This window comes from Excalfactoria chinensis, chromosome 16, assembly GCF_039878825.1.
Source record: "Excalfactoria chinensis isolate bCotChi1 chromosome 16, bCotChi1.hap2, whole genome shotgun sequence".
Lineage (NCBI taxonomy): Eukaryota > Metazoa > Chordata > Aves > Galliformes > Phasianidae > Excalfactoria > Excalfactoria chinensis.
Window position 1 is genome coordinate 5258124 of NC_092840.1, and position 121728 is coordinate 5379851.

General features: G+C 52.4%; 8 protein-coding genes and 1 long non-coding RNA gene across 13 annotated transcripts; 4 read left to right on the forward strand and 5 right to left on the reverse strand.

Moving 5' to 3' along the window:
• Positions 1–23791: 23791 nt before the first annotated feature.
• On the forward strand, positions 23792–41055 carry CRYBB1 (crystallin beta B1). The gene is made up of 6 exons (XM_072351146.1): positions 23792–24130; positions 39703–39862; positions 39952–40070; positions 40339–40471; positions 40539–40681; positions 40758–41055. The coding sequence occupies exons 2-6, from the start codon at positions 39722–39724 to the stop codon at positions 40936–40938; spliced, it is 717 nt and encodes a 238-aa protein (XP_072207247.1). The 5' UTR covers positions 23792–24130; positions 39703–39721; the 3' UTR covers positions 40939–41055.
• On the reverse strand, positions 30843–35270 carry LOC140259694 (uncharacterized). The gene is made up of 4 exons (XR_011905427.1): positions 35131–35270; positions 34920–34949; positions 33969–34048; positions 30843–33702 (listed from the first exon to the last, which is right to left on the reverse strand). It is a non-coding gene; the product is annotated as an uncharacterized lncRNA (long non-coding RNA).
• On the reverse strand, positions 36212–37157 carry CRYBA4 (crystallin beta A4). Its single transcript, XM_072351270.1, has 5 exons — positions 37119–37157; positions 36903–37021; positions 36692–36833; positions 36454–36596; positions 36212–36359 (listed from the first exon to the last, which is right to left on the reverse strand). The coding sequence occupies exons 1-5, from the start codon at positions 37155–37157 to the stop codon at positions 36212–36214; spliced, it is 591 nt and encodes a 196-aa protein (XP_072207371.1).
• Positions 41056–41520: 465 nt separating the features above from the next.
• On the forward strand, positions 41521–51191 carry TPST2 (tyrosylprotein sulfotransferase 2). The gene is made up of 7 exons (XM_072350642.1): positions 41521–41660; positions 44485–44552; positions 46317–47232; positions 48081–48279; positions 49266–49316; positions 50167–50210; positions 50757–51191. Exons 3-6 carry the CDS (start codon positions 46397–46399, stop codon positions 50194–50196), a joined length of 1116 nt encoding a protein of 371 aa, XP_072206743.1. The 5' UTR covers positions 41521–41660; positions 44485–44552; positions 46317–46396; the 3' UTR covers positions 50197–50210; positions 50757–51191.
• A 133-nt stretch (positions 51192–51324) lies between these two features.
• Positions 51325–58778, forward strand: TFIP11 (tuftelin interacting protein 11). The gene is made up of 12 exons (XM_072350637.1): positions 51325–51628; positions 51824–51977; positions 52784–52940; positions 53097–53224; positions 53687–53839; positions 54574–55083; positions 55392–55498; positions 55734–55902; positions 56085–56328; positions 56657–56799; positions 56958–57123; positions 57433–58778. Exons 1-12 carry the CDS (start codon positions 51432–51434, stop codon positions 57786–57788), a joined length of 2484 nt encoding a protein of 827 aa, XP_072206738.1. The 5' UTR covers positions 51325–51431; the 3' UTR covers positions 57789–58778.
• A 145-nt stretch (positions 58779–58923) lies between these two features.
• Positions 58924–60857, reverse strand: SRRD (SRR1 domain containing). The gene is made up of 7 exons (XM_072350643.1): positions 60538–60857; positions 60431–60471; positions 60206–60336; positions 60005–60103; positions 59760–59914; positions 59559–59604; positions 58924–59318 (listed from the first exon to the last, which is right to left on the reverse strand). Exons 1-7 carry the CDS (start codon positions 60735–60737, stop codon positions 59094–59096), a joined length of 897 nt encoding a protein of 298 aa, XP_072206744.1. The 5' UTR covers positions 60738–60857; the 3' UTR covers positions 58924–59093.
• HPS4 (HPS4 biogenesis of lysosomal organelles complex 3 subunit 2) lies at positions 60714–72465 on the forward strand. Of its 4 annotated transcripts, XM_072350638.1 has the most exons (14): positions 60714–60839; positions 61052–61142; positions 61520–61663; positions 62487–62594; positions 62998–63114; positions 63240–63334; positions 63623–63695; positions 64332–64365; positions 64958–65045; positions 65506–66415; positions 68975–69107; positions 69738–69846; positions 70753–70854; positions 71241–72455. In XM_072350638.1, exons 1-14 carry the CDS (start codon positions 60808–60810, stop codon positions 71410–71412), a joined length of 2208 nt encoding a protein of 735 aa, XP_072206739.1. In that variant the 5' UTR covers positions 60714–60807; the 3' UTR covers positions 71413–72455. The 4 variants fall into 4 exon arrangements, with proteins under 4 accessions (XP_072206739.1, XP_072206740.1, XP_072206741.1 ...); XM_072350639.1 differs by lacking the exon at positions 70753–70854 and having other exon boundaries at positions 71241–72465; XM_072350640.1 differs by lacking the exon at positions 60714–60839 and having other exon boundaries at positions 61006–61142; positions 70755–70854.
• Positions 72466–73595: 1130 nt separating this feature from the next.
• ASPHD2 (aspartate beta-hydroxylase domain containing 2) lies at positions 73596–79996 on the reverse strand. The gene is given in 5 exon segments (XM_072350957.1): positions 73596–74821; positions 75452–75565; positions 76857–77667; positions 77670–77850; positions 79857–79996. Coding segments are annotated over 4 exon segments (1101 nt in total). The 5' UTR covers positions 77736–77850; positions 79857–79996; the 3' UTR covers positions 73596–74711.
• Positions 79997–82111: 2115 nt separating this feature from the next.
• On the reverse strand, positions 82112–108395 carry SEZ6L (seizure related 6 homolog like). 2 transcript variants are annotated; one of them, XM_072350746.1, is made up of 17 exons: positions 108224–108395; positions 92383–93033; positions 91960–92093; positions 89910–90102; positions 89334–89519; positions 88945–89110; positions 88311–88477; positions 87595–87789; positions 87385–87523; positions 85655–85851; positions 85195–85389; positions 84925–85116; positions 84624–84818; positions 84263–84295; positions 83858–83969; positions 83584–83686; positions 82112–83385 (listed from the first exon to the last, which is right to left on the reverse strand). In XM_072350746.1, the coding sequence occupies exons 1-17, from the start codon at positions 108291–108293 to the stop codon at positions 83356–83358; spliced, it is 2958 nt and encodes a 985-aa protein (XP_072206847.1). In that variant the 5' UTR covers positions 108294–108395; the 3' UTR covers positions 82112–83355. The 2 variants fall into 2 exon arrangements, with proteins under 2 accessions (XP_072206847.1, XP_072206846.1); XM_072350745.1 differs by having other exon boundaries at positions 83858–83972; positions 108224–108394.
• Positions 108396–121728: the final 13333 nt, after the last annotated feature.

Consider the following 121728-nt stretch of genomic DNA (forward strand, 5'->3'; position numbering starts at 1 on the left):
GTGTGCTCCTTCAGAACCCCTTGAAGCTGCTGGCAGCTCCCCAGCCATCCTTGTGCATCCTGGTGATAGGGCACCCAGCACTCCCCATGCCCTGGTATGGGGGCAGAGCCACAGGAGGGGTTATGCCATGCTAGGAAGGCTAAGCAAGGCACAAATTGTTTCCAGCAGTGCCCTTTCCTACTCAGCTCTGTGTCCACAAGCCCAGCCCTACTCCTTGGCCTCCATGTGTGATCAGAAACTGTGATTCCAGGCTGGAAACTCGTATAATGGTGCACAGAGGAATGTCTGAGAGGTGAAATTGCTTCATTTGCATCGCCTCAGAATATTTTTGCATACCATAAAGAGCTGCATTTCTGCTTTGCCCTTTTCCCCATCTCCCCCCTCCCCATTTTTCTTCATTCAGCAACGGAAGCACAAAACCCCACAGGTTGAATTCTTCCCGCAGTGCCCTGAGCAGAGTTGCCCCAATGAGTGCAGTCCATGGGGGGCACTGGAACTGCTCCTGTCCATCCAATGGCACTGTGAGCCTCCACCACAGCACGGACACATGGGGAAATGCCATTTCCCACTGTTGTAGAGACTGAGGTGAGGGTGGATGCTGTGGGATGCTTCCATTTTTCTAAGAGCAAATCTGCAGTAAACACAGAGCTGATGGATACTCACTGAGCCCTCCTTCTCCAAACAGAGGCCGCAGGGATAACAGAGTGAAGGAGGAGGAAAATCTGCAGGAATCTAATTGTGGAGGCGGGGGAGATGCACGGGGAGAGGAGAGGATTGATAGCTGCCTGGTCTGCTGCACCTTTGAGGAATCATTAACATCTGATTAATTAGTTAAGGTCTGCTTTGAAAATGTAAAGTGCTGTACTTATGCAGAGTATAAATGGGATGATCCCGCGAGCTGCAGCAGTGCTAGAGATAATGAGAGAGAAGAGGAGGAGAGGTGGGCAAGAGGGAGCACAAGGAGATACATGGCGGTGGGCTGGGGGAATCTAGAGCCAACATGATGGGCTGGGGGTGGCTGCAGAGACTTTGGATATGGGGCTGGAAATGTGGGGCTGGGAGCATGGTGATCCCACCACCCCCTGGGCAGCCTGTGCCAATGCCTGACTGCTCTTTTGGAGAAGAAATTCTTCCTAATATTCAATCTGAACCTTCACTGGTGCAACTTGAGGTCGTTTCCTCAGTGTGGATGTGGTAAGTGGTAAGCAGTCCACTTACTTATGTCCTTGTGGTTTGGCATCCACAGTGCCTCCTAAGGGGCTCAGTCTGTCTGCCTGCATCCTGATAGGAGAGCGTGACCAGAATGCCTCTTACCAGCCCCACAGCCAATATCTATCCCATTCAATAGCTAACCCACTTAAATGTATTTTAATAAACTCCATTTAATAGCCCTACATTAATTTTCTGATTAATTCTAATAAATCCTTATTTGAGATGCTTAATTTAGAGCGTGACGGATCGCCCTGTCACGGGGTGGATTATAGAATTGTTGTCTGGGAGGAGATACTCTGAGAGATACCGGACAAAAGAGCAAAGCTGGGGACTCTCTGTGGCTGGGAATGGCATCACCGGGAGGAATGGGGTGTGAGGCTGAGGGCCAGATGGGTTTGCTCCTAATTTACTTAAAGCAGGAGGAGATATCGTTTAGAAACCACTGGCTGCGTTATTGAATTTGTTGCTCGCTCCCCGAGGAGTGAGGAGAGAAGCAGAGGTTACCCGGTGTTTACACTCGGTGACATTTCTATGAATAGCTGCTAAAGAGCAATTTTCCCTCTCGCTGCTGGCTGCAGCATGCTGGGGTGGAGGGAGGAGGGGAATCCCTGGCATGAAGGGATGTGCTCGGCCCCACTGCCTTCGGCTGGGGCTGGGACATGAGGTGTAGGGGCCCAAAGCTCATGGGGATGTCTGTGTTCTGCTGTTCCCATCCATCTCCCAGGACTGACCTCTGCTGACGTAACTTGTGCTGTTCAATGAACTAAAGACCAGGAGAGAGTGTTTCAAACAAAGTCTGAAAGGTTTTGCTGACTGTCCAAGTAGAAGTGCTCTGATACTGAAGTGTTGATGTAGCAGGACTTTTTTTGGGGGGCAGTGGGGGGAAATGAACAACACAAAGCTAACCCTTGCCCAGGAACATGGGGATGGAAACTCTGCTTGAAATTCATGCAAGGCAGAGAATGAATCTCTTTGCTTTGTTGCATCTCTCCTCTTTCCTGTGGAGCAAAACCCCTTCACCCCACATTGCAGATTGGAGTGCTGACCCCTCTGTGTGCCCAGAGCAGCCCCAGCACATCTCTGGTCTGTACGGCAAGTGCACCTTGCATTGAAAGTGAACCATTTTGAGTGTGGCGATGAGGGAAACCCAGTGTGCATTGCTTGGCTTTATTTTCCTTTCATACGATTTCTGGTTTTTGCTTTAGCAAAAGCTCCAGCTTTTCCATTTGTCGTGGCCGCAGTGAATTCGTAATCATGCAGTTACCCTCCTGCTAAATTAATATATTAAAATGTTCAAACAACGGTTCCAGTAATTAAACAGACAGATATTAGAGAGAAAATGAAGGCATTTTAGCCTTGGAATGTGCTGACCTTTCCCCTTTTTTTTTAGCTGCTTCTCAGACAGTGTAAAAATGATTGGATAATTGGACGCTCTGCGTTCTTCTGAGATCACTGAAGCAAAAGAAAGATGGAATCACCCCAAAGTTTGTACTGAAACGTGCCGGGCGGTTTTGCTAATTAGATGTCTGCTTTTTGTTTTATTCTCCTCTGCCCACTGTTAAAATTTAGGAAGCATGATCTGCTCCTCAGCCATGCCCTCAGTCTTATGTCCCTTCCTGCATGCAGCTGGCACTGTGCAGGGCAGAGTGGAGCTGAGCTGCAACTGCTCGGTTCTGGGGGGTGCAGTCTGCTTTTGCATCCCTGTGTCCTTGCATCGCTGCGTCCCCTCATCTGTGCTCAGATCAGGGGGACAGTGCTACCCCTCCCTGCAGGCAGTGGCTTTGCTGGTGGTGCAATGGAGCCCCACAAGCAGCAGAGCTCGGCTGTTATCAACATTCAGCAAACAGAGCAGGTGTTGGGAAGGCCGGGCTGTTCTGAAGGAGCTCGCACGTCAGGAGGGTCAAGTGTCTGCTTTAGTTTCCATTTATCAGCTCTTATTTTCAGGGCCTTACAGTTTGGACAAACTAATACCAGCAGAGTTCATGGGGAGAGTATGCAATGCAGCGTTCAGGATATCATTCATCTCTCCCCACTGTCAGCCACCAGCTTACAGACAGGCATAAATAAAAGTTTTATTGTCTTGCACCACCATAACGCACCGAAGCTGAGGAAAGAAGGGGGAAAAAAAATAATCACAGCAGATAATTTATTCAGCAAATGTTATCCTTTCGTTAGCTGTTCACAAGGCAGTTCTGACATCTGCCACTGACTGTGCTCCCAAATCGCACAGCGTTTCCTCTCCCCACTGCTCTGAGCGTGCAGAGCACTGCATGGGGGTGAGCTCAGTGCTGCAGGAAGAGGTTGGGTTTGGGGCTGGATGTGCTGTGCTGATCACAGGGGTTTGTAGCAATGCTCTGAACAGATGAGTCATGTAAGTCCTGAATGCAGCTTCAGTGGTGAAATGCTGACAGCAAATGCACATTCCTGGGTTTCCAATTGAATATTGTATTTTTGGTGAATATTTGGCACAACTGGCAATTTTTCCTGCATGCTTTTATTGGGAGCCAAGAGGGCCTTGCCATGGGGTGGGGGCTGCTCTGCTGTCCCCCATCCCTGTGAGCAGCTCCCCATAAAGTCACCCTGCCATGCAATTAATTGATCGTCCATCCATTCATCCATCCCTCTGTCCATCTATCTATCTCTCTGTCCATCTCTCTCTCTTTCTACCTATCCATTCATATATCTATCCATCTGTTTATCCATCTACCTATTTATCTATCCATCTGTTTATCCATCTATATAAACATCCGTTTATCCATCTATATAAACATCCATTTATTATCTATTTGTCCATCTATCAATGTATCTATCCATTCATCTATCTGTCAATCTATCCATCTCTCTGTCCATCTCTCTCTCTTTTTACCTACCCATCTGTCTATCCAGCTATTTATCAATCTATCCATCTATCTACCCATTTATCTATCCACCTATCTATTATCTACCTATCTACCTACCTATGAATCTATCCATCTATTTATCCATCTATATATACAACCATCTATTATCAGTCTATCTATCCATCTTTCCATCCTCCCTCCATCCATCTCTCTGTCTCTATCTATCCATCTACTCTTTTCACCATACTCACTTTCATCACCTTTTTGTTCCGTAGTATTTTGGCTCATCCTATAAAGTTTAGAGAGAGAGTTGTGACCTTTTCCAATGGGCTGCAATTAATTTTTACTTCAGACTTGTAATGAACTGCTATTATCCATCACATGCAGACCACTGCCTTATACCACAAATCATGCCTGGCTGTACCATAGGTTGAACCAAAGGCTGTGCATCCCACTCCATACAAAACATGCACACCTGCTTGCTGTGCTTTGCTAAGTGCATGGAGCAGTTAGCTGTGTCCAGGCCCTGCCCATCGTGTGGGATCCCTCACCCCTGCCTTGTGCTCACAGACAGAGATGTGGAACCTGCAGTTCAAATGCAATGTGACACAGCATAATGGAGTAAACGCAGGTACAGAGGACACTTAAGGTGCTCATAAACTATGTATTGTTTCCTTTTGGATTGCACTGATGTTATTGCAGATGCTGTATGAAGTCTGAAATAGGATTCGCAGCAACTTCAGTGCTCCCTTCCCCGCTCCCTTTACTGAGGGGAATTACTTGGCTGACATGCTGCAGCCCCATCTTTTAAATGTATTTATTGTTCTATAACATTTCATACACCTCATATGCGTTCAGGAGAGCAATTCAATATACCTGCCAGAAACAAGAGATGCATCGAGCACGCAGAGCAAGGGAAAGTAGTGGGAGCCCACTGGAGCTACAGAGCTGGGTACAGATGGCCACGGGAGCTGGGCACTGTGCACAGACACCCCAATTTCAGCCCTGTGTCTGTGCACGGAGAGCCCTCTGTGTGTGGCAGGGATAGGGGCAGAGATCTGGGGGTAAATAGAGCATTAGCTATGGGAACTGTGCCTTTCTGCCCAGCACCAACAAGCCCATCTCTGCTCAAAGCGATAAGCACAGCATAAAGGACTGAAACAGAAATTGCTGGTGTAACGGGAGATTTAATGCTAAAACGTTTCAATAAAATAAACCTTTTAAAGCTCCCATTACCTGAGAATTGCCCTGCAGATCCTTGTTAACTTTATAGTACTGAGGAACCTCACATCCAGCAGCTGCAGCTCTGGGACACTCCTGAGCACTTCACAGCCTTCTCCCCTTGCCCCAGAGCCTGCAGCCCTTTGTCACCTTCCTGAGCTCTGCATTTCCCAGCACACAGGGCAGCAGAGCTGCTCTGGGGCAGAACTTGGGATGCTCTCATTGCTCAGAGCAGGGGGATGTGCCCTAATCCTAACTTGAACCCTAAGCCTAACCCAACTGCACTCAAACCCCCTGTGCTTGGTACCAAGCACCCACTGTGCTTTGCTCCATAGCATAACACAGACATTGCCTTTAAATACTCCAAAGCACACTGTTTAATTTGAATGAAATACACTAAATAGCATGGTGTCAGGTGTAATTATATGTTACCAGCAGTGTGCCAGAAGTAAGTTGCTAACACATTGGCATGGTTACTGTACACTTGGGTGAATTTCAAATACGGTTTTGTTAGTATTGGATCTAAGGGAAAGAAGCCAAGTCTGACTATTGAGGAAAACAAGTGAAAGTGCTGTAGACTCATTATTCATCTCTGCTCCTGCAGCTCTTGGATCGAATAACACGCTCCCCTTCCATTGTAATAGAACCTGCTATCTCACCACTGCTCTTCCCTCTCCTGCTCCCAGTGCCTTGATGAGGAGTGTGTGGGCACGGTGGGAGCAGTGTGGGCTGCAGAGGGATGTAGCAGTGCCTGGGACTGGCTCCTGTCTTCTATGTGTGCTCAGTGCTAGACTCACACCCTCCCACAGCTGGTTTTTGCCCATCAACCCAAGTATGTGCCGCTTTGGACACTAGTGAACTGTGAAGGGAGCAACTTTCATGAGGTCCCACTGCCTGCAGTGCTCAGGGACACCCACAGCTCCATCAGTGCTCACAGCCCCATCCCCTGACTGTGGGTGTCTGCATGGATGGGGCACCTCCACCTCTCTGGGCACCCTGTGCAGTGCCTCACTTCCTTCATCATCAAAAACTTCTTTCTTATGCCCAATCTAAATCTCCCTTCTTTTGGTTTGAAACCGTTTCCTCTTTTCCTATCACAGAGACCCTGCTAAAGGATCTGTCCCTTTCCTTTTTACAGCCCCTTTAGATACTAGAGCTGCTGGGGCTGTGCCCTGCACCGCTGCATCTGGCCCAACCTCACAGGTGCTGCTGGGCTGGCTCACGCAGGGCACCGTCTGGCTGCTTACAGCTTCCCCATTAAAATGGAGCTGTGCCTCCATAAGTAAAATATTGATGAAGAAGGCCTGAAGCTAGGAATGAAGTGGCCTGGCTGTATTTCCTTCCCATTTTTAATAGCTCGCTGCTTCATGCCAAGAAGACTAAAGTGTGTTATTTGGCTCTGGATGAAAATGATTTCAATTGGGTGGTGAGCTTGTCATTTGCATCTTGAATAAATAGGCTCTAACAAGAAGAGATCTGTTTAATGGAGAGATTTAGGGAATTCGGGTTGAATCCTGCCCGACTTAAGGTCCTCAGACAATAATTGGGATGAGCAGAATAAAGCTGAAAGCCCTTCATGGGACCAGACAGCGTATGAGGTTTTAAGTAGAAATTGAACCGTACAACTCTGTCAGTGCATCTGGAATTGGAAATGGGATGTTTATAGGCCTGGGAATTGGCGCTCCCTGCACAAATTGTATATTGTGTATAATAAGCTGGCCTGGCTTTTAATGAGCATGGCTGGAAATTAAGAGACATCATTACGCTTTGAGCAGTGAATTGCCAACCCTCCCGCTATGGCAGAGGCAGTGCCAGTTGGATGTGTGCTGTCACCTGCATGAGGCTGGGAGCAGAGCTGGGAGTCCTGGCACAAAGGGAGCATTTGGGATGGGTTAGGGTTAGGATGTGCACAGCCCATGTGGGGATGGGAATCCTCCTTGGGTAGAGTGGGAACAGTGAAGGAGGAACCCGATTGGCAATGGAGGCCTTGGGCTGTGGGAACTACAGCTCCCACAAGGCTCCGTGGCATTGTGTACCCTTCAAAATACTGCCATTCTTGGCTGGATTTTTTTAGCGCTTTTCAGTTCAAAGTGAAGGTTTTTAAGGGAAAAAAAACTATGTTATTTGCAATTGAAAGAGTGAGAACCGAGTGGTTCCAATGTAAACCAAATTCCTGCACCGGTTGTTGAGGATTTGCACAGGGGATGGATGTAAGTGGGAAGAGGAAAGCTGCGGGACTTTGCTCCCTCTGCACCCTCCAGAGTGGTGGATCTGAGGATGGAGGGGATGCTGCTGTGCTCCATCCCTATGGCACTGCCCCACACACAGCACAGCATCGATATGTACTTGGGGAGTCCTTAATCCACGGGTCGCTGCTGTGATAAACAATAATGTCTGTTTCGGAGCTGTTATGACTTATCAAGTTAATGGGCACTTAGGGAGTCCTTAATTGGTGATTTGTGCATGCACTGTCACAAAATTTTAAAACACATTTACTGCCATTTCTGGTGTGGTAGAGCAGCAGCTCAATACACCCAGCCACGAGCAAAGCACCCAACACTGTGACAGGAGGAACACAGGGGGGGGTCCTCAGCTGGGTTCTCAGCCCCACATGTGGCACAGCCCAGCCTTGCCCCCCATGGGGCTAAGAAGTGGGGCAGCCCTTCAAGAGCAGAGGTTATGGGGCTGTGATGCAAAGCACTCAGCACACACTGCTCCCAAAGACCTTTCTTGTTCTGCCACGGCAAGCACTAAAGCTCCTTACCACCAGGTCCAAACTATTTCTGCTCTGTCCCCACCTGGTACTAAACACATAGAGCACAGGGACCTGTGCCGGGGCGGTGCTGGCACGGAGGGGTGAGTGTTGGCTCAGGGAGAAGCTGTAATTAACAGCACCTGCCCTCGCTGTCAAGTTCTTCTTCATTAGGAATAAAGCGTGTGTCAATGCATAATTAAAATTATGCATATTTTTAAAACAGTGCTTTCTAAATAGAGCTGCAGTCATCTACAGCTATTAATCCAATCAATCCGTAGCGCTGTGAGTTCATCTTGCTCTCCCCTCTCTATTTTTTCCCACCTCTCCTCCCAACCTTGCTGGTAACAAGAGTGGATTGAGCAAGAGGACTTTAACTGATGAAGTTACCATAGCAATGCAATCCATCACTGCTCTGCCATTCCCAGCCCAGTGTGCACACCACATCCCATTCCATTTACCCGAACAGCCTCAGAGCTGGACACCAGCACTACTGCACCCTGGGGATGGGGACAGGGATGGGCAGCATTGCAAGGAGGAACACCCAGAACAAAAGAACAGAACTGGGTGCTGCTCTGTGTCCGACGTCAAACAATAACAGCCCTAAATTGATTAAGATCTGCAAGAGATCTGTGCTGCCCTTCCCTCCTTATGTTTCCCATGGGGAGGGGTCATGTAGGGACGCAGCATAGAGGCATGCTGGCACCCAGTCTGAGCTTGGGGGGGTGTCAGAGTGGGTGGTCTGCACACAGCTGTCCCAACATCCCCCTGTCCCCATCCTATAGGCTCACAGACCCAGCAGGACTGTAGGGTGAGCACTCCTCACACATGTTGCTGCATTCACAGCCTGGAACAAGTGCCCAGCTGTATAAGATTAAAATTAACACAGGGCTTCCAGGGGAAGCTGAGCGTTGGTTATTGTTCTGCCAGTGTGAGCTTGTTCGGATGAGCATCATCTGGCAGCCTGGGAGGGAGAGAGCATGATACAGTCTGAAAAATTCATTGAAATGTTGGGTTCCAGCCAGGGAGAAAACATCGCTGAATGGCAACATAAAAGGAAATTGTCCCATAACATTCAGAGAGCACTTCAGTATTTGTCCTCTTTATTTTAAAGCGTCGAGGATCTTTGGGAAACACTCTGGAATGGGACTTTTATAGATGGTCTAAATTAAACTTCACTTAATATTATAAGCTATAAATTCTCATTGTCAGGTTTTGTTTAGCGGGTATAAAAATGATTGGTAGGTGCTGTAGCTTTTTTCCCTGAGAACGGATCGGTGCTCTCGCGGCACAGCGTTGTCCTCAATGAGGGGGAAGCAGAGCCCTCCTGTACCCCACACTGCCCAGTGCCCATGCCCCGGTGCATGGCAGACAAAGGGATCCGGGCACAGCTTTTTTGCCCATCATTTAATCATTCAGAGCCAGGGATCTGCCTGGCAGCAGCAAGTCAGGGCTGGGAGAAATGGAATCGTCAAGGTTGGAATGGACCTTGAAGATTATCCAGTGCAACCCCAGCCCATCACCACTGCACCCACTAACCACATTCCTCAATGCCACATCTCCAAGGAGCAGCTCAGGTGGGCACAGTGAGCAGCAGGTATCCCACCTGGACCCCGCAGCCCACACGTACATCATACTCTGCTTAGGTGTTAGGCAAGAAAAATAAATGAGAGTGTTGCAATATGATCTACTGCTTCATGCGGTATCTTCTGCTTCATGCGGTATCTTTGCATTCAGCCACCTGTCCCTGGAGGGGTGAGCATGGGTGACACTGCTCTGCCCCATATTGAGGTGCAGGACCAGGGTCATGAGTGGGGCCTGCTGGGATGCAGCTGGATCCCAGCCATGAGCAGCAGCCGTGTTTTTCTGGAGCACGCACAGCAGCGTCTGCCAGCAGCCTTTACATGATAAAAACCAATTTAGTGCCATTTATGATGGAGGAATAGGAGAAATCATAGAACAATTACTTACAGGAGATTTACCCCTTTCTATATATTTAGGCAGAATGTAGCATTTCCAGTGACGTCCCACCTGCTCTCCTGTGCCAAACCACATGCACTGAGCATGCAACTGCAGAAGAGATCTTTAGGTGCAAATTGATTTTGCTGTGAATATTTATACAGCGGGTGAGGCTGCACCTGTGCTGAGAGGGAAGCATGAAGCAGGGCCAGGATGCCAGCACGGCTACCATTTGGAGCCATGTTTGGGGTACGTGCAGCCCCACACGGGTGGGGTGGCTGCAGGAGGGCTCTTGGGGGGGGGCCTCTTCCTGCAGCTGATTTGGAATGCGCACAGCATCCCTGCATGGTGCATTCCCCTGCAAGAAACCCAGGAAAGACAAGAAAAATGAAGGCAGGCGCAATCTCATTTTCTGAGGGCTGCAAGTCAGCCAGGAAATGGCTATTATTCCATCGACACTGTCGGTATTAAGTTATTTCCTTCACTAAATACGAGAATGTTCATGAATATCTATTGAGTTCCAGGTAGCGGCGTCTCCCAGCACTGCGGCTCACTGATTGTAGCTTTATATTCCTCCGACAACACACCTCAATCTCACATTGAAGTGAAAGACAATAGTATTTTAAATTGGTTAATAAATCTCTAGATTGATGCTCCTGGAAGGCCCAGGAACTTCATCTCTATTACACGAATAAAAGTGATAACATTTTAACCACTGAGGTGCTAGGAATTCGGGGAGCCCCTTCTGTGCTCCCCAGGAAGGGCAGTGTGTGCTCCATCCTCGGGGGGAGCATGTTTGTTTTTGGAGAAATGAATCCCATCCCGTCAGGGTGAAGTGATCGCATCATTCTGGCTGCATTTTCCTTCTGAAGCCTCCACTCGGGCCCATATAAGGAATGGAAAATTCCCTTTTCACACGCAAAATGGAATGGGCTCCACTGGCCCTTCGCTTCCAGAGCCCCACATTGCAGCTCCTGAGCTGTGCCCTGCGTGGGGCCCCACACATCCAGCAGCATGTGGGGTGGCTGTGGGTCCTAACCCAAATCATAACCATAACCACAGCCATAACCATAGCCTGAACTCTGCACCTACCCCTAACCAGTCCTGCCCCCCAGGCATCTCCAGAATGGGCACTTCTGGATAAGGTTGAAGAGAAAGAGAAGCCCTCTTACTTCTGTGAGTTCTTATAAATTATCGGGAGATGAGAATATTTTAATATAAACCAGAGTGTTTCAAGTACAAAGAGCTGTTCTGAAAATGTATTGAATATTTTCTCACTGATGTTTAGTGTCTGTAAGATTCCTCGGGGAGTTCACAACAAGTGGAATACTTAAGGATATAGTGCCATAGGTTCTTTCAGTATTTTCTTTTCAAGGAAAGTAACCTCTGAATTATCTAGGAAGTACATGAACAACATGAAAGGAAGATTATGCACAGAAAGAAAAAAAATATGCAGAGAATTCAATTATGCAAAAAAAGTGATGTGCTTTGCTTAATTCCCCAAACACATCCTCACACTGTAGGCAAGACAGCAGAGCTGAATGCACACAGACAAGGTTTTCAGGTCACCCGCCTTGGCTCTTTCTGATCATTCCTTGTCACTGCTGCTCCCGGACTGCAGGGTACTTCAGTTGTATCAGAATGTCAGGGTTCGGTGATGTCCCTGTCTCCTGCAGTCTCTAGGGATGGGGATGCAATGGGGAGACGACCATAAAGGAAATGGCAGTGGAAGACCCCGAGGTGGTGGCAGGACAGAGGGTGAAGCAGTGGGGCTGGGGCATGGCAATGGGACCGGGAGTGCTGCAATGGGACAAAGGCAAGGCAGTAGGATTGAGTCAAAGCAATGGGACAAAGGCAGGACAGCAGGACAGGGGGAAATGCAATGAAACTGGAAGGAAAGGTAATGGGATTAGGGCAAGGCAGTGGGATCAAGGACACAACAAAGGGACCAGGGCTTTTCTCTGCCAGCTCGGTACAGAGGGGCTCAGACTCTGACTGCAAGTGTAGGTGCTGCTCAGCTGCCGGGAGGTGCAGCATGTTACCTTTCTAGCTACACACTCATGTCTTTCTGAACTTCCCAAACCCACTGAGGCCACTTTTGCTTCTTACCATACAGACCACCTCAGCTTTTTACTTCAAGCCATGTTCGTGTTCTGCTCGCTTCCCTGCCTGGCACATCAGCAGCGCTGAGCAGCTCTGCTGCACACGAATAGTTACCAATTTGATGCACCCAAGTTTGGATAACACGGGGATGCTGCTTGTTTATTTATTTATTTATGAGCCCATTAGCTGATGCGTTCGCATCGAGCCTTGGAAAATAATGTGTCTTCTCCAAATTGAATGACATGAATTATTTCGACCTAACTTACTAATTAAGACCTCATTAGCAGCCCAAATTTGTGATAGATCAGCAGTGGACTTGGCACCGTGGTTTAATTTAATGATTTCTTGCATTACTTTGTTAATCATCTTCAGTCTGATTTAATTTATGCCAATGTGACTATCCTAATTTCTAATTAAGGCGCTGATGGCAGGGCCACCACCGCAGCATACGGATTGCAGCCCAGCAGACCCCACTGTGGGGCTGGGGGACATCTCGGTGCTGGGGGCACACCTTACAGCTTGGGGGGCACACCTTACAGCTTGGGGGGCACACCCTACAACTTAGAGGCACGGGGCTGAGACCTGAGTGCGTGCAGCACCCCGGGCAGTTCCTGGCTCCAATTGAACCCACATCTGCTCCTCCAGCGCTGCAGATTGGCTGCGGGAAATCCAAGGGTTTGCAGGAAAGCACATCTGCTAATTCAAAACATTTATGCTAGTCGATATAAATTTATTTAGTGCAATAAATGACATAATTGAATTTTTATTTCCTTAATATATTTCACTGAAATAACTAATATTTTGAGTATCCCTGGCCTACAGATGTCTTTCAGAGGAACGTATTTCCTGTAATATTACTCTTGTATAAAACTGACATTTAAACAGTTTAATAAATGAGCAGTTGTTTGACTTGTTTCAGTTTCAATACATTCTGGTGTATTAATAAAATATATTTCAAAAGGAAGCTCGAAAGACCACGCTATAAAAATTTGTGATTTATTAGAGATACATTTGCTATTAGTTGGGACAGATACTCAAAATGTCATTAAGGTTAAAATAATAATCAATCAAACTAATTAGACCCTATTTTTCATATGCAAATATAATTAAGCATACATTTCTCAATAACTTTAAAGAGAATTATTGAAGCCGCACAAAGTGTGCTGAGTCCTTTACTTGAGCTAATGAAATGACAGCGCCTTTGCTCGCATATGCAAACAAAATTGATTAGCTGAGCTTAGCCTAATAGCTCGGGGAGAGCTGTGGGAAGGTATGGGGCTTCTATGGGACGGCAGCCACCACCATGTGAGCTTCTGTGGGGCTGGGGGCTGCTGGGCACAGTGATACCCAGGTGCCCAGGTTCTGGGGTGGGCACCAAGCAGGGTTGTGCCAGGAACCCAACCATCCTTGGCTGATGTTTTCCCCGGCAAATCATTCTGACTGTTTGTTCCGGGGGAAAAATACCGTTTTTGCTATGAGAAGGGTTAATAAGAGATGTTTATTTATGAACTCGACATATTACTGTTGCATAATTTGAATACAGTGCCTATGAGCTTTTTTTATTGCGTGCTATAATTTCATTTTTAAAGCTTTCCCTACGCCATACTTTAAAAATGATATCGCAAACAAGAAATAAATTCTGTTTTGCAGCTGTGCTAACTATATTTACCCATGGGATACACTATTTTGTCCTTGACATAAATCCCTGGGGATCTCACTTGGAATTACTTTGGCACGCCGTATTCACCGCGTCGGAGCATTGTGCACCGAGTCTGATGCGGGAGCTCCGGATGAGCCAGGAATCGCTGTGGAGAGAAGCACTTGTTTAGCATATCACCATGAAAATCAGCAGCGTGCACATTTGCGATTGTCAAGAAACCCCTGCAAAGTGAAATAGGGACGATGATGGCGGATGCGAGCTCAGCAGGGTCGGGCATTGCATCCAGCTGTCCGTGCCACCCTCATCACTTCTTTGGCTGTGCAGAAGTGGGGATGTCCTGGGCAGGACTCCTTTCTGCTTTCTGTGCCATGCATTTGCTTCATTTGGGGTTTTTTTTTTTGCAGAGTTTGCAGCACTGTGGTGCTGTCCTGGTGGTAGTGCTGGGAGAACCCATGGCCTGGAGCTTTGCTCCTCACTGCCGGGGCTAGATAAGCACCTGTGAGTGCAGCTTCTGCCTCTAATTGGGGGCCTCATTTTATGCAGGTGTCAGGCTCCAGGACATCAGATTTAACGAAATTCAACTTTCCCTACTCAGATGTTACAGGCAGAAGCGTGGAGCTGCCATGAAAGTGGGTTTGTGCCTCCTGCACATGGCGGGAGGAGGCAGCAGATATGACACTGTCAGCATCTCTCGGGGGACTGGCATATTTTTGTCGATCATGTAGCATCAGGTTCTCATGTCACTGCATTACGGAGCTTGATGGCACTTAATACGCCATGACAAGGTGTAACATCAGAAATGGAACACAAAATGAGATCAAACGGCATCGCGGTCCCCAGAGGGCCCGATCAAATCCAAGGTATGGAAATTTGAGGGGAAAAAATGCAAACTCTCCCCCCCATAGACACCTCCTGAATCCCATTACTGTGGGCAGCCAGCAGCCAGCCCTTCTCCCTCCGCGGGAAGGAGGGCTCTGGGCAAGCAGTGCCATTCTCACAGCGCAGGTGGCCATCCACTTTCCCTGTGTGCCACAGGACCTGTGGAGTCATATTGGTCCTGGCCACGTGGCAGGGACCCTCATGGGCACAGCTTTGCTGGGGGCACCCATAGACCTATCCAAATCATTGCTCAACTCCTGCATCTGCCCAACCCATCACCCGTGTACTCTACTCACCCAGCAACCACCTTTTGCACTCACCCGACCCAAAACCTACATCCTGAACCCAACCCATCGCCCACCTCTTGACCTACCCCACCCAACCAACACCCAAGGTTAAGAGGTGGCTGTTGCTCCTCCAGCCCAGCCTCTATTGGGGCCATGTTGTCAAGAGTGAGTGATGCATGGAAAAGGATTTCTTGGGGGAACTCTGACAAGTGGTTTCTGGTTGATAAAGCAGGTTCCTTGAGGAAACCAGGTTAAGCAAAGAGCAATTTGGGGAAGAAAAAAAAGAAAGAAAGAAAAAAAAAGCCACACTATTTTTCCCTTATCCCAGCAATTTGGGGGGGGGGGAGGAAGGGAAAAAGAAAAGTTAAAAAAGAAAAAGAAAAAGCCATTTTTTAACAAAGAAGAACTCTTTTCATTTAGAAAATGTTAACCAGATGTTCACAAATTGCACGTCATGGAAAGAATGAGTGAGCTCCCTGGGCTGGGATATGCCCCGCATCCCTGAGGTGTGGCTCTGCAAGCACTGCTCACCAAAACCAATGGTGATGCTCCCTGCAAAGCTGCCACTGCCAACAGAATCAATGCTCAGCGCCCGGCAGGCACTGCAGGAATAGCAGTGGGGTGAAGGGTGCAATGCGGACACCCGCTGGGGGATGGAGGGCTTCCTGCAGATCATCATTGCCACATCAGACCTGATTGCAGTGAGCAAAACAGCACATGTAGGCATCCTCCTGCACACGGCTGCATGCCCACAGAGCCGGAGGCCATTGGAAAGCTGTGGCAGCAGCCCCTGTGCCGGGGGGGCCGGGAGCCAGTTAGTGCAAATTATGCAGCAAGCCCCTGAGCATCTTTGCTTTTACACTCTTGTCTCTTGTCTGGTTGGGTTTTTTTCGTTGTTGTTGTTAGTGGCAAAAAACCTAAACCCAATCAGAACAAAAGGCCAAGGCAGCATCTAACCAACAGGCAGCACTCTGCACGGAGGGCTAATCACCGTGTGCAGGGATCCTGGCACCGGTTAAATGAGGAGTTTTCAGCCTCTGGCTTCACCCAGGGCCATGAAGATCAGCAAACCGCTAATAGGGCTGAACCTCAGCGAGCAGCAGGAGGAGAAACTGTCAGCGGTGCCGCTGTGTGCCCACAGCCCCGGATCCCCAACCAGAGCCCCACAATGACAGTGGTGGGGAGCGGGGCAGGGCTGTTAATTAGCAGAGATGCAAACTGGGCCGGGGGACTTTTCAGTGCTGCAAGGTTAATGCTGCAATTAACAGGCTTTGTCTATTTATGATGAATAATAATCGTGTTTGGCTTTTCTGTGGGTGCTACAAGCTGTCTCCCACCCACCCGTGCTCGCACCGCCCCTCTCCTCCTCAGACCATCCGGGTTCATTGCTCCTGGATCAGAGCAGAGCCTTGCAGAGCAGTTCGTTAGCACAAATGGATTATGATGTTGCCTCTGATGAATAGTATCAGTAACAGCTGCCGGGGGGTAAAGCACAAACAGGAGCAATTAGCGCAGCTCCAAATGGAAAGAGAACCTGAGATCACCAAAGCAGAGCAGTGAAGCTCCCCAGCCATGCAGGATGTGGCAGACAGAGAGCTGTGGGTCAGGCGGTCCCTGTTCCCATCTGTCCTGCTGCTGCTGAGGGCTTCAGACAAAGGAGTTCTGTCCATGATTTGGTCAGGGTTGGGGAAACCTGGGCCCAGTGTGCTGCACAGCACAGAGGGATGGCAGTGGGGCCTGAGACACGATGACATGGTGGAGTATGTGAGCTGCTTCTCCTGGCAGGAGGGGGCTGCCCCCTGCATGGGTCAGGAGGGATGGGAGATGGATGCTGGCTGGGGCAGCCTTTGGCGGTCGTGTGTCTCCATTTCATCACTGACATACACAATTAATAAACTTAATTACAGGTTAAATTGCAATGGTTGAAAAATGAGCACTGCTCGTTCTCTTCCAGGTTTGCAGCCAGCCTCACTGAGGACGTGAGGGGCAAAGCAGTCCCAGCAGTGCTGAGCCCAGTGGGCAGCTTTGCTTGGGTACCACAGGGTGATGCCCACGCTGTGTATGAGGGGCCCCACAGTTGCCTCCTGGGGGAAGGGGGATCAGGACCCAAGCCCAGGTGTCTCCATCAGCCCCCACCTCTGGTTGCCACATCTGGAGGAGAAGGAGTTAACAGCTCCTTTCACTGCTGCAGCGCTGAAGTTCATTACTTGTGCTAATTGCTTTGAAGTCGGTGATTCGGCAGCTAATGGAAAATGTATCTCTAGGTAATAGATTAATTGGCCGCTGCTGACCAGCGTGCAACAGGATCCTGGGAGGGGGCTCTGCCAAGGCTGTTCCCCCATGCGCAGGGACCTGGCATTACACCCATCACCCACTCCTGTCTGACTGCCTGCTGGCACCAGGGAGTGAGCTGGGACAGTTGTGCCACCACAGAGACAGAGCTGTGCCACTGCTGCATGGGACAGCAGCCAGGGTGCCCCGTTGCCATCACATTCATTTTCTTTCCAAGAAATAATGCATTGCAGCCACACAAGTGACACCACCAGTGTCACCAGAGAAGCTTTCCTTCCCCATATAATGGATGTGGCCATAAGTACTTCGCAGCCATATGGTAATTATGTTTAATAAAAGACATTTCCTGTAATTAAACAGTTTTACTAAGGCATTATTAGCCCTTTAAGTTGAAAAATAGCTGAACGGAGGTGTAATAAGGTGCTAACATCTGTATTCGGTGTGCAGATGGATGGGAAGTGCCCGTCCCTATGTTGAACACTGGCCATGGTGCAGCCAGAAGCAACGGCACCATGCGGCCGTGCTGCCACACCGCTGCCTGCTGCTCCCCTTCCTTGATGCTGGTTTGAATAATTCAGTGTGGTCTCCTCTCGAGGGCACCATTGGCTTCAGCGAAGGCAGATCAGCGGCCTGGCCAGCCTGCTAAGCATCCCCAGCCCGCTGCCTTTTTCTGTAAATCAGGATTAATGAGATGGCAGAGGAAGCCCAGAGCCCAGTGCAAGTCTGCTGGCAGCTCACAGTGCTGGGATTGCAGTCGTTGTGATTCAGGTGAGTGCCAGACCCGTGTCCTCAGTGTGGGCATAGGAAGGTTGGCACAGGGAATGGAGCAGCCTGAGGGGATCCCCACCTCTGTATGGTGATTCCCTGTCCAGACCTGGTGGCACCACAGGGGTGCAGGTCCACATCCATCCCCACCACCTCCTGGAGCCCAGCAGGGGCTGCTCACGCAGCACTGATCACAGAAGGGTGTTACTGCACTACTGGGAGCATTTTTTCCTCCGATGGAATTTGTGCGGCCTGTCCTCCGATCATTTGTACGTTATCCATCATCCCCTGTCTCCCTGCCCTGCTGTCGCACAGCTCCAGGCAATCCATCTTACAGTTAAAAAATTGTCTCTCTTACACAGGGGCTTTCAAACAAGACAAATAGAAAGAATAAGATCTGGTATTGAGATGCTGCATAAGGAGTGCGATGCCCGAAACAGCGGTACAAGATCCCAGCTGATTGTCAGCAGTAGATCTGCAGCACTGCCCCATTCTGCAGCTTCCAGCCTTGCTGCTGCCATGCCACCGTGCTGCAGCCCAACCATCCCTGTGTTGATGGGATGGGTTTGCCCAGCTTGTGCTCAGCACAACCACTGTTGTATAGGGCTGTGCACAGGGCGGGTGTCCCCGGGAGCAGTCAGCCAGCATCCCTGGGCACTTCCTGCTGAAACACACCTGCACTGGAGATGGGATGGGAAAGCATGCACCTCAAGGCCACCAGTGCCTGTGCACACACACAGGATGGCCAAGGGTTGAGGTTGCAATGCAAAAAGCTCCTTCACCATTGCTGCCAAGCTGGACAGCCAGGCCCCATGCAGTACAGAGCCCCTCCTCTCCTCTCCCTAATGAGACAAAATCAATGCATGTGGTGTCAAATCCACCCCCTCCCCCCCTCCTCATGCTAAAGCTAAAGCAAAGCAGTTTTACGCTGCTTTAGACAACCTCCACTCCCGCCTGAGCTCGTGAGCTGCTGCATTTTGATGAGCCGACTTGCTATGCGCACTAAAAGTATGCAAAATATGTCAAGCCCAAGCAGAGATTTGAATCGAAATGGCTCTAATTACTTGTAATAATTTCTGCATTCCAACATAAAACAATGTTAAAAAAAATAAAAAATAATCTATTTGTAACAGAAATGCTAAGTTACAGCCTGATACAGTGATGGAGCACCTGGTGGGAAGGCAGGGCCAACCCTAGAGAGTTCAGGTGTATGCAATGTATCTGAGTGACTGGAAGGGGGTGGAACCAGGATCCAGCCCTTCCCAGACCTCATTTAAGGGTTGCCAGTGGAGGTGAGGGTGTTTTGTTGGAGATCCCTATGAAGGTAAGCAGATTCTTTCCTTTGTTTCATTTCCTGTGGCTGTTGCATTTAAGCAAGTCCTCACTTGCTGTAGCCTGGGACTGTGCTGCTATGCTGTTGTTGCTGAGCTTTCTGTTGTGTTGTACCATTACAGTAACTAAAAAGGCAAATCATTTAGTAAGTTCCTTGCTTTATTAGGCAGTTTACTTTGCATTAGTTTGGATGCTTGATGTGTTGATCACCCAGAGCTGCTTAAGTGTAGGTGACTGTAACAGAATTCATTGTCACTGACCAGAAAGTTAACCACCATGGAACCAAGGAATCATGAAGGCTGGAAAAAACCTCTAATATCACCCGGTCCAACCATCCACCCACCTCACATACTGCTCACTAACCATGCTTTTAAGTAGCACATCCATCCCTTTCTTAAACACCCCCAGGGGCAGCCCCACCACCACTCCTCAGGCAGCTTGTGCCACTACCTGACCATTCCTTTGAAGAAGCATTTCTTTCTAATAGCCAACTATCACGGGGTCTACTTGGCTGTCAATCTGTCTGTCCCCTAACTGTCACCTTGGCACCAAATAAGGGGAAAAGCTGCACCCCTCCTTTGTTTTCCTCCTTTCTTTATCTCCCCAATGTCCATGCTACCCTCCAGTCTTGTGGTGACCACTGGGGGCTCTGGGGAGGACTCAGGGGCAATGGGCCACTGGTGCCTGGCTCTCTTCTGCACCTCAGCATCTCATTATCTGGAGCAGAGATGTATTTCAGCAGCAAGGCAAGGAGGCAATATAAACTGGTGCAACAGAACAGTGACCCCCATGGTATCTTACTCAAGAGGGTATTGAGGCAGTGGAACAGGCTGCCCAGAGAGCTGTGGGTGCCCCATCCCTGGGCGTGCCCAAGGCCATGGATAAGCCTTGGGCAGCCTGAGCTGATGATCTTTATTGTCCTCTCCAACCTGTGCCATTCTGTGATCAGCATTTGGGAGCTGATTACAATTACTGGGATGAGCCATTTGGCTGTAAGCACCACCGTTAAACATTTATTGCGTTCTAAAGCTTTGAAAGCATTCTATGGACCTCGTTCGTTGTAAGCTTGCATTCCTTTCAAGTACTGTCAAACATAAAGCTTCAGAGTGAATAGAAATAGATCCTGGTCAGTGGCTGTGTCACTGCCTCCTGGCAACCCCTTCTGTGGCTTGCTTTGGTGTTGGGAGCAGCACGGGGGCTGCAGCAGTGCAGTGCCATGGGGCCGGGCACAGCCACGCTGTTGGAGGCACAAGGAAGGGAGCACCAAGCACGTGGCGGCGGCAGCCAACCGGGCCCTTCATTTAGACAGATTAAGCAAGTTGCTTATTGCCTGTGACATAATTTAGATGAATGGTGTGGGTAATCCATCAGGCAGACCCTGCGCAAGGCCCTGGAAGCAGCCGGTGGGAGATCCCATTACCTTACATGTGTTAACAGCCGAACTCCTTTGTATAAACAACAAAGTGGCTCTCCTGAAAGGGCCGATTTTCCCTCATTGTCTGCGAGAGGAGCAGCGGGCGGTGGTGATGGATGGTGGTACTGGCAGGGAGGGAGGCGGCGTGCAGCGGGGGAAGAGGGACACCATGTGGGGACACTGTGCCGGGCTGCACGCTGTAGCTCTGCACGCTGCTAACACCTCGTGCTGCAACGCTGCATGCTGTGACAGTGTGTGCTGCAACACCTTGTGTTGCGTGGATGTGGCACTGCGTGCTTCGATGTTGTGTGTGCACGTTGCAACGCTGTGACGCCTTTTCCGCAGTGCTGCATGCTGCTCCTCGTGCTCTGTGTGCTCTGGCAGTCCTGCAGCTGCGTGCAAGCAGGGTGGGCATGGTGGGGGGTCCTGAGGCAGCAGCTGCATGAAAGGCTCATGGAGGGAGGGGTGTCCTGGGCTGCAGCCACCAATGCGTGAGTGCTTGGCAAAAAGGGGTTCTAACACCAGGGCTTGTGCTGGCTCAGTCCCCTGGCAATGATCAACATTAAAAATCTCGTTAGGCTTTTGTTAGAGGCACAGAAAAGCAGTTATAGCATCTTAAATATTGAGTATTAAGCAAAGCTTTCCATTAACAAACCGCTTATTTCCTTTCCCCTGGGCAAGAGCCAAGCCTTAAAGAACAGGAACACCAGTGCTGGTGATCCCTGCTCTTGGGGTGCTTGCTGAAAGCAGCCGGGGATGCTGCTGGAGCTGATCTCACTTCCTTGAAGACAAAGTTAGAAAAACATTAATGAGGGAGAGGGAAGCAGCAGCAGGGCTGAATGAGGCCTGGATCTGAGGAGCAGCATGGACCCGACATGGCTATGGGGCTGCAGGGGCCACAGTCCTGGGGGCACCCAGCAGTAATCACTGTGTCCTCTGCAGCCAGGAGGGTCCCTGCTTTGCTCCAGCTCTAAAAGAAACCACGGAAGTCATTTATTGCTCCTCAACTCCCCACCAGGAACATTATCCCTTAATTGCTGCATTTATTCAGACTTATTCTGTATATCTAACAATAATGAGTATATTAGATATGTAATTATTACTGTCATAAACGTAATAGTGACAAAACAATAATTGAAATAGTGTCTATGAGGATAATTCGCCATCGCAATTAATACTGCCCCGCTTAGTTAATATGTCACGGTTTAAAATAAATGCTGTCATTACTCCATTACTAATACCACGTTATAATAATTATTGCAGCAATAATTAAGTGTCTATAGTCATCATGAATTGCCACGGATTGGGATAAAAATCTCTGTAAATAACACAGGGACAGCTTTGCATTTGGTTGCAGGAGGGCTGGAGCAGCACTGGGTGTGCAATGAAGTGCATTTCTTAACCAGCACAGGTACTTCATGATAACTCAACTTTACTCGAGTCCAACTCAATTTTCTCAGATTAAATAAAATTTCCAAGTGTCACTCACCAGCAAACTATCAGTTGGAAGGTGGTTGATTTTTCTAACCCCATCTCTGGTCCAATTACAATTTTTAATCTATATGTAGATAATGGTGAACAAAACCCCTGTAGAAATGTCAAGAGTGAGGAGGTTATTAGCTTAGTTTTAATTACTGTCTATCATTCTTAGAAAAGCGCGGTAACCTGATAAATTAGGTGACAGCTCTGGCTGTAGGAGTTTAGGTGGGCTTTAAAGAAATGAGGTTTTTTTAACCAGAGGTGTTGATATGGGCAATCCTTCCCAGCATCAAGTAGGGTGAGGTGAGCTGCATGGCCATGTCCTGGTACTAGCACTGCCCAGGGATGCATGGTGCCATTCACTGGCAGAACCCATCCTCAACCTCACCCTAATCTTTATTCTCAGTCACATCTTCATTCTTATCCCAGTCCTTGTCTTCATCTTCATCCTCAGCATCGTCCTCATCCTTGTCTTCATCCTCACCCTTTATTGGAACAGGTTGCCCAAGGAGGCTGTGGACGCCCCATCCCTGGAGGCATTCAAGTCCAGACTGGATGTGGCTCCTCACCAGCTCTGGTGCCACTGGCCTCATGTGGATCCTGCCTATTGCTGCAACTGGGAAGACCAGCAAGGCACCTCATTTGCTGAAACCATCATTTGAGGTGAGTTTCAGTTCTAAAGTAGCACAGGACTGCTCCTGGAGCCCATCTTGTTTGCAGGGTGTCCATTGCTTCTAAGGAGACAAGCTGCCATTTTGCTCCCCTAAAAAGCACGTCATATGACATGTGAAACATCAGAAATGAGGCTCAAGACTTGGGGAAAACATTCTTCAGCTATGAAATATTTCCATTAAGAATGTTAAATTGGAGATGAAAAGTAAATGTCTCTAAAAGCCTGTAATGCAGCACACATCATCTGCTGCTGTCCTGTGGCATGCATACATGGGGGCTATTTGAAGCCCAAGGCAGCACCTGGCCTTGCATTTCTTTGGGAATGAGGGCACAGGGATGTGGCACAGTGAGGGAGGGCCCACATCTCCCTGCAGTGGCTCTCAGAGCTCCCTACTTCCATGGGCAATGTCATCCTTCTTTGGCATAGCATGCTCTGGCTATGGTGGCTCTGCTGCATGTCAGTGTGGATAGCTTTGCATGGCCGTGCTGCATTTATCAGCTAATAAACAGTTCATTATGCTGGAAGAATTATCTTTGCTGGCATTAAGGTCAGCTGTAAGGCGGACATTATTACTGGCAGGAGGCATAGAAGTGCAGACCATGGCAGATAGCAGCCTGTAACTCTTTATTATTTATACCAACGCAGCTATGCTCCAGAGGATGGAGGTGAGGTGGCCGTGCTCACCCAGTGGCCCATACAAAACCCAGCCTGCTTTTGGGACCCAGTGGGATGCTCACTCCATGGCTGTGCCCACCTTCTCCACTCCCTGGTCCAATGGTGATGCCCACGTGGGTCAGGGGGTGCTGCTGACATCTCCATGGCAATCAGGGCTCCCTTCCACACTTTTTGAAATTAAAATGTGCCTGCGCTGGAAGTTGTTATCAAAAAATAGAAGCATTTTATCTATCTTTAGTGCAGAACACAGATTGCATGGAGACATTCAATTTGGAGTCAATTTAAATTTCAATTGTCTGTGAAATCTAAATCAATAGGCTATAGTTCAATGGCGCTTTAATAAAACAGGACATAACAGAGAAATCATTAGGGATTACATATGATAAGAGATTGAAAACAGTGTCTGCGTAATGGTGGGGGAGCCATTAGAGAATTACCTCAAGCATTTGCAAGTAAACCAACAACCTTTTTCTCCTCCTGAGACTAACAAGAAGACTTAATCGTGCTGCAGCGCCTAAAAATACATCTCTGTCAGCTGTTGGATTGGGCTGGATTCGCCGTGATACCCAACTGCTGTGTGGACCAAGGTGAGGAGGGGGTGGCTGGGGGACATGGAGCCCAGCAGTGGGATGGGAATGTGGGCAGCTCTGGTAGGAGTGGGGACTGCTGTGTGGGCAGGGGGAGAACGGCAGCAGTCTGAGCTCTGGGACTGGGGGAGGAAAAGAGGCCACAAAGGGGGGAAGAGTAGGTTGAATTGGATTAGATTACATTGCACGGGATCACATTGCCCAGCACTGCGTGGCACTCCATGCCATTGAGTGGCATTTGCACAGCACTGGATTAGAATGCACAGCACAGCTTCGGATTGCACAGCACTGGGTCGAATTACACAGCACTGCACAATACTAGATCAAATTGCACAGGGCAGCGGAGCACAACTCTGGATCAGCTTGCACAGCACTGCACAGGACTGGATCAGATTGAACAGCACTGCACAGCTCTGGATCAGACTGCACAGCATTGAACAGCGCTGGATTCGTTTGCACAGCACTGCAGGGGAGCCCGAAAAGCAGCTTTGAGCTGCACCCTGCCCACCAGTGAAGTAGTGATGTTTGCATGCTGTTGCATCCACTTAGTTTGTTTCCTGCCGATGAGGTGATCAGATGAGATCAATTAAGCTGTAAGTGCGTCTCAGGTATTAAAACAGTATTAATTGGAGCTATGCTAAAAGTAGATTTAATTGCTGCAAATCCTGTTTGCACCGGTCTGGAGGAGAATCAAGGCAGCAGAAGACGTTGATGTAATCAGGAGAGTTTTGCAAGGTCAGAAAAGCCTCAACAGCAAAAAACAAAGTGTCCTCAGCTGCCACAGGGCCTGGCACAGCTGCAGCAGAGCTGTATGCATGCACACACCGGGAGTCTAAAAGATGCAGTGGCACAGGAGGTGCCGTGGGGGCACAGCAAGGGTGCTGCAGGAGCTGCTAAAAGCCCTGCACAGCCTGGGGAGGGCTCCTTTTTTGCACCAGTGTAGCAGGGAAGGAGCTAACCCTGAGATTAACAATTTCAATAACAAACCAAGCGAAGTTAAGGGCATTTGAAAAATGTTTTTACAACCTTTGGTTAACCTGCAGTAACAGCTGTTTGAGCTCGTATAAATAAGACTATTCTGTGGAGGAGACAGGAAAAATTGGTTTTATTTTAAAGGACACTGTTTGGCTCCTGCAGTGCAGTGGCATCTGAGGAAATATCGTGCAGCGGCTGCTGTGCGTCATGTGTAATGCTCAGAAATGCAGCCATGGAGAGCAATACTTTTGCTGGCTCCTGACAGCTGGGAAGCCGGGGTGTATTTTAAACCCAGCATCTCTCTGAAGGACCATTTGGAGAGGGAGGAGAAGGAAAGAGCCTCCAGGATGACTGGGTGCTGGCCAGCCCTGCCTCGTGGTGTCCCTGCCTGTGCTCCCCTGCCACCAGGTAAATACATCCCCTTCAATGAGGCTGTAAAGCACGAGTAATCCCCGCTGCCCCTTCTGCTAGAAAAAATCATGGCCTGGATTGGAAGCAGAGACATGCTTTTCTCCACCTGGAAATAAAAGTGTCACACCACTTGCCACTTCAAATCCGAACAGAACGGGCTCCGGAGGCCACTAGAGAGAGAGACTTTAAGCCTCGCTGTTAAGAATTACAAGAGATCCACTGGGCAGTGTGGAAATACAAGAAATACTACAATGCCAGTGCTAAAACCTAATGAGAAATGGAACAAGCTGAGACAGAAGCTTAACAAGAAATAGTGGACAAGTCCCCCAAGAAAAACTGCAGGCGGTGAGGAGAGGAGCTGCCAGTGGCTCCGCAGTCGTATTGATCAGGGCCTGAGAAATAGGAGGGGGCCTTTGGAAAGTAGATAAAGCAGGAGATATACAGCAGTAGAGGGCCAGAACTGATGAAAAGAGGAGAAAATGTGGCTTAAATCAAAGTGCAAATACACAGAAAGAGAAAAGGCAATAGGATTTGTGTTTATGGCTAAAGAGGAGAGTTGTGGGGTGGTGATCAGGCACGGTGGTAATTGAAAAGAAATGGAAAGCAGAGCTCAGTATAAATATTTTTGGGGAGAAAGTGGGCTGAAAACATGAAATAAGCTATCGTTAATATCAACTCCAAGAGGAATATGGGAAGAATATGCAAGGAATGAGAATAAGGGTTTATGGAGAGCAAAGGTAAGGGCTCAAGGAGCAGACTGGCTTCTGCCTGCCCGGTGTCAGTCATACCTGAACAGTGGTGGGGTTGGACCAAGGAAGGTTTCCTGGGGCTGTGCAGAATGCTGTGCATCTGTATGCTTTCTTGGCTGCTCAAAACCCAGTGGAAATGTCCCTCTGTTCTGTGCAGTGCAGGGATGCTGCAGTTTCCAGGGACCACATTGCCTGGGTCTTTCCCATGGGCAAGTGGGGTTGTGATGGGTTCGTGGTGGAGGGATGCAGGACTCATTTCCCACCCTGAGGCAGGAAGGAGGTGGTTGGTGACCACTCTGTGCACACAGGGGATGCAGTTACACTTGGGCACAGCACAGTGTGAGCCCTGGGACTGTGGGATGCATGCATCAGGACCAGGCAGCAGGTGCTCTGCCTGAGAACGCTGGGGGTAGTGCCATGTGGGCTGCTGCCTTCCTCTAGCTCCCAGATTCTGCTATAAGGCAGGAATTTGATGCACAAATTCTCTGCATCCTGCCTACTAAATCTTACCTGTCTCCAACCTGCTGCAAGGTGTGCTCACCAGCATGCAGAGCATCTCTGCCAGCTGTGGGGTTCTGCAGCCATTCCCCTCACTCCACAGGCACAAGATAGCTGTGGGTATCGTGGGGGTTGAGCCCCTTTGCAGGGGGTCAGCTCTCTGTATTCCACTTGGGTACATGCAGTGGGGCTGCAGGGAGCATGTGGCAGCAGCATCCTGCTAGGGACAGCCCATCCATCCGTGGGGGATTCAGACAGCTCCGGATCTGTTCCCAGGGAGTGGTGGCATCCTCAGCACCCGCAGCCCCAGGACAGCCCACTCCCTCCAGTTGCCATGGCAATGAGACTGAAAGGTTTGGCTTTGCCTCCCACCATGCTCCGCGCTGAGCATCCATTCCTTCACATGGGCATGGCTGTGGCCAGACCAACGATGGAATATTAATATTAATCAGAGCTAATTGCAAGCAAGCCGCTCCCACACTCGGTGCTAAGCCTGGCAGCGGCTGTCAGCACCATGCCATCACAGCAGCCCTGGTGTCTCCCAGTGTCCCCCAGGTGTGAGGTAGGTCCTCATGCTATTCCCAACTGCCATCAAAACCTCCCTGCAGTGCTCTGCCACACCACTGAGGTACCTTCCCCATCTGAAAAAAAGAAGTAATTATACAGAAAGGTCGTCCTTATTTATTCTTTCATGACGCAAGCCCCAAGCGACCAGATAGTCAAATTAAGGCTCCGAAGTGTTTAATGAAGGCTGGGAGTGGATGTGGGGTCTGGATCACGGCAGGAGCTGCGCTCAGCACTCAGCAAGGGGCACAGGACCTACGGCTGCTCCACGTGCTGCGGAGCTGCAGCCCCAACGCACCGCCCATGGAAGTGCAATATTCACAGGGGAAGGATTTTTTTTAATAGGGCCCCATGGAGACATCAGAGCAATTTTCAAGGAGGTTTGAAGCCACCGGGAAGCTTATTAGATCCGTTCTGCAGAGTTAATTTGATGTTGGTAATCAGTGAGCAAGTTAAGCAGTTAAGGAGCTGGTGGCTGCCAAACGGTTTGGCTGCTGAGCCCGCTTGTAAGCAGCGGTTACTAATGAGTGCTTCATGAATATGAATGAGAGATGATTACAGTGTGGAAAGGGCAGTCAGCAAACCATAAACTTAATTTTAATCTTTTTATTATCAAAGTCACGTTATTAATAATAGACTCTACATGAAGACCTGGTTTCATCAGCCCATTAGGGCGGCTCCCGGCCGTGCTCTGCACTAGGGACAGGGCCAGCTGCCATACGATGTGCCCATCACCAAGAGCACATGGAGACCCCTGGATGGGGCCATCTGGGGTGCCCAGAGCATCCATTGGGCTCTTGGTGCCCCATGGGTGCCCTCATCCATTGCCATCCCTTGTGGAACCCATTGGCCGCTTGTGAGTGAGATGGGGAACTGAGCACCCAAGTCTCTGCTGCTTGGCAGCATGTCATGAGTAATGCAGCTCTCGCTCCCCATAAAAGGATGATCCCATTGTCTCCGAGCCTAATTAATTGTAATTATTTTCATATGACACTATGATATGGGCTGCTCGTGTAACGAGGCGGCAGTTCCGGTGTGAAATGCTGAAGCAAGGAATGTAGAACATGCTAAAAAATATTAATCTACAAATGAAAATGATTTTAATTGGATTCTGCCTTTGGGGTCGGGTCACTGTTACATTTTCAATCAGAGTTGTCCACTCAGCAAAGCAAGCTGCACAGCCCTTCCAGATGGAAACGGCGAGTGGCTCGCAGAGGTTAATAGGAATGTTGGAAAATAAATAGGTTATTGATTGATAATAACAATAAGCTGACTCCAGTTCTACCTTCCTGACCTTCCCTCACCCAACTTAGAGAAAACTCAGTTAGCATCTCATTATGGAGAGCCTCTCAGTCCCACGTATTAATGAGAACGTGTGGGCCGAGGGGGCCAGGGGATCCCCTGGAGCCCTTCCTGATGTACCAGCAGCTTCCAGGGCCACCAATATGCACTGAGTGGATAGGAATAGGGATTTTGCCCAAATGGGTGCAGCCCCCACTGCACACCAGCAGCCTAACTCTGCCTGCTGGTACCGCATGTGCTGTGATGGCAGTGATGCTTGGGGTCAGCAATGGGTTCCCCAAACAAGGTGCATTAGCCTTTCCATTTCCCCTCCCACCACCTGGTTTGTTGGAATGTAGATGCCACGCTGCTCTCAGTGCTGCATGCATCCTGGTGCTGCACTGCTTGCTGCAGGCTTTGCCCAGAAATGGAGTGTTGCATTGCAGGAAGCAGAGCATGAGCTGATGGAGGTATTTTTCCTGGTCTGGCACTACTGCAGCCCTGGGTGTAAGTGCTGTTATAAAGTCCAAGCACTGATAGTGTTCCATATTGCACAGTCCATCTTCAGGGTATTAACCCAGTGGAGCATTAGTTGTGAGAATTAGAGGTGGCCAGAAATAAATTATACTGAGAGAGAAGTGCAGTTTGGGACTTCATAACTTTAATTAGCATTACTTCCACCTTCCTAATGAGGTCAGGTCAAGGGGCTACCTGTGCCATTGCACTTTAATCTGCACTGCAACCCCCTGACCAAACAGAGACTGCCCATAGCATCCCTGTGAGGCACTGGAACACCCATAGGGACATGTGGGCATCTCCAGAGATCCCTGGCAGTGCCCATGGGGTTGGGCAGGAGGGAGAGGGGTCCTGGGGCTGGGGAGCAGCCCACGGTCAGTGCTCTGTCTGCCTGCCCCTGCACAGTGGCTGCTCCATGGTAGGCACTGGGGTGCTCTGGGATATGGGTAGCACTCAGAGCCCCACTGGCAGAGCCTCTGGGAGCCCTCACTGGCTCCTGGCTGGCAGTGCTGGAGGAACTTGCATTACCTGCAGCCACGAGCAGGAACGCTACACATCAGTTTCACGGAATCACTTTGCAATTGGATGCAAATGAACAACATTTCTCTTGCTTGTACGCATTTTCTGTCAACACGTTTGAGAGACTCACGGCGACATGTCAAAATGCTGCTTACTTGGGGGGGAAATAAATACTCACAGCGTGTTGGCTGCTCCCCTCCACGCTGTCTGGAAGGGAGAGGACCAGCAGCTGGGGCTGTCCTGCCCACCAGCCGTGAGGACAGCGGCCAGGTGAGGGCCGTGCACACTGAGACCCGAATGGGAGCCGCACCTATGGGTGCTCCCCAAAGCATCCGCTCTGCTGGCGGTGTCCCTGCGCAGTGTCTCCGCTGCTGCTCGGGGGTCCCGGCTGAGCCCTGGGGGGACACGCACAACGCTTTGCGGGGCCGTCACCGCAACAGCGCAGCAGCGCGGAGCTGCGTACAGCGGGTTGCTGTCGGTTGGCGGAGCACGAGCTCCACCTGCTGCCACCAGGCCCAGCCGGTACCGCATCTCCCTACCTGCACCCTCGGGGCTGCACACAGCACTTCTGCCCCAGACCCATACAGTGGGTGTGCACCTGCTGTGAGCACCCTGTTATCAGCTGGAGTTGGGGGCTGCTGCTCTGCCAGTTCCGGTAATGCCCCCCATGCAGTGCTTCCCAGGCGTGCTGGGTGTACCACGGGTCTCTGCTTTAGTGTCATCCTCCATCCGTGCTTCGGCAAGGGGTATCCCTCATGCCCTGCCCCAGCTGCATTGGGATGCAGCACCCCCCTCCACCCTGCACACATCCTTTAATGCCCCAGCTCCTCTGTCCTGCTGCTGGGGTGGGTGTAGAGAGGATCATCCATCCTGGTCCCATGTATGTAGTGTCATGGCATGCAAGGGAGCTGCTCCTCACCAAGCACTGCCTCTAGTGTAACCCCATCAGCCCCCATTGCTCCCCATGGGGCAGGGGAGCCACTGGCTGCAATGCCAAGTGTTGGAGACTCAGCAGTCCCAGGCTCTGCTCCTGCACGGGGGCTCAGCAACCAGCAGAATGAGGCCTGCAGCTGCAGAGGGGACGATATCTGCACCCACTCCACAGGACCTGGACCAACAGAGGTCCCACTAAGTCAACCCACCCTCTCCCGGCATCCCTGCCCCCCCATGCCCCACAAAGACACTGCACACAGGTGTTTGCACACTTGCCATGTTCACAGCAGACATTACAGGCAGTAAGGACTTCCTCAGCCCCACGTCCCCTTCTCCAGAGCATCCTTACCCCATGCCAGCACTGAGACCTGCACCCAGCAGCACTGCAGGACTGCAGGAACACTGGGCATTGAACAGGCTGTTGGGGACGTGCCTGACTCAACACCCTTGTGTCTGGCTCTGATGCTCTCCCATTCACAGGCCTTCGAGGCACAGCTAGGGCAGGAGGAGGTGACACACAGTGAAGTTCTCATGCCCTGATACAAGGTGTGTCCTGGGCAGGATGGGGTACCCCAGGGCCAGGTGCTGTCTGGACCTCTGCCCACAACACTACTGGGGGTCCCACACCCCTCTTTACCACCACCTATCTCCAGGCAGGTCTGAAATGGGAATAGACAGAGAGACTGTCTCCCAGCCAAGGAAAACACAGGACTGGGACAGGGAGTGCTGAGGTAGCAGGGGTAGTGCAAAAGAGGATGCATCTCTGCAGCTCCAGGCAGGCAGGACTTGGAGCAGATAGCCCTGTGCTTATGGTGTAGGGATGGAGCAGTGCTCATTGCTGCAGGTTTCTCCCCAGGCCCTGAACTTACTGCCCAAGGGGATCCCTGCCTTGCCCTGGGCCTGGTCCATCCTGCTGTCCTCCTCTTCCTCCTGCTCCTTTCCCCATTCCGCTCCTATGCTCCATGCAGAGCCGGTGTCTCTGCTCCCCCATCAGGAAGAAGCAGGCACCCTCCTCAATCAAACATGTGAGCAGCAGCCCAAAAACTCCTCCTGATCACAGCCTGGCTGAGGGCAGGAATTGGATTGTTAGTGGTTAATGTGGAGAAGGTGGGGAGCTGCTTGCCCTTGGGTGCTTCAGCTGCTGGTTCCCCACTCATGGCTGGGGTGCAGGGGGCAGCCAGCTCAGTGCTCCCCAGCTGCAGGTCCAGGAGCCAGGCCCCTGTCCCAGGGGTTGAAAGTAGCATAGGGACAACCATCATCTGCTGGATGCAGGGTGAGCTGTGCCCTGTGCATGCTGGCAACCCCCTATAGACTGCATGCCAAACCTGGGCAGATGGCTGGATCCTGATCAACCCCATGCAAATGCAGGGGAGTTTTACCTAATTTCAGACCTATAGAAAGCAAAGCAAGGGCTGCAGCCCAGCCCCAGCGTTAGCAGTGCACTGACTCTGCAGGGCAGAGTGTCTCTGGCCAGCTCATCACCATCACTGTCACTGTCACCATCGGTGGCTGGCAGGACACTGTGAGTACCAACCCATGGGCAGCCTCAGCCTTCAGAGCCTCATGGTTAGTTAGGAGCACACTGCGGGCACCACCTTTCTGCATGCATCAGGGTCACGAAATCACTGCAGAGAGAAAAAGGAAGCAAAGAGAGCCAGCAGAGTCTGCAGCTGCCCTGCGTGAGAGCACCATTGCAGAGAGGCTGTTTCCATGACAGGTGAACTGGGGCTGGGGGGCTCGTGGCCATCGTGCTACTTTCTGGGCAGCTTTGCTGGATTATTGTGGCAACTGCCAGTCGTTGCTCATGGTTTTGGCACTGTCCCCTTTCCACTCAGTTTCTTTTCCTCATTGAACCATGTGAAATTTTGTCAGCAAACAACAGACCAATAGGGAAATTTTGCAAGCAGCCCTGGCCTGAGCCTCCCCCTTTACGCTGCACTCAATGGCAGTGTGGGGTCAACAGCCATGGGTCCCTGGGTGGGTGGGAACCACTGCTCATCTGTCATGGCCAACAGCGCTGGGAAGTTAAAGAGCAAAGAACAATTGTTAGAGGCAATAGAGAAATAAGTAAGGAGAGGTTAGTGCAGGCTGTTAGTAAAGAGAAGCATGGCATCGTCAGTCGCACTTAGAGAACGTATACAACTAGAAGAGAAATGAAGAGGAAAAGCAGCAATGATTAGTTTGTTTAATTCAGTTCAGGAATGTGTTAGTAACACAGAGATCCACTGGCTTAAAAAGGAACTGAAAAGCTTCTGCTGATAAAACCATTTTTGGGCTTCCAGTCAGCAGCAGAACCATATGCAACACTCTGGGCGTTGCAGCCCCACTGCTGCAGAGAGCAGCCCCATGCAGGGGGCATGCAGAGGGGCTGCCCAGCCTGCCCTGCCTGCCCCACATGCTGTCTGGGTTCCCCAGTCCCACAGTGCCCCACATAGTCCCGTACTTACCCAGCTTTTCCGTTCCCCTTTAAGGCCTGCGGGCTGTTAGTGGGAGCGGGGCTGTTAGTAGGGCATGCGCAGGTGTGTTAGTGGGTTAGTGATCACATGGGGCACGCGGTGCCCGGGGGGGTCTTGTTAGTGCTGGAGAGGAGCAGAGCACACGCATGCACAGCTGGGCATGGTTAGTCCCCGCACAAGGCAGCACCTCCCTGGTTATGGCTTTGGAGAGCAGGAGGCGTTTTTGGGCTCTGCCACTGGATTATGGGATATGGGAAGGTGTCAGTGGATGGGTCAGCACAGTGCAGCCCTCCTGATGAAATGCTTGGCAGGGACCTGCTGCTGTCACCGTGCTGGTGAGGCACACAACACTTGAGTATACCCTGAGATGTGTAGCCCTGGCATCATGAGGATGAGAAATGGGTTCCAAGGAGGGGACAGCCCCAGGAGTGCCGGAGTGTCTGCAGGAAGAAGAGGGCCCCAGCACCTGGCAGAGCCATGCACAGGCAGTCCCATGTCCTCAGGCACTGCCACCACCATCTCTTCAGCTGTGTTCCCACAGTAGCCGGGCTGGCATCAGGTGGCTCTGCTGGGGCTGGCAGCTCCAGTGTCCATGTGCAGGCGGCTGTCACGTCCCTGTGTCCCGGTGCCCTCGGGTGAGAGCTGTGGCAGAGCCACAGGGCTGGTGATGCTGGGAAGCAGAGATGCTGTGAGCACCCAGGAAGCAAACCCCACCTCACTGCCACACACCCCTTGGAGCAACCCCCCGGGCATACAGCCCATGCTGTGATCCCATGGATCCCAGGGAGGGCAGCTTTGCTCCAGGTGCAGAAGGAGCAGCCCCGAGTGCAGGCAGCACAACCTAGTTGCACACACCTGTGACAGCTCTCAGGCTATGGGGCAAGCACAGGACTGAGTAATACCAAGGGGTGCCCACCTGACCCACAGGGGTCCTACCTGTGCAATCTGGCTACATGGGCACCGTGCAGCGTCCCCCATCCCATCCGGCTGTTGCTCTGCAAGGGCTGCGCAGGGGACTGTGTGTGAACAGACCTCAGGTCAGTCATTAGCAGCTGCAAAAGAAAGCAAGCAACGCAGCAAGAGAGCAAGGAGCAGCGCCATGCCTTCGCATCAGCACCGAGGTCCCCATTTCAGCACTGCCTTGGGGGAGCATGGCACTGCCATGCAGTGAGGGCACCCCACGCCCTGCAGTGCCCTCAGACCCACCGCTGTGCCCACATTCTCTGCTCATGGGCTGTAACAGAGGCAGACATCCCTCCTGGCCATGTCCTGCTGGGCACAAGCAGCACAAGGCCAATGTGGGAAAAGCAACAATGGCCCCAAACCCCAGCGGGGCTGCTCTGTGATGACTGTGCACTTCAGCTGCCGAGCAGCTGCTGTTTGCTGCCTGAGGTTCATTGTTGCTGCTCTGCCTGGTGGGATGATCCCCCCTCCCTCCTCCCTCAGCAGCGGCTCTAGTCTGGCCCCCACCCAGCACCCTTCCACCCCTCCCAACCCACTGCTGTCCCTCACCCCACTGCCGCCCTTTGTTCCTGTACCGCTCGGCCGCTGCTCTCTGAAGCAGAGCTGTAATGGGGAAGGGTCCCTGCAGGGTTGGGGGTCTCATTCCTCCTGGCTCTTGGGATGAGATGGACATGCACACAAAGGTGGTGGAACAATGAGGGAGAGAAAATGGCTCCCCAAAAGGAGCTCGGCAGCAGCTGTCACATGAACTCTTTGCAGAGGGAAGAGCTGTGCCAGAACAGGGATATCCTCAGCCTCTCTAACACCCCCCACCTAACAGCACCAGGCCTGGAGGAAAATGGTAGTTTCAAGACAAAGAAGCAAACCAGTATTTTGCCTGCTTCCCTTCCAGGAGCACTGCAAATGAGGCAAGAATCCATTTACCTGTCTCGAGCCCTATTCTTGATGAGGATTCTGAAAAACAACACGAACAAGCAGTGCATCCATCAATATTGGTGCTGGTACTCAATGTGGGGCTGTGGGCATTGAACCGGGGGGCTCCCAGGGCTGTACCCAATGCCCCCCAACCCTGGGCCTGGAGAAGGGCCACATTCCCATTGGGAAACAGCAGAGGGAAAGGGAAGGGCAGCATTACCTGACTTCCAGGTGGTGGCTGGCTTGGAGGACGGTAGGCTGCGTGCTCTCTTGGCTGCTGTACAGCTCCTTTGTGCTGCAGCTTTCCAGAGAGATTCCTTGTGCAAGATATTGCCATGCAAACTCCTCCCCCGCAGCCCCTGCCGGCCCCACAGCCCTACCTACGTGCAGGAGGATGCTGCAGCGCCTATGAAATGTTAATGCTGGAGATGCAGCCAAGGCAACATTTCTCCCTCCCCCCATCCCCGTGGCCCCAAGTGATGGGTGGGGGTTGGGGCAGGAGGGGGTTAAGGGCAATGGGGAGAGCATAACAGCTGTGGATGCTGCAGTGCTGGGGCTTCACCGTGTCACAGTGCATCATGTGCAGGCGCCCATGGGCAGTGCCTGGCCATCCCCACCACATTGCCAGCTTCAGCTTATTGCTTTTCCCCCACAAGCTGGTGTCTCAGCAGCCCTCACCAGCAACCTGCTTCCCCATCTCCTGCAGCACTGAGCAGGGCCAGGAAAAGAAGCCCTGCCTTGGGGTTCCTCTCTGGGCACTGCCATGCTGCAGGGCTGCATGCTGCTGCTGTGTGCACGGCTGGATGGGTGGTGCATGAATGCAGAGGGGTGTATATGGGCACATGCATGAGTGCACAAGTGTGCAGTGTTTTGCCACGGGTATGGGGGTGCATACACAGGTGTGGGGGTGCATACATGAGTGCACAGGTGTGTGCTCGCTCAGGTGTGTGCATGGATGTTTGCATGCTTGCAAAGGTATGGAGAAATGTGTGCATAATACAGAGGTGTGTATAGGCATGGAGATGGGTACACAGCATGCAGCTGTGGCCTGCCAGACCTCGCAGCTCCTAATTCCTCCTGAGCAGGGCTCAGGCAGCACAGTATCCTCTCCTGTCTGGTTGGAACTACAGTGATGGCTCAGGTCCCCTGGCGACACAGGCACCCATGAGGCACCCCATTGCTGCTCCCAGCCCACACACCCTCCAAGTTTGAACACACCACGTTGGACAATGGAGCTTTTATTGAGCTTTGCCACCATCACAGCACGGTCTGGGGGGTGCCTGCAAATGTGGAGCTGGCAGTCACTGCTGGACCCTGCGGATGGACTGCACCTGGCCCGTCTGTGCATGGGAGCCCCACTCCCGAACGTGCTTGTATTCGCCAGCATGGCTGTCACTCTCCAGGAGGTACTGGAAGCCGCGGTACCCAGGGTACTGTGAGCAGACCCACCTGGCCATGAATGGAGCAGAAGGAGCAGCGTCTGAGGGTGATGGCACTGCCAGCGGTCCCCGCAGAGTGCCGCCAGCCCTGCCTCACTACTCACGCGCCAGAGCAGACAAGGAAGGAGCCCACGGCACTGCTGCCCCAACCCAGTGCAGGCAGTGAGGGGCAGTCGTCGCTCAACTCCCCCCTCCTGCCCTGGAAGTTCTCCTGCTCAAACAGCAGCAGCTGGCTGTGCCCGTGCTCCTGCACCGAGATGCACCGCGTTGGCACGGCTATGCATCAGAATGGATGGGGACAGCACGGGGTCCAGGCATGTCACTGCACTGGGTGCTACTCACAGCACAGGTGATGGGGCGGAAGGAGCTCATCCTGTCCACGTGGTAGGCGTTGCTGCCACTCCACGCTTCCCAGCATGGATACTCACCACGCTCCAGCACGAACTGCTGCCCCTGGAAGCCGCAGTGCTCGAAGCCCACCCAGCTGTGGGAGCCAGGGGTGAACATCTTGGGGAACCCCCCACCCCACAGGACCCCCTGGCCCCACACTCACGCCCCACTCTCGATCCTGAAGGAGCGCACGGTGTTGAAGCCACGCTCCGGCGTGCTGTAGCATTCGGTGGTGAACTCGTGCCTCTTGCCCTGGAAGAAGGGCTCATCCCACACCACGATCTGGGGAGCAGGGATGGATCAGGGTTCTGTGTGTGCCCTGCTGCCAGCTGTCTGCGGGGCCCGGGCTGAGCTCCCAGCCTTCCTTTGCTTCCTGCACCTTCCAGAGGCCGGACGATGGCCTGCGGCGCTGGATCATCGTGGTTCTGCGTAGGAGGACAGGAGGACAGGAGCTGTGCCCTGGTGGACAGGGGGAGGCTGGGGGTCCTCACTGCTCTCCCTCTGTGCTTAATGGGGATGAATGCTGCGCCCGGAGGTGGCGTGAACAGCAGCTCTCTGGCAGAGCTTTTATAGCCTCCAGATAGAGACAGGGCAGGAGAGCATTACAGAAAGCCCTAACTCAGCACACGGCAGGAGGAGGGACTGACAGAACAAAGGCAACACTGTGGGAGAGCCATGAGCTCGGGGACACCACAGCTCTGCTCCCAGCACACCAGACAGGGGCTGTGACATGATCCAGGGTCTGTGCGTGTCCCTAGGGCAGCCATGCCCTCCTTCTGCCCCATGCACAGAGCACAGAGCAGGGAACAATAGCGTGGCAAAGCCGGGGGCCAATTTGCAAAGGCATTATAGTGGCCTAGTAGTGCAGATGAAGATTTATGGATCTATGGGTGCTATCTCTGTGCTCAGGGACCTGGGAAGAGCCCATAGAATACACACTGTACCTAAATATCTTCTGCTTTTGCTTGTAGTAATCCCACTACTGCACCATCCCAAGGCAGCGGTGGAGACAGAACACCCCTATAGCTGCAGGAGCAACCCTATGGCTGCAAGCTGGGAAGGAAACCAGGAGCAGGAAGAGAGGAGGTAGATCTGCAGGGTGGTGGAGGCTGGATATCAGCACTCAGGAGCCACCAGCACAGCAGCGTGGTTAAGAAAACACCTGGCTCTAAGAAGAAGAAACGCAGCTTAAAATAGAAACGTGTCTAACAACCATGAAAATGAATGCAAATTGAAAGCCAAGAGTCATGAAAACTGTCCACCGTGACGGTGAGGAAGCAGACCCCGGGGAGCACTCAGAGCAGCAGCAGTGCAGCACACACAGCAGTGCCACAGGGGGCGGCACGGTCGATAAAGAGATGGGAAGAGAAGAAGAGATCGATGAGTGCTTTTTGTTTGGTATTTTGGGAAACGTCCCAGGTGATGCAGCTGAAATTGCACCACTGTGAATTAACACTTTGCCCTCGAGGGGAACGAAAGCAGCAGCTTCTGAAAGAGGGTTGTGAGCTCGCTGAATGCGCAGCTATGGGTGATTTACTTTGTCCGTGCTGGAATGCCCACACTGATGCTGCTGAGGATTTGATGGGACTACAGGCTCCCAGCAGGCACAGGGAAAGCAGCTGCTGGCAGGGTGCCCCCAAGTGCCTCCCCCCCCCTCCCCCTCTGCCCGCCTCCCAGCAGCTGACACAGCACTGCTGCACCGAGGTGGGATTTGCTCCCATGCAGCACATTGAGAGGAGAACAAGGAATGGTACAAATGTGCATAGCACGTGTTCACTGTGCTGAAAACTGGCTGTCGAGTGGGGATGGACACAGTGGGCACAGGGAGCGGGGAAGGCAGAGGCTGCCAGCTGTAGCATCCTTAGAGGAGAACACTGTTTTTCTGGACTAAGACATTCCAGAAAATGGCTGATTTGGTCACACATCACTCGATCACACATCACAAAGCATTTCACAATCTTGCGTTCTTTTTCCCAGTCTTGCATTCTCACAACTTAGCTGGGGGTACCCCATCTCTGGAGGTGCCCAAGGCCATGAATGGAGCACTAGTCCCATGGGGCTGGATTTGGGGGCAGCCACAGGGCTGGTGTACCATGCCCAGCAGCAGCAGCAGTGCTGGATCCAGATGCTGGTGGGCTCTAGGGGTATATATGCCCTGTGCAGGGCCGCGGTGTCGGCGTGCAGCAAAGTGGCGCGGTCAGGTCTTCTGTTGTGCCGCTGGATAAAGGAAAGTGCTGGGTTCAGCGGCTGGGCACAGGGCCGGGGAGAGGCTTCCAGCTCTCCCAGCGCTTTGCAGGATGTGATGACTGGGCGGCCGCACAGACACTGATGAGCTGGCACTTCCATTGTGTGCCCGCCCGCGCTCTGCCCTTGCCAGGCTATAAAGTGGGGGCCCCGCTGCACCCCGAAACACAAGCCTGCTCCCTCCAACAAGAAGCAGCAGCTGCCCAGGTAAGAGGAGAAAGTCCCTGGGCGGTGGCACTTGCTCCAGCCAGTCCCAAGGGGGGGAAATGGAAAGGAAAATGCGGGTTTTCGGCTGTGCCCACACTGTGCCCACCATTCATGGAGCACCCTGAACCAGCACAGTACTGGGGGGTGCAAGGAGGGTCCCACCCTCCTTGGGATCCCCCATCGTGGTGCAACCAATGGGGTGCCCGCTGCAGGTCATGCCAAAGCAAGGCTGTCTCCTCCCACCCCACCACCCATCGGTGGCCCCAGGGCTGTCCTGCTGCCTGCTGTGCTCCCACGCACGCCCGTGTGGGACAGCCCCAGGGAGCTCCGGGCACCCCCAGCAATGGGGCCACACTCAGGGCTCTCCTGGGGATGGTGGGCAGCTGGCACCTCCTGTGGCCAAGGCAGGACCCGTGCCCTGTGCAGCTGGGGGAGCTCCTCACCCCCACCCCAATACTACCACCACTGGGACCGTGTCCCCACTGACCCCCCCCTGGAACCTCTGTCCCCAGACCTGAGCTGACCACCGCGATGTCTGAGACCACAAAAACCGCTGCTCCCGGACAGGCTGCAGAGGACAAGGAGAAGGCAGCCCCCGTGCCAGCTCCGTCCTCCGACCCCACTCCTGTCACCAACAGCAAAGGGGAAGAGCCCTCCACGGAAGCTTTCAGGGTAAGCGTATGTGTCCCCAAATGGAAGGACAAAGTGTCAGGGAGAGGGACAGCAGCAGTTCATGACCCAATCCCTTTGCTCTCCCCCAGATTGTCATCTATGAGCAGGAGAATTTCCAGGGCAGGCAGATGGAATTCACCAGCGAGTGTCTGAACCTGGCAGACTGCGGGTTCGACAGAGTGCGCAGTGTCATCGTCAGCTCCGGACCGTGAGTGACACAGTGGGGACCCAGTGGGGACCCAACAACCCTGGGCTGGAGCTGGGCAAGGGTTGGGGTCAAAGCAGCACTGGGGAGGTGGGATGAGGCCTGGGAAACAGGAGTAAGGATAGAAGCTTGGGCACCCAAGGAGCACAGGGATGAGCATGGCACGCAGCATGTCACTCCAGGGCCCTGCAGCAGAGCTGTTTCTTGGGCAGTGCCTGTAGTGCTGAAGGGTCACAGGGCTCCTGATGTGCCATACCTTGCCCATCCCCAGCTGGGTGGCCTATGAACAAGCCAACATGCGTGGGGAGATGTTCATCCTGGAGAAGGGCGAGTACCCACGCTGGGACACCTGGTCCAGCAGCTACCGCAGCGACTGCTTCATGTCCATGCGTCCCATCCGAATGGTGAGTGCTCAGCATGCCGGGCACTGCGGGCACCATCTGCCTGTCCCAACGCTGCTGTCCCCCCCAGGAGGCCGAGGATCACAAGATCTCCCTGTACGAGTCTGCTGATTTCAAGGGCAACAAGATGGACATCCAGGAGGACGACGTGCCCAGCCTCTGGGCTTATGGCTTCTGTGACCGCGTGGGCAGCGTGAAGGTGCCCAGTGGAACGTAAGCAGGGGCTGCACCGGGAGATGCCAGGGGGGTTTGGGCACGGCACTCAGCACTCTGTCTGCTCTCCCCGCAGCTGGGTTGGGTATCAGTACCCCGGGTACCGCGGCTACCAGTACCTCTTTGAGACCGGGGACTTCAGGCACTGGAACGAGTGGTGCGCCTTCCAGCCCCAGATCCAGTCCATCCGCCGCATCCGGGACATGCAGTGGGACCAGAAGGGCACCTTTGTCACCCCCGAGGCGCCCTCCAACTGAGCGCGGCCCCGCGCCCTCCCCACGCTCCCCCTGCACTATCCGTGTCTACCGACCGCTCCACTGCCGCCGCCGCGTGTACTCGACGTTGTGAGGCAAATTAAACAAATCAGACGATGGAGCTGCCTGCTGCGTGCGTCCCAGGGCGCGCTCCGTCACCCGGCTTCCCCTCGCTCCCATTCCTCTCCGGCTCGTCTTCCATCCCCTCCCTGCAAACCTCAAAGTGTGACCCCCCCCACCCCACCTCCCCGCCCAGGGGCAGCCCCTGCATTCCCCCAGCCCTCCGTTGGGCACCGTGCGTGCAGCGCTGCTTGGAACCACGCGTGCAAAACCACCCAGAACCTGAAAGCAGCACCGCGCAGAGTCGTGCACGCAGCACGCGCAAAGGAGCGCAGCGCCGCACTCGTGCCCGTGGGCAGACAGCGTGCACGCGCCGCTCCCCGCGTGCCATTTGCACACCCGCGCGCACGCACAGCCGCTCGCACGCGCATGGGCGGCCCGCAGCTCGCGCACCGTGCACGCGCAAGGCAGCCACACGCGTGCACGCCAGGGAACGCATGCGCGGTGGGGCGGTGCGCTGCGCGGGGATCCCTGCCCCTCTGCGCGTGACGTCGCCGTGTCTCAACGCCGCTCCGTTCCGCGCTGGCGGAGGCGGCAGCGAACGCGGGGAGTGCGGCCCGACCCGATCCGAGCAGCGGCACCGTGAACCGCAGCGACAGCGGCAGGTGGGAGCGGGGACGGGCGGTGCGGGGCGCGCTGTGCGCAGAGCGCGCAGTTAGCGGTGTGCACGGGCTGGTGCGTGGCGCGCGTTGCGAGGTGCTTAGCGGATGGCAGCCGGTGCAGGATGCACGGTGGGCAGTGTGCACGGGGCGATGCGGGGGCACTCGGTGCAGGATGCTCCGTGCACGGTGCTCGGTGCTGGGTGCGCAGGGTGGTGCCAGGCGCACGGCGCGTGGTGATCAATGCGTGGTGCTCAGTGCAAGGCACCCTGCATGGTGCTCAGTGCGGGGTGCTCAGTGCACGGTGTTGAGTATATGGCACTCGGTGAGCAGCACGCACAAGGTGGTGGTGCAGGGCGCTCAGTACGTGGTGCTCAGTGCAGGATGCTCAGTGCATAGCATCCAGTGCACGGCACTCGGATATGGCACTCAGCACAGGATGTTCAGTATATGACACTCAGTGCAGGATGCTCAGTGAGCAGTGTGCACAAGGTGGTGGTGCAGAGTGCTCAATGCATAGCACCCTGCGCAGGGTGCTCACTGCTGGGTGCTCAGTGCACGCAGTGCTGCAGTGTGCACAAGGACAGAGCATGGTTCTATATAGGTTTTTGCTCCCTGCTCCCTGCCCTGAGGCACGCTGCTCTGCCCCTGCTCTCCCCTTTGGGCACCCTTAGGGTACCCTGCTTGCACCCTCCCATCCCTGTGCATTGCAGACAGTAGGCTGCAGCACAAGGGCTGTGTGCACATCCCAGGAGGTTGGAGCATCGTCTGTATAAGTGAGCTCCAATGCCCTGCTGCTTTATGGTGCCACTGCCATGCACTGCTATGCTCTGAGCCTGTGCTCAGCAGTGCCTTTGGGGCAGGAATATCTCTAGTGTTGCATCACTGGGAAATAAAATATTTTGATTATGTTTCTTAAGCAAATTTGAGGTTTTGGGGTTTCTCTTGCAGAAACAACCTTTACTTTGCAAGCCATGTTCTCTGTGTATGTGGGAATGGAGTTTGTTAACAATTATGCTTTGGCACGTGGATTTGGAAATGCTGTTTTGAAGATGGGGAGTGTTTTTTCTAGCAGCGCCTTTGATGTTTTTTTCTCCCTGTTGCATGGCACGCTCTGACCACCCACGCTCATGGGGAGCCATTTGTTGTGCCCTGTTGGTGCACAGGCATGCAGCGTGCTGCCACCAGGACACGGGGACAGGGCACAAGGGCAGCACATGGTATATTGGGTTCTTTCCTCCTCCCTGGACAAGCTGGCTGCAGGTTGCTGGGGTTGGTGCTGCCTTTCAGAGGCTCTGTCACTTGGGGCGGTGCTGCTGCAGCAAATGTGAACCGCAGCACTGCTTGGTCTATTTGGGGATCTTCGAAGGCACTCGTGACCCAAAAGTGGTCTAAAATCCATCTGCTTGTACCAGGGTTGGCTTCTGGTTCCTGTTGCTGTGTCTGTCTCTGTGGCCCACAGTTCATCTTTAGTTTGAATCAGCAAAAATGCTCTGCTCTGCGTGGTGCTGTTCTTGTCACGTGGGGGCCCTGAAAGCAACTGTTTGTGTTTTCCTATGAATGCCGTTGGTGCCCTTGAGCAGCACAGTTTCATGCATGTGGGCCCTGCCCTACACCTGGCTCCTTGCACCCTGCCAGCAATGCTCCTTCCAGTGCTGACCTGGGGCTGCACCCCTGGGTGCTGCTGGGTGCTGCCAGGTACTGCAGCCCTGCATGCTGCAGGGTAAGCATTGCCAATATGGAAGGATGCACATTGGCTTGGTTCTTGCTGACCTCCTCCGTGGAAGATGTTCACATTTCCTCATCCTTCATTAAGCCTAAGGGTCTGAGCTCAAACTTTCCATGCCACACCTCTGTCATTTCAGGAAGTCACTAGCATCTGGTTTCTGGGACTGGTGTAAAGCAATTTAGGATCACATCACACTTCTCGCTGCTTCTGTCACTTGTTTGCAATAGTTTGCAACGCTTCTCTGTTATGAAGAATGGGCTGGAGGCAATGCTGTGTTGCAGACTGGGTGCTGCCTGTGCCTGGACACTGCTGTGACCACGCGATGGCACAGCACAGCCCTGTGCTGCAGCAGGAAGGAAGTCTGCAAGTCTATATGTGTGTGTGCGTGTGTGTGTGCACATTGTGTTTGTGAGGGTGAGAGCTGGAGGAGTTTCCGGAGCAGGGCAGCTGTTAAACCACTGCACCAGGGAGCTCTGAGTTGTGTGTGGGTGCTGCCCGACACCCTGCAGCTTCATCCAGGGTAGATCTCGTGGCTGAAGGAGAGGAGCAGGAAGTGTTGTGGGGATGGAGGGCGATGCATGTGCTGCAGATGAGCTCTGCTCCGTTGCAGCATTGGTGCTGGGTGGAGTTTCCCTCTGGTTTCCCATTAGTGCTGAAGCAGAGAGGCTGTGTGACGTCCAGCTGGGCAGGAGAGGAGGAGGATCTGGGGTGGCTGGAATAACAATTAGTGTCTGTACTTGAAATGTTCTCAAAAACATCCTCTGGGGCTGGGACAGTGCCATGTATGCAGGGACAGTGCTGTGTGCACAGGGACACAGCTGTGGCCTCACCAGGATGCTGTCAGGAACCCTGCAGTGAGCGTGGTGCCCAGGTTGCTCCATGCATGCAGGGTTGCTTAGTGCATTATAGAGCTGCAGGGAGATGGTAACTGCTGTGACAGTGGGTGCTTGCAGTGCTGGATTTTGCCCCTGAACCAGCACCAGGGGGATCTCAGCCACGTACTTCGACATCGCTGTGGGGCTGAGCTTTGCCCCACTGGCTGGGTGGGGGCTGCCTGTGTTCAGCAAACAAATCAACCCTGTGATTTTTCTTCCCCGGTAGGTGTTCTCACGGCCATCTGCATCTCAGCACGAAGCTTGGCTGGCAGCACCATGAGCTGCAAGGGGCAGGTAAGGCATGCCTGGAGCTCCCACCAGAGCACCCAGTTCCCCCATGGCACCTGGAGTCCACTGAGGGATGTTTCATCCATCTGTCCACACTTTGCTCTGTTAATATTTCACTTCCCCAGCTTGCAGCCCTGTCACTATGGAGGTCCTGTCAGCATGTAAATACGGAAGGCGCTCTGCCTGCAGGAACTTTGGTGTCCTCATTTGTCACTTCCCCACCAACCTCTCTCATTTTCCTGCACGGCTGCAGTGGTTCCAATTGCCCCGACGTCCTGAGCACTCCCACTGCTCTGTGCTGCAATGGGTCTTTGTGGCCATTAGCAATGATTTTTAGGGCGAACATTTGAATACATTTACATGAGTGAGACAGATGGAGATAGAAGGGCGGAGCGGTGAGCACTCATCTTTTTAATGGGCCTGACTTGGGGCTGGACAAAAGCCAGGGTGCTGTTTGTTGTTCCGTGTGACGTCTGGTCTAAACAAATGGATCAACATTTGACTTCTTGGCTTGTACACAGCGTGTGGACGTGCATTTGAAACCGTTGGTGTCTGGTGAGATGACAGGGAGGCTGGTTGGGGAGTTAGCCATGGGACTGTGTGATGCAGAGAGAGCGCTGGTGGCTGCGTCTCCTTGGGGTGGGACAGACCCTGGCATGGGCTGCTAATGAGGAGGGCTGTTTGCTATGGGGCTGGCACCGGGCAGGCCCTGCTGGCTGCTCCCCACTTGAAGGCGCTTGGCTAAATGAGCTCTTTGATGAAAAGAATGGAGAGGAAAAGGAGCTTTTCTGAAGCAGTTCTTTGATTGTCAGTAAAATAAAGTGCACGGACATCTCGTTCCTTCCACTCACCAAAGCCCTGTAATCACAAAGAACTCGAAATCCCGCTGTGACCCCGGGGTAGGATTGCCAAACCTGCACTCACAAACCCAGGGGGGAAGGGGAGGAGGGGGTGGGAGCAATGCCAGCTCTCCTGGGAGCCGTGCAGGCAGCAGCACAGCACTGCGCAACAGCACTCCTGCAGCCATGTCCTGCAAGCAGACACTGCCCCAGTGCTGGGGGAGCTTCGTGTAAGGTCAGGCTGGGGGAGAAAGGTGTTAAACACACCACAGGTTGCTGTTATTGACGTGTTACCCTTGGCGTTATTTTACTTTCTCAGCTTGTTTCACCCTAACGGGTAATTGCTTCTTTCTGATTTAGGCCTTGAGAAGTGCGTGAGCTGCTGCTTTTGTTTTTCTGTTTATTTCAGTTTCCTCCTTTCCCTGTGGCGACGTATGTAAAACTAAAGAAAACGTGGGAGGGAGGGAGGCAGGTGGTTGGCAAGGAGGGAAGGAGGGCAGCGTGCCGAGTGCAGGAGCTGCCCTGGGAGGTTTGGGGTTCGTGCAGGATGGAGCAAACCCCAAAGACTCCTTACTGGGTGAAAAGAAAGCTGTTTGGTTTTCTTCCTCCTGACCTAATTCAGAGTCAATCTAAAGGAGTAGATGGAAGAAGGCGAAACTGCATGGATTAGGTGAGCAGGACCCCTCCTCTCCAAAACTCCCCCGAGCTTCGCTCCGGCCACAAACCTGGGGACAAAAACAGCTAAGAACTAATCTGTTTGGGTGTGCTCCGAGGCGGGCTTTAATTACGTTCTGGGCAGAAGGCACCTAGCTTGAAATGTGCTGATAGGTAGAAGGGATGACGACAGCTCGGCACGGTGTGGGCGTCTGCAGGAGCTGCTGGGGCCAGGCTGCGGGCAGCCCTGCTCACAGAGCTGCTCTCTCTCTTGCAGATGCCTGCTGGGTTGAACGATCTCCGGCTGCAAACTGAAGCGTGGTGACGTGGTGTGCAGTCGTTGCACAGCAGGACAGGATGCGGGTCACCATGAGGCGGGTGCTGCTGGTGGTGGGCTCGGTGGTGGCCCTGATGGTGACGCTGCACCTCGGCCAGCAGGTCCTGGAGTGCCAGGAGGTGCTGAGCAAGAGGAGGCACAGGTTGATGAGACCCGAGAATGAGGAGCTGGTCATGGTGGACTCCAACCACGTGGAGTACCGTTACAGCAAGGAGATGCCTCTCATCTTCATCGGTGGAGTCCCCCGCAGCGGCACCACGCTGATGAGGGCCATGCTGGATGCCCACCCAGAGGTGCGCTGCGGGGAGGAGACCCGCATCATCCCCCGCGTGCTGGCCATGCGGCAGGCCTGGTCCAAGTCAGGGCGAGAGAAGATGCGCCTGGATGAAGCTGGGGTGACAGACCAGGTGTTGGATGCTGCCATGCAGGCCTTTATCCTGGAGGTGATCGCCAAGCACGGCGAGCCGGCCAGGTATCTGTGCAACAAGGACCCGTTCACCTTGAAGTCCTCTGTCTACCTATCCAGGCTGTTTCCCAACTCCAAGTTCCTCCTGATGGTTCGAGATGGCCGTGCTTCGGTCCACTCCATGATCACACGGAAAGTGACAATAGCAGGTTTTGACCTGAACAGCTACCGGGACTGCCTGACCAAGTGGAACAAAGCCATCGAGGTGATGTACTCCCAGTGCCTGGAGATCGGGCGCTCTCGCTGCCTGCCTGTTTACTATGAGCAGCTGGTGCTGCACCCCGAGCAGTCCATGCACGCCATCATGAAGTTCCTGGGTATCTCCTGGAGTGACACCGTGCTGCACCATGAGGAGCTCATAGGGAAGCCTGGCGGAGTGTCTCTTTCCAAGTGAGTGTGTGCTGGGGGGGCAGGAGATCCTTGCTTGTGTCAGTGGGTGCTTTTCAGAGGTAGAAGTGGCAGCACACTCTGCTTTATTGCAGTTGGTTTTGCGTTTCTTAGTAAACGAGGGCTTGAATATTATCAGTTGATGTATGCAATAGAGCAGCCTGACAGGCAGGAAGCGAGTGATTGTCGTATTTCATCTCTCTTGACAGTGCAGAAGTAGCTCGGATCTTGAATTTGCAAAGAACTGCTTGCTCAGAAACGTGAGCTCTTTAACGCTTCTTTTCTCCACCCATCCTCAGATCTCCTCTCTGCAGTTTTGCTGCTGATGAATCACTTTCAGGGGTGGGCAGTAACTCCTGCCAAAGTTGGTGCAGAATAGAAGGAGTGCATTCTCCCATGGAGACACACCCGAGCACTCCCTCCTGGTTGCTTGTTTTAGTGCTCCAGGACCTGCTTGGCTTCTCCCACCTTCTCCTGGTCTTACCACAGTTCCTTTTCTAAGAGAGCTTTAGGACCCACTGAGCAAAATGTAATCGATTGTGGCTGGTAGCAGCCACCCAATGCAGGATGGATCCCAGTGCTGTGTCCCTGCAGTCACACTGAGACCTGAGCTCAGAGCTGCAGGAAGCTCACATAGCAGCAGCAGCACCACTGTGCCCTGGCAGCTCAGCCTGTGTGCATGGAGGGTACGGAGCAGTGTGTGTGCTGCATGCTTGTCTATGACACTGAAAGCAAAATGTTCAGGTGGCAGCTAGGCTAACTGAAGGCACTTCTATCTGAGCCCGGTGTTATCTGTGAAATCCAAATGACAGCAATTTGGTTTGTTTTTTCCTTGATATTTTTTTATCCAGGATAGAAAGATCAACGGACCAAGTTATCAAGCCAGTGAACATGGAGGCATTGTCTAAATGGATCGGACACATTCCAGGGGATGTACTGCAGGACATGGCCCACATAGCACCCATGCTCGCCAGGCTTGGCTACGACCCATATGCCAATCCACCCAACTATGGCCACCCAGACCCACTTGTTGTCAACAACACGCACAGGGTGGGTGTCACAGCCGTCCCCAGAGCAAGAGGGGCTCTGGCCAGAGTCAGAAAGGAGCAGCAGAGAAACAAAAGCTCATTTCCTTCTGGGAAACTGTGAACGATGGGTGTTCAGTTCCAGAGTTACGTGCAGTAGTTTGAGCCTCTTGTGGCTCACACTGATTCTGCTCCCTGTGATTTTGTGGCGGTGTTCCTTTCTTCTGTTGTGGCAGATACTGACCTGGCCCTCCCTCCTTGACCAGCCCCATTCTTGAGCCCAGACACGGGAGTTACTGGTTGTGATGTTATCTGGTTGCAAAGTTGTTGGCACTAGAAACTCCAGTCTGACCTCAGGAGAATCTTAGGCAGTGCTGAGTCTGTGTGCAGCTCACCAGCCACTCCCGCTGTCCCATGAGGAATGTGAGTGGATGCTTGTAATGCATTTGGGCTAAACCAGAAGAATCCTTTTTTTTTTAGCATATTGACTCATGTGTCTGAAGCTGCAGAACCACAGGCAGCATTTACCGGACAGAGGGAATTTTTCATGCTTTGGGATGGACCAGTTCTCCCCAAACTGAGGTCAAGATTCCATGTGTGCAGTCCCTGTGACAGTGCCCTTGGACACAGCATCCTTTGCTTCGCTTCTTGAAGCAGAGAATGCTGTTCCCTGTTGTCTTTGCAGAGTGGAGAGCTGTAGCACAAACCTGGCAGGTCAGAGGAGCTCCCCTGAAGCCAGTCACGGTCTATGTGTTCTGGGCTCTTGCAGTTCTTCCTTTCTCTCTGTGCTCACTGAGCCATTTCAGAACACAGATGATATGGGTGAATAGTCACTAAGGGAGAGACCTCCTGCTGTTGTCCAGAATCCCAGCTTGAGCTAGAACAGCTGCTCCTCAGGTCCCTGCTGGCTCACCAGTCTTGGCATATATGCTGCAGTTAACAGTGTGCACTTGCTGATGTTTGTACAGTCATTGTCCAAGAAGGGGGTCACTATTCTTCTTTTTTCCGTAGGTTCTAAAAGGGGATTATAAAACGCCAGCCAACTTGAAAGGCCATCTGCAGGTAAGAGTTTGATGTCATGTCTGAGTGCTTTGCCCTGTGCAGTTATTCATTGAATCATTGGAGTGGGAAGGAACCTTTAAAGGCCACCTGCTCCCACTCTCCTACAATGAACATGGACAGCACAGCTCCATCAGTGCTCAGGGTCCTGTCCCCTGACATTGGGTGTTCCCAGGGCTGGAACATCCACCACATTTGGGTGCCTGGCCCCCTGCTCCCTTTTATTGACACTTGCAGGCTGTTTAGGGGAGGGTGGCTTACCTGATTTCAAGTTACAGATGGATCTTCTGTTTCTAGTGCTTGTGATCACGCTCCGGTGTCAAAAATAGTCCTTTCCTAAAGAGCAGTGTTTGAAAGCAAGGGATTACCATCTTTTACAACACAGAGCAGTCAAACAGCCAGCATACATACAGACTTAAACATGATTTTATTGACTCTTCAGAGAGGGCCGCCTGCCTGAATAAGAAATGCAGTAGATTAGTGTTGATTATCACCAGTGTTCTCATCAAAGGTGTCTGGTTTTACCTGTTCAACATGAGGACTCCTAACAGATTGGTCTGCATTGCCAGCATGTGAAAACATGCATAGTCAGATCCCAGAGTGAGGAAACGAAGCTGCTTGTGCAGCAAAGACACACGTGTGTTCCCTGCAGGAGGCATCATTTGCAGTTCCTGAGTGGCTGCACATGCAGTAAGGAAATGAGAGACTCGTGGCGAGGTCTCTTGTTCTCTGTTGTTGTTCCACTTTCTGTCCTGACCATTTCCCTTTTTCTTGCATCTGGGAACACGCCAGGAATGCTTTGAATTGCAAGTAGCGACTTAAAAACGATCCTTCTATATCTTGGTTATTCTAGGTGACTCAGAACACGTCATCTTCTCACTAATTAATGATTTCCAGGTAAGACCTTGTACTTTAATTTGGGACCCACACAGATCTGCCTGGAATTGCTACAAGATTTTGCTTGTATCATTTCCTATGCTTGTGGCTGCTCTAAGCACACTCATTATGGGAATGATCTTCACAGTTGCTTTAGGTTTTCAGAGCAGTGTGAGACGGTTTGTCAAATCTCTGAGCTCTGGGAAACAGGATGAATCCAGCAAAATCACAATCAGCCACTTGGGGGTGTTATGACCGGCTGTGGAGAGGGCAGGGAGGGGGTCGTGTATGTGTGCTGAGCACCAGCAGATGGGGGATGTGCCCCGTGTGCATTTCAGAAGGGGTGGTCGTGTTTGCTGCCAGCTTGGGAAAACAGAACTGCTCTCCTTGACTTCTACAGCAGCTGTTAGCGTGTCAAAGGCTCTGAGCACAAACAGGTGCTGTTGCCCATCACGCAGGAGCTGGAGCTCAGCATCCAACAATTGCTGTATTGCAGTGGTTTTAAAGTTGCTTGCACACGTGGCTGTTGGGACTTCCTGACTGCTCAGACTGTTTCTTCCCTTGCAGGCTGCTGCAAACGGCCCTGGGTGGCTCCGCAAAGTAGAGTTTGCAGTCGCACCAAGTGGAGATCTGTTATCCAAGCATATTGCTTGCTGGTATTGCCAAAATGACTGCCGTGCCAGGAATGTATTTGCATTTATTTGCAAAGGCCAAACGTTGGACACTTCCATACCACTCGTCTCCCTTCGCTGGATGCTCCGTGGTGAAAGATCTGTGGAAACGAAGCTCGACCGAACCTCCAAAGTGCATTGGAAAAGAGATTTCCTGTTATTTCAGTGTCTCGTAATGCTGTTCCTTAACGTGCGGATCAGAATAGGTGTCATAACCGTGTAGAGCGTTTGTTGTACAGGTGACAATCCGGGGAACTGTCTCTTCGTTCACTTGTCGTTGACAGATTCTATTTAAGAATTAATATATGAGGTCAATCGTTTCACTCCTGGCTGCGCTCATTCGTTTCTTAGACCACAGAGCCTCCCCCTGCTGCCCCTCGGGATACCTCCAGAGGAGCCGCTCCCCGATAGGGGGCGCTAGAGGGGGCCGTTCCTTCTAGCCAGCGTCTCTATGGTTATGGGCGTGGCTAAGGTGACGTATTTTCCCGTCGCCGGAAGTGGTGAGGTTCTCTTCCGGACCGCCGTAGGAGCAGTAGGTTAGAGCGGGGACGGGGCGGCGCTCGGAGGTGTCATGTCGATGTCTCACCTGTACGGCACGGACGGGGAGGATGGAGTGGAGATGGAGAACTTCGAAGTGTCCGATTGGGACCTTCAGAACGAGTTCAACCCTCACCGGCATCGACACCGGCAGACCAAAGAGGAGGCCACTTACGGCGTGTGGGCCGAACGCGACTCGGACGACGAGAGGCCCAGCTTCGGCGGCAAGCGGTGCGGGGGGGGGGGGGGGGAAGGGCCGGGCCGAGGGATGGGGGCTCGTCCCGCAGCCCCGCACATGGATGCTGTCATGGCAGTGCTTGGTGGGGGGGGTTACAGCAGGAGGAACCGATGTGTTTGTTGAACGAGCAATGAGGTTTTTACATCCATGTCAGTTTGTAAGACTTACAGGTCACTGCTTTGGTTCAGCTCTAGGGATTACTCAGCCCCCGTGAACTTCATCAGCGCGGGGCTGAAGAAGTCAGCGGCTGAGGACGTGTCGGATGAGGACTCTGATGAAGATGAGAAGCCCGTTAAGCAGGAGGAAATCCCTAAAGAGTTTGTGCCAAAGAAGTTGAAAACGGTGAGTGATCCAGGACGTTCTCATTGTAATGTGTTTGTGGAGCTCAGAGGACAGTCTGAGTTCTGGAAATAACAGAGCATTGAAGAAAGGGAGTAGAAGTTAATACTGATGTAGCACGTGGGGTATGGCATGAATTGGAGGGATGTGTTTTTGTTTTCATGGATATCCTGATGTATTGTCGTGTACCCCTGGGAATGTCACTCCATTGCGGGCTTGTTTCCAGTTGTCAAGCACAAAAACAATCAGGAAGCAGCTTCAGTGAGAGTGGGGCAGGTCTCTTCTCACTAGTGGCAAGTGACAGGACGAGGAGAAATGGCCTCAAGTTGCGCCAGGGCAAGTTTAGGTTGGATATTAGGAAGAACTTCTTTACAGAAAGGGTGGTTAGGTACTGGAATAGGCTCCCCAGGGAGGTGGTTGAATCGCCATCCCTGGATGTGTTTAAGAGCCGTTTGGATGTGGTACTCAGGGATATGATTTAGCAGAGGTTTTTTAGAGATGGGGTACTGGTTAGGCTGTGGTTGGACTTGATGATCTTCAAGGTCTTTTCCAACCTGGGTAATCCTATGATTCTCAGTGAAGTTCCTGACAGAGCCTAAAAACTGGCATCTCATTTGGAAAGTTCTTAAACAGCGGGGAACTCCCATGGGCACAAAAGTGGCTTTGTGACATAGGGTGCTAGAGAAACAGAATGTGATGTGTTAACAGCTGAATCGCTTTGCGGATGTATCTTGTGACAGCGTGAAGTTCCGCAGAGCTTTGCTATTACAGCACCTTAAAACTCTTTTGTGTTTTTTTTGTTACTACAGGGTGGAAATTTCAAGCCCAGTCAGAAAGGTTTTGTAGGGGGCACAAAGTCTTTCATGGATTTTGGAAGCTGGGAGAGACATACTAAGGGAATTGGGCAGAAACTTCTCCAGAAGATGGGTTATGTCCCTGGAAGAGGTCTTGGAAAGAATTCTCAAGGTACCATGATCCTGTATTTGGTTGTTTATTAATAACTAATAATTTGAAGAAGAAACTGCTTTGAAGAAGTGGCTTCTATGTAAGCTCTTGCTTCTCTTGCCAAGTGCTCTTTCTCGTTTGAATTTCTTCCTTCTGATCTAACTGATCTCTTGTTAGGTATTATTAATCCAATTGAGGCCAAGCAAAGAAAAGGCAAAGGAGCTGTGGGAGCATATGGCTCTGAAAGAACCAGCCAGTCTTTGCAAGACTTCCCTGTTGTTGACTCGGAAGAAGAAGCTGAAGAGGTATTTGTGTGATTCCTGGTACATTTACCCTGTCGTGTTGTGCAAACAGAGTTCAGATCTAATCAGCTTTTGTGTTAGAAGAAATGGATCTCATTTTAAATAAGAAACTGAAAACATAAAACGTGAATTTCATTTAAACATCTTTTCATGTCAGTGTAACGTCCTTTATGTTGGTTCTGCTTCACATTATTCCTGTAGCATTGCTAGAATCCCATCCTCAGTTTCCCCCAGATGAGTAATTTGTCTTTTGTTTTAAAAAAAAGAAAGATCAGAACCATTCTGGTTGTGGTAGTGTTGAGAAAAGGCTTTTTGATTGGAGCACAGCATTTGAGCCAGTTTTTGCTCTGCTGTGTCACTTTTGTTCTGCTGTATAGCGTTCTCCACTGATTGTTTTTCCATAGAAAACAGGCAAATTTGAGGCATGACTGAGAACAGCAATTGCAATTTCTCCTTTTTGTTTAGGAATTTCAGAAAGAACTCAGTCAGTGGCGGAAGGATCCTAATGGAGGCAAGAAAAAGCCCAAATACAGCTATAAAACAGTAGAAGAACTGAAAGCCAAGGGTAGGATTAACAAACAGCTTTCAACCCCTCAGAAGGAGCTCTCTCAAGTCAAGGTAAGGCTGATGAACCAAGTGATGGCATTAGTGTTGAGTGCTTTTAGGCAGTGGGTAAGCTTAATAGAAGCTGGTTCTAACAATTATTGTCTATAGCCTCATGCAAATCAAGGGTTCAGATTCATTACTGAATCATTTAATAGACCGCAACAAAGCCTGCAACGTTGGACTTGTCCTCGAGGAGCATCTTGATCTTGAGAAAAGATTAGCTTTCTTGTCTGTTTGCTTTTGTAAGTTAATTGTTTCACATTTGTCACAGCTCACTCGATTCTGTAAGCATGTTTGTCCTTATTGGAACCATGCAACTAAACACACACAGTACTTTTTAGGTAGAAGAGCTTTCAGACTGTAAGGAACTCGTCTTTAATGCGCTTAATGAAGTTATTCACATAAATCTGCAAGTCTGTAAAAAAGTACAAAATTACCCAAGGCTTCTTTGCAGCTGTGAGTAATTGCTGTTCTTAGATTAACTCAGTGAAATGGTAAAGCTGAGATCAGAGGTAGAATCTTCGAGCTCTAACCTCAAATTGTTTTTCATTTACTCTAAATCTTCACATTGGAATCAGGCCTTTTCAGAGATACTCTCAGGCTGCCCCATTCAAAACTAGATTTTATTACCAGGCTGCTGGATCAGTTGGAAATCTCCAATTTTCAGTTTGGAATAAGGTGTTTTCTCTTTTTAAGCATGAATTGCATTTTATTAAGACAAATTTTTTTTTCTTGTTTGTTGGAAGGTTATAGATATGACGGGCCGGGAACAAAAGGTTTATTACAGCTACAGTCAAATTAGCCACAAACATAATATCCCTGATGACAATCCCCAGCAGCTGCTGGGCAAAGACTCTAAGCCCCAAGGATTTGCCCTGCCTGAGCTGGAGCACAACTTACAGCTTCTCATTGACATCACTGAGCAGGAGATCATCCAGAGCGACCGCCAGCTGCAGTATGAGAGAGACATGGTAGTCAACCTGACTCATGAGATACAGAAGATGTCCGAAATTCTCTCGCATGAGGAGACAGCAATTAGTAATCTCAGCAAAGTCCTGGACATGGTGGAAGAGTGTGAGAGACGGATGCAGCCCGGCTGTGAAAATCCTTTGACCTTGGATGAGTGTGCAAAGATTTTTGAGACACTTCAAGACAAGTACTACGAAGAATACAGAATGTCTGATAGGGTAGACTTGGCAGTAGCAATAGTCTATCCTCTCATGAAAGATTACTTCAAGAACTGGGATCCCCTCAAGGTGAATATTAGTGTGGTTTATCTGCAGATCCCTTTTGATGGCTTAAGTAGTTTTATTGTCTTGCCTTATTCCCTCCTTGCCCAAGAATTCCTGATTAGTTGGGAGAGGAAATGTAAAAAGCCACCCTTCCTCACACTTGAGAGCAGAAAAGAAGGCTCCAGATAAAACCCTGTGTTCATGGCAGTGAGATAAATGTGTGAGAAAGCTGCCTGTAGCTGAGCATGCAACCAGCCTGCACTTTGTAGACATTAACTGAAATGAATGGAAAGCCATTAAGACCACGTACCATTTAACCTTATCATTTCCAGGACTGTACATACGGCACAGAGATTATAGCCAAGTGGAAGAGCCTTTTGGAAAATGACCAGCTGTTATCACACGGTGGGCAGGACCTGTCAACAGATGCTTTTCACAGGTAAACAACAAATCCAATTGTACTTCATTTAGTATCTTTAAATGCCACTTTCCTCCATGATGGTGAAAAATAGGTAGAAGCATATTTTCCAGATAATTCTCTTGAGGTGCCTCTTAGAATCCAGCTCTCAACTATATAAAAGGAAGAGGCTTTTAAAATAACAGTTATCCATTTAGTTTTCCTAGGCCTGAGGCTTGAGCTTTAAGCTTAGCTTTGATTTCTTTATCTTTTCCAGACTGATGTGGGAAATCTGGATGCCATATGTCAGAAACATAGTGGCACAGTGGCAGCCAAGGAACTGTGGATCAATGGTGGATTTCCTGGATAGTTGGGTACACATCATTCCTGTGTGGATACTGGACAACATTCTGGATCAGCTTATCTTCCCCAAACTACAGAAAGAGGTCAGTCAAGAGAGCTGTACTAGAATGAAACCTTATTTTGAACCACTGTTTGTAGTCAACTGCAGCTTCCACAATACCAGCCTGTTGCCTTTGTCAATGTATTTTGGAGTTAGGGGGTTATCTGCATCTAGGAAGACTTTGTGCCAATAGAAAATTAAACCTCTTCTGTGTTTTGCCTTAAGGTTGAAAGCTGGAATCCTTTGACAGACACAGTCCCAATCCATTCCTGGATCCATCCCTGGCTTCCCCTGATGCAGGCACGATTGGAACCACTTTATTCTCCCATCAGAAACAAGCTGGCGAACGCACTGCAGAAATGGCATCCCAGTGACTCCTCAGCCAAACTTATCCTTCAGCCGTGGAAGGATGTGTTCACACCCGGGTCATGGGAGGCTTTCATGGTCAAAAACATTGTGCCTAAACTTGGTAAGACAACGGAGAGGCATTTTAATTCTTTAGCTAATGTGAATGCTTTCACTATGAGATTTGCAATAGTTCATTTAGCCATGCAATCTGGCTGTAAGGCTCTGGCCCAAAAAAAGGGGAAAAAAGCTGAATGTCTTAAGTTTCTCAGTTTTGGCTGTAAATTGTAATTGAGGGAAATGGAATTGCACTGTTCTGGTGGCAGGGATCAGCCAAACATTTTAAAGATTCCAGAGGTAATATGGTGCAATAATCACACGTACCTCACTGTGAGATGGGTTGGGGCACTGGTAAGTCAGGTGTTTTGTAACTGTGCTTCCCCTCTTTCCAGGGATGTGTTTGAATGAACTCATCATAAACCCTCATCAGCAGCACATGGATGCCTTCTACTGGGTGATTGACTGGGAGGGAATGATTTCTGTCTCCAGTCTTGTTGGGCTGCTGGAGAAACACTTCTTCCCAAAATGGCTGCAGGTAATGAACAAGGCTGAATTGATTCTGAAAGCTGTGATTCCAAGTGAAGTGTTTCACTGACTCTGACCTAATAACTGTTGCTCCGCTAAGTCATAAACAAGCTAATTTACTTCCCTAAATGTACCCATCCTGTTGAATTTGTTCATGTTGTTTTGCAGGTGCTGTGCTCTTGGCTTAGTAATAGCCCCAATTACGAAGAGATCACAAAGTGGTACTTGGGCTGGAAGTCCATGTTCTCAGACCAAGTGTTGGCACATCCATCCATCAAAGACAAATTCAATGAAGCTCTTGATATCATGAACCGGGCTGTCTCTTCCAGTGTTGGTAGGTGGCTTATTGTGATGTATTCACTTTTGATCTCTATCAGTAACAGTGCAGCATTTTTTCCTGTGCATGCTCAAGATTCAGTTTGGGACTACATCAGGTCCTGTAACTTTAGCTACAGCTCTCTGATTCATCTATGTAGTCTTTGTATCAACAGTAACATTGTAAACGCAAGCAATGTAAATGCATGAAGGATGATTCCGATTGCTACAGCTCAGCTTTGCTGCCTTTAGTACTGTATGCATCTTGGACTGGAACTTCCCCACATAAACCTTATATGTGATTTTCACATTTTTTTCTCCCCAACAGGTGGCTACATGCAGCCAGGTGCCCGGGAAAACATTGCATACCTTACTCACACAGAGAGGAGAAAAGACTTTCAGTATGAAGCCATGCAGGAGCGGCGAGAGGCCGAGAACATGGCTCAACGAGGCATAGGCATGGCTGCCAGCTCTGTGCCAATGAATTTTAAGGACCTGATTCAGACAAAAGCAGAGGAACACAACATTGTTTTCATGCCTGTGATCGGAAAGCGACACGAAGGGAAACAGTTATATACGTTTGGACGGATTGTGATTTACATTGACAGAGGTGTTGTATTTGTACAAGGAGAAAAGACCTGGGTGCCGACCTCTCTCCAGAGTCTCATTGATATGGCCAAGTGAGGCTCCTGCTTGGAACTGTGAAGGCGACCTTACTCATGATTTTCCATGTAACCGTCTTAGAATAAAGGCGTTACACATTTGTAAACACTGGAACTTCAGCTGCATGCCAGGATTGTTTTCTTGGCAGTTGCAACAGTTTCAAGAGGTGAAATGATACATGGAAGCTAATGTGAACAGAGGAACAAGCAGTTCCGATACTTGTGTAATTGCCACTTGTGATAGATTCAGCAATAATTGTTTCAGTTTTAAACCACTGGACAAGTGGGGCCAACAGTAGATCAGCCTCAAAGGCTCCACCGACAGATTTTGCAGCTCTACTTGACAGCTGCACTGCCCTGGCAGTGGTAATTACTGTCTCGATGGTGTCCTGTGCACAACAGCCCCTTCTCTACCAAGTACTGCCAGGATTTGGCCCACCTCTCAGCCCTATCCAAACAGAGATGGAAGAGGAAATTCTTTCCAGCACATTAAAATGTGCCATGGGAATTAATAGCTCAAGGCATGTTAGGGAAGAATGGCAACTGAGGCTTTTTTCCTGGAGGGAAATGTCATGATTCTTCATAGAGGAATGGCTGAAAAGCTTTTTCAGTAGCACTGAACAGCTGAAGTCCACTGCCTATGAAAAAGCTTTTGTGTTTGTTAGGCATGAGCTTCTAAAGCTTTCAGCTACATATCCTACAACTCACTTGCCCTTCACAGCATAGGCATGGCCTTTGAATCACTCATGAAAGGGAAGCAAGAAAAAGAGCAAATTTTGTGCAGATGGTTTAAAAGGCAGTTTTTAGTTAAATGTGCTGTAGTTAAGTGAGTGTAAGGTGAAAATAATACAAAGATGGTAATAATACAAGAAGGATGGTGATTAATATCCAAAAGGTTATCTATAGGAAAAACTCACCAGTATAGAAGCCTTCAGTCTGGCTGGAAAACACTGAGTCAATCTCCACATAGGAGCGATCTCCAAGCAATGCTGCCTTAGTGGTGGTCAGCCCTCAAATGAGGTCTAGAAGAGGTAGAGTCAAGCTCCAACCCCTTCTGGGAGCACACCTGAATTACCCTCACCTGTGCTCCCACAACTGACCTGAAACTTGCCTCAGCTGATTAATCAGAGGTTCAGGCTGTGATTAGCAATTTCCCATACAGTGAGTGTAAGTCAAAGCAGAGCTTTCAATTTTATTAAAAAAAAAATCACTCTGATACAAAAATGTCCCATCAAGCTCAATGTTCAGGTGCTGCTTTTGGCAGCAGTGCTGTCAGTGCTTGTGTGTCACCTCGGCTGTGCAGGAGGACCGAGGGAAGAGGCAGCAATTAGGGCTGCACTGGAGCGGGGCTGTGCTGGCTCCTTTCCTCCCCCTTCCTGATGATCTCCAAGTCATCACACTCCTCATAAGTCGGCTCCTCCAGGAACTCCCAAACTTCAGCAGAGAATCTCTCCAGTTTATGTGCAGGGAACCAGTGGATGGAGGTGTCGTTAAAGGTATCCAGGTACCGTGGGTGAGCAGGGAGGGCGACTTCCTCCACCCCTTTTAAAACCTAAGAGCATTAGGAAAAACACGTACAGAGCAAAAGAACTTTTGTGCAATCCTATGTGAAAGATGGGAGTGTTGTGTTAACCGTACCTCTCTTTGCAATGTACTCTGAAGATAATAAAATGGTCCCAAGGCTTTAAAAACAACCACTTTCAACTTTAAAGTTGCGATTAATGTTGCTTCTCATTATAAGGTGCTGGTTCAATGCAAAACGGTATTGTTGTGTTTAAGAAGTGCTTCCTACCTTTGCAATGTAAGAGTAATCTCTCTCCAATACTCTTGACAGCAGCCTATAAATAAAAAGAAGTAAATGAGGACCATAAAATTGCCATGTAAGAAAAACAACTTTCCTAAATGGAAAAGGGAAGAAGAGGCTGCAGCTGCGACAGAAAGAAAGCAAGGAATGGAAAGTCATATTGGAGACGGGGTGTAGGGCTGTACCTACCTCTCCTCGATGCCTTTAAAGCTGTTGCCAATGATGACCATGTTGGACAGAGCGCCAACAGACCAGTTCTTCCACAGCAGGTTGTTGTACAGTGCCTTGCCGCAGTGCACCATATAGAACAGCGTGGGAGATCCATTTATGCTGTGCTTACCCTCCTGGGGGGGGAGGGGGGACAGTGTGATCATAGTGTGGACACAGTGTGGACACAGGTTGGTCATATGGGGTTGGGGATGGGATCTTCTTACCTCATTCTCTGTGAGCAGACGCAGCCCCAGTTCTTCTAGTGCTGCCAGCTCCAGCTCTGAGAAGGCCGGGTCGAAGAGGAAGCAGTGGCTGGGCGGCACCTGTGGGCACAGCTGTATGGGACAGGGACAAACGGGGACACACAGGGACACACATAGACACACACGGACGTGGGATGCGATACAGACACGACAGCCGCTTACCGCCAGCATCTCGAGCAGCAGCAGCAGGAAGGCCAGCTGCAGCCGGGCGGCGGGGCAGGCAGCGAACCGCCCCAAGCCGTAACACACGCAGCTCCATGTCCGCCCCGAGCCCAGCGGCTCCCGAACGGCTCCTGCGGGCAGACGAACAGCCGTCAGCCGCCGCCTCCTCCTCCCATCGCCCTCCTCCTCCTCCTCCTTCTCCTCCCTCCGCCGCCCCGCACGCACCGGCGCTCGCCTCCCAGAAGCCGGAGCTCAACAGCTCGTCCCTGCGTGGGGAAACGTGACGGTCAGCGGGGCTCGATCGGAGGTAGAGCCGCGAGCCCCGCACTCACCGCGCGTCCCGCAGCCGCCTCAGCACGGCCGCACCGCCATCTTCCTTCTCCGCTCTCCTCCGCCGCCGCCGCCCGCCGGCCGCGCACCACCCGCTCACCGCCGCCATGCGGCCCTTCCCGGCCGCCGTAGGGCCGCGCTCACGTGACCGCTCTGCCCGCTCTAGGGCCGCCGTAGGGTTGAAGTCATGTGAGGCGGTCATGTGATTCACGGTGGTGCGCGGGAGCGGCTCCTCTCCGGTCCGTCGGCGGCAGCTCTAGGCCGCAGCGCTCATGGCTCGGCCCCAGCACGGCCCGGCCCCGTGGTGAGCGCACACCGCCCCGCACGGGGCTGAGCCCGATTCAGCTGCCAACAGCCCCTCCCGGCGGGGTTCCTTTTAATAAAGCCGCACCTTCTCCGTCTCGGTGTTTCTGTGAGGTGAACGCCTCGCATAGCAGCCCGTGCTGCTGCACCTGAGGTAACGGGGGGGGGGGGGAGAAACGTGGCGCTTTCTAAGCGTTGTTAATGCTTTTCTAGGTGGAATTACTTCTTCCTTTACGATGGTTCCAAGGTGAAGGAAGAGGGGGATCCAACCAGCGCTGGGATTTGTTACTTTTATCCTTCTCAGGTAAGAGCTGTGTTCATTTTAGTGCATGTCCATAGGAGCCTCTGATAAAACACACTGGTAAAACACACTGATAAAACACGCTGATGATTCTGATTCAAGGTTTCCGGGTGGAACTTTGCCTCAGTTCTCATTCAGTGCTTGTACAAGCTGTCAGGAACCTCGCAGGGTTGGAGCTGGCTGAGCAGAGCAGCACAGCCTGCAGCTCAGAGCTGCCCACAGCACTGCTGAGCGCTCACACTCTGCTCCCTTGGCTGCAGGTGCTGAGATTTGCTTCTTCTGCTTCATCTAACGTTGTATTTATGTTCGTAGTTGTGATTGTTTTTCCCCCCCCCGATCCCTTTTAGAAAGTAAATCAGTGTTGCCTTCTTTCCTGTCAGACTCTCCCTGACCAGCAGGAGCTGCTGTGTGGACAGATTGCTGGTGTGGTACATTGCATGACTGAGATTTCAGGAGTTCCTCCAAGCCTTATTCGCCTGAGAAAGCTCAAGTTTGCAGTTCTAGTGGATGGAGATTACCTGTGGGTGAGTTCCGGGGTCTGGAGGCAATACGGAGCTAACACAGGGAGAAGGTTTGAACTGCTGTATCAAACTAAGAGGGTTTTTTTTCCTTTTCAGGGTATGGGCCAGCTCACAGATAGACCTGGGGAGAGCTAGGGTGTGAACTTGCAATGCACAACTTTTCATTGCAAGGTAACTTAGGTTTTGTTTACCGCAGCGTGTAAGGGCTGTCACTTTGGTTGCTTTTAAAAAGGCTTCACCTACTTCATTTGTGTGTCCACAACCAACGTATGTTCTTAATACGTGCCTGGCAATGCCTATCAAAAGTGGAGGCTCTTGTAGTTATGTATATCTATTGGCTACTAGCAATGACTGAACAGCCTGTGTGCTGGAGGTTATAATAAGGGCTTGGTCTCCCTGTGTAGAAGTGTTACTGTTCGACCTTCTAACCCTCAGCATTCCTGATGCAAAGCTTTGTCAGCGTTAACAGATGTTTAGTATATAAAGAGCTGTGTGCAGTAAAAGCGTCCTAAACCATCCCTGGGAAACTGAACTAAGGCCAGTTGAACCTGTATAATTGGCAGTGCTATTCAGCTTACTTAGCACCGAGCTAGGTCATCTGATGTGATGGAGAGGGAGGGTGTGTAAAACACTGGACTGGCAGCTTCTTTTACTCATCCTGTCTGCCAGGGCTCTTCTGTGGGGTATCTTTGGATTTCCTTTTCATTTGACTTGAAATGAACCTGGGGATTGTTTGCCTGCTACAAAACTGCTTGTGTACCTTTGACACTCGCTTGAGAGCAGTTTCCCAGTGAATGCTCATCATTCATGACTTTCTGCATTAAAGGTGCTGGGCTGTGCTGTCGATCTCCCTGATATCAGCTGTAGACGGTTTCTGGAGCAGTTGATCAGCCTCTTCACATTCTACAATGGACCTGTGCATCAGGCTTACATGGTAACTAAGGATCAACAGCTGTAATGTTTGTGGCTAGGAGGGAATCTCTGACCCTTTCCAATACTGGCCAAGGTCTGTCCTGGTACAGACATGCTGTTCTATTCCCTTATGCTGTCTTCCTGTGAGGAAGGATCACTCTGTAAGGATCAGACTAAACTCACACTTTCCACGTTGTAATCCTTGGATATGTACGGGCCCATCCTCCTTTTCCACCAAGGCTGTGTGAATGTTTGCCTGATGTTTACTAGATGTTCATAAAGCAGTTTTCTCCCTGTATTGTCTTCCTCATGATGCTCATAAGCTTTGCCACTTGTAGACACTGTCCCAGACTGATTGCACGCGGCCATTGTGAGTACATTGAGAACTGTGAACTCATAGCCATATGGATTTTTGTTGTCCATAGGAGTTTTCTCAGGAGGAGCTAAACAGGCTGTGGGAAAGATACATTGAATATATCCAAAAAAGCACCAATGACCTCCACAAGATTTTCAATTCTCTCTGGAATCTGGACAAAACCAAGGTAAAAATCTGTCCTCTGCAGTGTACAGCTCTGTCATTGCCTTAGTGCCAATGTTTCTGTTTTTCTTTGCTATTTGGAATATCTCCAAGAGCTCTCTGGCGTAACTCCTGGTTCTCTGTGTCTAGGTGGACCCACTGCTTTTACTGAAAGCAGCTCTCATCTTGCAGACTTGCCAGCGGTCTCCCCACGTCTTGGCAGGCTGCGTTATCTACAAAGGCTTGTAAGTAACCAGGCGTGACTCAGAGACAGTTAACCTGCACATTAAATCTATGCTTTCACAGGACTGCGTTCCCAGAATGCCTCGTGCTGTATTGCTGTTCTGTCTGCATGAGATTTAATTTTTCTTGAACCAAACGCTGTCAGTGTTCTCTGAGCCTTACTGCAGTGCTGCAGAGACTTCAGTGACATCTCCCCTCCTGTGGAGCCTTTTGGAGGATCAACAGAATGCAGATCTCAGCAAGGTGCAAGTGGTGCTCTGCTCATGTATGACTTTGTTTTCCTCTTCTAGGATTGTGAGCACCCAATTGCCTCCTCCCCTCACTGCCAAAGTTCTCCTCCAAGGCAGTGAGTCTTCAGGCCAGGTATGTTGCTGAGCATTCTCTGCATGCAGATGTATGCTTGTGTAGATAATGAGTCCTCGTTGTAGTTACTGAGAACCAATATTGATGCTGGTGTTTAGAGCTTTTATTAATTAAGATTGAGTAAGGTTTCACGACACTAATTTGCTTTTGCTTCAGTTTGAGTTCATGAATTCTCATCTATGTGATGTTTGATTAGTGTTTTACCCAAATCTGGGAATTCAGTGTTCAGTATCCAAAATGAGTATCTGAAAGTGACAAATAGATCACTTCTCATTCCCCTTATCAGAGCTGATTATTTATAGGGTTCATGATCTCCAAAAATATCAAGACTGAGCATGAGGAAGACCTCCCTTCTCTCTCAGGTTGAGAGAACCAAGTTTTTCTGTGCTCATCAGGCAGTAATAGGAGATAATGGGTTTTTTTCCCAGCTGTATTTTGTTTCTTGGGAAGTCCCTTTGACTTTGAGATCTACATAAGGAACAAATCATTGTCAAACCCAATAAACTGAGGACTGCATTTGCTGGAGGGGGGTGATCTAGGTTCTGTTGTAGTCACAAACAGGACCCCCGTTGTTCTGTGAGGAGACTGAAAGGGGTGTCCTGGGAGCACTGAGCTGATTCTTGACTTTTCTTTCAGAGTGAACCTGGAGGTGAGGAGCAGCAGGAGCCTGGTGAGCATCCAGCTGCAGAGTGCTGATATTCAAGCGCCCAGCAGCAGCGTACGGGGCTGTGTTCTCTGCAGTGAGAGTATGAGGCAGTTTGCTGGGATTTGTGTCAAAGCTCTTGCTGAATGCATGAGCATATCCCTGGGGGTACTGCTGCTGCTAGTCAGCATGTGCCAGTGGGCGTTGTGTAATCAGAACTCGATCCTTCAGCTAAACAAAGGAGGTTTGCTCTTTTGAGTTTAATTGCGAGTTCTGCAGATGCCCAACATGCCTGCTCTTATTCCAGTTACCCATGTGTCTACTTGGCCACTGTTGGAACCCTGGAAACAGATGGCTGATGCTTTCGTTCCAAGCCTTCAGTTGTTTTTGAGCATCGGTGAATAGATATTCTGCCAGGACAGTTAGAAGGACGGGGGGGGGGAGGGGAAAGAAAAAGGGAAAAATGTGCCATTTTAGATACTATGTAGATGAAGAGAATGGGAAATTGTCGCCTGGTCAGACACAGTCATCTTGTGATGCCCCAGGATACAGGGTGGAGTTTTAGCTTCTGTTCTGTATGCTGGGGCATGCTAATTTAATTCTCAAACCTCCATTGCAGATTCCCTGTTGCCGCAAGGTGTCCGTATCATCCCGGTGTTCCTAACAGAAGATGAAGCCTCAGTGCTCCGAGTGGAATGGATGAATAGGTAGGAAAGCAGTGTGATGCAGGAAGAGGCTCTTAAGAACAAGGGACTACAACCTGCAGCACTGTGTCCTCACAGCCATTGCTGTTGTTTCCTCAAGCATTAATTCGGGCTCTAGCATCTGTGTTTTGCACTTGCCTGAGGTCTTTGAGGCTGGACAGAATTTCAGGTATCCAAATCTCTGCTGTGAAGTAGCCTAAAGCAAAACTTCCAAGACCAACTGTTCTGCTGTTTCTTGATTCACAGTGCTGTTCTTTAAGACTTTGTGCATTGTGAATAAGAGAGTAACATTCCTGGGAGCTTGCAATGTAAGAGGCCCACGCTCTTCACCTGTGTTAGAACATACCTTTTCCTTTACTAAGGTAGATTTTTTTTGTAGCTGGAAGTGATAAAAATTATCAGGTATATAGTAAGTCCAAACAGAGCAGTGCAGTAGTTTAATCAATTTGTCATCTCCTGCTAGATCAGCCATGGCCCCAGCAAGCCCTAGAGAAGAGAAGAACACTCTCAGCTCCCCAGCAGTTTCAGAATTGACAGGAATTCACATAAACCAAGACCTGAATGATATCTCTGTGCTCACTGAGCAAGCTTCATGCGCAGCCACACCACATGATGTGCAATCAGGCAGTTTTGCAAACTCAGTTCCTTTGAAGGGCTTCCCCGAAATGGAAGACAGGAAAAAGAGTTCTCCAACAGCAGAACTGAGCAGCCCAGGCAACGGAAGGTCAGAGCTCAGTAGAGAAGCATCCTTCTCATCAGATGGACACGTAAAAGGGCTGTCGAGCCCTTCTGAGCTCCATACTGCTCAGCATGCTCAAACTACAGATTCATATCTGGAAGGCTTTTCCTTTCCAAACCCATATGCCAAGGAACAGGAGAGTCAGAGCGCTCAGGAATCTCTTGTGGACTCTCATGTTGAACAACACAGTTTTCAGAGCTGTCTTGCAGACAATGCCAGTCCAACTACCTGCTCTAATGCCCAAGAGCTGTGCAGAAGGAAGTCAAATGAACAAGACGAACAAGGGACTCTGAGCCAAAATAGTGTTTCTGCAAAAAGTGATACAGCCAGTGGCCGTTGGAGTTTGGATTGCTCAAGCCCTGTTGCACAGTCAGAGCTCAGAAGCAAGAATCAGCTGATGGCTGCAGATGTTCAGGAGGGGCTGCCCAGTGCCCCAGCACAGAACACAGGCTGTACCCAGAGTGGGGAGCAGAACTGGCCGCAGGCAGGCAGGCTGACAACCCAGGGCAGAGAGTCTGACAAGCACTGCAAGCTCATTCAGATGAGCTTGTATGTCCACAGCATCAAGGGGCTCGTGCTCTCTCTGTTAGCTGAAGATTGCCTCCGAGATGACCAGAGCTCAATTGAGGATGTGGTAAGTAGGAAATGTCCTTCACACCTGCAGGTCTCTCACAGCTGCTGGGCTGGTGATAGGGTAGGATGGGGGTTGGTAGTGGAGAGTGAGGGTTGAATCTGTGTCCCTGTTTCTTCCCCACTTTGTGTCAGGAAGGCAGAGTTGCTTTGCTGAGCAGAGTCACCACAACCAGAGAGAACTCAGATCTGTTAGTGAGCGTAAGGAGCCAGCCTGAGAGGTGGGAGCGCTGTCACGGGTGGCACCCAAAGCTGTTATTGTGTGTTAGCACCCGTGCAGCACTCCTGAGCAGAACGTGTCAGTGCAAGTGTAAGACAGTCCTGCTGGCTGCTGGGGGGCCATGCTGCTTTTGGGATTTGCTGGAAACCCTGTCAGTTCTGTAGTGCCTTTTGGAAAGCAAGGTATGCTCTCTGTTTAACCTCCACGTTGCATGTCGCAGCTTTTATCTGGAGGCACCAGCAAGATGTATCTGGCAGCAGCTCCCAGCAATGCTTCCTCTCTAAATGCATCTGCTTGCCTAGACCCCCCCCCCCCAGCCTGCTTGGACCTCACCCCGCCTGCCTGACTATTCTTTGCCTCCCCTCACTTCCCCTCCCTCCTGCTTAGGGACCTGCAACAGGAGTGGTGCACTCCATGCAGGTGAGGCACCAGAGCTATCCAGGATGACTCCACTGCTGTGTGCAGCTCCCTGCTGAGCAGTGCAGTGCAGTTAATGAGCTGCTCACGGGTGCGGGGGAAGGATGTGCCTGCTCCCGGCATTTCCCTGTGAAGTATTCGTCTGCAGAGCGATGCCCTGCCTCTGCCTCAGCCAGGGAGCTGAGTCAAAGCTGCAGAGGCCTGTTTGATATGCCAGTTGCCATAGGAACAACCTCATTTCTTTAGCTGTCAGACTGGAAGGTGGAGAGCTCAGACTAATGCTGCCTCCCAGCATTGGCAGAGCCTCAAGGTTATTCTCTGTTTCTGAGATCTGAGACTTGGGGGGCTGTGTCTTTGACCACTGTACGCAGAGGGATACACAGCACACAAGGAGTTGCCTTGCTAGGGGAAGGACTGCTGCAGGGGCTAGCAAGCTTTCACCTCCTGAAGCAGCTGTGTCAGGTTGCTCTGTCTCCATTCTGCTTGTTTGGATCAGGGCTGCACAGCTCCTGCTGTGCCTACACTGGTGAAGGGAGGAGGCTGCAGGGTATGTGCAGGTAGAGATTGCTGGCTTGAGAGCTGGAGGTCCTTCCTGGTGCAGATTGGGTTAGTGCTGTTGGTGACAGGCATGTATTGTGTGTCTTTTTCCCCATTAAAACCCAAGCATGACCAGCAGTGAGCGTGGTTGGCCCACCCTGGCTCAATTTGTCACTCAAGTGTTGTTTCCTGGAGGAGAAGTGCTGCTAGTCCTGCTGTCCAAGGAGGAACAGCGCTTTGCTCCAGATCACAGAGCTGGGACCTTGCAGGCTGCTGTTGGCATCGTGCTTGGACATGAGACACAACCTCAGCCTTTCCGTTCTTTTGTTTATCTGTGGATTAAAAATGACCCTCAGCTCTCAGGGTTGTCAAAGCTTATTTGTAGCTAATTTGTCGAATGCTTTGAGGCCCCTGGATGACACCAAAGAAGGTAAAATATGCTACTTGTGCAGCTGCAAGCAGCACGCAGCACGGACCAGCCTGTGGGGAGCGGCTCCTAATGTGGACCTTTGCTGCATAGCAGGCGGGAGCCTGGTCCTGGTGCATGGTTGTAGGAAGGTGTTATCCCTTTTCTTCATTGCATAGAAAAGCACATCTGTCCTGCAACCTGGGGTCAAGGGCAGGCCCTGTGTTGTGTTGGATGGAGGCCTGATCCTCCATGGGGAGGGAGGGAGGTGGAGGATTAGGGAGATAATGGAGTTAATCTGCCCACTGCCCTGAGGCTGCAGTCCTACTGCTGGTCCAGAGCCTTGTGGAGGGCACCAGGCCCTCACAGAGCTGCCCTGCTCCTGTCCCCTGCCTTGTGTGCCATTGCATTGGTATGTGAGTGTGTCACTCAGGTCTGCAGATCCCTGCTGGGCTGTCACTGCCTTCAGGTAAACTATGTATTTATTTGTTTTTTCTCTCCTACTGATAACCCAGTGCCTGCCTGCAGCCTCCATGCTCAGGCAGCAGGCGTTATGAGTATGCATCTGGGGTACAGAGAGAGTGCTGCAGGAAACCCTGCAGGCACTTATATCCATCCCAGACATATACATCTGCACCTCATGTTGTATCTTTCTGATTTAAAGCTGAACAGCAGAGCAGTATTCTTTGCTGCAGAAATTAATGGGCAGGATATAAAAATAAGCCCTAAATGGGTAATGTTTGATGGTAAATTAATGATGTCTTCCTGTTGCAAATATCATCAGGTGTTTTAATGGATAAAGGATACCCTTTTTTGAGTCCCTACCTCACTGCTTCCCTCTGCCCATATTACCACTGTTCTGTTGGGAGCCTGGGCAGCAGCAGGAGGGCTCTGATCCCTGTGACTTGTGCATCAGTCACCATGTTCCCTACGCTGCCTCCTTGCACATCTTCTCTAACACTTGCCTTTCACCCTGTGTACAGTACCACAGCAGTCTGGCTTCTCTGAATGGCCTCGAGGTTCATCTGAGGGAGACTTTGCCCAAAGACTTTTTGTCCTCAGCCAAGGCAACCTACAGCTTCACTCACTATGACTGCATCCAGAATGTGCTCACAGGTAACCCTGCATTTGATGGACTGTTTGGGATTTGTGGTAACCTTTCCTTGTGTTTCAGACAGTTTCTTGGACACACAGTTTACTCAGTTGGTACAGCTGACACTTCAGAAATGGCCCGGAGTGATGGTACATCAGTGTTAAGTTGTTTCTAGCTGTGAGAAGCAAGATCTGGGAGCTGATGACAGCCAGCAGTTGGAAGAGTGCTGCCCTGGGCTGATGGTGGACCACATGCACGCAAGAAGCCCTATGTACAAACTGCTCCTGTTCATTCTCATGTTTCCCTTTTCCTGGCAGCCTCCCAGGCAGCAGCCTGGCTCTCTGCAGCTTAGAAGGGAATGAGAGAAACCCCAGTGATTGCAGGTGACCACACCTCAGGTCTTCCTTGCACCCATGCAGTTTGGTTACACATGGGCAGAGGCAATGGAGCACCCCAAGCTTTGTCTGTTTGTGGATAAGCAATATGCAGATGCTGGCTGTTGAGATCACACTGGGACTTTAGGGTATCATCCAGTCTGCTCTGCTGATACACAGGGAACGGGGGAGAAATCCACAGCATTTTCCTGCTCAGGAAATAAAGGCACTCTTCTTCTCAGCACAGGCTTCTAATAGCCCCCTACTTATGTCTTGCAGCCAATGTGCCACATCCACCTGGCCCTCTGGATCGGCACTTCCTAAGGGCTGCCACACTGATACACTCTGACTTCAATCAGCTTCCAACTGTTTCAGAAGTGATTGTTAGGTAAGGTGTGTTCATTACTCCTTCCTCATCCAGGCACAGGGCTGCTGTGTAGTGCATGAAGTAAGTGTATGCTGCATCAGTGTTCTCGACACTGCTTGCTGAGGTCTGGAAAGTGCTGCCATCACAGTGGAGTCTCCAGCCAGGGGTCAGTCATGTCACCTTATTCCCTGATTCCTTATTAAGCACCCTGCTCTTCAGATACAGGGTGCTTAATATTCTGTCTGTAGTGTGATCCGGGTGCTAATAAGCCAAAATGGCACTGATGTGAGTGAGCTGAAGGCACAGCTGAGTTGTGCCGTGGGTTTGGATTAAGATATAATACTAGAATATTATCAGATCCTGGCACCATAAGGTTCTAAGAGACAGTTTTAAATATAGCTGTTCCTAATAAATTTGTGTCTCGGCTTCGAGCCAAAGGCGCACAGAATTGGCAACCTAGATTTTGTTTTCTTGCACTGCTTGTTGAGTTGGAAACACACAGTAATGTGCGTGGCAAACTCAATTGTGATGCGCCAAGCAAGATGGTCTTATCACAGTCAGAGCCTCTCCACGCACCCACAGCTAAGGCTGCTTCTGTGCTGCAGCACTCAGTGCTCCTGCATCCTCAAGGAGGGTGGTTATGTTGTGTGAGCAGAGATTCTGCTTGCCTGGCCACGCTTGTTTGTTCAGAACGTGATGAAATAAAGATGCTTCTGGGAATTACTGCTTCATTTTTTATGATGCTTGCCAAGGGAATGTGAATCATGTGCTTCAGTGCTGGAGTCTCCTTGTTTAGCATGAGATTGACTGGCTCCTTAAATCTGATACTGGGTAAGCTGGCGCATTCTGTGTTGCCCCAAAAAAAGCAACTCTGTGTGTGAATCAGGCTGAGTAACAAGATGACTAAAACTGCTTTCTTTTATGGAGAGTTGTCACAGGAGGGTGTCAGCAAACATATCAGTTGCTGCTTTCCGCTGTCAAGGAGGAATGCAGAGTCCTTTGCTTTGCCTCCTCCGAGCTCCCTCACAGGTAAACACTGAGTGCTGGCTTTTTTTACTCAATGACTTGAGCCTGTTTGGTTACAGCATCTGATCAGTGTCTTCATTTCATCGTGCATGTGACTAAATAACCTCGTGTGGTTCCTGCTGCTTATGGACAGCAGCAGTGAGTTAGGTGTTAATTCTGCTGAGCAGGTCACAGACCATAAGGGATATGGCTCTTCCTAATAAGATCTGGTCCTTTGAGAAGGAGGGTCTGATTCCCTGTGGCCTTCTGGCAATACATTGAAGGGTTTAGATGGATCTTGATGTCCCTCTAACTAGTTGGGAGTCCAGTGCCATGAGCATTCCAGTGCCCAGCACTGTCAGCACAAAACTCTTAAGTCCTGACTTCTGCTTTCTCTCCTGTCTCACCAGGAATGCCTCCACAGCAGTTTATGCCTGCCGGAACCCCGTCCAGGAGACCTACTTCCAGCAGCTGGGTGCTCCGCTCCGCAACTCGGGTGCTCCCAACCCTCAGGACAGTGCTTTCAGCTTGCCAAACAAGGCCAAGCAAAAGCTGCTGAAGCACGGAGTGAACCTACTTTGAACTGATGCACCGAGGTAGTTTATCTCAGCAATAATGAAAGCTGGTTCATCTCCAGTAACTGAATTCTCAAAGCCTTTTGTTCTGTAAGCACAATGCTCTGTGCTAACTGTACTCTCCAGCCTGCCCTGATGAAGGAGCGCTCTTACTGCCCTGCTCCTACAGCACGTTGTATATGGTGTCACTGATGTTAGCACGTACCAAAGACTGAAGATAGAAAATAGCTGTATCAAGGTGTTCAGTTTACATTGACTTACAGGACTCTTTGTGGTGCTCTGCCTCCACAGACAGAGGCTCCTGGAGTGAATTGACCAAAAGTAGAACTTCTCCTTGCTCTGAGCTACACAGGACAATGAATTACTGGGTAGTGCTTGCTTTCAAACCCTGCACTTGCCTTGAGTTCTGTTACTGTGCTTGTCCTGGTCAGACTTGGGCTTTTTTTATACCTCTTTATCTACAGAAATGATTCCCTGCTGCAACGTAGTGCCTTATCTTGATTAATAGCCTGCAAGCTGTCTGACTAACTGGAATAGAACAAGTGCAGCAAAACTCCTTACTCCCCTCCAGTAGCTGCCAGTAGGTTTTATTCTGTAGCTGTGTTTGGCAAATCCTTGTCCCTCTGCCCATGCATGCCGCCTACTCAGTGTTCCCTCCAAGATGCCCTCCAGAAAGCAGAAAGGTGCTGCAACCCTCTGGCCTCCCCTGCGGGCCCTGAATGCACTACACCCCTCTGCTCTTCAGCTTCCTATGTCCCTCCCCTCCTGTTGGAGTACAGTGCTTCACCTCCTGGTTCTCATGACTCTGTTTGCACTCCATTAGCTGAGAAGGCAGGTGCCAGCCCCTTAAGCTGATGGGACCAAAGAGGCTTTATAGCTCCTTGGCACTTGCCTTTCTACTTTTGCATCCCCTTGTTAGGGGGTAGCTGGGGTGGGACAGGCAGTGGTGGCTGCTAGTCCTGTGTGATGAGTCCTGCCATCTGACTGTGCTGTGTTCTGAGGCTGCTGCTGCTACATGCGCGCACATCACTGTGAAAATAAAAGTCTCCAAGACCCATCCAAGATCTCTGTGTCAGTGGCCAGAGTTCCACTCACTTGCCTTGTCTGTGGCTTGCGTTGGGGTTAGGTGAACTGAACGGTACTTTCAGCTTCCTCCTGGCTGAGCTCCTGCAGTGATGTGTGCTCCATCAGGAGACACAGAGCTGGAGGGAAAAGCCTGAGAGGGACAGGAGGGAGTTCTGGCATAGCAGCAAAGCACAAAATAGATGCCGTTGCCTGCTGTCTTCAGGAATCTTCCGCTGCAATCTGCTGTGCCGTCTGTTAGCAGTGAACAGCTGGGCTGGTTCCGTTGTGTTTTGCTGCTTGAGCTGCATCTGGCCTTCAGGATCGCCTCCCGGGCTTTGCTTAAGAGGAACATGGTCTTTTGGGGTAGGACAGTAAAGCGCTCCGTGCTTAATGGTTATATAGGAGAGAGGATGTTTAGAAGGGGTCGTGTTAAAATGCAGTGACGTGGAGCAGCTGCTGCCCTGGCCATGTCTTGCTAATGGGGTCAGGGCTGTTGCTGAGCAGTGCCAAGCTGCCCTGGGGCTGGAGGGGGTTGTATTGGCTACTGTCTTTTGTGCAGAAGGATGGCAAATGTTGTTTGAGAGGCAGCACGGCATCCTAGAGCTGCTCCTGCTGAGGCTGCCAGCTGCCCTTGATGTGTCACTGCAGGCAGCTGCAAATGTTTTCCAAAATGTGGTTTTGGGAATTTATTTATTTATTTTCTTTTCCGAAGGCCCTTCTGCTCAACCTGAAGAGCTCTGGATCAGTGTGGTTGTTCCTGGTGCTGCTTTGGCAGAGGCAGCGCTGGTGGCTGATGGCAAGCTGAGGTCAGCTGTCCAGCTTTGCAGGGCAGTAGGGACACGAGGGGGTGAGATCAATGCAGGAGCTGCCAGGCAGCTGCCCATTGTGCTCCCTAATAGCATGGGCAGAGGGCTGGGGCTGTGCTGAAGCCAGGCCCTCACTTGCTGCATGCCACTTTAGCCTCAACCCATCATCTCCTCCCACCCTGCAGCTCCTGTTATTTCCAATGCTTTGTTCCTTACAGCGAGCTGAGCTGCTGGGGCCAGCTCAGGAAAGGATCCAGCTCCTCTGTGTTTTGCTTTACCCTGGAACAGTTACACAAGCAGGCAGAGCCTGGTCTGTTTTCAGCACAATGGTTTATTGATAATCTTTACTTATCCACTGTAGGAATGTTACCAAACTGTCAGACAGTTACCAAGCCAGCCTGCTTCCTCAGAGCCTGTTTCCAAATAATCAATGCGTGTAGAAATCATGCACTTCCAGGTATTCTGTAACGAGGCAGGTGTAAAAAATATCTCGGATGTATTTGAAATCTCTGCCTTTTCTTGCAATCTGAAAAATCTGTAAAGAAATCGTTCTCCAATGGGGCTTTATTCCCCAGGAGGGGCTGGGAGGAGGGAGATGCTGAGCCTGGAAATCTTTGCTGTGCTCTCAGGTGCGTGGGCATTGCCTCCCTGCACTCACCCTGGTTGCGGGATGGGGATGAGTGAGCAGCAGCAGGAGGGCTGGCTGCAACTCCTCACTGCGCTGTCTGCAGGAAACCAAAGTCCCTCTGAACTGCCACCTGCCCCCCTGCAGGCGTCCTGGCTTTGATTTGTGAAAACCAAGGGTTGCAGGTAAAGCAAGGGAGGACATTTAGGCATTGGTAACACCTCGTGTGAGGTTAGAGAGCAGGGCTGGCTGTGCACCATCCCTGCAGCAGAGAGGGAGGGGAGTGCTGCCTGGGCTGTGTGCAGCCAAGCCAGCGGGCATCACGGTGCCATCCCATGGTGGTGCTGTCCCGTTGTGCCACTGCAGCCCTCTGTCTGTCCATCCATCTGTCAGCATGGGGGGGCTGCAAAGCTGGGCAGGGGCAGGTTGAGCGCAGCGCTTTGCCCTGCTTTGCTGTCTTGGGCACGTGAACGTTGTCCTTTTGATGACCACGAGTAACTTTACATGATTACATTCAAACAAACACCCTTGTAACTCTACTTCTGAACACTGCAAAACACGAGCAACATAACACGGATGGGAGTGGGACTGCATCTAACCACGGAGGGAACGCAACGCACCGCCGTGGCAGAGAATAATCCCTGAAGCCTTGATGGAAGGAAAGAGATGCCGCTGATACACGTCGAAGGTTCCATTTACAAGACCCACAGGAGGAGACCCCGGCACTGTGAGGAAGCCCCTGCCCTGGGGCAGCGTCCGCAGGCAGCGCTGGAGCTGTGGTGCCCTCACCCTGACAGTGCAGTGGTGACCTCAGCGTCCTGGGGCGAAGATGAAATCCAGTGCCTGGCGCTCAGCAGCTGCCACATTGGGATGCCACAGGTCCACCATGAAGACCACACGGGGACCCTCCTCTGGGGGACCTGGATGGGATGAGGTGCAGGGTGAGGCATTGCTCCGTGCCCTGCTTGCAGCACTGAGGACCTCGGTGAAGATGCTGTGTGCTTTGAGATTGGCTCAGTGCAGCTCCAGTGAGCACCACCACATCACTGCTCTGTGCCTCCTGCACATAGGGTAGGATGCTCCCTGCAGGGCCCCTGTTCTTTTTGCAATCACACACAGCAGGTCAGCAGGTCTGGTGCTGGGTACCATCCTTGTGGCTGTGGCTCAGAGCTGCTGCCACTCTATTTTGCCCTTCCCCATCCCTATGGCTCTGAAATAAGCTGTGTTTCCCAATTCTATAGCAGGGAATATGTGGGAGCAGCAGCTTTTGTTCTCCCACCTGCTTCCTTGCATCAAGCAGCTCTGCTTGGTTCTTCCATGCCATCAGCAACTAATACTGGCTAAGGCAGGCGAGGCGAAGCAGAACAGCATCCAGCAGGCAGCAAAGCAGCAAAGACAACCCTACACCCTTCTGTGTTGTGCTGCCATGGGGTGTGCAAATCGTCTGCTGGGGGGGCAGCTCCTGCTGGGGCTGGAGCCTCAGGAAATAGAAAGGAAGCTGAGGTAGAACTGGGAGAAGATGGGACTGCAGCCCCCAGACCTGTGCTTACCTTCATGAAAGGCGGTGTGCAGGAAGGAGTCATCGAAGAGCAGGCAGCGACCCTCAGCCCAGCACTGTGGCTCACCCCCCACCACCAGCTCGCAGTTGCTTGGGGTCTTCAGACCTTTGGGCACAAACAGAGGACAGAGGTGGGTCAGTTCCTGCAGGGAGCAATCCCAAACTGTGAGCTGTGAGTTCCATGCTGCTGAGCGTGGGCCAAGTAAAGACTGAGGGGTGCCAAGGAGCTGCTTCCATGCAGGGAGCAGGAGCAGCAGATGCTGAGCTCAGCACAGGGTAGAGGCCCCTGGGGGCTGTTAACACCACCTTTTGTGTGGCAGCAATGTCACCCATGGCAGGGTTAGAGCTGCTAGAGCTGGAGCAGTCACCTGCCCTGAGGATGCAGTTGAGGTACAGAAAGGAGCAGTGCTCCCATGAGCTGCGAATGGTAAAAATACTGCAAATGAGCAGAGTGGAATTCTGTGCCAAATCCAAGCAAGCACAGCAAGGACTGCAGCTGCCCAGGAGAGCCAGGAGTACAAAAGCTGCTGGGTGTTTCTAAAGTATGTTTCAAAGACTACAAAACCCAAACCTATTTCCCTGTGCAGTAGCTCCAGCTGGATGCAGGCAGGCAGCCCTGGGAGAGGAGAAGTGGTGCTATGCATGGCCCCTGCATTCATCACCAGCAACAGTGAGGCCTGGGGAAACACCTGGAAAGATTCATCTATGCCGAGTGCTGTTCTGCTTTGCAGAGCAGATGACCTGGAAGGGGCTTTGCTGAAATGCAACCACGCTGTGGGCACAGCAGGAGCTGGAACAGGTGGAGATGTCAGTGGGAGTGCTGCATCCCGGCTGCAGGGCAGCAGCCAGCAAGCAGGTGGAGCGAGATGTAGGAAAGCACAGGGCAAAGGAGGGACCCACATTGCCTGCACCCGCAGCTATGACCTGGCTGAGCTGTGCCTGCTCTGTGCTCTTGCTCTCCATGGTGTGCATCTGCTCTGAGAGAGGTGCTCTGAAGCACCACGGAGCCCTCTGATCAGCTCTGAGGCCATCTCCTGCTTCTAACCAAAGGCAGCCGCAGCCGGCGCTCACCCAAAGGGAGCTGGCAGAGCAGCCACACTCACTGTTTGCCAGCAGTGCCCGTGCGGTGCCTCCCCCGCCGCCATCTGTGCTGCATGGGCTCTCCCCAGCACCCATGGGGCTGGGATCACCGAGGGGACACCCAGAGCCACAGGCATGTGGCCTTGTCCCTGCCCTGGGGCTGGCACCAAGGAGGCCCCAGGCCCCAAGTCTGGGCTCACAACAACACCCAGCGGGGTGAAAACCAACCCTGGGTTGGGTGGGGGTCAGCTTGGGTACATCCCACACTGCCCTTGAGCAGGGATAGCCCACAAAACACCCACCCACCAGGCACTCACCCAGGTGGCAGCGGATGCGGATGTTGGTGGGGCCGTAGTGCTCGGCGATGACGGTGCCTGGGCTCAGCACGGAGATGCAAGCGTTCCCAAAGACGTTGTTGCCAATGCAGGTGCGAAGGCTGCCGAGCAAGCGGTACGTCCGTGGGCATCTCCTGCAGTTCCTGGGCACGCACATGCCCTGGTTCACCAGGTAGAAGGTGAACCACTCCCCGCTGGGCGTGCTGTTCATTTTCCATCCTTGCGGGAGGCTGCAGTTTGAGAACGCTTTATAGAGGCTCTCAAACTCACACAGGATGGTCTGGAAGTTGCGCTCCAACACTTCCACGTCGTGCTTCTGAGCGTCCCGTGAGAAGTAGGGAGAGGTGGGCAGGTCGGGCAGGAAGAACACCTCCGGCTTCTGGATGGAGGGCCGGCTGTTGAGGTAGCGGCCCTGCTCACGGATTCCCTTATGGATCCTGCCCATACCAGACCACGAGTAGCGCTTGGCGTACTCCTGCAGGTTGTGGTAGAGCTTCTGGTTGAGGCCGTCGTGGGGCGAGCACCGCGCGCACTCGGGCGCATGGCAGTAGACGAAGCCGTTCTGCACGCCGTTGGCCTCGGCGCCCTGCATCAATGCATTGACAGCAGGGTATGCACGGGGCTGCTCGCGACCCACGTGGTAGCAGTACCAGACAAAGAGCAGCAGCAGGCAGCCCACGGTCAGCAGTGCACCGCCGTCACAGTCCCGGAACGACTGGATGCCAGCAGCGATGAAATCCCTCAGCCCATCCAGGGAGCAGCTCCAGTCCGGCAGCCAGACCAAAGGCATGGTGAGGTGGTGGAGGGCGCAGGGGGAACCCGGATCTCAGTCCTGGTGCTCTGAAGGGGCACCCACTCCATGCAGCACTGCCATGGGGGTGCGGGGCCACGGCCGGGCCCAGCTAGGCATGCTCCTGGGAGTCGGGGCTCAGCAGAACCATGCCCACCTCATCCTGATATGTGGTGCTGGAGGGCTCTGGAGAGACAAACCCAGAGGTGTTATGGGGCTGTGGGCAGAGGACTGTGGTCCAACAGCTTGGGGTTGTTCCACAAGAAGTCCACACCCGCTCCCAGCAGCATCACCAATAAGAAACTCAATGCCAGCTATAAGGGAAGCAGCAGAGCTGCTCCACTTTGCTCCCACTGCCCAACTTCCTCCTCTGCTCTTCCTCCAAATTTCTCCTCTCCATCAGCCCTTTATCATACCCCAAATCCAGCTGATAAGGCAGCCAAGGACCAAGCTCAGCATGATCTCTTAACAGCCTTATCTCACCTCTCATCAGTTTATCATCTTGATCTAAATGCTCTGAAATGACTCTCCTTCCAAAGGACTCTGTGCTTCCAAAGGCAGTGGGGCTGCCACCAGCACTGAAGCCAGCACCCTCCACAGGCTCTCTATGTCAGCCCCATGGCCTCACACCCACTGCAACATAACATCCCATCCCTGCAGGTTTCACCAAGGTACAGCACAAAGCAGAGATGCCAGCAAGGCTCCAGGCTGGTCGAGCTCTTGGGGCAGCAGTGGGATGAGGCAACACTCCTGTTCCCTGCAGCTACACGTGCCCTGTGCCCGCTCCAAACTCCATCCACAGACCTACTCTGTCTCTTTATAGGAATACTGACCTGAAGGAACAGGGTGGGTTTATCAGCCAGGGAAGCTCTCCAGGCTTTCCCTTCTTTTCCTGCTGAGGTCCTGCATTTCCCCACAGATGGCAAGGGGGGATGAAGTTCAGCTGGTAGAGCTGTGGCTGGGGCCTTCCTGCAGCTGCAGCCCAAAGGCAGGGGCAGCTCTGCTCAGATGGGAGGGACATGTGCACCTCCCCACACCAGCTGCCTGGGCCCTGCAGTCCACGTGGCACTTGGAGCCGCCTGGAAATGTCAAGGCAACTTCCCTCCATCCCCACTGGCTGGAGTCCCTCCAGCTTCTCCAGTATAGCCCTCCTCCTGAGCATCACCACGGGCCAGTGCTGGGGGTGTAGCCCCAAGGTGGCACGACCCCATGATGCCGGTGGCACTCAGAGCAGCAATCCAGCTGTGGAACAGAGCAGGGACGCTGGCAATGGGGACCTTCAGTGGAGGCTGCCTGGAAGGGTCTGGCAGCCTTGGGAGCCTTCACCGTGGACACAGCCCCTCTGCCGGCCCAAGACTGCAGGCAGCACTTTACATGGGGCAGCCATCAGGGGAATGAGAGACCAAAACCACCTGACACCCAGGGAAAGGCTGGGAACTGGGGTTGTGTGCAGCCCGGCAGCTCACTCCCATGCTGGTACAGGCAGCCTCACGGCTGTGCTGATGTGTGGCAGAGCAGAGCCCCAGCCCAAGGGGTACCCCGGGATGCAGGAGATGCCCTGCTCCACTGCACGCAGCTTTTAGCACAGAGCGCCCATAGCCCGAGATCTACACATCGTCAGCTGATAACAAACGGCAGTCGGTCCCGAATAGCGCCCATCAATTCCCCACTGCCCAGAACTTGTGCAGGACGTGGAGGCGAGCTCCGTGCCAGGCAGCAGCGGCGTTACGTAATGAAGCAGAGAGGCTCCGATGCAGCACCAAGTTGCATACCGACAGCTTCTCAGGGCACCGGCAGCTCCGGGAGGAGGCGGCTGTGGGCCGGGATCCCCACGCCGCCCGTCCCAGCATCCAGGCGGAGCGGCGGGGACGGCCTCGGCTCGGCGGCATCGCGCTCTGCTCTGCGGGCACGCGAGTGCCGGGGCGAGGCCGGCCGTGAGCTGCTACTACGGAGCTGGAGCGCGGCCAGGCAGCTCGATGCCACCCCAGCGGTACCGCACGCTGCGACGGTGTCACTCCAGCTGGCATCGCCCGCTGCAGCGCGCCCGTGTCACACCGGCAGCACCCCGTCCCCGCGGTGTCACCCGCCGTGGAGCCCCGGGCACGGCAGCATCCCCCGCTTAGAACGGCCCCGCATCCCGGCCCCGCAGCTCCCGGCCCCGCCCGCCCCGCGCTGGATGCGGCGGCACCGACCTGCTGCTGCCGTGCGGGGACGTGCGGGGCCGCCGCTCCGCTCCGCTCCGTTCGCCGCCTCCTCGGACCACAACTCCCAGCAGCCCGGGCAGGAGGGGCCCGCGCCGCCCCCGCCGGCACCGCGCCGGGCGGCACAGCCTGCGGGCCCCGGGCCACGCACCGCCCGCCCGGCCCCGCCCTCCGCTGCGGCCGCCCCCGCCCCTCGCCTCGCCCCCGCGCTCCCGCACCGCAGCCCCCGCACCGCGCCACCGGGAGCGCCGGGGCTGCGGCAGGCGGGGATGGGGGGTGTTCCAAGGGGAGGGGGCTGCAGCAGTCAGGATATAGGGGACGGATGGGGGGTCCCGGCCCCACGGATCGTTCAGGCGCTGCGGGAGGGCACGCTCTCGGAGACGCAGCGGTGTGAAGCTCCAGGGATGTGGGCATATCGGGTGGAGGGGATGCTGCCTGCAGAGGTACAGGACGCTGGGGAGGCAGCAGGCGGGCTGCAGGAACCGCTGCTCCCCGAGGATGTGGGTGTCCGGGATGCGGGCAGCCTGGGGTGCAGGGCGTGCTGGGTTGTGGCACCACTGGGGACACGAGTCCCAGGGGGTGAGCAGTATTCGGGGCTCACAGCCAGCTCTGCTCCTGCGGTTTGGAGGGTCCCTCGGTCCGTAAATGGCAACGGGACCACCGCCGGTGCTGCCCAGCAGAGCACGCCTTCCAGCTGCTCCAGTCAGCCGGAGCGGGTCGGCTCAGCTCCTCTCCAAAAGTTCCTTTTCTAAACTGAACTTGACTGCTTCCACACTTCAGCCCTATGGAAGAGACTAACTCTGCAGGTCTGCTGTAGAGGAGGACATCGGAGGTGTCCCTTACTGATTCTTAAGTGCCGGGGGAGAAACAGTTTGTCTTGAGCCTTTCTACTTCCTGCTTGCTTTTCCTCCCCAACCCCTCTTTGTGCTGCAACAGTTTGCAAGGGAGATTTCCTCCCAGCTCTGAGAGGTGGGAGAGGAGGGGATGGCCTGCTGCCCCAACCCTCTGTGCTCAGCCAGGTCCCAGCCTGATGCTCACATGCTCCTCAGGCCAGGCTAGAGCTCCTGCTGAGAACATATCCAGTGCTCTGGGAAGGCCCCAAACCACGGGATGGCCACGTGGAACCCTTCCTGCTCTACAAGCATCCTCTGTGCTGAGGGATGCTGGGCAGCTGTGCCCAGACTGAGCTCGAGCCATGGCACACAGCGGGAGGCCAGTCTTGGCTCCTGCTTTACATCATCGAGGAGAAGCAGCAGCATCGAGGTTCTCTCTCCCCCCCCCCCCCCCCCCCTTTCATTTTCATTCTCTTGCCATCTCTATCCAAAAATAACCCAAGCTTCCACCCCGGGGAGCGCTCCACAGCAGAGCTTTGGCTCTTTCACCCTGCCGTGCATTAGCCTGACAGCCACTAAATGAAGCTATTAGCTCGTGGCACATCATCACCTTTATGAAAAGCAGGGTGATGTCACTGCACTGTGTGTGGAGCTGCACGGGAAGGCTCAGCTCCCTCAGCACAGGGCATTGCCCTTGGGGCTGTGTGTCTCCAACACCCACCCCTGCTAAAGAATCCAGGCAGCTGCTCCCCCTGCCCACATCACCCAGCAGGATCCCACGGGGAGTCCCAGCATTCCCAGAGGACCCAGCAGGTTTCCATTGAAGAGCAAAAAGGACCCCATCAGGCTCCCAGAAGGGGTCTCAGCAGGGTCTCAGGGGTCCTAGAATTCCAAGGAAGGTCCCTGCAGGGTTTCAGGAGTCTCAAGGAAGGGGTCCCAGTTGGGCCCTAACTTTCCCAGAGGTCCTATTGGGATCCCAGAAGGGATCTCAGCAAGGTCCCAGGATTCCCAGAAGTCCAAACAAGGTTTCAGAAGGGTTCCAGGAGTCTCAAAGGAAGGGATCTCAGGGGGTACCAGGAGTGCTGCCTGCCAATTAGGCTGGGACAGAGAGGCCACACATGGCCTTATGGCTCAGTGCTTATCCCTACAGAGAGCCATCACCACACCATCCCTTGGAGACGAGCTGTGGGGCCTCACCAGGGCAGGATCTGGCCCTTGGGACATGGTCACCACGCAGCAAGGTGAGCGCTGTGCCCAACCCCAACCCACTCCCATCACTACAGCACAACGAGGCCAAGCCCCTGCCATTCAACAGCTCCGAGCTCTGCAGACTGACTTCAGGCATTTAAAAACACAAGCACAAGTTGTATTAAGGTTACACCGAACACTACAGCTTCCCACGGAAGGACTTGATCATGTTCAAAAATATTTAATCCCAGCAATTTTCACATTGTTCTTATAAAAACAGACATGTATGAAGGGAAATGAAATGCTTAGTACATTTTTTTTGGCACTTTTTTTTTTCTTTTTTTTCTTTTTTTTTCTTTTTTTTTTTTTAACCTTTACAAATTACAAACACACATTCTTTGTTTTTTTTTTCTTCTTTTAAAGGAAAAAAGAAAACCAAAACCAAAACCAAAGCAAAGAAACCCGATCTAAGTCTCAGCTGTACACTGCAGAGATGCACTAACCATCCCTAAACTAAAACGGACTCCCCAACATGGTCGTGGTTACACAGCCATTCTACAAGGACAAAAGAAGACAGCAGCAGCCCAGGTTGTGGTGGGGCATCACTGCCCACCTACAGCCCACTGCCCAGCTCTGGGAATGTACCCAAAGTCAAGCAGAGTGGGAGATGCTGAGGCCCAAAGTGAAGCTGCTGTGGGGTCCGCCTCGATCAGAGTGATGCTAAGGGCTGATTCTGCCCCTCTGCCCCCCATATCCATGCTGGAGCCTGGCCCTGCTGCCCAGCAAATCTCCACCTTCACCTCTGCCCCTTGCCATCGCCTGGGTGGGCTCTGCCTGTGAGCAAAGTGCAAACCTTGAGGGCCCCAGTAGCTTGGGGACACATGGCCCAGCACCCCGAGGCAGGCGGCAGCCCCCATGGGGCCAGGTCCGTGCTTACCCTGAGATACTACTGCGGGGCAAAGGGGCACAGCAGCCTGCAGCATTGCTTGGGCTGTCCTGGTGGTGGTGGTGGCACCAAAGAGGAGCACAGAGCAGCAGTCCCAACATCCCAGCCGTGCCACCCGTGCTGTGGGTAAAGCCATGGGTGCAGCGAACCCTCGCCTACTTCATCTCTGAGCAATCAAAGGCAGGCTCTTTCAATGGAGACACTCAATTTTTAACAACAGAAGAACTGCAAAACCCCTCTGAGGCTGCATGGCCAGGGGATGGGGGGACGGCGCTTGGTCCCTGTGTACCACCGCTGCCCACCTCGGGGTCTGGGCACAGACCCCCATGGCTCTGCAGCACACCTAGAGCAGTTTAAATAGAATAAATACAGTGAAGAAAACAGTAAAATCTTCAATAAGGAGGCAAAAGGAAAGACAACAGCAGGTCCAGGGGTCCAACCAAACTCCACATAGTCTCTGGATTAGTTACTGAGGAAGTTCTATGAGAGCACATTAAGTTCGCAGCTGGAGACTCTCTTGCCTTTATATCGAAACTTCGTATTCTCTTGTTTCCTGGAAAGAAGAAAAAAGCCATTTTAGGGCAGCAGCTGTGATTTGGGATGATCACCCCACTGGCTTTGCGGAGCCAGGAGTTGGACTTGGTGATCCTTACAGGTCCCTTCCAACTTGGGATATTCTATGGGTCTATGATTCTACTGGTGAGAGATGTCCTGGGAGGCACCCGGGAAGGGAAGGCACAGCAGCACTCACCCCTGTCTCATAAATCGGGTTGTCAAACTCCGTTTCTACCGTGATCTGGCTGTAGGGGTGGGAGTACATGAGAGGCAGGCGGAGGCTGGAGTAGTACCGGCACCTGGGGATGAGCCAAGAGTCACTCAGCTGCACAGCCCTGCAGCAAAGCAAGACCCTCCTCATGCCCCTTATCAGCCTGGGGCTGGGGGCAGCAGAGGGTGCCCTGTGCTGGGCTTTGGATCACAGGGCATGGTGATGCTCTCTGGGGCTCTGCCACCTGCACCCCACCTACCTGGTGATGTAGATGTAGGCTCCTCCCAGCAGCAAGGAGATGATCAGCACTGGGATGAAGATGGCCAAGGCCATATTTCCCCCCTCCAACGATGTCTCTGCAGCAGCTTCTGCTACTAAAAGGACATGATCTCTTACGCTGGCTTTTTCCCAGCACCTTCTGCTGCCCCCCTGCCTCCACTCCTCCAGTCCCTCACATGGGACTAGGGGCACTGGGAGCACTGGGCAGCTTCTATTGGCTCCCCGCAGCATGCACATGCCTCAGCCCCAGTGTCTCTGCAGTGCTGTGGGCTTTGGGCTGGGGAGCACCTGGGGGTGCCAGGGTATAGCACAGAGGTGGTGGTGAAGGTGGGGTTTGGCCCCAGAGAGTTGTGCAAGGAGTTCATCCAGCAAATGTGTCACTCACCTTCCAGAGCGTGCTCAAAGCTATCCTGATTGACTGGAAGAGAAATGGAGAGTTATTGGGGGGTGGCTGGGTGTGCATTGGGTGCTACAGCTTTGCATGCAGAGGGATTCACATACCCAGGCTGAGGCTACCATGGGAATCTGTACCAGGCATTTGGTCACAGAATGTGCTGCACACTTTCAGCACTTAATAATCAGTTGCTCTCTTTAAGAGCTCACACAAGGGACTGAGCAGGCTGGGCAAGAGAATGTGTAGGATATCTCTGCCTGGAATGGTGGCACCAGCAAGAGGTGGTGAATGCTGCCCACCCCAATGGGTACTTCCCACCCCAATGGGTGCTGTCTTCCCTCCCATGCATTACCTTTGCAGATGGGCAGTGGCCCACTCCAGTGCGATGGCTGTCCCAGTATGCATTTGATGGTCACCTCCCCCATGAGCTCAAAGCCCTCATAGCACATGAAGGTCAGAGACTCGCCGGGCAGGTAGAGGCGTTTGTAGAGGATTTGGTAGCCATTTTCTGGCAGCCCCGGGTTGTCACAGGCCAGAGACTCCTCCGCTGGAAGGGAGCACATTGTAGGGTGAGACAAGGGCAGAAGGGAAGGAGGCTGGAAGTTCAGCTCCTGAGCTGTCATAGAGCTGTAGGGGAGGGCTGCAGCACTTACAGACACAGTGTGGGAGCCGTGAGGTCCAGATGGGCGTCCCGGTCTCACGGCTGTAGCAGGTCAGCAATGAGCTTCCCTCCAGCACGAAGCCAGGATTGCAGGTGTATTGGATGGTGGTGCCCACCAGCAGTACGGGGTCAGAGATGAGGCGAGTCGAATGCTCCACCTCTCCTGGGTCTGTGCAGTACATAACTGGGGAGAAGAGGGGATGCAGGGTGGGTGCTGGGGGCACGGGGCACATTGCTCAGAGTGGAGCAGTGGGACACTCACTCTTTTCACAGAAAGGGGGGTCGCTGCTCCAGCTGAGGTCCCACTGGCAGGTGAGTGTGTCACTCCCCACGATGTCATAACCCGGGTCACACTGGTAGGTGATCTTGGCCCCTCTCACCAGCTCGGTGTGTGATGTGGTCTTCCAGCCGTTCTGGATCTCAGGCAGGTCGGAGCAGGAGTCGTTGCGAGACACCTCTGTGAGATAAGTGCTGACTGTCAGACCATGCATATGGCTCCTCAGATGGCATTGGGGATTAACGGGGCCCCTTTGGAAGTCACCCCAGAGCCAGAGCCCTGTAGCAGGCTGTGGGTTCTGCAGGGGTTTGCTGGGGCTGGAGAGGAGCTGTGGCCCAGCAATCATCCCCAATTGCAAAACCAGCCCCTGCAGACCCTGCTTCAACTGTGTGTTGTCCCCCTGTACTGTCAGGGCTGGGGATGAACCCAGCACCTCACTCCCTACCTATGTAGTTCATGATGAATCCTTGACCCTTCCCAAAGATGAGTCCAGCAGGATCTGAGTGGAACCGGATAGTGAGGTCAGGGCTGGAAGAGTAGAGCTTCTGGGGGCCACTGCTGCCAACGTACTGCCCCAGGATGCGGGCAGAGAGCTCGTCCCCATCATAAATGGTGAGGATGTCGCTGTTGGTGAGGTTCAGGCTGGAAAGAAGAGTTCAGTCATCTGGGTAGGGAACCAGCAGGATGTTTGGTGTGGGATGAAGGGGCAATGAGGTGGCTTTCTGCCTGACATTGCATGCATCCTGTCTGGGGGCTTGTCCTGTCCCCAGGGGCTTGGGATGTGCTCTGGGGGTGTCTGTTCTGAACAGAACAGCAGTGCTGCTCCTCCAGCCCTGGCTCCATCACCAGCCCTGGCCCCATCATCAGCCCCAGAGCACTCTCCCTGTTGTAGGCACTGAGAAGGAGCTGAGGCTTTGTCCCGCTACCCCAGGTCCCCATAGGCTTTGGAGCTGCATGGGACTCCCAAGGACACCCACAGAACACAGCTTACAGATTTCAGCCGAGATCCCCGTGGTGATCGACACCGGCCCCATGAGACAAGTGGTGACCCCCGCGGTGACTACAGAGCTGCAGTTCTGGGCAACAGCAGCAGCAGCAGCAGCTCCAGCAAAGCTCTTCCCGGTGCCGGAACCGATCCGCTTTGGCAGCCGCCTGCCCCGCGTCCCGGCCGCCAGCAGAGTGCAGTGCTGCCCCGCGGATGGAGCGGAGCCCGCAAGAAAAGTCTGCACCACGTCTGAGGTTGCAACAACCCCCCGCTCCGAGGCTGGGTTCCGTATATCCCATGCCATGTCCCATGCAACGCCCCATGCAACATCCCATGCAATGGCCTGTGCAATGTCCGTCCCATGCAGATGACCTTATAAGGCCCCGGGGCAGAGCCCAGCCCTATTCTGTGTCCAGCTGATCCAGAACATCCAGCCCTGTGCTGAGCAGGATCCATCCCACTGTGCTGCTCAGATCCCTGGACCCAGAGTGTGCTCAGACACAGTGGGACCCCCCACCCCACACATCCACCCATTTGATTCAGCCTTGCTTGGAGATGCCTCAGCCGATCCCTGAACGTTTTATTAAGAATGTTCTTGGAAGGCGCCCAGTTAATCCCCATGGCAAGCTGACATTTGTAGTAAATCTCTGCTTTCTGTCAAACATGATTTTCTCGGTGACATTTATGTCTGATGACTTCAAATCGCCTGGTCTCCAGTCCTGCTCAGCCCGAGTGCCCACAAATCCAGCAGAGCCTCACGGGGAGCTCCGAATTGTGTTTTGTACAGGAAGCTTTAAAGTCTTTTTGACTCTAAGCCCTTACTTGAGACATGCCCTCCTCTTGAAAACCCAAAATAGCACTGAGGAGATTCCCTTTGCATAATAACTATGCCCAAGGTTCCTCCTTGAGTTATCCCCAGATGCAGTCAGGAGTGGGTGCTGCAATGCAATGGGTGCTGTAAGGCAAAGGATGCTGCAGTGCAATGAGTGCTGTAATGGGATGGGTGCTGCAAAGTGATCGATGCTGTAATGCAATGAGTGCTGCAATGCAATGGGTACTGAGCACATTGCAGGGGATGAGAGAAGGGCTGTAGGGGCAGAATAGACACAGAGCTGGATGGGGGTGCTGCAGAGAACTAGGCTGGGCTGGGCCAGGGGCAGGACATGCACCGATATCTGAGAACAACTCACAGTTGGATGTCCAGAAACAGTCGCTTCTCCTCACTCACGTGGACTCTCCAGATACAATCCTCTCCCTCCGTGTAGGGCTCCGGCCAGTTGGGAGACAGGATCACCCCAGCCATGGCTGTTAGCTCCCCACCACATGTGGCTGCAGCAGAGAGGCAGGGCTCAGCCCTCCTACACCAGAGCATGGCACGGCCCCATGGTGTGGGCACTGACCTCTGCACAGCGGCTCTGTGTCGTTCCAGTACGGGTCCCGCATGTTGACACACTCAATGACAGCAGGTCCCTGCTCCAAGGAATGCCCAGGGTCACATGTGAACTCCACAGTGGTGCCCAGGTTGTAGGTGGGGTCGGAGGTGGTGAAGTTCCCATTCTGGATGTAGGGTTCGTAGCAGTGGCCCCGCTCAAAGGCTGCAGGAAAACCTCCATTAGTGGTGTGCACATGGGGTTGGGAAGCAGCACAGCCCCATCCTCAGTGCTCCCCTTACCCCCAGCTTTGGGCTTTGCTGCAGGGATGCTGGGGTTGTGCCACCACCCCACCAGGAACCTGTCCCTCTGTCCCTACCATGCACAGCTGCGCTCCACGCCAGTGGTGTTCATTACAGGCAATTAGGATTAACAACCATTTATCTGTCCTGAGCCATGCAGGCTTAACCAAACCCCACTTCTTCCTTTGTGTGTCAGCATCAGTAACGCACTCTCTGTGTTGCTACTGCTGTATTTACCCAGCAATCTTCCCTGGGATTACTGCCTGTCATCGAGCCTGCTCTTTTCCTTTTTTCTTGCTCAGGAAATGCATTCCCTGGAGCTTCTGCAGCCATAGGGAGGTTCAGCTCACCATGCATTCCGACAGCACCATGGGGACAGCAGCATGCCAACTGACAGGGGCTGGCCCCCTTCCCACAGCCCCTCAGCTGACAGCAGAGCATCACCTTCGAAGCGGATATTGAAGGCAGTGGAGGCGGCGGGCTCCTCGGCAAGGAAGTCGATGCGGATGGAGGAGTCGTCGCTGATCACCCCCTCGAAGGGCACGCTGTCGGCACGCAGCGAGTCGTAGAGCACGGCCGAGCGGTTGCTGTCCCCGCTGTACACCACCATCCTGTGCCGGGAGCCAGGGGTCAGCACCCAGAGGGAGGAGTGTGTGTGTGGGGGGGGGGGGGGGGGGAATGCAATGCCCTAAGGATGTGAGGAGCCCCGAAGCCCTTCTCTCTTTGCTCCCGAAATCCAGCAATTGGAAGATGTGGTGCCAATGAAAATTCACCAACCGGATCAGTTTCTTTTACCCATAATCTTAAGCTGTGGTTTTACGCTTTGATTTTACCAAGGGCCATAAACCTGGCTCACTGCCTGTTACCGGGCTGAATTCCAATGCTTTTTAAACACAGGTGTCAAAAACACAAGGTGTGCTTCCTTATGTGGATGCTGATAGCCTGGATGTGCAGCACGAGGTGTCCCTTTGTGCTCCTGAGCTCTCGGACGCCCCATTAGGAACTGCTGTCCCACGCTCTCTCTGCCTCTTGCTCCCACCCCAACCAGAGCCAAGGCCCAATGGAACCAACCCCTCACCTGTCCCTCTCAGCCAACAGCAGCTTCTCGAAGTGCAGGTGCAGCTTCTGGCCCGGTGGTGCAGTGATGGCCCACACGCAGTACATGCTGCCTGACTGGTTGCCTGCGGTGCTGGGCGAGAGGACGCGGCCGATGGTGGCATTGTGCACGGTGCCTCCACAGGGAGCTGCCAGGCAGAGCAGGGCAGGTAAGGGGCAAAAAAGGGGGCACAGCACCCACAACTCCCCCTCACCCCCCTCAGCAGGGACACATTCTGCTGCCACAGAACAGCTCGAGTTGCACGGCTCTGCATTGCTGTCAGGACTGCATTCAACGAGCAGCGCAAAGCACCCGTATCATTTTTGCTTTGGGGTTTTCCCCCTGTGCCTGTGTTATTTGCATGCCCACACCTGAGCAGATGGGCTCGGGGCTGCTCCAGTGGGGCCGGGATGCATTGATGCAGGTGAGCGTGTGTGGGCCTTGCAGCTCGTAGCCCAGGTGGCAGTGGAAGTGAGCGATGCCACCCGAGTGCAGGTCCATCACGGTGACGTCTCCAAAGTCAGGTCTTCGAGGGAAGCTGCAGCTCAGCATAAACACTGCAACGAGCACACAGAGTGCGGAGCTCAGGGCTGCCTGCTCCCAGCCATGCCACATGTCCCATGTCACAGGCAGAGCCTGCTGTGGGGCAATCTGCATGCATCCAGGGTTGCCTTCCACCTCTTACTGCTTTTGACCAGACCCAGTTTCTATTTTAGAAAGAATTGCCTTGAACTCATCCATTTTTTATAGCTTCTCAAGGAAAAAAAAAAAAAAGAAATAGATAATTTAGCAAGAGCCTGTGAAGGAAGAGCTGCAGAATTGGGACAGAAATGGGGCTAGGAGCAAATGTGTGGCTATCAGACCCAGCACCCCAGCAGGACAGGGGCTCCTATTTGTTCCCACCCTGCATGCAACACCTGGGGTACCCATGGGACCAGGGCACCCACCCTGGTAGTGCAGCTGGAAGGTTCCCACCGTCTCATCCTGGAAGGTACGGAAGTAGACAGAGATGGTGTTGGTGGGGCTGCGGATGACCTGGCCCTCCACCAGCAGTGTCTGGTTCGCCAACACCACCAGAGTGTCGTCATCCACGCCACGGATGGAAAGCACCTCCCCGTCCGACAGGTTGACGCTCTTCACCTGGGTGGGAAGAAGAGTCATGGGGCTGCAGGACAGCATCTTGGGGCCATATGAGGGTCACCCCCAGTCCCGGGTGCACAGAGCATCCACCCATCACAGCACTCATGTAGGGCTCATGGTTCACTCCACACCCAGTGCACCACGATCCCTCCCCATCCCCATCTTGGGTGGGGAGTCCCAGAAAACACTCCTAATGAGCAGTCCCAACAGGCTTTGATTATTATTTGGAAATAGCTGTGAAGTAACCTCACATTTACATTTTGTGTCCATTTAGCTTAATAAATGGGCTCATACTTCAACAGAAAGATGCTCATCAGATCATTTGTTTCCTTAAGTGCACGAGGACTGGGGCTCTATATTTAGCGCAGCCACAGCCTGTAATTGCAAACCCTCTCGATGGTGTTGTGACGGGAAGGGTTTGTTGCTGTTGTTTCAGCATGCCCATCTCCCCACCCCGCTGCATGGAGCACAGATGTGAAGAGCCCACAGGAGCCCAGTGTTGGGGAGCTACAGGGCCATCCAGTGTGCACTGCAAGAAGTAGGGCTTGCTGTATGGGACAGCTCTGAGACTGTCACATAGCATCCCCCCTTGCCCCAGCAGCCCCTCAGCACATGGCACCAGGAGCAGCTGCATTCTCGTCCCACTGCCTGTCTGCATTCAGTGCTGCAGGAGGGGGCTGAGGCAAAGACAGCTGGGGTGCAGCATGGGGACTTGTACCCAGTAGCAGCTTTTGCTTTATTTTGCAGAATCACTGCTAATGGTGCCCTGCCAGGGCCTGCAAAGCACAGGTTCTGCTGTGATCAGAGCCAAAACCCATGTCAGCTCCTGCAGAGCCTGTCGGGGAGGCAGGAGGGATCCTTGGTTCAGGCTGCCAGGCTTGCTCACCCACTAGAAAAATCTCTTTAGGGAAATTCTATTTCCTGCCAAGAAAATTCAAGGTTCTTAAAAACAATGACAATTTCATCAAATATTCTTAGTGCTGGCTGCTCTGCTCTCGAGCTGCTGCAAAAAGGCACAGAGACAGAGTGTGCTGGGGCTGCTGCAGGATGCTGGGAGCAAAACAGGGATGCTGGGGTGGGGGGGAAGGAGGTTGGGGACCCTCAACCCTGGTGAGACATCCTGCATCAAGCCAAGCAAGGACCTGACTCAGCAAGAATCACAAGCAGCCCTTTGGGAAGCAGAGGATCTCCGTGCTTGGGGTTGCTCAGCCCTCCCCATGCTGCACCCTGGCAAACCCAGGGGAAAGCAGAGCCCTGAACTCACTGCTCAGCCCCTCCCTTCCCACTGAGTTGTCCCTGTTCATCTCCATTACGGGAGCTGGGAATTAAATCAAAATCACTTAAACATTATCCAATTATCCCCATCGCAGTGCGAGAGCTGAGGAAGTTGCACTGTGTTACTTCAGCACCTGCCCAATGTAATTAGCCGTGGTGCCGCTGGTTCGCACTGCTGGTACATGTGAAATAATTAAGAAGTGATGGAGGAGAACCCGCCAGCACCTGGCAAGGCAAGGGGAGGCCCTGGAGGTGCGGGGCCTCTTCCCCATAATGGCACTGCCCCTCAGCCAGGGACAAGCAGCACACCCACCACTCCCCCCAACCCCAAACCAGCCCTCCAGAGAGGCACAATTAGCCCTGCTGCCTCCCTGTGCTAATTACTCCCAAAGTGCAAGGGAGTGGTGTGGCACTGAGGGACTCCCTCAGACTCCAAGGAGGGAAAATGAGGCAGATGTGAGAGCTCTGAAAGCCTCAGAAACAGCAGCAAAATGAAACCCAGGGTTCTGGGGGAATGGGGAAGGGGTACTGCAGCATGAGCCTGGGGGCAGAGCTGCAGCAATTTCCTGACACATTTCTCACCTGCAGCTCCACGCCGTAACCCGTGTAAACAGTGACGTTGTAGGTGCACTCCAGGAAGCTGTGATGGGGCAGCGGGGGGTAATCCGTGGAGTCGATGTAGCCCTCGGGGTCGTAGAAGCTCACACTGCAGCGCACTGGAGGATGCACATCAGTGGCTGCCCAGGGCACAGCTCACTCCCAGCCCCCCCTCCCCTTTTCTCCCCCCCAACAGCTGTCTGTAACACCTCACTTCCAGTTTGGGGTGGTAAGGAAGCTACCCTCCTCACCAGCGGTCCCTGAGGTGGTGACACCCTCCTCGAGCACCCCTCACCACAATCATTAAGGATATTGGCAGCTCTAGAAGGAAGAGCTGCACCCCACAGCTGCCATAACCCCACCCCATATCCCACTCCCTCATGGCAGCATGTCCCTGTGTTCCCTTACCCGGGGTGGGCTCCGTGGTGATGACGGTGGTGGTGATGATGGTGGAGGTGGTGGTTTCTTGGCTCTCCTCCGAGGCAGAGCCATTCATCTCACTCTCAGCACTGTCCATCTGGTTAATGGCACCACCAGGAGCTGCCGTGGGACCCATGTCACCAAGGCCATCAGGGAAGGGCTGAGCAGTTGATGGCAGTGGGGTTGAAGGGGAGATCTGCAACACAGGATGGCTAGTAGGACCCCATCCAGGCAGCTCGGGGGGGCTCTGTCGCTGCCCATCCACTGTCTCCATTGGAATGGGTGGCTCTTGGGAGGACATGGGGAGCACAGAGCCCTGTGTGCTCACAGCCCTGGAGAGCCCTGGCAGCGTGGGCTTGGCCTTCAGCTGCTTCCTCGTTGTGTTGCTGTGCTTTAGGGCAGGTGGTTTTTTCTTAGCAGGGAAAGTCTGCTTGGTATCAGCCCCGGGGTCTCTGGTGGGTGCTGCTGAGATATGGCTCTGTGAATGCAGTGATGGTCCCTCCACCGCTGGCTTGGGGCTGTCTTCAGCAGCAGGCAGCAGGTTGAGGGCTGCACTCTGTCTGGGTCCTCCCATACTTGCTTCATCTGCAGGCAGTGGATGAGGGCTGGCAGGGAACAGTGCTGCCTCGGGGCGGCCATCTGCAAAAAGAATGGGGAAAGTGGGACTGAGTGTTGCTGGGCACGAGATCAGGGCTGTGCCATGCTGTAAGGGTGGCTAATGTAAAGATGTTAACAAAGATGATGGTAAATATTCAAAGGTTATAGGCAAAGAAAAACTCACCAATGTCTATGCCTTGGCTGGAGAAGCTGGGGCAGTCTCCACTGGGAAGCAATCTCCAAGAGATGCTGCCTCAATGGGGGTCAGCCCTTAAATGAGGTCTTAAATGAGCCCTTAAATGAGGTAGAGTCGAGCTCCACCCCTTCTGGGAGCACAGCTACATCACTCTCACCTGTGCTCCTGCAGCTGACCCAACACTTGCCTCAGCTGATTAATCAGAGGTTCAGGCTGTAATTACCAATTTCCCATACACATGCCATGGGATCAGCCCTCTGGGAGCTGCAGGTGATGGAAAGCCCTCTGTCTGCTAATAGTGGGGAGGCAATAACGAACCTACGCTGATTCCCTGAAAGCTGAGTTTCTACTGGAACCTCATTGCGCAGTCTCAGATCTGCTGTTTGGTCTTTTTATCCCAAGGTCAGCTGCTCAAAGAGGTCTGCTTGCTCGTGCTGAGTTTGTTCTCTGGCTTGGCCTCTATGAAAAGCCTTTATTTGTGCAATTGTCATCAGTAAATACTGTCATTTCAAAGAGCCTGATTAGGCCATGCCATCCCCCATTGTCTTCCCTGCTGCTGCCTGATGGAGAGCAGCTGCCCTGCTGCCTGGCATCAACGCGCAACTTGGGACTGAAAAGCCTCTCCCTAGTCAGCCCCGACCTTCTGCTCCAAGCAGGGCAGCCTGCAGGAGACAAAGAGTCCCCAAAGCCTTGCTACCACCGAGCATAATTGCGAGAAGCACAGATGTATTCACCACCACCGGGTCTGATTGGGCTGCAGCCCACAGCATACAATAAGCCCTGAGCAGCACCGCAGCTCCGTGAAGTGCTGCACAAAGCAGAGAGTCAGTGTTTTCCATGGAAACAACAGTCGCCAGGGAAGGAGCTCAACATACGGTAGTGACTGGGGTGTGCTGGGCTCCTGTAGGACCTGCTGCAGGATCCTACATGTGGTCCTACCACAACTGGGTTCAGCCTCCCCCAGTGCACACATCAGGGAGAAATGGACTCATGTTGTGCCAGGGGAAGCTCAGATTGAGTATTAGGAGCAGAGAGAGAGCAGTGATGCACTGACACAGGCTGCCCAGGGAGGTGGTGGGGTTACTGTTCCTTGAGGCATTCAAGGGACGTGTGAATGTGGCACTCAGGGATGTGGTTGTGTTGACATACTGGTAGTGGGTTGGGGTTGGACTTGGTGATCTCAGAGGTCTTTTCCAACCCCAATGATCCTGTGGTCCTGTGAAAAGGGACAGTGGCACTGGACTCTGTCCTTAAGCGTCCCATCCTGCTGTTCCCTGCACCAAGTGGGGAACACGGTGACACATGAGGTGCTCCTGCAAGGACCTGCAGCCCTGAAATCACAGCATTAACAGAAACAGCAAAAATCAGCCGTGTGAACTCCCGTTCATAATGGATGTTGCTGTTAAGCTGTATTTTATGCTTTCGGAAAGTTGACTAATTTCTTATTAGATCCTTTGCCAGGAAGCATTTAAATGGTTCTATCCTTAACAAAGCATGAAATAAAACACTCTGTAGCACGGCTCCGTAATGAGGTACTTAACATGCTTCAGTTTGTAAAGGGCAAATGTGTATTTCAAGAAAGCGAATGCTGCTTGGGCTGGGGCAAGGAGGTGAGGGCTGCAAGAAGGAGAGGTGACCAGTGATGTTAACTCAGATTGCCACTGCCAAGCCAGCCCTGCGTGTCCCCAGGTGCAGGAAGGAGTTCTGCCTCAGGCCAGACAGGCTGATTGGCAGCAAATCCCTATTGCCCTTGTAAGGCCTTGTGGTGATTTCACCTCTGTATTACAGATGGCCTTTCATTGATGTATTTAGGCAAATATCTGAGGGAAAGAAAATACTGCAGGAGCCTCCTGCCATTCAGGAGGGAGGAGCAGCAGAATACTGCCCGGCTGCAAATCCCTTCTGCTCCGCACAATTGATCCAGAGATACTGAGCTGCTGGGAGAGACATGATCGTGTTTGACCTTGATCTAATCTGCTAAACCAGCTCTGGAGAAAGGAACGCTATCACAGCATACAAGGGGCTTATCCTGTCGCTTTATCTTGAACGCGTTGCGGCTGCCTGCAGGCTGCAAAGGATCCGCTGGGGCAGCAGAGGTGTTTGCAGCGCTGGGGTTGGAGTGCCAACAGGATGCTCTGCAGGGTGCTTAGGCTGCTGCATGAAACGTCCAGGAAAGTGTGGAGCAAAAGGGACCTGATGCAAAGCGGCAGCTCCTCCCCGGGCTATTCTGGGATCCGCTATGTGAGCAGAGGAAGGAGCTCTGCTCAGAGGATGCATCTACTCCCCCGTGCTTTATATTAGCTGCAGTAGGAAGCACTCCCTGCAGGGCTGGGGTTGGGGGAGGCGCTGGGGGCAGCTCCAGAGGGAGTGAGGCTTTGGGGTGGCACTGCCCCCCCTGTGTGCATGTAGGGCATCATCTACCCACCCATTTAGGGGCTGTTGGGTTTTATTGCAGTTTTGAAGGCTTCTGTTTTCCTGCTGCTCAGAAACAGACCTGCTCACTGCCCATGAGCTGTGCGTGTGCAGCATAGACTCCCCGTTGTGGTTTGGTGTCTGTTTCAACAACCCAGATGCACCAACAGTGCAGAAAGTTGCATACCGAGCAAAGCAGTGAACAAGGCTGCATGGCCATGCAATACAATACCAATCAATTAAATGCAAGCCAAAGCTCTCCCCTTCACCACATTTCCATTCACTATCAGCTCCTGTTCTCCGTAACAATGAAAGGGGATTTCTCTGCACTCCAAGGACACAGTGGTCCCCACAGTGATGGGTCTGTGTCACTCGGACAGCAATGGCACGTGCCCATGTGCTGCTGCGGGGAGCAGGGAGATCTGATTGCCGCCAGCACCTCAGCTGGAGGGGCTTAGCAGAATTAGGGAGCTGCAAGTGCTTGATAAAAGGATGCTGAAGTAATCATCAGGCACTCATTTTGCTTCTGCGCTCCTGAATGAGCCGAGCTGTGAGTGGCTGCATTGCCAGCTTCCTAATGCTAACATGATGCTATCGCTGCCCAGGAACCAGAGCACTGCAGATTGATTGCTGGGGCTCATAGCTCTGTCCTAAAGGCTTTAGTGAGCTGATTATAGCCGTGCCTTGAAGAGCTTACGGGGATGCTATTAACAGTGCTGCTCATTCTGGCGCTGGGCTCCGGCAGGTTGATGGGTGCTGAGACTGCAGCAGTGGTCCTACAGCAGTGCCTGGTGTGCTGGGTGGTGCTGAAGCCCCCGGGGGAAGGGGCAGGAACACATCCCATGCAACACCAAGAGGGTTTCAAAGCCACAGAGAGGGGAAAAGACAGCTTGAGTGTGAAGCAGGGATCTGAAGAAAAAGCAGGTTGGGTCCATCCAAACCCGCCAGCGCAATGGCTAGGAAGTGGTTTGGTTTGGTTTCAAATCTTGAAACGAATTTTTTTGCCTTAAATCTTGAAGAGGAGAAAATAAATGAATAAAAAGCCTGAATCAAAACAGTCTTTCATTTCCAAAGTGTCAAAACAGAGCGATGCTGCCCGGATCCCCACATGCCTTCCAACAGGAAATGTGCATCCCGCTCCTTCCTGCGGTTACTATTTCAGCAAATTAACTTTTTCTAAGGAAAAGAAAAAAAAAGAAGAAGCAAGTTTCCTTAAGCACATCCTGACGGTCCAACCCATAAGCAAATAAAATAGGAGCCATCTAATCACGGTGAGTCATCCGCGTGGGAGCGCAGATAAGCACAGCCAGAGGAGGAGCTGCCCCTGGGGTCTGCATCGCGGCCCATCTGCAGTGGGGCAATGAGATGGGATGGTTCCAGGATGGGTCTGGGCTGCCGTGTGTTCCAGGGCTGCTTTGTGTTCCGAGGGCTGAGGTTGAGAATCTTTGATTTTAAAATTTACATCTGTGTCACCAGCAACGCTCAAATAAGGTTGCCATGGAAACGCCTCATTACCGGCAGAGGATGCTGGTGATGGAGGAGCGCGGTGGGCACGGAGGGCACTGGGATGTGGCACTGCCTCCCCCACACTGTCCCTCTGTCCGTCTGCAACCTGGGAGAAGCACAGCCCTGAGCCTGGTGGGACTCTGCCTGGGCACTGCTCTGCAGCCTGATGGGGTCCCCTGGTGGTCTCTTGGTTGTCCTAAAGGGAACCCAGGCACATGTCACCATCTGCACACAGGCATAGCAGGGCTGGCCGAGGTGCTGTCTCCTGCTGTGCCTGCAGGCTGAAAGAAATCCCTTTCCAAAGGCGCTTGGCTCAGCTCAGGACAGGCCCTGGGCTCTGGTGAAGATTGCTTTGGGGTGGGGGAACATTTTGGCCTCCAAAAACCACCCTAACAGAGGATCCATGCTGCTCATGCCTGGTTTGTTTCACTGCCACAAATACAGGAATTACACTTGCAAACATCCTCGCCATGCTCCAGAGAAGCTCGTAACTGCTCTAACGATCCACAGCCGCCTGACAGATGCCTGGAAATTATACACTTCTCCGAGCTATGAGGAAAATGGATTTTCCTCCCCAGTGCTGCTCCATGGAGCTGGAATCAATGCGCCCTTCACTCGCAGGCATCAGTTTTGGCTGTGCCAGCTCCCGTGCTCATGGTCCCCATGTCCCTGCAATGCCAGCACTGACACTTGGGGTGCACGTCGCACCTCTCCATAGAGCTCAGATGAACCTCCTCCCTCCCCTCCAGCCCCAGCAGGATGAGATCCCAGCCCCAGCCCCACGGGGCTGCCCACACCATGCCGTGCTGCCATGCTGCACCCCAGCACCAGCCCGCAGAGAGCACTCTGGCAGCATTTCAGGCTACAAATTGGACTGGGGGAAGAGAAGAGCCTTCTTTCTCAACTAATCATCCAGCTCAGTCATCTATATCTGGGTATAAAATTAAATGGGTTCCTGAAGAGAGAGTATATTTAGATACAAAAAGCCCATTCTAGTCATCTATCTGGGACTAAAATAATTAATCTTCCATCTCTATTAAGATGCACTGTAGCAGATCTCAGGAAGCATGTGCTGCTGTTAACCCTTCAGGGACTGCCACGTGCCCAGCACCACCCCATGTATAGCTGTGGGCTCAGCTGGGACCTCCTGCTTCTGCTGAGGAACTTGTCCCAAGAAAGGCCTTCCTTTGTATTTTCTCCCAGCCTGCTGCCTGCTACTGCCCTTGGAAAGACCCTTGTGATACTCCTCTAAAACGACGTCGCTCCAGCGCCTAATGACTCCTGACAGCTTGCAAACAGTCCCGCTGCTCACAATCAGGAAGGCAGGGCGAGCGCTGGGTTACTGATGGCTGTGGTTATTGCAGTTATTGGGCTGCATCGATTACAGAGTGGTCACTGTTCTGGAGGCTGCCAGCAAGCAGGGAAGAGCCCAGTGCCTCTGCAGCACCCATTCACCCCCTCAAAAAGGCTGCCCAACAGATCTCAGTCTCCCAGAATGTCTTCAGAAAAGATTTGGCTGGAGAAATAGAAGGTTCAAGCTTTTAATCTGGCTTTTTTTTCCCCCCATAAAAATGGACCGATCCTGCTGGAGGCATTGCAGCAGCTCTGGGGAGCTTTGCCCTGCCCTGCACTCTGGCAACCCCTTTCACTTCAAGAGCACTGTATTGTATATAATTAATCATCAGTATCAGACATCAGTGAGTTGTGTTTTAAACAGAATGAATTCTGTTTCTGCTCTGCGTCCTGCAGAATGATGATAACCCACGTGTGGTTTTTCCCACAGAGCCTAATGATGAGCCACTGCACTTTGTTTTAATTAACAAAGATAGCCAAGATATTTCTGTAAGCAGCTGTGGTGACAGCAAAGAAGCAGGGTCCTCTGTGGGGCAGCTTGTATTCACCTGCAGCTATGCACACACCTATCCATATGGCACTGAGAGGGCAGAGAGCTTGACACCAGCCTGGTGATGCAACCCATTAGATAGACATTACCCTGTCCCTGCTAATGAGCCTCCTGACTGTCAGTTCTATGCACTCCATAAGCCACATGGGGCCAGGACTCAAGCCTCTGCTCATGGCGTTGCTGCCCACATGAATCCACAGAAAACCCCCCATGTTTCCCCTCAAATGCAGAGCCAGGGGCTGGAAACACCTCAAAAAGTAGGCAAAGCAAACAACAGAGCTCTGCCCTACATGCCAGCTCAGCTTTGCTGGGTGTCAATGTATTTCTACCCCAGATGGGTGCTCAGGTGGACAGGATGGATCATTAAGCACAGCTGGATCCATCTCAGTGAGAAAGCCCTCGTATTCCAACCCTGGAGGCTTGGTTTTGTCCTAAACCCTGGCTCTTGTAAGGTAGATGGATGGGGGATCCTTTTGCAGGGCTGCAGCCTTCTGGCCTGTAGCTTTTCTTTTCCCACTAAAGGGAGGATCTGGCAGGTACCTGACACAGCATTTGCTTTACTGCTCTGGGAAAAAAAAAAATGCATTACTGAGTAAGCCTATGCACAAGTGCTTTGATATCTGAATCAACGTGCAGAGAGGGGCCTTTGTCAGATGTTCCTCATATATTCTTGTACAACGTGTGTGTCGTGTTGCTGGTGCCTGTGCATGTTTTCTGTCTATATCGTTATTTCTGACGCATCCCGCTGATTGGGAAACACAATGAGAAAGTACCTGACTCTGTTCTTCTCAGCAAGGAGAGAATCAGCACATTATTAAAAAGCAGTGTGTGGTCCAAACCCAGTCAGTTCTCCTCCTCCTACTGCTATTGTTTGTGTTCCTATGGGGTAACAGTCATATTTCATGTACTTTTCATAGCAGTATGATGTGATTAAGACAGACGCATCTGTGAAATGATTCTCTTTGGCACGCAAATGTAAATGCTCTAGGAATGACCAGCACCTGCTGAAATGGATTTGGGCTGTCCCCACGTATTCACTGGGTCCCACTCTCATCAAACACAATGGCTGCTGCTGCTTGTGACCTCCATGCCCCAGTAACAGCTCCGTCCTGTGCCAATTAGGGACAAGTAGCACAGAGCAGTGCGTAATGAGCTGCAGCTAGGCTAAGCCAGGCACTGTGTGCTGGGGCTGTTGTACTTGGTGTATGTGAAACCCAACAGCTGGCTTCATGGGGCAGTGATAGGAGCAGCATCAGGTTCAAAACAACTCCTAGCTCATGTTTTCCATCACCAAACACTCTGGGCTGTAGCTGGGAGCAGTGCCAGAGAGGCTTAGGAGGGAATTTTTCAGAGCTGAATGCCTTTCTCAGAGTTGACTCCAACCCTGGGCTCGTAATCCTGAACTCAAGCAGACTGTTGCCTTTGCTGTTCTTTCAGGCTCTTTGTTCCGATCAAAGAGGCGATGCTGTATAACTTAAGAAAGCCTTTGCTTGCGAGGCCGGTTTGATGCATGTGGTGCAGCAACGTGGAAAAATACAGCCCTTACCCATGGAAGCCAGCTCGGATAATTTGAGTCACTTGAGGAGATGTTATTTGCCATGACTCAATTCAATTTCTGCAGCTGGGTGACAATGTACCGGTGTGCGGTGATGAACTGCAGCCCCCTGCCTTGCACTGTGCCCACAGGGATGTATCCTTGTTGCAGAGAGCAGCACAGTAAGCCCAGAGCCTCTGCTCCAGTGCTTCTAGGGGTAGACCAGAGCACACATAGGGCTATAGCAGGTGGTGACGTTCCTCAGAGCCACCCAGCCATGCCAGAGAGATCCTTGCAAGGAGATACGGGGGTTTCTGTCTGTGGTGCAGAAGTGTGAGCTCTGGACAGCCTGGTCCGCTGACTGGCAACCCTGCCCATGGCAGAGAGGTTGAAACTAGATGATCTTTGAGGTCCTTTTCAACCTAGGCCATCCTATGATTCTATGAGCTGTTTGATTACCGTGACTGCAGAAACACTGAATAAGCATCAGCTAAAGGCATTGGAATGCTTTTAATGCTAGGAGTTGTAGAAGGCATTTTGCACTGGGAAAATCTAAGATGTGCCTCCAGGGGAACGGACTAATCCTCTTGCTTTGCTGCCAGGAGAGAGCCAGGCTGCAGCTGGAGGGGTCTCTTGGTTTCTTGCAGCCCTCCCTCCCCACCTTTCCTAATGGCTTCCAAGAAAGCTTCAATGCATCCTTGAATGGGAAGCACAGCGCTCTGTCCTTCACAGCCATCTACACAATAAAGAGCCTTTTCACCGCTGCAGGCACGGGCTCCTCTGTGTGCTGGAAACAAAAGCTGAAAGGAAGCCTTTATATTTTTTTTGATTAGATAGCTTGAAAATTTTGCTTTTAATTGAAATTGCCTCAGTGGTTTCATCTGAGCATCAGCCATAAGGCTCCAGTGAGAGCTGCTTCCCATTGAGCTGGCTGCACGTATCCTGCACTGCATCTCACAGGAGGAACACTCCAAAGCACCCAGGGGAAGCAAGCAGTCTCTGTGCCATCAGGGTGCTGGACTTGCTTTGGGGGCCGAAAGGTGTTTTCTCTCCCCACAAAATGAGCAGAGATATTGAGCACCAAACTGGGGATGCCCAGAAGCAGGGGTTTACCCTGTGGCTGCACTGCTGGAGCAATGCTTCAATGGGCACAGAGCTCCCCTGGAATTCCTAGGAGAGAGCCCATTGAAGACGTCAGCATTCAGCTTTGTGCCTGTAACAAAGCATGGCTCTGTGGCATGCTGCATAGGGCTGAGCACTGGGGCAGGGGATGCTACAGCCATTCAGTAGAGCCCTGAGCCCAACATTTGTCACTGCATAGCTGTTCCAGCCCTGATCCCAGACTGCAGCCACCTATGCAGCACACCACTGGCCCCATATGACCCCATGGGGCATCTCATACCCCAGAGGCACTGGCTCCAGTGCTCTTCGCATCCCATCTGCCTACTCCAGGCAGGCGTGTGAGTAAACCAAGTTCCCTTCCTTTTTGAAAGAAGGAATGAAGAAGACAAACGACCAGGGAGATATTATCTGGGGACAGCACAGAATTCAAGCACGAAGTGAAATTGAAATATTTCCCCGTAACAACTTGGGCTGAGTCCTGGATAAAAATGAAGTGGGATGCGACAGCACCTTTCCAGCAGCATTAGCCCCATTCATCTCCCAATGACGCTGCAGCCGTTCCGCCGGCGGTGTACAAAGGCATCAGGAGTTACATTTTCCTCTACTATCTCTCAACTATATTTATGCTGCGAGATGTTTGCAGAGGTACATGGTGCGCCTCGGGCAGAGGATTAATCCTGAACTGTCACCTCGCTTTTTTTTTGATGGGTTTGTAAATTCTGCTCTGTTGATTTGCGCTCGCGGTAAATTGATCAAATCCTCTTTCCACAACTTAATGCACCAATTTAAAGCACGCCGGGGTTTCGAACCTCGTCGGCTCTCGTGGTTATGTAAATAGCATCCGACAGCAATTTTAGGAGCGCTGTGTGAATAACGTGGGTGGGTGACGAGGGACAAGGGGAACAAATCCTGGGATGGGTTGAGATACGGGACTGTGCTCGGTCTCAGCAGCTTCTCCTTGCTTCTCCTTTGGGGATCACACGAGGGCAGCCTTCCCATTTAGGGACTGGCCAACTTGGCAAATGGAAGCTTACGGCTGTCAGGAATAGCCTGATTTATATTGAGATTGCCTTTAAATCGTCATCAGAAAATGAAAGCTGAGTCCCTGTGTATCGTCACGGAGCCCCATCAGTGGGATGAGGCTGTAGAGCTTCAGGAGCACAGAGGAAGGGACATCAGGAGTGATTTTCCTCCCGTATTGTCCCCCAGCCACCAATCTACTGGAGATGAAGGACCTCATCCACCAAATGCAGACACGCTCCATTAATCCACCCTAAAAAGTCAGATGAAGATTCTCCCTTGAATTTTAAGTATTTTCAGCTCTTCGGCCTGGCTCCAAAATCACCCTGAATTGCCCAATTTCCTGAACATTCCTTCACTCCCTCCACGTTATCGCTGTTTGCTGGTGCCTGGATGCTCCGGCTAATTTCATGTCTTCAGCAGCTCTCACACTGCTTGGAGGATGATCCTCACAGTGTCTGCAAGGAGCCCCACCACCTCCATCCTTCATGCTTAGAGTGGATTGCACTGCTCCAGGATCAGCCCCACCATTTATATATATATATATATATATACACATATATATATATATTACTTCTGTCACAGTTTGAATTCTTTTTTTTTTTTTTTTTTTCCTTTTTTTCTTTTTTCTTTTGGATCATTCTGCAATTGGCACTGAATTTTCTTTCTAGACGAAAGCTTTGCATTTGGAATCACACCTCCGGTGCCGGCTGTCCTGGCCAGGCTGTGAGCTGCCTCCTGCTGCCAACATGGGCTCAGTGGAAGCTGCCTGCTGCAGCCATCTGTCCCAGCTCCATCCTGCCCTTTTCCTTCCTACTCTTCTTGCTCTGTCAGACAGGACCCGCAGCTGAGCCCCCGACCCTCTGCTTGCTGAGATCCCTCCTTCCTGCTTTTCAGCTGGATGCCTTTCAGCCAGACCCATCCTCCTGCAGTGATGGGAGCCTGAGGTCAAGGAATTAGAGAAGCATCTGTGGAAACCTGTGCTTGTCCCTGGCTCTGGGCAGGGTGTCCTCGCTTTGAATCAAAACCACTCCAGGCTCAGGCAGCACTCAGGTCCTCTGGCTCAGCTGCTCCTATGGCTCATCTCCAGTGAAAGAAGGAGGAAAAAAAAAGAATAGAAAAAGCCATTTGCTGCGTCTGTGCTCTGCTCTGTCCCATACACACCAAGCACACAGCAGCAGAGGTATGGCAGCAAAGGACCTCAGCAAGGCAAAGTAGGAACAAAGGGGAAAATGCATCTCTGGAGGGGAGCAGACTGACCTCATTCATGGTGTATTGGGGTCTGGACACCCCTATGTCACCTTACTGGGTTGTCAAAGCAGGGACTACGAGGCCAAGTCCATGCTCCTCCCCCTACCCTTCCTGCTGCAGAGCAGATCTGGGCCACACGGTGAGCTCCTTGCTTTTACAAATCAGTGCAACTCTGCTGGCTTCAACAGCATGATGCTAATTCAGAGCAACGCGCATCAAAGGAGTTGCTATTCCATGTCCATGTCAGCTAAGAGAGACGCCGGGCAGAAATAGCACTGCTTGGGAGGAGCAGGAGCCCCCCCTTCCTGCACCTGATGGTTCCACAGCAGGTCCCAGCTCCCAGAACTCCTCCCATTTCTGGAATCCTGATGGATGAAGGCAGTGTGGGAACAGAGCTGGTTTGCAAAGGGGTCACTGAGTGAGTAAGGAGTTGACTTATTTCACTTCTTTGCCCCCCATCTCCACCCCGCCCCCCCAGCAGTGCATTTCTCCTTCCTCTCATCCTGGCTGATGCAGATGTGAGGTAGAGGACCACCAATCTGCACATCACCACATGCTTATGGTAAGCCTGGAGAGGAGGCCCCTTTGGGAAGGGCTGTGATAAGCCATGTGAGATGGCTATGGCAGCAGCTGTGCTATGGGAACCTGGGTCAGGAGAACACAGAATCCTCCCTTGCCCTGCCTTTTTGGGCCATCCATCCCTCAGCTCCTTCCTTCTCATAGCCTCTGCTCTTTGGGTACAGCAACCAACCCAAACACCCAGTGCCACCAGCAGAAAGCTCTGCAGGGACCCGCCAGTGCCCAGCTCCACTCGTGTTGAGCTCTGGGACACGCAGCCAGCAGCTCTCTGCACATAGGGCTGTGCATTGCTTCCCACTGCAACGTCCCTGCAGGTGGCAGCAGGGATGTGCCCCCCATGTCCCCAATGCCCTGCCCCACTGCTCCCCGTGCTTGCAGCCACAGAGCTGCTTGGCACCACATTCAGCCATTTCATACTCCTGACAAGAGCGTAAATGCATCCTGATGGACTGGAAAATTGCAAAGGCGCTGCTCGTACTATATTTTCTATAGGCATCTATCTGAACTCCAGCAAGATACATTTATTGGCAGGCTTCGGTTGCAGCCATGTAACTGTACATTATGCTAATTAAAATATAGCCCGTGTTTTGTAACAGGATTTCCTCGGAGTGTGTTTTACCGTTCGGTAATCACTTTCATGTATTGGAAAAATGAAATCCCATCAAGTAAATAACTTCTGGATGGCTCCTGGAAGGTTATTCTTTTTCAGAGCCCCCACTGGAACTGGCAGTACTCGTCACTGTGACAGAGGGTGTAAAACGCGCTGATCTGTAAGGCTGCTTGTAGATCAAAAGCCGCGTGGTGTCTGAGCATGCAGAGAACATTTCAGTTTAAGGAAAGGAAGAAGAAGAAATCTGTTTGTACAAAATGGGATGAAGAAATGAGACAGAGCTCAGCCTGGAATGCCATCCAGCCTGGCCTTGGGTACCTCCAGGGATTGGGCATCAATAGCCTTTCTGAGCAGCAGTGCCAGCACCTCGTGGCCCTGAACAATGTGTAAGTATGATCACGGGTGACACTGTAACACCCACAAAATGCACATTTGACACAGCATCTCTATATGGGCATGATGGCAAAAATACAGGAGAAGCAGAGGGCTCAGACTTCGATTTGATTTTATTGCTACTGATCCCGACTGGATTTGTTCTTCCATTGAAGGAGCAGGGAGGAAAACAGAGCTATGTATTATGGCTGCTGATAGCTCCTGATCAGGCAAACTCCATTCCTGTTATCTCCAGCACCGAATGGGTGCTGTTATCTCATTCCTTGGGATGGTACTCAGAGTGATGCTGATGGCAGCAGACATGCTGTCCATTTGTTGCAGACCAGCTCTGCTCGGTCTTTCTTCCTGCAGGACACACTTGATTTTCTGTAAGGATTCTGATGCTGTGCTCCTCGCGAGGCCAGGCGAGTCACAACGAACCAATGGAAGCCAGCAGGAGGAAACAAGGCAGAGCGCAGGTGAGGGTGCTGCTGTCGGCCGTGCCCGGGGCTCGGCCACTTCGGAGCCTGCGGAGGATTTGCCGGTCTCGGCACCACCCCTAGCGGCCGGCAGCCGGAACGAGGACCGGGAGCAGAGCTCTGAGCATCGAACACGGAGCCCGATCCGAACGACGGCAGGCAAAGTCCCCGGCGTGATACTGACATGCAGCTCGCAGTGTGCCCAGCACGGCGCTGGAACACAACCGGCAATGTCCCCAGCGTGACTCTGGAACTCAGCCCTCCATATCCCCAGCGCTCCTCTGGCTGCCCTCACACCCCGCAGGGCCGTGCCTCGCTGCCTGCACTGCTGCTGCTCCCCGTGCTGGTGGGTGGGTACAGAGAGGTGCCTGCGGAGAGGCTTTCACACCTCCTCTCTGTTGATCTAAATGACTCCACAAGTGCAAAGCGCCAAAAAGCCACCGGCAGAGCAAGTGATTGGTGCGCGTCACACAGCACGGATTGTTCCTTGAAGGAATGAGCTGGAAGATCAGGCAGATGGAGCACAACAAGCCATCTTTCTGCAGGGTCTGAGCCCGCTCCCCTCCCAGGCTGAGAGCAGAAGGGACTGCGGATCTGAGCTCTGGCTGTCACCTCCAGCACACAAAGGACAAAGGTCCCCCCGGCATGGACAGAGCTGCCACGCAGCCCCTTTTCCCAACACTGATGCCAGCAGTTGGGGATTTTGCAGCACTAATTCACCAAACCTCTCAAAGGGTCAACTATTTATCAGCTTCTGCTCTGCCAACACGAGAGGAGCTCGGTACAATGTGTTCTCCCGCCCTGAGATTAATGACAGATCGTGCTTGCCATCAGGGCCAAATCCTATTGGGAGAAACCAGGCTGCTGCTCGCAGTGGGTGCTCTGCCCCCAGCCTCCCCCCCCACCACCTCCCCAGGCACATCTCCCCGTGTAGCTCAGCACTGCCTGTATGGCAGCGTCTGCAGCATAACAGAACAGCCTGTTTGTTTCAGTGCTGAAACAGGAGGCCACCAACTGCAAATTGACTTCAGGTCTGACTCCTTGCTATGTACACTATATGGTCATGTGCAGAACACAGACACAGGTGAGAGAGTAAACGCCACGATCTCTTTTGTTACTCAGAAATAAGGATAGATAGTGCACAAAGTCAAACTCTTTTAATGCAGTCTGGACACAAGAACAGAAGCAAAAGCAAGGCAGGAAACATTGCATGGCGCTCCGGACACCAGGAGCTGTTAATCTCTGCTAAAACCAACCACCAGCCCTAGGGGTCAGTCTCTCAGGCCCTGCACAAACGCTGCAGCACAGGCAGGCACCGGCCTCTCCAGTCCTCCCTCTGCCCAATGCGCATCGGTGATGGAGCTAGCACTGCACAAAGCCGACTGCCCAGACCAGCGACCAGAGAGCAGGAGCAGGCACCAGTTTAGCAATCACTAAGCACCGCGCGAGTTTGCAATGACTTTGTTAAGTCACCTGCAAATGGGTCCCAAAGCCTATTCTTAGGTCTGTCATCACAACGTTGGGAAAAGGAAGAAGGGAGCAGGTTTGTGTGGAAATGTGAAACACGTGGAACGTGAAACAGCCCCCCGGCTGGGGTACGGCTCCCTGGTGGGGCATTGCTGCCGAGTACAGCATCCCAGCAGCACACATATCCCTGCCAAAGCACAGCACCCGCACACGGCTCCCCTGTGGGACACGGCCCCGGTAGCTCTCGGACACAGCTTTCCAGTAGGAAACAGTCTTCATTAGCACACGGCCTCGGTAGGACACAGACCCCGACAAAGCACAGTTTGGTTCCTCCAAAAGGACACAGCCCCCGTTAGCAAACAGCTGCCGGTAACTCCCTGCTCCACGGGCGGACACAGCACCGCTATGACAGCGCTGCCATTGTCACAGCTCGGTCGGACACAGCCCGGTGTCACATCGCCCGATATCACAGCGCTGTCGTTGTCACCCCGATCGGACCCAGCCCGGCGTCCCGCAGCCCCGCTGCCCGGCCTGGAGCTGCCCGCCCCGCGATGCTGAACCGCCGCTGTCCCGCCGGGGCCGCGCTCTCTCCGCAATGCCCGAAGTTTCATCCCGGCCCGAAGACCCCGTGCACGGGGTAGGGAGCCCGTCCGGTTCCATCAGCCCCTCCCGAGCCGGCTTGTTTCCCTCCCCCCACCAACCCCATCCTGCCCACCCAACCCCCGGGATGCGCAGGACCCCGGGGCCGCGGCCCCGCTCCGCCCCGCTCCGCCCCGCTTACCTGGGCGCGGGGCCGCGGGGCTGCCCAGCAGCAGCAGGGCGAGCAGGCAGAGCCCGCGGGGCCCCGGCATCGTGCGGCGGCGGCGGGCGCGGCGGAGCCTCCGTGCTTGTGCGAAGCGAGCGGAGGCGAAGCGAGCGGGGCCGGGCCGGGGGCGGGGGCTGGGGCTGGGGCTGCCGCCGGAGCCGGAGCCGGCGCGGGGGAGCGGCGCGGCGGAGGGAGGAGAGGAGAGGAGCGAAGCCGAGCGGAGCCGAGCGGCGGGGGAGGGCAACGGCGGCCGCCCCGGCCCCCGCGCTGCGCCGTGCGCTGCGGCCCCGCCCGCGGCTCCCCGGCCCCCCCCGGCCTCCCTTCAGCCCTCCCCGGCTCTCCCCGGTTCTTCCCGGGTCCCCGCAGCCCCCTATGACTCCCTCTGCCCCAGGAATCTCCCCCCTCCTCCAACCCGTAGGCTGCAGCCCAGCTTCGTTGCCCCCAAGACCCCCCGGCTTTTCAGGCTCCTCTCTGCTCCCCTCTCCATCCCTGCCTTGCTCCCTTTCCTCCCTCGGGCTGCCCAAATGCCGACCGTGGAGAGGGCAATGATTCTCTGGGAGGGGCTGATAAAGGCCCGGTGCCCCCGCTGGGATCACAGGAACACAAGGACCCGGTCCTGCTGCTGGAGCCAGGGAAGCCAGGCTGGTATTCTGGCTGTGGGCGGGGTACACTGGCATCCCCACAAACAACCCTCAGAAAGCTATTGATCTCCCTGTGTATAGTGACCATGGGCAGACAGCTCCCAGGGTCCCAGCCCACTCTGATCCCACTGGACCACCAAGAGCACAGCGAGCCAGGTCCTTGCAGCAGGCTGTGGCTGAGCTGTCAGAGCTACCAGTGCTGTTATACTGACTCTGATAAGAACAGAAACCAAGGTTTTGTGCTCTCAAAATCACAAATCCGACCCTGAGTTGTTTACTGTAAATCACCTCCTGGTAAGAGCTGCCTGGTTCCCCCGGCCCCTTCTGCCTGTCACACCCAATAACCAGAGCAATGTCACCAAGAGTGGCACAGGAGTCAAGTATCACAAGATCAAGGCCAGAATTCCCCCACAATACCTCCTTTGTTGATGGTGCAGATCAGCCCCTACTACCTTTTAGACACCGATTTGGTTACCTCAGCAACAATAACCCCAACCTGCTATCACTACAAATGCTACATATCCAAAGTGGGATTTGCTTGCCCAGGGGTTTAATTTGGGATAACAAAGCTATCTGTGGCAGCACGTGCGCTCTGCTCCCCCTCCTTCATCCCTGCCCTCCCTCCCGACCTGCACTTATCACAGATAAAAGTTGTCTCTCGTTCAGCAGTTTTCCTTGAGTGATTTTGATTGTGTTCATTTGCATTGTAGTAAACTCCAAAGATAGCCAGATAATAACATCAGTGCCATGGTAACAAGGGGGGGGAGGGATGGAGGGGGGGGGAGAAGTAACAAAACAAAAGGAAGATATGGGGAATTTATAACACAGAAATGCCCTCTAAGTGGCAGAAGTTGGTGATGCTGGGGAGAGAGAGGAGCAGAGCCCGGATCCCAGCCTATGTGCAGCCTTTGGGGTGGGCAGTGCATTGCATGGTGATGGGCACTGCCCTGCAGGAGGAGCAGCCCCAGAACTCTGTGCAAGGAAAGGAGAAATGGGTATTGCTCCCTGGGCAGTGCTCGGGGAATATGAAAAGAAATAAAGAGGAGCATCTCCTGAGGCCATTTTAGTGGGCATTGCTTTAATTAACCCCGTGTTCATCGGCGGTTACCTTGGACCTTTGATTAATAGGGAAGCAAATCAATGAGCGCACTAAAAACTGAGATAAGTTTCACAGCTAATTCAAATTTCACATTTTAATCGTGTCTTCATGTCAATCTTAATTACCATAATTAAGTCAGATGTGACTTAGCAAAGAGCAGCTCAAAGATAAGGCACTCTGAGAAGGGCAGGGTGCCATTCCCTGGCTCTGGGCTGGGCCTTCAGCAGTGTGGGGCTGTGCTGAGCACACAAGCTGTGGGCTCTAAAGCAGAGATGCAGGCATTGTTCTGCTCCTCAGCTCTGTTGGCTGCTCCTGAAGCCCAGCTCTGAGCTACCCAGGCAGTGGTTTTGCTGCTCTTCCCCTAATAACGCAGGGAAGGGATTGCTGGATTGCCTGCATGGTGGCTGCTGGAGGACACGTGGTGGCCTGGAGGAGCTGAGCTCCACCGTTCTGGTGATGCCACTGGGTGAGATCAGTTGGAGCAATGTGGATTCCAGACCGCTGGGAAAATCAATCTTTCATTTCTTTTTATGATGGGGATGCAGCAGCCCAGCAATGCTACATTGGCTCTGCAGTCATACCCATCGATCGCAGCCTCCCTGCACCTTGCGGGGCAGCAGCAGTGCTGACCAAAGGGAGGCCATGCTCCTTTGGGTTTGGGCATCTCCTATGGATGCTCCTGCTTCTCAGCCAGGTTCCTGCAGCCCAGCACAGGGTTGGGGCTGACTGCTGCTACCTCCTGCACCAACACTGAATCACCGTTCCGGGGAAAGACCCATGGGCTCTGCTGATGGGGGGACATCTCTGCTGAGTGGTAATATTGTCTTGGGGTGAAAAAAAAAAGGTCTTTGTCCCTCAGAACAGCAGAGCCACTCCAGTCTTTGGCTTCTGTAGCCCTGCTCTGCCTCACAAACACGGGTGCTGAATGGGGGTTTGAGCTGAGGCCAGGCGCGCTTCCAGCCCCTTTTAGTGCGTGCCCGCAGACACAGCTGGGGGCCTTTCAGGAGGGAAGCTCTTGTTCCTTGGCGACAGGAGAAGACTTTGCCCAGCTCCAAAATAGGCTCTCTGTTGCCTGTTGGGATTTGGAAGGGAAACAAAGCCGCTACGGGGATGAGGCAGCGGAAATGGGGGGCTCCATGGTTGCAGCATCAGCCCCACAGCAGTGCACAGCCCTCCTGGGTTGCTGTGTGAGTTGGCAGAGGTTCACCCCCACGGGCCATCCCATCAGCAGTGTAAAGGCTTCGGCCACGCAGTGGGGCTGCAGGACTCACCTGCTCCCATTTCCCTAAGGTTTGTTCAAAATTGCTATTCACACCAGAATGCTGCTGGTATTTGCTCATTGCTTCCCGTATAAGTTGCAAGATAAGTTACTCCGCACCAGATACTGTTCCTGACACAGAAAGCTGAATTTGTAAATTCATGAGTGCACAGAATTGATGTTGTTCTATCTAGCAATTTCTCCTTAAGCAAAAGAAGTTTTGTTGGAAGTTTTCTGCAGTGAGGCAAAGCCCTGCAGCTCCTCAGCCTTATCTGTCTGCAAGAGCGGAGCGATGCATTATCTCTGCACTACCTGCACCTGCTGTACTTACCTTTCACTTGTTCCAGAGTTGAAATGGGCTCAGCCTCACTCTCAGCACTGAGCAGAGGGCACTGTTCTCAATGCCAAGCAATTGCTCTGCAATCAGCCTGTCTCTGTGGGATGCGGATTGGGGTTGTACGTCCCTGGGATGTGGGCTGGGGATGAGTGCCACTGGATGCTGCATCTCGACAATGCAGTCGGGCGGGGGGCAAAGGCAGAGGAATGTCAAAGGGAAATGGGAAAGAGGGAAAGAAAAGCTGACAGTGAGCACAGCAATGTGGTGTTATGAAAACCAGGTTCTATGTCCAACAGCTGATTGTGGTCTTTGAAGGGATTATGGATTTGGGGGGGGGGAGGGATGGTGTCTGCGGAGCTGCTGCAGGTTGTCGCAATGCATTTGATGTGGCATCAAGCAGAATTGTCATGAAAAGCAGCGTGATCCGTATCAGAGCGGTGCATCTGAAGTGAGTTAAGAAGGGGCTCGTTCACAGATCTCCAAAAACAGCAGTGAGGAATCATCTTCAAATGGAGGAATTATTAATGAATCCTTTAAGAACCAGTGCTTAGCTCTGTCACCGCTTCCCATTTTCGCTTATCATCTGCAGGTACATGTAAAATATCTGGTGATCGCACTCACAAGGAGGAGATTAGCAGGGCAGTCAGCTCAGACTGCGCTGTGTGAGCAGGTTAACCGGAGGGTTAAATGATTACAACCAGCCCAGTTGTGTGCTGGAAGCAGGGGACACATGGTGGGAGAGCTGCGGAGCTCCAAGGGGAGTGGGGCAGCAGCACTGGGGGTGGTTGTTCTCACTGTGAGGGAAGGAGATTGGTTCCAAAGCTCTTCTCATGTAAAGAAGAATCCATACCGTGTCACTTTGCTCTCCCAAGCTTTGATGGTTTAATTGATTTATTCCTAAGAGCTTGGCAGCAGATCCACTCCTTGCTGATAGCACGGCTGCAGCTCCTGTGGGTGGGAGCCATTCTCTGCCCCCTGCTCCTCCCTCTGCCCACCAAGGGCTCTCAGGGCAGGGTGATCCTCATTGCCTTTGTACAAAAGCCCCCAAACACACCATGCCCACACGGGCAGTGGGTCGGTCCCATATGGATGCAGGTCCCACCACACTGCTGCCATGTGATTGCACTGTATGTCTAACACGTGACACCAGCACGGGTCTATTACCTACCAGAGATCTTAGCATAATCATAACCTTTCACTTGTGCAGAGTTATTACCAAGCCTGACTCTAACGTGACACTTCTCAGCGTGTCGGTATGATGAGGGGTTGGCACTAAACTCACCAGCAGTCACTAAGTGCTGCTATATAAATGCCTCCTCCTAAAGCAAACAGGGATCTGCCCAGGCTGCGAGGTCCCGTGCTGGCTGCCCCATGCTGTGTGTGGGATCTGGCAGAGCAGAGGCAGTGAGTGCGGGGCCCTGGCAGGGCTTCAACATCACGGCGTACGCTTGTGCATTCGCACGATGGGAGATGTTGTGCAAGCTGAAATGAGATTAGCTAATGTACTGCAAACACAAACCAACTAGCCGGGGAAACTCGCTCGCTCTCTCCAAGAAATGCAAATCTTTCTGCCTAGTTTGCTGTGCAAAGTTCCCCATTAACCCCTGCGCTCTGCCTGCTGGGGAGGGGAGTCGTTGCAGTCGTTATTGCAATTACCCTGAGTACCACTGGATGCTGCTTGGTAATTACATGGCTCTTCCATCTGGGGATCTCGGAGCACTCACTGATCAATTCATTAAGCTTTGCAGCAGGCCGTAGGCACAGCATGGGGTGCCACCAGATCAATAACTATCCCCTGAGATGTGTGGAGAGGGCTGGGGGCAGGGCTGGGGGACAGCAAACAGCAGCAGCAGCCACAGCCCCACACCTCAGCACAGAGTCCCTGCAGGGGAGCATGCACTGGGATGCTTGGCTTTGTGAGGAGCTGGGGATCCTTGCAAGAAAGCTTTGGGCACAGCATCAACTCCTGCAGCTCAGAGAAGCCCTGGCAGGAGCACTAGCAGCAGCTGTAAATCTCCTTCTAACAAGAAGCCCGGCTGGGCCCAAGTGAAGAGTTATAAATATGAATAAGATTGAAAGCAGCAATTCCCCTCAGAGCATGAAGGAATGGAGGTGGGGTGTTTTCCTGCCCTAAAACATGCATTCTCATCAATTATTGCTGTGGATAGAGAGCTTCCTGGGTTGGTTTGTTTGGGTGCTGGGGGAAAGCCATCACCAGAGCTGCAGCGTTCACCTCCTGACACCCCAATGGTGTTCAGGCAGCCCTGATGGAAGAGATGGGGGTACAGGTAGTGAGGAGGTACAAGGAGGTAAGGGATGCTCTGCAGGATGCTCCCCAGGGCTGGGAGGGCTCCGGAGGCGAGGAAGCTGCTAGCTCTGTCACCGTGGCAACCCCATCCCTCACCCTGGCAGTAATTAAAAGCACGGCTCTGCAAGCAGGAGGCAGCTGGGCTGAGATGGATCAGGGATCCCCAGGCTCCCTGGAGCCAGTCGGGGGACTGCTGAGCCCGCAGGGCTTCTTGCTTTATCCTTCTCCCATAGTGGCCCTGCATTGAGTGACGTGACGGAGGATTTTGCATTGCCACATTCTCCGTTCTTCAAAAATGCAAAGTGTGAAAAGCAAAGTGAAATAGATGCAGGGAGGGTCTTTCACAGCAGGGTGTCAGTGCTTGGGTTCCAGAGCAGGAATTGCAGCCAGTCCTGGCTGGGAGAGCTGCAGGTTGGAGCAGCAGGGGCATGGGGATGCAGCAGGCAGTAGCACGGGGCTCATTGGCACCAGGAGAACCCTGGGTGCACTTGGCCTTCCTCTCTTCCCAGTCAACCTTACAGCCCAGATGGAGAGTACCAGCAGGACCTTTGTTTCTTCCCCAGATCACATGGCATGTGCTTTGCCTAGCACCGTGTCTGCCCAGTGCAGAGTGCAAGCATCTGAGCTCCTTTCTCCCTCTCTCCCCATAACAGTCAGCTCTCTGCCTTCCTTCTTCCTGCACGTGGCACCTGGTGACTGGGCATGGTTCATGAGTGGGCAGCAGGAGGCACCAGGAGCTCTCTGCAGCCATACTGCACTACTGCAGGCCTGGGGCTGTGCACCCATGCAGGGCTGTGCAACCTTGTGGAGTTCATCCCCTCCACTCCTATGGGACACAGAAGGAGCTGCCAGCCTGGCTTCCTCAGTGCTTTAAACCTGACTTCACGTTCTTGGCTGTGAAACACAGACATGGTTTTTGCTTTACAAGTGTGATTGCCTATAACAGCATGAAATTACAGCCAGAACTGATCAGCCTGGCAGCAGATAAGGGAAGCTGTCAAGTGTGGCAGCATGTTATTACACAGGGGATTGGAAGGAGGGGGCTGGAAGCCCTGTGCACAGTGGCTCTGGGGTACACTGGTGGGTGTGCTGGTGCTCCAGGGGCTGTGGGGTCACTCCTGGTGGTGGTGGTGATGGGCAATGTGTGTGCTCACAAAGCACAAAGGGTTATTGCCCTAGGAACACCTGTACCTAGCTGCTGATTTGGCCTTTATTTGGTTCTCACGGGGTCTGTCCCAGGTTCACAGGGATGGGTGCCAGCACTGCTCCTGTCCTCTCCGTTCCTATGTGTTGAAAGGAGGACTTTGTGGCTCCAGTTGGCTGCTGGATCGAGGACTGCATTAGCATTGACCTCAGGTACAGTGAGCAGCAGAAATTTCCACGCTCAGCACAAGCCCATGCTTGATTCTAAGTCGTGCCTAGCACTGTGCATCAATAGCACCTGCCTTGCAGGAATGTTTAGGGGGAGAGATTAATCAATGTCTGTGAGAACGCATTCTTATCCAGAGATGAACGATACTCCATCAGTACGAAATGCTATTATGGTGGTTAATTTTGCATTGTGCACAAATGTGGCATCTGTAATCAACTCGAGCAAAACAAATGCTCTGCTGAGCAAGATCCCATCCCCTCTCTGCCCTGTAAGGGAGGGACAGAGGATCAGGGCTGGAGAGGGAAATGAAGTTCCTGGCAGCACCTCCCATGCATATTGGGTACCCTGTGCCTGGGGCTGGGCTTGGAAGGGCTGTTGCAAAGTCTCGTGCTGCTTGTAGGAATGGTTGACATGAGAAAGATGCAGGACTGTACCTTCTATGGGCTCCTGCATCGCATTGGCTTGGAGCTGCTTTTCCTGCACGTGAGCTAGAGCCAAAATGAACGTGAAATCAGAATGGTCTTCCCCCAGGAATTCTTCTTCAGGCTTCACTTGGTGTTATAATGATCCAATCAATCTCAGGAGGCTGCAAATACTTATTAATTAATGCAATGATTGGGTGATTTGGCTGTCATTATGGCTGTCTTTCATGGGTAGAAAGAAAAGCATGTTTCCTCCTTGTTGTTTTAGTGCCTGGCATTCTATTGGCACGCCGCTCCTCCGCGACAGAACACAATGTAAGAGCAGGGTGACTCACAGCCAAGGATTTGTATTCAATATCAGTTCAGATTACATTAGCTTTGCCTAATGCCTTAGCAATAAAGTGACTCTTCATTGTATAGCTGCAATTCATTTCGGCTCCTGGGTTGGTAAAGAACAAGCAGCAGTCACGCTGCACATGTGCACCTTGTGCTGGGAACGATTTGCTGGGCTCATCCTGGCAGCAGCAAAGGGAACCTGTGTTGAGAGGTCAGCCCTGCTGCACCCCACAGCCTTAGCAGCAGCATTAGGGTGAAGGTGGCTGAAGCACTGAGGCCTGAGTTCCTCCATACGACTGCCCCTGCTGCCAGAGACCAGGCAGAAAAGTCAATCACGCTCCTGTAATTACTGCATGATTAAATACAAAAGTAATTCCTTCACACCTCCGCACCTCTGCTTTATTGCAGGAGAGCCCACGCAACAAATAATGGCTTTAAATAATGGCTTTCTTCCCAGGGAGCAGACTTCAGAGAGGAGTTTCCTGGTGCTGTGTTCCTGCCCACCCTCTGATGTTGCAGGGTGAGTTCCTCGGGGCTGTGATGGCACACGCTGCCTCAGAGACAGCCTGGTTTTGGCCCAGCAGCCAAAGGAGCTGAAGGCAATGCTGGAGTAATTCCTCCAGGGTCTCACCAGCAACAGGAGGCTCTGCACCTGCAAAGTCAAAGTGGTCACCCCTGCGTGGCTTAATGCCCCTAATCGCTGCCAGATCCCCAGGGATTTGCAGACTGGGCAGAGCCTAAGCAAGGCTCATGGGGTGGGGACAAGACCCAGCCCCCACACTGCACACCCCGACACACCTCCTTGCTGCTGCCCTGTGCTCCAGCAATCACTGTGCATTGAGCAGCTGCGGCCCAGCAGTGATATCACTCTGCACTGAGGGCATGAAGCCGTGCTGTTGGGGGATTTCTGTGCGTGCTTCTCCGTTAATCCCTATAAGAGTGAGAGCCAGAACTTGTCTTCACTCTCCCCACAGTAATTCAGCTGTGTTAGCACCGGTCACAATACTAGACCTGGCTTGCGGCAGCAGCAGCTCCCAGGGCACCGTGCACCAAATGGGATCCATCAGGAGCAGGGATCTGTCCAACTGAGAACTCCTATGGCCATGACTATCCCATAATAGGAACAGACCTTTGTCAGAGGCTCAGGGGCTGCATAGGGCAGTGAATTCTCCAGAAGCATGGTGTGTCCAGGACACCCTGCAGCACCCCCACATCCTCAACCCATTCCATCTTCTCCATGTCCCACACTTCCACACTAATTAAAGCTGCTACATAATTCCCCGCAGCCTCCCCGCTGCCCTGTATTATTCATCAGAAAGCAGGCAGCCCTGACAAGCTGCTCTGTGGTATTAACAAGAAAAAGGATTAACGGGCTGTTGGGAGCTCCCGGGGCCCTCATGGAGGATAGGACCTGGTGTAGGACTGAGCATGGGGCCACATTCGCCCTCACCCAGCACTGCCCCAGGAACTGCCAAGGCAGGTGGGTGCTGCACATCAGCCAGGTGTTCTATTCATTAGCCAGGTTCATCCCACGGCTATGATCCAAGCGATGACAAGCCAAGCACAGGCAGTTTCCCACACTGACCCTGCATGCGTGGTGTGCCCACAGCGCATGGCACAGCTGCAGCAGGGAGTCCCCAGCTCCAGGATGGAGGCACAGCACACCAAGAGTCACCAGCAACGCGATCTGCTGGCTGGCCAAAGCCTTCTGTAGCTATGGAAATGAACTAGCATAATTCACAATTATAATGTCAAATTTAAACCCAGGGCTTGAGCGAAAAGATAAAAATATCTCTTTGCTCGTGGGATCTCAATATTATTTGCTTAGCTATATTGGGAGCGGAATGCGCTCTCTAACATCAAGCAATCTCTCTGAGATTAAACACTTTTCCTCCATTTATGCACGTTTCACCCTTTTATGGTTTTATTAAAATGCTGGCTGCACTTTCAATTAAGTGAATCCCTTTTGCGATTGTAAGCACATTTTATATGAATAAATAATTTAATTTGCAAGGCTGTTTGGGGCTCCGAACCACAATCAGCGATGATTGAGTCGAAGGGTTTGAGGGGTGCAGAGCTCAGCCCTGGCACAGAGGAGGGCTGGATGCAGGGCTGCAGAGCTCAGTTCTGCTGCCCCACCGCCTGGGAATGGCAATGCGATGCCCTCGGTGTATTGCAAGGCTGAAGCTCTGCAATAGGAATGCAAATGATCCTCGGTGTGGTTATTTTCTTCTGCTCTTTTTCTTCTTCCCTTTAAATTCTGTGTCTCTTCCAGGGCCCCTTGATGCCAGGACGTCACTCTGGAAGGGTTCCTATTGTGGAAACTTTCTCACCAGCTGCTTTGTGATGTGCCGCACAAGCACAAGGCCCTTTTGCTGTAATTAAGCTCTGGCTGTTCTTTCAGGGCTGCAATTCAAAGAAATACATCACTTTCAAGTCAGACGAGCAGCTTGACAGCAAGTCAGGGAGAAACAACGTTGCTCCGTGAGAGCCGCGGCCGTGCTGGGCTGCACTCTGATCTGCCACGAGGCAGCTTGTCCTCACACAGCCCCAGAACTCCCCTTTGCTGCAGAGCACATCCCCACACCCATTTGATGGTCACCTGCAGGGGATGGGACATGTTTAACTGGCAGAGAGGCTCTGTGCAAGGCAGCGATTCGATATTAACTCAGTGCATCCAATAGGCGTGGAATTGAATCCAGTAGCACTGGGTGAGATGGCAGCAGCTTGGGCATGGAAAGTGCCCCCATACTCTCTCTCCTTGGGGCCACCGGCAATGGATGAGCCCAGCAGCTCCGTGCATCCCTCTTCCAGGCTGCAGTAAGGAGTTGCCCCTTTGCACCTCTGCAGTGGCACTAAGAAGAGTGAAGTATCAAAACAGAGCATTTCCAGAGACAATTGGGATGGAGGCACAGGGGGAAAGCAGCTTATTTGTTTGGAAAGAAGCTTACGTGCCCTGCTCATAATTAGGAAGCGTTATAAATGTGATTCCCTGACTTCCATGAGAGCACAGAAGGGGAGCACAAAGCATCTCCCTGCTACCAAAGCCTGTTGTTTCTTCTGCACAGGAGGATGGGGACGTGGGAGCCAGCCCCAGTGCCCCCCATGGGAATGGACACCCCTGTCCTGGTGACCTATGCAGGGTAGCACACGAGCTCACAGCTCACAGTTCTTCATCCATTAGGGAAGGGACATGTCAAGGCAGGAGCCTCTGACAGTACAGGAACAGCCAGGCCAGCATCCATTAATACCGCAGTCAGCAACAGGATGGATGTGGACACTGTCAGTCCTGAATTATGAGTGTCTTGCAAAGGAAGGAGCTCTTTACAGAGCTCATTTCTCTGATGGATGCTTGCAGAAGGCACATCCATTGGAAGAAAAGAGCACGTTTTAATTATGTTAATTAGAAAGTTGGCAGCCTCTGTCGCTTGGTGCTCCTTTGTCTGATCTGCAGGCACCTCCTTGCCGTGCATCAGCCCCACTGGAAGCACTGGGACTCCTTGTTCCCCCCAGCAGCACATGGGGTGATGCACCTACCAACCTCCAGGGATGACACATGGGGATATCCCCAAACCAGGGGACCCTGAGCTGTGTTGGCAGCATCACATTCAGGCAGTACAAAAAACAAAGCAGCGGTTCCGGGATGAAGGCAGCTGAAATACAGGGGCAAAGAGAATAACTCTTGTCGTCCCACTGCAGGCTATAAACTACCCCACGCTGAGACCTGCTGCCCTGCCCATTGGTTACGTGTCTGCGTGCAATAGGGACGGTGCAGCTCGCAGGCACTTTGCACCCTGCACTGTGCAGCCATGGATTTATTGCTGGCCAGAGCTGACAGATCGCTCTCTCTCACTGCCAGTGAGAACAGATCTCTGCTGCACTGAGGGTTTCAAGGGCAAACAATTCTCCGGACACAGGCTGAAAATCTCCAGTCCAAGCGCCGTTTTTTCCTGCTAAAGGATGTGCAGAACCATTTCAAGTGACAGAGCAATTTCCTTTGTGTCCTGCAAAGCAAAAGCAGAAAGAAGGAAAAACAGCGAGCCCTGTATATTATTACACACAAATCTGCTTTCCTTCTGCAGGTTTAAATAGCAACAACTTAATGTTCAGCAAACACCGCAGCAGCATGGTGTAGTAATTCCAGATACAAAGCTCAGTGTCAAAGGAATCATCCCTGTTGTCTCCACCCAATAATGAGCAGTTTATGCAGCTCTTTGAGCGCGCTGAGTTGTGATGTTAGCTTAAGAGTGAGCTGCAAGCTGACACCTCACCCATCCCATGTCTGTGGGTCAGAGAGAGCAAACTTGGGGACGGCACTCAGAGCAGCACTCAGACCAAGGGGCTGATCAGGGAGAAGATCTGACTTGATGATCCTGTCCAACCTTCATGATTCTAAGTAAGTTCTCATCCCTGCCAAGCTTGGCTACTGCAGCTTAGTCAGATTCTTCCCAGCAGTTCTTGTTGGAGCGTAGTATTAAAGAAACGTTCTTACAGGATGGAAGGTCAGGATGCAAAGATCTCTCTTCCAAACTGCACAATCATCTGTGTGCTCTTTCTTTTTTGCATCTGAAAGCACAGAAGGGAGCTCAGGATTTCTGCAAACCACTTTATTTGTTTGCCTCTTTGTGTTGCCTGCTTTATGCGGAGAGGACTGGAGATGTCTTTCTCTTAATCTGTGAACTTGCAGGGACTGTAATGATTACACAGTGTGCTGCAGTTCAGCGTGCCAGTTTCAAGGGGGAAAAAAGAGGGGGGATTAAAAACAACAACTGCACATTTGTTTCTGAGCAGGATTGCTCTGAGCTCCAAGAGATTTCAACAAAGAAAAACAGAGAACGCAGTGAACGTGTTTCATGGGTGCTCTGCAGGGACTGCTGCGAATGTACTTCAGTGTAATCCAAAAGCAGGACCTTCAGCTTCCCAAAGCACAGTGCAAGGCTGGGGAAACATCTGAACTAATTGGAATGGCACACACAGTGATATGTGCCACCCCGAGTGGCCAGGAATGCCTGTGCTGATGTGTGCATAGGGATTGTCACCTTGTGCCTGGGATGCAGCGGTGTATCAGTGTGCGCTGCTGGCATTGCAGCGCCGTTGGGAGTGAGAAACTGCTTACAGAGCACATAGGGATAAGCAAACTGCTGACGAGAACCCAGGGACGAAGGTTTCGCATTCATCTGTGACAAGGAAAATGTTTCTTGCTGCCATGGTTTGGTTTAAATTAGAAATGAATGGGAGGAATCCAAAAAGCATGACCAAATGCTGAATACTGCCCAATATGCCTCTCCAAAGGCAGCCCAAAAGGTCACAGGGGGCTGTGCAATCCAGTAAGAGCCTTCCAGCTGAGCACTGATGGGAAGCAGAGTGCTGCATGCACCTGCATAGTTGTGCCACAAATACCCCATAGATGAGTAAGTCTGGGGTCTCTCCTAGGGAAGAGGATTATGACCATAAGGAGAGCCGGACAGGAGCAAACAAGGGGTATGATGGGAGGTTCTTAACAGGTGTACTTTGAGAAGTAGAGCTGGGAACACCCTGCACCCCTCCACATACATAGTGACACCACGTGGAAATGCAAAGCAAGAGGAGGAGGCTTGGGGTGAAGAAGCAAAGATTTTATTGTGTAAAAACCAAGCAGACATGGAAATACAGCCTCCCATTGCAACTGGTGCTGCGTGCTGTCCTTTGTAGCAGCGGGATGTGGGCAG

What these genes read in the sequence shown, in the direction of transcription:
- CRYBB1 (XM_072351146.1), top strand. Translation starts at nt 39,722, where the DNA reads ATGTCTGAGACCACAAAAACCGCTGCTCCCGGACAGGCTGCAGAGGAC. An exon ending in CCTCCACGGAAGCTTTCAGG is followed by an intron (nt 39,863 to 39,951) that starts GTAAGCGTATGT and finishes GCTCTCCCCCAG; the next exon opens with ATTGTCATCTATGAGCAGGA. An exon ending in CCATGCGTCCCATCCGAATG is followed by an intron (nt 40,472 to 40,538) that starts GTGAGTGCTCAG and finishes TGTCCCCCCCAG; the next exon opens with GAGGCCGAGGATCACAAGAT.
- SEZ6L (XM_072350745.1), bottom strand. Translation starts at nt 108,293, where the DNA reads ATGCCGGGGCCCCGCGGGCTCTGCCTGCTCGCCCTGCTGCTGCTGGGC. An exon ending in CACCACGGAGCCCACCCCGG is followed by an intron (nt 92,094 to 92,382) that starts GTAAGGGAACAC and finishes TGCATCCTCCAG; the next exon opens with TGCGCTGCAGTGTGAGCTTC. An exon ending in CCCCCCTTTCTGTGAAAAGA is followed by an intron (nt 85,117 to 85,194) that starts GTGAGTGTCCCA and finishes TCTTCTCCCCAG; the next exon opens with TTATGTACTGCACAGACCCA.
- TPST2 (XM_072350642.1), top strand. Translation starts at nt 46,397, where the DNA reads ATGCGGGTCACCATGAGGCGGGTGCTGCTGGTGGTGGGCTCGGTGGTG. An exon ending in GGCGGAGTGTCTCTTTCCAA is followed by an intron (nt 47,233 to 48,080) that starts GTGAGTGTGTGC and finishes TTTTTTATCCAG; the next exon opens with GATAGAAAGATCAACGGACC. An exon ending in ACTTGAAAGGCCATCTGCAG is followed by an intron (nt 49,317 to 50,166) that starts GTAAGAGTTTGA and finishes TGGTTATTCTAG; the next exon opens with GTGACTCAGAACACGTCATC.
- TFIP11 (XM_072350637.1), top strand. Translation starts at nt 51,432, where the DNA reads ATGTCGATGTCTCACCTGTACGGCACGGACGGGGAGGATGGAGTGGAG. An exon ending in TCTTGGAAAGAATTCTCAAG is followed by an intron (nt 52,941 to 53,096) that starts GTACCATGATCC and finishes ATCTCTTGTTAG; the next exon opens with GTATTATTAATCCAATTGAG. An exon ending in AGGAGCTCTCTCAAGTCAAG is followed by an intron (nt 53,840 to 54,573) that starts GTAAGGCTGATG and finishes GTTTGTTGGAAG; the next exon opens with GTTATAGATATGACGGGCCG.
- HPS4 (XM_072350638.1), top strand. Translation starts at nt 60,808, where the DNA reads ATGGCTCGGCCCCAGCACGGCCCGGCCCCGTG. An exon ending in CTGTGCATCAGGCTTACATG is followed by an intron (nt 62,595 to 62,997) that starts GTAACTAAGGAT and finishes TGTTGTCCATAG; the next exon opens with GAGTTTTCTCAGGAGGAGCT. An exon ending in TGAGGAGCAGCAGGAGCCTG is followed by an intron (nt 64,366 to 64,957) that starts GTGAGCATCCAG and finishes CCTCCATTGCAG; the next exon opens with ATTCCCTGTTGCCGCAAGGT.
- SRRD (XM_072350643.1), bottom strand. Translation starts at nt 60,737, where the DNA reads ATGACCGCCTCACATGACTTCAACCCTACGGCGGCCCTAGAGCGGGCA. An exon ending in AGGCGGCTGCGGGACGCGCG is followed by an intron (nt 60,472 to 60,537) that starts GTGAGTGCGGGG and finishes TTCCCCACGCAG; the next exon opens with GGACGAGCTGTTGAGCTCCG. An exon ending in GTCTGCTCACAGAGAATGAG is followed by an intron (nt 59,915 to 60,004) that starts GTAAGAAGATCC and finishes CTCCCCCCCCAG; the next exon opens with GAGGGTAAGCACAGCATAAA.
- CRYBA4 (XM_072351270.1), bottom strand. Translation starts at nt 37,157, where the DNA reads ATGATCCAGCGCCGCAGGCCATCGTCCGGCCTCTGGAAG. An exon ending in TCCGCCCCATCACCTGTGCT is followed by an intron (nt 36,597 to 36,691) that starts GTGAGTAGCACC and finishes ATCTCGGTGCAG; the next exon opens with GAGCACGGGCACAGCCAGCT. An exon ending in TTCCTTGTCTGCTCTGGCGC is followed by an intron (nt 36,360 to 36,453) that starts GTGAGTAGTGAG and finishes ATTCATGGCCAG; the next exon opens with GTGGGTCTGCTCACAGTACC.